The sequence below is a fragment of the Struthio camelus genome, chromosome 5 (assembly GCF_040807025.1).
Source record: "Struthio camelus isolate bStrCam1 chromosome 5, bStrCam1.hap1, whole genome shotgun sequence".
NCBI lineage: Eukaryota > Metazoa > Chordata > Aves > Struthioniformes > Struthionidae > Struthio > Struthio camelus.
In genome coordinates, this window is record NC_090946.1 from 32,107,188 (window position 1) to 32,219,596 (window position 112,409).

The window sequence follows — 112,409 nt, forward strand, 5'->3', positions numbered from 1 at the left end:
CATGGGGTTATTCCTGCCTAGGTGCAGGACCCTGCACTTCCTTTGCTGAACTTCATGGGGTTCCTCTCCGCCCACCTCTCCAGCCTGTCCAGGTCCCTCTGAATGGCAGCACAGTCTTCTGGTGTGTCAGCCACTCCCCCCAGTTCTGTATCCTCAGCAAACTTGTTGAGGGTGCACTCTGTCCCTTCTTCCAGGTCATGGATGAATACACTGAACAAGACTGGACCCAGGACTGACCCCTGGGGGACACCACTAGCCACAGGCCTCCAACTTGACTCTGCGCCATTCACCACAACCCTCTGAGCTCGGCCATCCAGCCAGTTCTCAATCCACCTCACCGTCCACTCATCTAGCCCACACTTCCTGAGCTTACCTAGGAGGATGTGATGGGAGACAGTGTCAAAAGCCTTGCTGAAGTCCAGGGAGACAACATCCACTGCTCTGCCCTCATCTACCCAGCCAGTCATTCTGTCATAGAAGGCTATCAGGTTGGTCAAGCATGGTTTCCCTTTGGTGAATCCGTGCTGACTACTCCTGATCACCTTCTTGTCCTCCACACGCTTAGTGAGGACCTCCAGGAGGAGCTGCTCCATCACCTTTCCAGGGATGGAGGTGAAGCTGACAGGCCTGTAGTTTCCTGGCTCCTCCTTCTTGCCCTTTTTGAAGACTGGCGTGACACTGGCTTTCTTCCAGTCCTCAGGCACCTCTCCTGCTCTCCAGGACCTTTCAAAGAGGATGGAGAGTGGCCTAGCGATAACATCCGCCAGCTCCCTCAGCACTCGTGGGTGCATCCCATCGGGGCCCACGGATTTGTGGATGTCAAGTTTGGGCAAAAGATCTCTAACCTGATCCTCCTCGACCAAGGGAGAGTCTTCCTTTCTCCAGCCTTCCTCTCTTGTCCCCAGGGTCTGGAATTCCTCAGGACTGGCCTTAGCAGTAAAGGCTGAAGCAAAGAAGGCATTCAATAACTCTGCCTTCTCTGTATCCTTCATTACTGGGGCACCCGCCCCATTCAGCAGCGGGCCCACGTTTTCCCTAGTCTTCCTTTTGCTACTGATGTAACCGAAGAAGTCCTTCTTGTTGTCCTTGACATTCCTTGCCAGATTTAATTCCAAATGGGCCTTAGCCTTCCTTGTCGCATCCCTGCACACTCTGACAACGTCCCTGTATTCCTCCCAAGTGGCCTGTCCCTTTTTCCACATTCTGTAGCCTTCTTTCCTCTGCTTGAGTTTGGCCAGGAGTTCCTTGCTCATCCATGCAGGTCTCCTGCCCCCTTTGCTGGACTTCCTACTCAGAGGAATGCACCCGTCTTGAGGCTGGAGGAAGTGATACTTGAACATTAACCAGCTCTCCTGGACCCCTCTTCCTTCTAGGGCCCTACCCCATGAGATTCCTCCAAGTAGGTCCCTGAAGAGGCCAAAGTTAGCTCTCCTGAAATCCAGCGTTGCAATCCTACTCATTGCCCTGCTCCCTCCTCGTAGGATCCTGAACTCCACCATCTCATGGTCACTGCAGCCAAGGCTGCCCCCAACCTTCACATCTCCAACCAGACCTTCTTTGTTTGTTAGTACAAGGTCTAGCAGCGCACCTCTCCTTGTTGGCGTCTCCACCACCTGGGTCAAGAAGTTATCCTCCCTGCTCTCCAGCAACCTCCTCGACTGTTTGTGCTTAGCTGTGCTCTCTTCGCAGCAGATGTCAGGGTGGTTGAAGTCCCCCATGCGAACCAGGGCCTGTGATCGAGAAACTACTTCCAGCTGTCTGTAGAAGGCCTCATCCACTTCCTCTTCCTGATCAGGTGGCCTGTAGTAGACCCCCACAACAGTGTCACCCATGTTACCCTGCCTTTTAATCCTTACCCATAGGCTCTCAACTTGCTCTTCATCCACCCCAAGGCAGAGCTGCACACATTCTAGTTGCTCCCTCACATAAAGAGCAACTCCACCACCTCGCCTTCCTGGCCTGTCTTTCCTAAAAAGCACATAGCCATCCATGACAGCATCCCAGTCATGTGAACTATCCCACCATGTCTCTGTAACTGCAACGAGAAAGTGTACCTCTGAAGTGAAGTGTACCTCTTATTCATGCTCTGTATTTAATGCTGGAATACCCTGAACTGCATAGTTTATGTCTCTTAAAAGTTGACTAAATGAACAAAAGTAAGCATTCTCTTCACTGTCAGAGAAAAAATGGTTAGATGATTTTTCAGTCTTTTTGATTTCTAAATTTCTTTTAATTTTTGCATGCTAAAAAAAGGATTTCAAAAATTATCTACCATATAACATATTCAAACTACCAAAGAAGAAATACTATTGTTGTTTAAATTAGCTGTAACTGTAAATTATGAATTTTTATGAATTTAGCTGTAGTTATGAATTTTTCAGTTAAAGCTAGTACCTTAAGGAAGCAGTTGTGAATACTGCCAGCATCTACTGTCCTCCACGGTTACAGAAAATTAGATAAACATCTAGAAATCTGATGCAAACAAACAGAAAAGATTTCCTTCATTACAATATTTGGAACTGGTCCAGAACAAATTCTTTCTGAATATGGCTATTGAAGGCTGTCTGCAGTACATTACGAAAGATCGTTTTATTCCAAATATACTACTACTAGCTTTCCCAGCATTATTTTGAAAGGACAAATGTGGTTTCTGCTGACCTGCAAGTCTAGCTAACAATCAAGATGCTATAGAATGAATGCAAGGTCAAATTCCAGTTGACAGGTTAATACAGATGTTCTTTCCATACGCAGAACTGCTATATAAATAGATATCAAAGCAACTCTGCTTGATAAAATATTGAGAGCTTTAATTTGGTTCAATAGCACAAAACGTTTTATATAATTTGAATACAGAAATCTTGCTGGGGGAGCTGAGGAAACAAATTTTGCTAGGCATTATATTACTTTGCTATGTAATAGGACCCAAAATGCAGAAGCACAAAAATAAAACGGAAGAAGAAAGAGAGTTCATGTTTTTCCGTTTGGGAGTTTGTCATGCTAGAAGTTAGGATTCATTAAAATAGAAGTTAGTTTGATAAAAGTTAAGATTTTTGCATTATCTGAAACTATTCACAAACCTTAAAACTCTTGATTATATTGTATTATAGGACAGTATGACAGCTGGCTGCAGTAATTACAGTAGTATGCTGGCAATTTTCAATTTGGTATGTTTTAATCTGTGTTACCTGTGAGCCTGAACTCATCTCTAGCATTTTTTTAATTAACAAACTTCCAGAAGTAGGAAAAATTAGTATTTTCCTTGTGCTATAGCTACAGCCAGCTTTACAAAAGAAGCTATCTTTGACCTTGTTGAAACCTACAGGCAGGCTCCTAGCAGAAGAAAAGATTGGGCCCTCAAAGAACGGATGGGCAAATTTCCACTTAGAACTACTTGTTATCTTGTAATACATACACAATGAGACATAAACAATAAGACATACTACGTATTAGCGGCTTTTGGAACTGCCGCTACAGTGGCTACTGATTTAGTTAACTTTTTTTAATCAACCAATAGTATCTTGAAGCATACAGTGACAAACTAACCTCGGACCAAAGCTTTGCTGAGCTACTTTTGGAGGATATATTGAGACAGAACTGAACAGTATTATCATCTTTTTATAATTAGATTTGAAAATAGAGGTGGGGGAATAGTGCTTCCCAAAAAGTTTGTGAATGATGTGTATATCAAAACTAACTAAAATAGTAAAGGACTTTTAAATACTCAAAGGTTGCACAGACCAATTCTCGACTGAGCACGTTTTTCACATCTAAATAGATGCCAGAACATTTACTACCTGCAGTCATAACTCTTTCTTTACGATTTTAAAGTATCACTTCTCCTTCTGGCACTTGTCACTTTTTACTGTACTTCCCAATGTATAGCTACTTGCAGGTTTCATTTATGGCACAGTGAACAAGGAATTCTTTTCCAGGAAATTTCTGTAGGTCTTTCTTAATGTCCTTCTTACTTATTCTGTCTTGGCACATATATATAAATTTCATTTTCCCAGGAACTTTTGCTTGATGACTTCCTGACAAAAGTTTGGCTGTGTCATTCTGTAGTTTTAAGGGTAGTGTGACACTAGGTAACACAAATTTCAAACAGTGCTACACCACATCCTGCCATGAGATCATCCTGAGGATGAACATTGATGTATAGCTTGCTTAACTGTTATTCACTTGCATTGCTGAGTCTGGGAGTCAAATAGCATGGTAATTCATTTTTAAGGCCTCCCCAAGTCCATATTCATTTTTTACATTACTTGGCCGTTGCTTAACCCTTCCTTAATCTTAACCTTAAAAGCTGGTGAAGTGATCGTATTTCTGTCTGAATTGAAAATTTCCAAGTAATATTTTTGATATAGGCATATGTGCGGCTTGTTTCACAATAAATCTTGTCAGACCACCATGATCAACTTGTTTTTTATCCAAGAAGCAGTTTCTCAAAGTGAATTCGGAGACTGAAAGGAATTGCTGCACTGTGCTATTAACGCTGCACTGTTAACAGAGCATCTCACATATTTATGCTTCGTAAATTTGGTCAAAGTGCTTAAGAGTCTGCATGAGTAAGACCAGCTTTTAGCATCATGGTGACCTCACAGTCTTCAAGAGACTGAGAGCCTTGGAGTAGGTGCCTTTTCTTCAAAAGGCATATAAGTCATCCACACTCCTAGATAATCTTTTATGAGTGACTATATGAAATTAGTGTCATTTTGATTAGATAAAGATAAGGCGATATTTAGGCCTTTAGCCGCTTTTAAATAGCATTTTGCGTTCAATTTACTGAATAAATAAGAGATAAGCAAGGGTAACAAATGCTATTAAATCACATCAAATTGTATGGAAATCGCAATGCAAATAGTAAAATGCTTTTTTATTATGACAAAACATCATATTATGCATTTTGCATTTTCTTTTATTGCTTTTAATGCTTCTGTATGGAGCAATGTAAGTAATAAGAGTTTGCATGTAAGCATGTCTTTTCTGAAGAAAAAATTTAGAGGCACAGTTAGCATTCACTCTATTTCTATTTCTAAAAGCTATTTCCTTATTGTATCTCCACAAAGAGCTGTTATGAAGCTACAGGAATATCACCGTAAAGACCCGCCAGCAGAAGAATCATTACAACTCTCACTCCCTCTACAACACTAAAATAAAACCATCAACTGTGTAAGTGTCTGTGAACTTTGAATGAAATGGAATGATTCCAAAGAATGTTTAAGTTCCTTTTTTGAATTATTTGTCTATAGTCACTCACAGCCAGAGGAGGTACTGAGCTACTGAAGCATGAGGCAATAACTGATGTACTCTACTTTGCAAGTTCACAGAGGGAAAAAAAAAGTCCATGAACATTGGTGAAGCCAATTTTATTAAAGCAGTTGAAATTCTGCTGTCAATATATTCTCAAAATGCTTGTGCATCTGTGATTTGCTTCTCATCTAATGTTAAGGATAGCATTAAAAATTTTTCATTCTGACTAAGCTGTTGTCTAACAAAGCAATTAAAAAACAGGATAGACTCAGTGGCTCTCAGCAAATGAGGTAAAGACACACAAATAGTCATAGCACTCAAGAAAAACAGATATGCTGACTACTAGCTTATCTGCACAGCTTTCTCAGTGTTTCATGAACAGACCAAAGCAGGTATCAGACAGAATTATAATGCTGCCTAAGTTTTAACTAATAACATAATCTCTTAGGAAAACTGACATTATTATGGTTAGAAAAGTAGTTGTGCTCTGATGAATGTTTTCTATTAGAAAGCAAGAAAACTCAGTGGGACAAAGCAATTTCTTTCCTGTGCTACTCTCAGATAACAGAGACAACATTGCCTAAAGAGACCCACCACGTCCCAGAACCATCATGCCGATATCCACACAAAGCCAAACGGCACAAATGGAATAGATGCTGAAATATACTTCTTTCTTCCTCTTCATTTTTAAATTCTCAAGATCGTAAAGGATCGTATCTCTAACGTGATTGAAGTACTTTTTTTTTTTTTAATCACAAAACTGTTGACATAAGGAGAGAACAGTTATCTGAGAATACAAATGCTTCTTTCAGAGCAATCTCACTTCTTGCATATGGTTTTAAGAACCATACTGGTTCTTAAAAATAGGAGAATCAATTTAAAGAGCGTGTGCATGGTCTGCATTTCTGATAGTTGTGGTTTGAATCACAGGACTTCATCACATTACAACAGCGAACCACTTCATTTACTTTGCTAGCTACAAAAAGCATCATAAAGCTAGCATAAGAGCAATAATTCAGTGCAGACTAGTGAAATTCCACTGAAGTTACATAAAGGATGAGATTAAATAATAGAGGGCACATGGTTTATTGTTGTTGGTCAGAGCAACTCTGGAAATTAAAAAAAAAAAAAAAGGACCAGCACGGTATAATTCAAGACAGAATTGCACACTTCGGTCTTTAACTTTAGGTGACAGAAATATGCTTTTGGGAATATGTGACTTTTTTAGGCTCTCCAGCTGCTGTTGGAAAGCCCTGGCACAGAAGACTGAACAACTAAAGAAGAGAGTTCTCTTAAACAAAAGCAACTCAGACTCTGAAAAAGAGAGTAGTTACCAGTCTCATCTTACAAACATAAGCTAAATCACTGCAATAAGCAGGAAGCCAGGTCCATCTTCATGGTGTGCATGACATAACCTGGAAGACAGAACTTTAACCAGGAATTACAGGATATTAATGTACAGCTTCTGGTAGTTTGTATTAGATTGTGCATTTCAGCTGCAGTATTTTGCTCAATTGTCATGAACTGTCTTTTCTTCAGTTGGATTCCACGTACTCATTTTGTTGCTTTCTTCTCTTCCGGAAAAGACAGTGATGTAGCAAAAAGCTTCTGACAGTGCTACATTATAGAGCTGGCACTTACTTGTCATGGTTTTGGCTGAGGGAAAAGGAGCAGGGAAGAAGGGACATCCCTTTTTACTGTCAGGACTTGAGATTTTTTAGCTAGTTTGAAGTAGCTAATTTGAGGTAACATGAGCCTTTCAGCTACAACTGTGCAAAAGGTACTGGTGCAAGAGTTACTGATATTTTCCATCTGTGTTCTGGGGATTTCCTACTCTTGACATGTCTTTTTTTGTCAGTAGGGACACTAAACTCTAAGAAACACTAAGAAACCCTTGTATGTAAAAAATGCTTAGAAAGCTACTTCCTAAGCAACTCAGCAAATCACAAGAGGAGGTATCACTCCAATAACAACTCAATTTTAGAAAGAAAACATTAGATTATCAAATATATCAAGAATATTAAATATATCTATAAATATATGGAGGCTAAACCATCCACTTCCTTTTCCTCTGCTTCAGGGGACTGAATCTCACCCTAATTACACCACAATCATGAACCACTTCTCTTTAACCACCACAGCTGCCTCCAACACTAGCACTCAGGATTGCCTGGTACAATCAATGACTGCATCAAAGCCTTGTTCATATGTAGCTTAAAGGAGGAAAAAAAACTCATTGTGAAGTAGAGTTTTATGAAGAGAAAACATATCACTAAATGATCTTCAATAGTAACTACAACATGCCAGCTGGAAAGCCAAATGTTATGATAAAACATACTTTCCAGACACCAAGATGGCTACTTTTTATTGCATTAAAAAAAATGGATGGATATATTTCAAGATATGTTGTGAGTTTATGATAGCCATCTGCTTGATATATTCATTTTCAGCATAACTGAAATTCTTGCAGTGATACCTTTTTTTTTTTTCTTCTTTTCTGCAAGTGATCAGTCTTGTAACACCACCCCCTGAAGATACCAAACAGTTAAATGCAGTTCCCCATTCCAGTACATTTTTTTCTGTCTGCAGAGAAGTTTTATTTCTGAAGGTGGTTAAGGTTAATTTTACACATGTAGTAAAGCACTAGATTCAGGCTTGAATTAACAGACCACTTAATAGATGCTTAGGTCACCTCTTTAAGGGTCTGATTCTAAGTACATTGAAATTGATAGTAGTACATTGAAATTGATAGTAAGCTTTCTTTTTAAATTACATGTACATGCACGAGATGTACATGGATTCACCTGAATTGGGGTGTACTACTGCAGTGTGAAAAATACCGCACGTAGAAAATCACCATCATTTCATATGGATTAGTTTTCTTCTACTCCAGTAGCGTGCAGAAATATTTTGTTGTCTTGTTCGATTGCTTCTGTCACACTTCCTGGCATACTAAATCTGCCTGTAGAACAAAGACTGGCAGACTCAAGCTTAACAAATATGTTTATTATATGAATTCATTCACATAATTAGCTTGTAAGTATTTTGAACTTTAGAATCCTTAACAAATCACCTTCCAAGGGGAGACTGTTAGGAGAAAAATTAGCTAATCCAAGAACAAAACGTAAGATGACTCATGGAAGAATAAAATACCTTGATTACATGTTTTCAGTATTTCAATACTTTCAGTATTCAGAGAATTGAGGTCCTTTTCACACTAAAGAAATTTGTATTAATAGCATTACCATATAGCATAAGATTACATTCAGCACTCATCAGTTCTAATTTTTATCAATGCTGCAGCTATATTCTAGAGTTTTGCATTCTTTGTAATCACAGTAGCATGACTTCACTTCATGTAGTCAGTCTCTTTTTGAATTTATAGCTGAAGCCTGATAACGCAAAAGGGAAGTTTAAGGGCGATAGTGTAAGGAAAACTCTCAGGTCGTTGCCCTGAAAACAGTTGTCTTCCTCCACTGTTACAGAAGCAGAAAAAACAGAATGACTATCTTCTCCCTATCCGCTGCAACTGTCCTAAATGTTTCACCAGGCTGTCCTGACTCCCAATAAACAAGTGAACTAAACATTTTCATAGTCACATCTGGCAAGTTTTTTTCAGCTGCTAACTTAAAGTCTTTCGTATTTCAGGAGACTGTGCAGCATTAACAAGAAAGTCTGGGCAGAAACTAAAACGATTACTTAATTTTTCATTAATAAACATTTGAGCTACAGTTGCTGTTTGACTTAGATTTTAATGTTTTGCATACCAATTTCTGTTTTGTTTTCTTTAAATGTAGGCATTACCATATTGGATCAAATCAGAGGTCCACTAGTCCACTATCCTGCTTGATTAAAAAGGCTTCAGAAGTTCTCTACTTCTGAAATGAAGTAGAAATGAAATAATCAAATCCCTTCATAATTCTTCTCCTGAACTGTAATAAACATTTGTTTAAACTCTTTGTCAAAACCTATAACTTGACAAAGTTACAGTTATTAGTTCATAACTCTAGATAACCCAGATATTTACAATTAAGTCCCTTTAAAATTCTTGATGTCAATCATTTCTAGTAGCTACTAGTTCCACACCATCATGACATGTTTTCTGTTAGTTTCAATTTTCTCAGAGACAAATTCCCCAGCTTAATTTTCTAAGGTATCTCAGTTTCCTTCCATTTGTTTACTTTCTGAGCTAACCTCCTTCCAGCTTTCACTTTCACTATTTAAGAGAGTTTTTCTTATGACTTATTCTTGTTATCGTTCTCTGATTCACTTACAATACTTCCAAAAAAACCAGATATGGCCATCGCAGTATATACTTATTAGTTTCTTTTTTCTTTTTGATCTATACTATATTAACTGAAATATATTTTATAAATTTCCTTAAATTGCAAAAATTTCTGATAATTAGGTGGTAAAAAAAAAAAAAAAAATCAAGAAAAAGGTTTTGAATAGCCTAATTAAAAATAATCACTTCATTACTTGTCCAGTTACCATAGTGTGTAACATGGAAAAGAAATAATCACAAGCTTCATTTTCCTTTTGATTTGACAAACACGTTCAGGCTTTTTCTGTATTAACTGAAGCAAAGTAGTCAATTATTTTCAAAATAATTGAAATTTTATTTTCAACTGCAGATCACTTTTAACCTCCAATGACAACAGTGCATTATTTAGAATTATCCTGTGCAGCTCTGGGTTATGGGCAGTGGCACATGATCAGAACTTACATTAATAATTCAGAGCAGAAAATATTTTGTGGCTGCCCCCATAAGGTAAAAGTGTACACTTCTGCTGTCATTTATATTCTCTGAATAAAGCTGGAACTGAACTATCAAATCCCATTATATTCTAAGCATAGCACTTTGGACTAGTCCCAAGTTGCTCAGAGGTACATGTTTTATAAAAGAAGTCTACATACTTATGAACCTGTTGAAAAGCTACACGCATTACGTACCTGACAGTCCACCATTGAATTGTGTCAGCATTCTCACAGCCTGGATTGGAATAAATTGAATTGCAGCTTTGCATCAATGGTTATAAATGAATAACCTTCCTTATGCTGAAAGATAAGGACGTTCTATGAGCATCAATCTCAGAAGCGCTATCCTACTGCAGTGTTCTTTAGTGTTAGAATTTTTAATGTGGGAAGACACCCTCCACCTCCAGATTATTGGAAGTTCCCCTCTCCCCACTCCGCTCCATCTGTAGATTGGATGCTGACAATCTATAATAGTTATGCACTAGAAGAAAGGCATTTTCTTCCTTAGACATGTCAAGGGCAATCTGGAATTTACTTACCCTGTTGTGCCCTGCTCACAAAGGGGCATTTGTTACTTTTTTTCATACAATAGTCCTATCGAAGTAAATGTACTAAAATATTGTACCTTTTATCGGCTCCAAGTAAGTATCAGAAGCTTTTGCTACATTTTCCCATTAGTTTTAACCTGCGTATAAAGTAATACCATTTTACAAATAATAGCAACCTTGTATTTGAAATTTCCACCATATCACAGACATATGCTCTCAAAACTTGAAAGGCAATATTGATAGCTTAACATTAATAATTATGAAATATCAGGGCAAGAGTTAATCTCATACATACACTCACCCACAAACTCTTCAAGGCAAAGTAAGCCTTGACACATTTTTTGGTGTTCTGGGGAAACAAGTTTAAACAGCACTGCCGTGCATACAACACAAAACATCACACAGGCATCTGAAGATGAGTAAGTCAACAGTCTTTTAAATGATTCAGTTTTACAGGATGAAATTAGTAGGGCACGGCTTACAGCATTGCTTATGTATTTTCATGCTTCTCCAAAAAATTGTTTATTTATGAGAAACACAAACCTGAACGGAATTACCACTTCCTGCCCCAGCAAGATGGAGAAGCCTGTATACACATAGTACATACTTACTCGGCCTGTATGCCACGAAGGTGGAATATAAATGAAGATCTGCATGGACAGCAGGAAAGCCTAGAGAACCAGGAGCTGTCATCCTCACAACAAACAGGGTGTGAATGTGGCTTAGAGACGGACTCTCGCTTGAACAGTCTTGCAACTAATTGCTTGCTGCCATGGGCTTAACAATCTGGCCGACAAAGAGTTCTCCCTCGTGGCAGCCTGGCTATCCGCAGGGTAAAGTATTCTCAGCAGTAGCAGCAAAGGCTGCAGCAAAGAAACAGATGAAAGTGCTTCGATGCTCTAGTGTCAGATGGTACAGAAAATCCTTTGGCTAACATTAGATGTAACATAAATTGCCTAAAAGAAGCCTTTGAATACATAATGCACTTGGTGCTCACAATACCACCCTTTCTCTTCAAATATCTCCATTTTATTTTTAAAATGCTGATATTTTCATTTGCCTTAATTGGGCAATTTCTTCCACCAATGATCCAGAATTTATCAGTGAAAAGAGCACGACATACTGTGGCATGCAAGGCTACCATGACTTAAGAGTCCAGATCATCTTGCAGTATTTAAACAGCCTTGGCATTAACAGCAAGCTGTTGGTGCAATTTCCAAGGCTGCATAAGAAAATGATGCAAACGTGTGGCCTTTGGAAAGCTGTGGAGATAAACTATCCAATTACTCCAGCAAAATCAGGGTCAGCCTAAAGCAATGCACTCCTGTTAGGGACCAGAAGTCCTGGAAGCTCACAGCTCTGTTTTCCCCTGCTCCAAACCCAGTACTCTCAAATCAACTGTTTTACAGCACCACTTTTTGGTGACCTATACATTTTCAGTAAAGGCAGCTGGCATTGATTCTTTTTCTTTCCGTATTTGTATTAACAGTTCTTCTTTTCATTAATAGGAGTCTGAATGTCATATCACAGCAAAACATCTATTGCCAGGGTGTCATCACTGTGGCAGTAATTCCTCCTAAGGCACCACTTCAAATAGGCTACTGCATCAAACAAATTTACAGGCACAAACCTCTCCAAAAGCATCATTAAATTGCAACAGCCCACTTGGTACCAATTGCTGAGGTTTCCAGCTCGCTGACTGCAGTTGCTGCATTTTGTACATGGTGCTACATAGAAGAGATTCCGCTTTTTGCTTCTGATGGGCAAGAAAATGATGTCGCCCTCTCCAAAGTGGAAGCGCAGGTGAAATTAGAAGATGTAGGAAGATGAGGTACAGTAACCTTTGATGTTAAGGATTTGCAAGAGCTGTTATTTCACTGTATTTCTTATCCAAAATGCTAGAAATCCCTAACGCAACATGCAGGCTCTAGGACACCTACCTTATGGTAAGATAATGCTTAAGCGTCACACAGACAGAAGAGCTGAATTGTACCTGTGTAAGCTCCAGTATAACTGTAACGCTGAACATATCCATCAGATTTTGCACTGCCAGTTGCATTATCAATTCAATGTGCTTAAACAGGTGGATTTTAAACAGTATCTGGCAATATAAAGACATTACGAAGTTTGTAACCAGCTCTTTACCAGACACATCTAATTAACTTTTTACTCCATGGGAATACTTTGGGATTTGAGACTGGAAATTGATGCTAATTAATTGTTTTATTGAAACATTGCTACCACTTATCTAGAAAAGCTCACAGATCCAAGGCTTTTATGCCTCTGCATTCTCTTCCTCTGATCACTTCCACACATCCTTTTTGTGCCTTGTGACCGTTCAGGATGACAAGACTGGGTTGCCTGTTCTGCCAACACAGCAGCATGGTGAGCAGCAGGGTGTTTCTAACACACATCTGTGTCCTGTTAAGGAACTGGAAGAGTTGTCTGAAACAGCTTCTCCCAGCTCCATGAAAATGCTGTTAGTAACAGCATTGTCTTGTATTGAAGTTATCTGCAAAATGGCAATAAAATAGTTATCTGAGGTCTACAGGTGGTATTGACACTACAGTTTGGTTTAGAAGAACCATACACACTTGTACATCCAGCTCTGAAACAAAGCCAAACCACAGGATGCCTTTATCTTCTGCGTTTTGAGAGATACTTTTTCTCCTGGCAAATCTATCCTTTCAGAAAGTACTACAACAAGACTAAAACATGTACCACCGACACACCTCATTTAAAACTGCCATGAAAATCAGTGTATCCTGCAACTCTCCTAAGAAACCAGTTGACACAATTATCTGCTTACTGTAAAAGCTAACTATGTATTTATACGTGAAAAAATCTGTGTCTTTTAGCTTGAACGTAACTACCAAACCTGTTACAAGATACATGGTTAATATTCTGATCCCTCTTTCTCCTTTATCTATTGTTGAATTAGCTCTTTGGAGTTGCATTCTTTGAAGAGCTTTGAACCTTGAAACTTTAAAAGATAACTATGTGATAGAAAAAGAGAAAAAGATAAGATTGTTTTTCTTTTGTCATGAAACCAGGCATTTATTTCTCAGAGTTTTACAAATACGATTTTAGGCAGAAATGATAGGGGACCAAGCTTTCTGTTCACATAAAAGAATTCAATGTATGCTCAGTACCTTTGCAAAGCAAGTTGGTTTCAGTATCAAATAATACCCACTTGGTCGTAGACCGAATTCTCAGGTGCTGTAAACAAATGTAACTGTTCAGCTATAGCAATTTATGTCAGCTTTCAAAAGTATTTCTATCAGTTTATACCAGTTTTCCCATTACAACAGTTTAGAATCAGGTTCAGTATTTCCCCAGTTAGCCTCTTGAAAAGCAACAAACACCACAACCTTCTTTTGGGAGTTAGACCGTAGTTATTGACTGTAGATCATGACTGCCACAGGCGGTCACATTGCATAACTGCTTTCATGAACAGATCAAGCACCTGTTTTCCTCCACTCCTATCTCACTGGAAACTGTTTCCAGAACCCTCCTACTCTGAATGGTAAAGCCTCTTCCAAGCATAGGAGAGATTTCAGGAATATGAATACATGCAACTTTTCTTCAATTCCAAGTTAATACTGAAAGAAAAAAAAAAGTCCTAGGTTAAAAAAAAAAAAAGAGGCTATTTCAGTGCCTCATTTCATCTACTTTACATACAGCCACTGGCTAATGGAAGCACATTCCTTAAATACGTGAAGAATTGCTGTCCAGCCATCTTTTCTCCTCCAGAGCATTAAGAGTTGCCTACAGAAACTGATTTTTGTTGGTTTAACTGTGTGCATAAGCTCTTTTTGTATCCAAAAAAGGTTTCTTTTTTTATTTCCCCAGGATTCTGTGTTAGTCTTAAAATACTCCTGGTATCAGCCGGTAAGGCACTTTAGTAGTATAGCGCTTCCAGTCCTTCCCGTATTTGCTGAAACAACGGTGTTCATCCCTAACGCAACGGTGGATCAGCAGAATAGCCATATAAACAATGTAGAAATAAGGCAAGATATGTGCAAACCCACAAGTCAGGCAGTAGGCTAGGGAACCCATTAAATCTCCTGTGTAATTGAAATGGCGTGCCCATCCCCAGAAGCCTGAGGTCATCAGTTTGCTGTAGTACCTTGTACCATCCACAGACATGTAGGAACACTCAATGTATTCCGGCTTCTTTCCCCATATCTTGCAGTTGCCATTTGTACGACGGAAGAGATCTTTCTGGTGGTTGGTCACCCTGAAGATATAATAGCCAACCAATCCCAGTATCAAGATCCCTACAGCGTTAGCCGTGCCGAGTTGGACAGGGTGATAAACCAAATATAAACCCTGGGAAGTAGAAAAGAAACAATCAGGGATTTACAACATCTTTTCTCAACCCTGAGTGCACGCTCAGGATGCCAGACTAATCACTTGACCTACAGTGACCCAGAATAGATGAGTAGAAAGAATAGGAAAATCCACTCTACTAGTAAAACCATGGAGATTTTTCAAAAAAATTCTGCGTCCTGCATTCCCTCTCCCTTTCCAAAGATCACATAATTTATATGGGAACAATAACGAGGGAGAAGTGAGGGTGCCTACCAAACGCAGCAGAATAAAAGAATCATACAGGAATACAAAAAGGGACCAAAAGGACTTTGAAAAAACATACAGACATGGTAGAGACAGAAAGGGGCACAAAAGAGGAGGAGAAGAGGAAAAGATGTCAATTCCATGTTGGGACAACAGGCCCTCCTACAGGCGAATTGTTCCCCACACAGAATGTTGTAACGGCTACTTAGCGTTCAAAATGTCTAGAAGCAACTTAAGATACAAATAAAACCCTTGAGGAAAATGTTTCTGAAAAGTTTCTTTCCTTTTAGCTCAAAAGGAAAGAACCATATTCTACCATATTTTTACCTGCAGAGTATAGAGGTATGGCAACCAAACACAGTCTCCCCAGCCCAAGTACCATCCAAAATGATCATGGCAGATATCGATGGTTTTCAAATACCAGGCTTCATTCCAGAAGAAGTCCAAAACATAAATACCCTGGAACAGAATGGTTCTGCTTAATAGCAGAGCACTGTCACCTGTCATCCTGTTTAACAGCATCAGCCTAATCTTTCTGGGCTGTCTTGTGATAAGATCTCAAAACTGACCTGTGTTTTTATTTTACTACCTCAAAAATACAGTATTAAGAGGAACATATCACATACAGAAGGAAGAACTATACTACATCTATATAACTAAAGCAGTAACAACTGATGCAAAGCAGTATTAACCAAGCTAACTAATGCAAATGTTCTCCATGTGCTACTGTAAGGACATACCACTCAGGAAATGCACCTGCATTTGACCACCCCTGACTCTCTTCAATTTTGAGAGTGTCACGCTTACCAAGAGTGAGAACAAAGCTTCTATTAAGAGGACTCCCGTTTGCACATACGAATGAGTAAATCCAAACTATTATCTCTGTTTTTTACTTTGGGGTCTCTTTCAGGGGAACGTGCAGAACCCGACTGGCAATTTTTAGGTGTGGAGAAATCAATAGTTGTGCCCTTCTCACGTTAAAGAAGTGGAGCTAGATGTAGTGCTACCTTTAGAAAAAGCTGCCCTAATCTTATTCCAATTGAAACCACAGAATTTTGCCATTGTTCTTGTTGGATTCTAGATCAGGCAACACCTGTTTCTAGAACACAGGTTCAGAAAAGTTTCTCTGAATTTAAGATACTGAAATCTGCTCATGAAGGCAGGACCATACCACTGGTAGCACCATGAATGAGTACACTAGAGCATTGTCAGTGACACACTGAATGAGCACAAGTGCCCAAGGAAATAAGCCCCAGTGCCTCATCGCTGAATGACATTTTTAATACAAGAAAATGGTGCAAGTTCAATTTCAATGCAAGGAGTTCTTCTACTTTAATACTAGTTTATTTTGAATTTAGTTTCTCATTTTCCTCCTCCAAACTTACCTGAAGGGCATTGACAAGGATCATGGAGTTGGTTACTTGACCATACAGTTCCTGTTGTTTAGCAGCATAGGAAAGGTTAATTAGAGTCCAGGCTACAATACCAGGGCGCCCATTGAAGAAGAGCTTGAAATCAAACCACTTTCCTATTCGAGGGTTAAACTCAATCCCCATCATGTAGTCATAAAAAAAGTTGCCAGTGAATTTGCTGGAAAGCATAACAGATTACAAATTAATGCAGTTATACATGAGTTCAGGTAATTGCTATTCTGTCTACACATTTCACTTGATTTCCCAAGGCACTTAATGTAATGATAGTAAAAAAATCATAAAATTGGGTCATGTTTGCATCGCACAAATTGATCAAAACAAAGCATTACATTAGTAAAGATAAATTTTGGCCTCAAAAACATTCTATTTTACACTCGGTATTACTTGTGAACTAACTATAACCTTATTCTTAGTCTCAGATTGGAATGGATGTATCCATGACACGGAGGCTTCCACAATCACATAACACGCAGCATGACACACAGAGGACCGTGCAAATGAAGTAAAGAACCACAGTCCTACTTTGGCCTGCCTATCTTTGCCAATAACATACATACTTGCATTACTATTCTGTGCAGCATTCAATGTGTATGTCAGATTTCCTAGTATTCTCTCGTTATTAAAAACCACATACCAGTCTTTGGCATTAGTAGGGAAAAAGTAGCCTTTAATCATTGCAAACGTGGAAACCCCATATCCCAGGATGTTGGCACACCACAGAAGAGGAATCCAGTTGTCAAAAATTATGGTAGGTGAGAAGCAGTGGAAGTAAAAGGCATTTGCAAACCAAAGCACATGGGTAATGATCCAAGCCTGAAGTCCATTGATTTCATACTTATTTACTACACCTAAAAAGTGAAGGAAAAAAACCCTGAATGTTACTATGATATTGCACTAGTATAGCTTTTTTATCCAGAAAGCTCAATCAAGTACTCCACAAATGATCAAGTTCTCCCCACTTCCCTTGAATTTCATCCTCCCAAATATTTTGGCATATAGCATCTTCTTGAAAGTTTCATTATACTCTGGTGTAACCATCAGACTGTGTTAAACTGACTCTCTTTATGCAAATAGTGGATTTGGAATGTCTCCTAAAACTAGGGTCTCAAGTTACTCTTTGTTATACTTAGTTCACGTCAGGTATTTTAGCTCGAGTAGGTGTAACCGCACGGCGGAACACTAGCAAGAACGGCCCAGTTATCTTAAGCTCCAAAATTATCATTCTGAATTTTTCCACCATTGCTGATGTGGTGCCAGCTACATTTTACTTAAGGAAGAATTAATCACCTAATTGCACAATCAGTAGGTTTACCAACACTAAGAAACAGAAAATCTGTAAGTTATTCTCAAAGATGAAGTTTTTTGGGTTTTTTTTTTTTTTAAGTTTGAAGTAAACCAAACCATTTATGAAACCATTTATGCCCATGTTTCCTCCAGATATATACAGCTTATTTAAACCTTTTAAGTACAGAAATACTATCATTTAAAAAGAAGTGTATAGTGTGGGTATATTTTAAATAATACCTTACCAGCAGGAGTGACAGCACCTTCCTGTATACCTCCTACATATCCAGGAAGGAACTTATGGCAGAAATCAGGAATGAACACATACAAAATCACCTAAAATGGAGAGAAGTTATTAACAGCGAGAAACCAGACAAAACCCAAAAAGCACTATCCCTTTCATACACATACCAAAGACAATATTCAGTGGTTTCAATTAAGCATTGGTTAAGCAAATATTGCAAGATATAGCTGATGTGCTTTTAGACTAGTAATACAATCAAGCTACTAAGCAATTTTTTACCCTATAGGCACTTGATATATGGTAATCATTCTTCTTTTGCAGCAGGGAGGGAAAAGTTGCTAACTAGCTTCAGGTTGTTATCCTTTAATTCTAAAGTTAATTGGTATTATATGAAAGTTGCTTAGCAAATTGAAAAAAAAAAAAGAGAGAAGTTTGGTAAGTTTGAAGATATTTTACAAGTGTATTTCATATATCAATGTCCTTTTATATTCTGTCTACAGAATATTCTATTCCTTCTGCAGTGTTAGTACATAACATTTATCATATATTTAATTAAAATAAATGGATATTTTTGTTATTACTGTTGCTTTTTCTTAATAACCACATCTTCATCTGTGACTCTTCTATAACTCATTCTTCTATGCTATGTGCGTTTATATTTGTGTAAAATGCTCAGACCACAGAGTAGCTATGGGATCAGGATCAGCTATGGGATGCATGCATTGGCATGCATCTGGCTGCACATTTTCTGACTCATTGCTGGGCACAACGTTTAAGTATGGTGCTATATGATACTAGGTATCAAAAAGCTATGCTTGTGAAGCAAGCTTCTTTCACAGGAAGAGCAAAACTAGTACTCCAATTATTTGAGGACCACGTAGCCTCCTGGCATTTTTTGATGGATTGATATCATTGACATCTGACAGATTACATTTCAATTACCTAAAAATTCCATATAATCCTGGTTAGTTCAACCCTTGTTTCCTCTCAAGTATAGACGCATGTATGTGCTTGAACACACAAACACAAGCATACTGTCCTATCTTTATTCAGTATTGCTGCTTACAGCCCTACAGCTGCTGTGATCCATCACACCGTTAACAGTGTACTCTGCTGACGGCAAAGGAACATTTGGGCCTATGCTTGACGTATTTTGTTTTCAACTACATAAGCTTTGTTTGGATTCCAAAAAGCCATGTAAAAGGAGAAACTTCAAAGAGTAAAAGCCAGTGTGACATTCCCTTATCTTGCACGAAACAGGATTAATCGAACAGCTGGTTTTAAAGAAATAGCCACTACCACCTATAACTCAATAACATACCTGGAAAGTGACCCAAAGGATATAGATGCCAGCAGCCTTGTATGTCAGCGTAGGAGTTTTGTTCCAGATGTCAGACAGATGCGTATTCCCCATGAGCAAGTCAACGAGTGGATTGATCAGGGAGCACTGGTACTGGTCACAGGACATTATGAAGTAATATACAATGAGTGGTGCAAACACGAGCAGGAAAAGGATGCTTGCTAAAGAAAACCAGTCTACTTCCCTGTAATTCAAAACAGAACAATTATTTTCCAACTTTCAGTTGGAAAAGCGAGTCTAACAGGCAGATTTTTTTCAACGGACCTTCTAAACTAACCAGGTGAAAACTGGAAATATTTTGAGGGCGCACATTTCTTCGGGTCAAACAGTCACAGAAAATATAGCATGTCACATACTTTACCACAAACTGTTATAGACCTATGCTAGTAAATCAGTGCAACAGAGTAGACAACATCTCTCCTTTCTCACCACCCCCAAAACCAGACTATTATTGCCATCAAATACATGAAGACAGTAGTTGGGGGTATAATTTGTAGAGTTCACTTAGAGGTGGTAATAGAATCACAAGCATATTAAGCAAAGCTTGGAGACACAGAAAAGAGACTCTGGACAGCCAGAAATTGAACTTGTTCTACCACACACTGTCTGTAACAACAAGCCATGTAAAAATTCACATCTCAGTTTCCAGTTGCAATACAATACTCTAATATTTGCACAATACTTTGAGGACAAGGATATGGGTCTTACATCTTGCTATACCAGGAGATGTCAGCTGGTAACACCACCGATGGATGTCTGCTTTATAAATCTGAACAAATATTTTGTTACACTTTTGAAGAACAACAAACTTTGCTCATTTTTATAATGAGCGTTCCTTTTTGCAAGCAGAAGCGTGTTTTAACCCAAGCCTTCTGGCAAAAGCTCTAACTTGAAAGTCTTGTAGGATTCTTCAGTGTATGTGTGATTATTTCAATTTGTATATTAAATCAGGCTAGAGAGTTGTTATGCTGGCAAGAGCATTTTTATGTCTGAATACATTACGTCTATACGAGGAATGAAAAATCTGTATAAATAGACAATTTTCCTTGTCCAGCTATAATCTCTGGCATCAACTCCTGAAAAAGTTGTTTTACGCAACTGGGCACTGGTAGATGGTCTGAGATACCTAAACAAAGATACCTTCTTTGCCTTGCTTCTAATTATCTATATTTAAAGATAAGCGTATTCAATCAAAACAAGCTGTCAAAAAAGTATAGACTTCAACATGAATTTCTCTTCCAGCTGAGGAGTAATAAGGCCTTACAACATTACACCACTCAATAGAATGATGAAAGTGTCAACACACTGCAGTGCGTGAAAGGCAAAGCAAGGTAAGGCAATGTTTTGCGTTACTGTTTACAACCCGCTGTAACTTGCACCTCTTACTACAATTCATTCTATGGAAGATCAAAGCAAGCATCTTTTATTAATAGAGTCCAGTTTAAAAGGAAAGCGGCAACCACAAGAGCAAGTATGAACCAATCTGAAATACAGGGACTAATTAAGGTCACCAACTTCTCTCACCATGCTCTTCCCCACTGTCCTTGAGATGTCTGAGTACCATTTTGGACACTTTTGCGCCTTCTTTCTTCAGAAGATCTTTTCTCCTGAAGGGCTGCCATGCTGTCCTGTATGAAAGAAAACATTTGTGGTATTATTCTAGCTGGTTCTCAGTAATTCTTTTGGCTTGACTGAAGAGAATCACAATTAAAACTTCTTGGAAACTATTTTATGGTCTTCTGATTACTGCAAATTTGACAAGGGCCCAGGAAGGAAAACAACCACCCAAACTCTTACAATCTTACATTCAACAAGGCATTACCAATCCATTGATTGGAAAGTACTCCATTAAACTTGGCGCTAACTGGAAATGTCTTTTAAGCCATATTGTGCAATACATGGCTTGCAACGCGTAAGTGAGATACAGAGGGAAAAAAACAGTGTTCTGCCACATTCTTATAAACCTCTGAAAATCACAGAATCACAGAATCATTTAGGTTGGAAGGGACCTCTGGAGATCATCTAGTCCAACCTCCCTGCTCAAGCAGGGTCACCTAGAGCATATTGCCCAGGATCACATCCAGACGGGTTTTGAATATCTCCAGCGAAGGAGACTCCACCACCCCTCTGGGCAACCTGTTCCAATGCTCTGTCACCCTCACAGTGAAGAAGTTTTTTCTCAGGTTCAGATGGAACTTCCTGTGGTTCAGTTTCTGCCCATTGCCTCTTGTCCTGTTGCTGGGCACCACGGAGAAGAGGCTGGCCTCATCCTCTTGACACTCCCCCTTCAGATACTTGTACATGTTGATGAGATCCCCTCTCAATCTTCTCTTCTCCAGGCTCTACAGGCCCAGCTCTTGCAGTCTTTCTTCCTAGGAGAGATGCTCCAGCCCTCTAATCATCTTGGTAGCCCTCCGCTGGACTCTCTCCAGGAGTGCCATGTCTCTCTTGTACTGGGGAGCCCAGAACTGGACACAGTACTCCAGGTGAGGCCTCACCAGGGCTGAGTAGAGGGGCAGGATCACCTCCCTCCACCTGCTGGCAACTCTCTTCCTAATGCACCCCAGGAGACCATTGGCCTTCTTGGCCACAAGGGCACACTGCTGGCTCATGTTTAACTTGTTGTCCACCAGCACTCCCAGGTCCTTTTCGGCAGAGCTACTTTCCAGCAGCTCAACCCCCAGCCTGTACTGCTGCATGGGGTTATTCCTGCCTAGGTGCAGGACCTTGCACTTGCCTTTGTTGAACTTCATGGGGTTCCTCTCCGCCCACCTCTCCAGCCTGTCCAGGTCCCTCTGAATGGCAGCACAGTCTTCTGGTGTGTTAGCCTCTCCCCCCAGTTTAGTATCATCAGCAAACTTGCTGAGGGTGCACTCTGTCCCTTCCTCCAGGTCATTGATGAATACATTGAACAAGACTGGGCCCAGGACTGACCCCTGGGGGACACCACTAGCCACAGGCCTCCAACTTGACTCTGCGCCATTCACCACAACCCTCTGAGCTCGGCCATCCAGCCAGTTCTCAAGCCACCTCACCGTCCACTCATCTAGCCCACACTTCCTGAGCTTACCTAGGAGGATGTGATGGGAGACAGTGTCAAAAGCCTTGCTGAAGTCCAGAAAGACAACATCCACTGCTCTGCCCTCATCTACCCAGCCAGTCATTCTGTCATAGAAGGCTATCAGGTTGGTCAAGCATGATTTCCCTTTGGTGAATCCGTGCTGACTACTCCTGATCACCTTCTTGTCCTCCACACGCTTAGTGATGACCTCCAGGATGAGCTGTTCCATCACCTTTCCCGGGATGGAGGTGAGGCTGACAGGCCTGTAGTTTCCTGGCTCCTCCTTCTTGCCCTTTTTGAAGACTGGCGTGACATTGGCTTTCTGAGGGTCTGCAATGAATTGCCTTTCCTAATTAGAGTAATTGCTACTGCTGTCATATTTTGTGTACTGGACCTTGCCTAATTGTACATTTTCCCCAGATCCCTTGCTTGATACACACTAGCTACACTGAAGAAAACAAGAACACAGCTATAATCCCATCTGTATCAGAAATGAGTCAGAATTGCGAGTGACTTACTAGATAACACCTAATTCTCTGTGGAACACGCATTGTAGCTTTCTTTTCCTTTGCCCAAACATTTATTTTCTTAGGGGTCATTATCATGCCATAATCTGAACATTTGGTAATCCCTCTTCCAAAAGAAAAAGAGAAAAATCTTTTTCCTAAACTTTGTTTGTGTCTTATGGGAAGATACAGATCCTAAAACACATAGAATATTGTAATTTACTATTCAGAAGGGAATTTGCTAACAGTTGCTAGTTTTGTAGGTTTTCAGTCTTTGATATTTTAACTAAACCCAGAAACCAGCACTTATTTCCATTGAAACAGAAATGACAATACAACGTATTAAGAAAGAGGAAAATTCTTAGATGCCAAGGCAGAAAGATCGCAAACAGGATCAGCCCAACCACAAGGATAACGTGCCATCCTCACATTCAAAATAAATAGTATGTTCCCCATCATACGTCCGAATTAAAATGCTTATTTTTGGAAGCAATTAGAAAAGCAATATAATGCTCCCCTTCACTAACATGATGAGGCAGAAATCCTAAGCAAGGAATGCAAGAACATACATGGGGTGCATGGAGCTTACATAACTTACCATTTTAATAATCATAAGTAGAAATACTAACTCGCAACCTGTCTTTCAGCACAGACATTTTAAAATACTGTCAAAGGTAAAAAGCCTGGCTTGGATTGGAGCCAGAAGTTTACATCTTTCCAGGTACCAACACCTTCACAACAAGGTTTCTAATGCAAGTAATGAACCAACCTAAAGATAAGCAAGTATAAGAACAGGAAAGGCAGGAGATTCACTGTACCAAGGTTAGGAGCGTGGGACTGTGCTGCAGGCATTTTTGTTGGTTTAGCTTTACATAGCACCACAAATTCACACTGGAAACTGTTTCAGCACCAGAAAGGATTCTGTCAAGAAAGTAAAGGCTCTTACTCAGGAAATGACAAAATTAGAATAATTTAGATTGGATGAGAGCTTTGAAGTTATTTAGTCCAAATCCATTCCTGCTTGGAGCAGGGCCAGCCTAAATCAGGTTGCTCAGAGCCTTGTCCAGTCAAGTCAAGTCCAGTTTTGGATATTTCCACGGATTCCCCATGACATTCTCATTTGTCAGTCCTACTGAGGAAGGGGACATAAGGGATCCAGAACAGAAACCCCAGCAAGTTATCAGAGAGTGGACAGAAGAGTCATAAAATTTGAGACCTGATCAGCAGGTTGAGAATTATCACCGGGGTTCTGCTTTCTTTTAGGCTCTTAAGTAATGAAACCGCCTAGTTATTCTGCAGAGCTCAGTATATTGCATCCAAAAACTCTGCTCAGGCTGTTGAGCAATCGCAAAAAGCCTGTCTGCTGCTGGCATGTGGGATTTTGTGCAAGGCCCATATACACCCAGTTTATCGTTAATCCTACCAACGGTGCAGAAACATGACAATCATCCGATTACTAAACTGGGAACTTGGTGGATGAGAAAGGCTGGTATTGAGTCGGAGTTCACGTGGATCCATGCATTCCACCTGTTTAACGATCAATAACTGCCCGTAAATTTTACCTTTCTGCAAGGTGATTTGAACAAGTGCTTGCTTAGGGCCTTCTCCTAACAGATATACTCTGGCACGACAGACAGCTCTGCTGGCAGTTAAGAAGCTCTCTATGTTCAGAACTTTTCCCACATACATTACACAGCAGCTGATGTTTCTGAATTATGACTCCTATTGAACTCTTACTCCTGTGTTAAACACTTAGCAGCTACTGAAGCTTCTCTATACACAAGGTTCCTGTTACCCCTCTAAACTTTAATAGGCTCAAGACACTCCTGACACATTGCTTTCCTAACTGCTAGTCAGCTTCTTAACAAGAGCCTGAAGCAAAATTCACAATTTAAAAATCACCTGCACAGAACAATCCAGAGACACACTCTTCATCTGAATCCAATTTTCAAAGTTTAATGATGAAGTACTGTGTTAAAAGTAAGACCATGCCAACCATCAATTCACTTGGATGGGCTCGCTTTCCTTTCAGTACCCGAGCCACGTACTTAATATATAGTTCACAGGTTACGTTTTGTATAAAGTAGAGTTCTTTCAAGCATCAGTATTTCACATTTGTTTGATGTTTTTCCATCAGCAGGCTCTAGAATTGCTGAAATGGAATTATGATTAAATAAGTGTGACAAAAACCATGATCAGTTTTTTTTTCCTACAAAAACATGATGGATTCACATTTATCAATATCTATTTGAAACAAAAACTCTTAGCTGAGATAGAATATTCCACAAAATCAAACATTTTACATACCAGAAGAACATAGCAGCTGCTTACCAGGGCTAATTCAGCCCTCTAGACTCTGCATACCAGATACGTATGCTTTGGGGAAGAAAAAGGCAATCAGAAGAAACCTCCAAAACCAGGGGATGCTTATCAGATTTATCACGAAGCAAAGCTACATTCCAGCTACACTTTGTTCTCCCCCGCCGAGCGACCCCCCTCCCCCCGGGCCCCACATGGCTCGCGGTGAAATACGCACTTATAAACCGCAGCCTAGCCTGGCCCGGCACCGGCTCCGGCTCCTGGCCCCGCCGCCCCGGGGAGCGCCCCGGCCGCCGCCTCGCTCCCTGAGCCGCACCTGTGCCGACAGCGGCCTCGCCGCTCCGCTCACCTGCGTCGCCGCCGCCGCCTCAGCCCTCAGGCACGCTGCGCTCCCGGCTCCCCGCCGAGCGCCCCCCGCCAGCCCCGCCCCCGCCCCGCGGCTCTGCCCAATCCCCGCCGCGCGCTCCCTGGCCCCGCCCCCCCCGCCTCACCGCATTGGTGCGGCGCGCTCAACCCATGGGCTGAGGCCACCGCGTGGGCGGCGCCGCGCCCCCTCCCCATTTCCGAGCCCCCCCATTTCTGATCCCCCCCTACTTCCGCGCCCCCTCCCCATCTCCGAACCCCCTCCATTTCCGAGCCCCCCCCGGCAGGGGGCAGCGCCGGGGACACCTCGCTGAGGCAAATGGAGAGCAACTGCTTTTTCCCCCCGACGGTAGGGGGGGAAAGATAAGCATGCCCCCGGCGTGGCACACAAGGGCTGCAGCTCACAGGGCTGTGTCACACTCGGCGGCCGAGAGGTACCTGGTGAGCACGTGCACGCGCTGTGAGCTTCGCAGGGCCCCTGCAGTCAGCCCTCGGCAGGCCTAACGGTCCTCGGTTGCTGCCGGCAACCGGCTTTAATTCAACGTCGTTCAGGAAAATCCTTACGATGCAAGGTCTTTTTGCTGTGCTTAGACCAAAAAACGCTATGTTCAGCGCTTCTCAGAATCTCTCACTTGCACAATGTGGTGTTCTTTTTATGCGTTTTCTTTCAACCCAGAAGTCATGTTTCAGTGATTAGACTTTGGAGTCGCCAAGTTTCACAACTCTTATTTCCAGTCTGGTGATAATCAATATTCTTCTTATGTCCCATTTTGTCTGGATGCTTGTGAAAACATCACCTTTCATTGTATTTCTGTAGGGGAAAAAAAAAAACACACACACACATGCATTCAGTAAAGTACTATGTTGTTGTTGCAAGGAAGGACTTGTAAGGGTGTTTATCCTAGAGTGTAGCACCAAAAGCCAAATATGAAGACAATTAAAATCTTACTGAAAAGCAAATCACATGATTCTAGAGAAGAGTTCACAGTTTCTTTTTGCACAGGTTTGTCCAACAGGAAGAAATGAGAGAGGTCACAGACGTGGAAGGCTTTGCTTGGACTCTCACAGGAAGTAAGAAAGAGAGGGAACATCAGCCACCAGGCTTCTTGACACCCATTACATTGCTCTAGGGCTTCTGCACCACTCAAACTTCTGTTTACATGAAGAAACAAGCCAGAAAAAAAACAGGCTCATCAGGATACTGGATGCCCACTTGATCTAGGCAGAGTCCAGAAATTCTGGTAAGTAATTATCACCTACACCTGTGAACTATTTTTCCCTCAGCTCTTCAAGGTACAGCTCCTCAACTTCACAAAGAATTTCACATGCAGTGTACAGGATCCGGAAGTTGACTGCTTCTGTCTCAGTCATGATGACACACTACCCCCTTGAAAGTAACATTAATTAAGGCAGATCGGCTTGATCTTTCAGAGTAACAATCACCGGCCTTTTGTTATAGTGATAAAGATTCACAGCCTGGTGATTTAGTTTGTGACTGTTGCAGTCAGAACATTCAGTAAAGCAGGCATACTGTCAGCAGTGGTTGCCTCAAATGATTGAGTCAGCCATCATGTGGGCTGTAAGATCACTAAAAAGAACTAAGATTTTGAAACTAGCTGACTTCTTTGGAGACACTTGAGTATAGAAACAGCTTAGAAAGAGTCCCATGCATAAGGAGGCTCACGACAGCAAATATATAAGGGATACAGGACAGGAAATTAGACATCCCTGCTACACTGGGATTTGCACCAGCTGCTCTGATGATGCACAAATTTGAAGAAACATGTGAAGCTTTGAATCCAGCTCTGAATTAACCCACCATCTTGAGGCCTCACCTTTTGATCTTGTTTTGAAGACCACCTCCTAAAAGTTGTTACTAAAAGACTAAGATGGCATTCCCCATGTCCCAGGGAACATGGAAGTTCTTAAATGACAGAATTGCAGCAACTGGATAAAGGATGTAACAAAAAATCCCACCAGAGGAGTCACGCTTTGCATTTTGGCAGCAGTTCTCAGTGAAACTGGCATTCATTACGCTTACCATTCAGGAGTTTCTCACACCAGCTGTGCCAGAAACTTAACAACAAAAAAACTGTTATTACATCTCCTCAGCTATAAATGCCAACACCTGGCAGGTAACACCTATTATTAGCTAATTTGTAAAAACAACAGACAGGTTGCAACCCTCTAATGCCCTCGATTTTGGCTGCTTGCTCGCGTCTACCCAGAAAATACCAGGAGGTGAATTTCTTGGCAGGGTTTACTTTGGAAAGGACTCCTTGTCACACCTATGGGCCTTATCACGATCCGCTGTGGCCTGCTTTCTCCTGCCTGCCTGCTCCAATACTCCTCAGCCAATGCTGCACAAAGGGAACACTGCAAGAACAGCAGCGCTCAAAACAAACACTAAGCAAGGTCTTTAATCCCACTGCTCGTTGCTGGCCCCTCTTTCTCAGTCAGGAATAAACCTCTCCCCCCTCAGAAGCCCTGCCTGCCCCAGGCCTACCCTGGCAGGGCCAGCTGTGCCCTCTCCCCCACTGTGCCCCTGCTGCCCCCTTTGTTGACTCCTTTCGGCCTTTACTAGCACCCCTACAGGTCTCCAGCTGACAGCCCAAAGAGAAAGAAGCATCCGTACAGAGCGGCGAGCAGTACTAGCCACCTCTTTCTCTCACAACCACCCGTTTCTGCCTGCCGCCGCCACCCAGTCCCCATCAGCCTAGCGGTCGTTTCCCCCGGCTCGCGGCCAAAACGGTAGCTGCGCCACACGCGCCCAACGGCCGCTTTCCCCGCGGGTTGGTCACGGCCCGCCGGACACAGCGCCCTCTCGGGGCCGAGCCCAGAGCGGCGCCGCACCGGAAGCGGCGGCGGGGCCCCGGCTGGGGCGGTGCTGCCGGGGTCGGGGCCGCCCCTGCTGGCCGAGGCGGCGTGCTGCGCCGCGCCGCGCCGCGCCGCGGGAGCCGCCATGGGCAGGGCGGTGACTCTGGCCACCTGCGCCCTCAACCAGTGGGCTCTGGATTTTGACGGCAATTTGGAGAGGATTTTCAAAAGTGAGTGGGGAGCCGCGGCGGGGCCGACAGCCCCTGTGCGCGGCGGCGGCTCTCTCTCCGGCCCGGCCTCCCGCAGCCCGCCCCCCCCCCGGCCATCATTGGGCCGCATTTATTCCTGCAGCTGTTTTTAAGGGTGATAGTGGAAACTCGTTATTTTGAAAGCTGGCTTCCAGAGCCTAGGAGCTGTGCCCGGAGAGAGGCTGTGAGACCGCTGGTGAGGCTGTGGTGGCGGCGGGCACTGCCGCAGTGGGCCCGGCACGGTGTCCAGTGGTCGTTTGGCAGGCTGGGTGGTTTAGTGTCAAAGCTGAGCTCTCACGTTTAATCAAAGCTTTTTTTCCAGGTATTGAAATTGCAAAGAGCAAAGGAGCAAGATACAGGCTTGGTCCAGAGCTTGAAATTTGGTGAGAGCGTTTTGATTATTACCTGCTTGATGTGTTTCCAGGAGATGTGTTATCCAAAAGCAGAATAACTAAACACTGAGGAACAGCCAAGAGGAAAATGAAATAAGGAGTACTTTGCACATTGTCATTTAAAATGTGTGGTTGTCAGTGCAAACAAAAAATGTATTACTGTAGTTGTAGGCAGTAGATTGATTCTTTGGTCCTGAAAATTTCCCTGATACAATAATGTATGAAGCCTTTTCAGTGAGTATTCTTCATGGTGACTGTAGTACTTTGATGCTGCCTTTAATCAGGCTCTTTTGAAGGGAATATCCCAGCACCACTGAGGAATTTTAAATGCCAGCAGTAGGGCTCATGTTTACAGTACTGCTTTTTCATGGTCTATATAGGTTGTGTATGTGTATGAGATGGTTTTTGTGTGCAGTAGTCTTGATCCTGTGGCTCTGATGCCTGAAAATATTGTTTCACATGTTTTTATATGCAGTGGTTATGGCTGCTCAGATCACTATTACGAGTCTGATACGCTTTTGCATTCGTTTCAAGTTCTGGCAAAGCTTTTGGAGTCTCCAGCTACTCAAGATATTATCTGTGATGTGGGAATGTAAGTCTCATATAACTATGATGACAGGGTAACTGTTTACAGAAAACTGACTATGCTGTGTTCCTGGATAGCGAGGACTCTGCACCAAACTTTTAAACATGCTGTAGGAACTATACCTGTGCATTTTTAGTAGCAATCTGTATAATAAAACTTTCTACTCTGATTTCCATGAGTAGGATTGTGACATACAAGACATTCTTATAATATAACTTTTAAAGAAGAGAGGGGAAAAAGGTGAGGTTCCTAGTGGCTGAGGAGAGAGAGACGGACAGAGAGAGACAGAATAATTACTCTTTTTTCATTGGGAAACTAAATGGCTAGGTCCTGTTCCCTAGTCGTTTTAGACCCATGGCTAAAATGGGTAAGCTGTTGAGTAAGACTTGGTATCTCAAATTTCCTAGCTAGCCAGGGGGCTTTATAAGTTGTCTGCCTTTCAGGAGGGTCAGGGTTAGTGTAAAAAGTGCTGGCATTCTGTGGAATAAGTTGCTTGAACTGCACGCTATCTTCACAAATGATATATGTGTATGTCAAAATAATTGAAACATTGTAAGCCATTTGCAGATGGTGAGCTGTGATAAACTGTAATATTAAAAATAACACCTCTACACACATTTGCTTATTAATGTTGATATAAATAAATATGTAAAACTAGCTTTTCTTATTCTGAGCTAGCCTAGTAGTATCATAGGTAGTCAAATTCGATTAAATATACTAGCCAATAACGTTCTTCGGCTCTGCTTGCATTTCTTGGGCAAACCAATGATCTGGTAGTAGATGATGTATCTAAGTCTGACAGAACAGTCAGTAACTGACTTTTGGAAACAACTCTTTGAATAAAAGAAGTTAATACTTGATACATTATTTTATTTAGTTCCCTTTAGTGTATAAGTGCTGTCTTATAATAGATTTTCTGTGCTGAGATAGATTCTGTAGTTTTTTTGTTTCATTTAATAAGTTTAGCCACTGGTAAATCTGCTTATTTTCACAGGCCTGTTATGCACAGAAATGTTCGCTACAATTGTCGCGTGATCTTTTTAAACAAGTAAGTAGTTCTTCCCACATTTGGTGGGACATGCATTAGTGTATTGTTTTAGAGGCCTCTGTTTGGCCTCTGAAATTTCATGGAAATTTCACTGAAAGTATGAAAAAACATTCCTTAGTGCTATGTAAAGCAATGCAGTCATCTTCCTAGCTACTAAATTTTAGAGAAACAATTAACGTTTTCTGTTATCTCCCTTTCCTTTCTGAACTTGTAAAAACTAAATTTCCATTGCTTTCTGAAAGACTTCCTAGAGCCTAGAAAGAAAACTTGAAAAGCCTGCAGAGAGGAAAAGTATGATTATATGTGGTTAGGTATTTAATGCGTATCGTAGCAGAAAAAAATGAATGACTCGCTATTTAGCAGTATTCTTATTTAATATTTGGTTGAACATCAGTTCTTAACTTTGTTTCTCTTTTGTTTTATTTTATGTTTTCAGAAAAATTCTTCTGATCAGACCAAAAATAACATTGGCAAATGCAGGAAACTACAGGGAGTTTCGATGGTTTACCCCATGGAACAAAGCAAGGTAGGCCAAATACTATGAAAATAGTGTTAAAAACACAGCTTGCCGTTTGCAGCCACAGCGAAAGGATTGAAATCTCTGTTGCAACACATCAGTGCTGCTACAGGGTAAGCAGCAAGCCAAAGTCAGCTAAGCTGTATAATAGCTCACTTAGAAAGCTTGTTAAATATAATCCCACTTGAAATAGCTGAGCTTGACAGAAAAGTGTGGCAGAATGATTCAACCAATCCTTATGCCTACTGTTTCAACTATATGCAGTTTGAGATTGAGAGAGCCTGTATTTAGAAGGGCTTATATTTGCCTGTTCCAAAATTGCTGCATCCTGTTCAATATTAAATTGGAAAGCAATGTGAAATTGGTGACACTTGTGGTGCTCTGTTAGAATGTAAGACTCCAGAGGATGGAAGTTATCTACTTTATGATGCAGGATGACTGAGCAAAATATACTGAGGAGATTCCAGCTTGATGGTGTTAATAGAGTACTTCTGAGAGAATCTCTGAGAATCTGTCCTCTTAACCGCAATCAATTCCAAATTAGTTCTGAGATACTAGTGTGATAACCCTGAAAAAAGAGAAATTTATTTTTTTTTAATTTGGTGTTTGACCTGCCTAACATGTTCTTTGTCACGTCTAGTTTATAGCTAGGAGGAAGAGAACATGAAGGCTGTGCATCTCTACCACGTAACAAAAATTTCTTAAGTCTTTGTTAAATAGCTGTTATTTTCCTCTCTGTCACCCTCCCAATAGCTAAAAGGTTGCAAAATGTTACTTCAACTCGGTCATTTTTCAGCATCCTTCATGCATATTTCTCCATAAAATTGGGATGTCTCCATTGAAGGTGTTTGGCTGATGGAGTCTATATCAGGCTTTAGCTTTAGCCACAAGACCTTTTCTTTTAACACTGATTATTTATTGGAAAGTACAGAAGCAGGCCTTAGGATGGCAGAAAGGCGCGTTAGCCAAGTTAAAGAAAATCTGAAGCTTTTTTAACTTCTACTTTCTTGTTAATTGCTTACCATGCATCTCTGAAGCAGATTGGGATGTTATTAGCTCATAATCTTAACATTTCTGATTATTTCATGGAAAGTATGAAAGTCCTTTTTTTTTTTTTTTAATATACACAGTCTGTAGAACTTAAATGCAATTTTTTAACCAATGTTAAAGTTAGAAGGTGACACTATGTGGACATTTGAATCAGTTTTTATGCTCTGATTTTTAACTAAGTATTCACAATTTATAAACCTGTTTTTTAGGCATGTGGAGGAATATTTCCTACCCAGGATAATTCAGGAAGTGACAGGACAGGTAAGTTTAAAGGATTTTTTTTTCTTTTCTTTTTAATGTTAGTATATTCTAAATTCACCAAAGTATCTTCTAAATTCACCAATTTAAACAAAGAATTTATGGAATAAAACTATAGTAGACCAAATTCTGCTGACAGTCACACTGCTGATTCAGTGATTTCAATGATAGCTCTCAGATGCGCTAAATGGGAGCATAATTTAACCTCTTTGATATTAGTACTTGGCAATGGAGCAAGTCCAAAATTTTTGTCAGAGTTACTGAGGGTTGTACAGAGTAGCACGGAATACGACAGGTTATCTGTGCTTGAGACTAGAAATGATGATGTGATCTGAGGTTACAAATTTCAGAAAGATGTTACATGTCTTGATTCAGAAGGATGTCTAAAACTTGCTGCTTCCTCCTGAAGCATGAGGATGATTTCTAGCAAAAGACAATCTCTGTTTTGTGGAGCATTTAATTCAAAAGCAGGGGTCCTGAGGTAAAGCCCTGAACCTGAATACCTGTGAAATGTCATTACAATTCAGACATTTGCAGTGTAGAATTTTCTTTGCTTAAACTCAGTCTAAAACAAAGAAGGGTACACTGTGATTGATATTGTATCACTTATTTCACAAAAGTAAGTATTGGACTTTTTGTAGATTGGTAGCTAATTTCTTGACTTGTGTGAAATAGGTTCTTCCATTACATGTATGTCAGAATTTTTTTTTTCTCCCCCCCTCAGGAAACTGTTCCTTTTGGGGATGCAGTGCTAGCAACCAAAGATACCTGCCTAGGGGCAGAAATATGTGAAGAACTCTGGGCCCCAAACAGGTAAAGGAGAAGAAGAAATTAAAAGTAGAATAAAACATACCCTTGAGCTGTCAAGAGGAAATGTTTCTAGAAAATTTACCTAAAGTTCATCTATGGTATATCTTTCAGAAAGTTCCAGTAAGCTAAATGTTAACGAGGAGCAGGAAATGGATCATGGGAAAGGTTTCAATAAAATGGGATTAAATTGGTTAGGCTCTTTGCCTTTGTATAAACATTTTTCATTGTTATCCCATGTTCCTTGTTTGATAGGCCAGTTCTAGAATTTCTGCTGGTTGAGTTGGCAAGATGTCCAGAAACTCTCACAGGACTGTGTTTATAAGAGTTTTTCATTATGCTTTTACTTATTTTTAAAGGAACTGGATAAGTACCCTAGTAGGCTTGTATATGGCTCAGTTATACCCATGTTAAGTCTTTTGAACTTACTGGAATTACACAGATATGAGGCAAGATCCTCATCTCATATCTCCAGAGGAACTCCCATTCCTTGATCTTGATTCAGAGAATCTGACTGATTTTCATGCTGAAGAGTATGTTCCCGAGGGTAACCCTTGCATGTAAATTGCAGTGGATTGAATAGTTTTGGAGGGAAGTGAGTAATGTAGTAATAAGTAATAGAATAATGAGACTCTGTTTCTATAAAACACTGATCAGCTGGAAAAGCACAAAGTTGTGAGGACAGAATTGGGGATCTGCGTACTTTAATGGTAAATAATAACTATTAAAAATCTTTATAATCTCAGCTAAAATATAGAAAACCATTAGAAACTTGACATATTGAGTAAGCTTTTAATTTGAAGGCATTCCTTTATATCAGTCCTCTGTAAGCAGAAATTCAGCCTGCTCTGACAGTCTTAACTGGTATTGAGAAGGTAGTATTATTGAGAGGAAGGGAAAAGAGATGCCTGATAGATCTGGAATTGTTTCAGCTGCTGCAGATGTGGTTTTGAGTGTCTGCTCATGCTTCTATGAAAAGAAAGTGAGACAAACATGCAGAAGAAAAGAAAAAATAATAGAAAGTATGTTATCTGTCTGCCATTTCTGGCGCTGATTTTACCAGTAATGGCGGTATTGGTATGCAAACACAAGTTGGGAGAATCATTTTATGAAGCAGTTTGAGAAGCTTGTCCTAATGGAAGACTCTAGGAGAGCAGTTTAGGCCTAGCAGAATGCTAAAAGAGGTTTTAGGTGGTGAAGTTAAATTGCTTGTATGTAGAAGCTGGGAGAAATATATAGAAGCACAATGAAAAAGGCAACCTGAGGAAGAGGTGACAGAGGACTGTAATGCTCCCATTCCAGAAATAATATTGTTCAGCTTTTAGTTGACCCAGGGGTGGAAATGTCCTCTGGGTCCCACTCTGTAACTTGGTCCAGGTCTAAAGTGATGAAGTTATTTCAGTGGTTCTCAGGGTCCTGGGAAATGCTGGGAGGGGCAGCCACACTAAAGCAGAAGTAATTTGTTTCAGTCTACTGGTCCTCCTTGGCTCAATGTCAAATTATGTTCTTCCCTAAATGGAAGTGAGTGGGATAAGCCATCCTTTCATGATTTTATTTTGCAATTAGGCCTAATTTCTGGAGTATCAATTTGGTCTGGTTCTAATCCCATATTATTCCCATGTACTCTACAAATTCTCAACAATTTGGGAGAATAGGTCTTTTTATTTTAATTATTCTTATCTTCAGCTTTTATCAACTCCTCTAAACCATTTCACATAACTGAGTTGAGCTTTGTTACATTGGACAAGCTAGAGCGTAGGCTTATACACAACATCACTTTCAGATGTATCATTTCTTTTTCTATTTAGCTGTTAGCTGTAACTTTCTACTTCATTTTTAACCAGCCCAGCATTGGACAGTTCATAAAGATAATGCAAAAGTAAACAACTAAAGGTCACTGAGAAAGAATAAAGCCTAGTGCCCTTAAGTAATATTTCCTGTTCACTATTTTAGTTGCTGTTACAATTTAAACTTTATCCCAATGATAAAGAAAACCAGTCACATAGGTCAGATGCAAAGAAAAAAGAGAAATGGTTGAATTAAAGCTGTTGTAATTAACACAAAATAGATAAAATATTTCTGACTATTTTTCAGATCTCTCAATTCTAGTCATTCATTTCCTTGTAATTGCAGAAAGTGATGTTTTAGACAAAGATGTAGTTTTTGGCATTTGAAGGAAAAAAAAAAGGCAGTATAATTCTTCTCCTTGTTGTGGCGCTATTTGTTTGTACTTTTGGGTTTACTAAGAGAGGAGGAGAATGGGACAATTTACCTTGCAAGACCATCTCAATGGTGGAAACATTTCCTTCCCCCATTGCAGACCCAGATTGTCTATTTTTTTTTTTCCAGTGATGACCCAGACTTATATAGCCTTGAGAGCATTCATTTACAACAGAGTGAGTAAAAGCCCTTCTGTCCTCTGGAGTTGCTACCTATGTTTGACAAAAGATCCATGCATTGCACCAAACAGATGTGAGCCCTACCTTTGTTTGAGCGAAGACTTGCACAAAGCCTGCAGTGACTTAGATGTTTTTTTTGTCCGTGGTTTTAAATGATACATGCAGTGTACCTTCCCAGCATTAGCTGCTGAATATTTTTCTGCCTTTCACTTTGACAGCCCTCATATTGAAATGGGACTTGACGGGGTGGAAATTTTCACTAACTCTTCGGGGAGTCATCATGTGCTGCGGAAGGCTCACACCCGGGTGGATTTAGTGAATTCTGCCACAGCAAAGGTATACAAAACAGATGTAGTTTTTGGTTATGTTTTTGGTAGCCTTGGCAGACCTCGCCGTAAGGAGACATTCTTACTGTAATTACCTCCTCTAATCGAGTTAGCTGAAGGGGAAGGGCTCCCCTGGCTGGGAAACTGTACTTCTTTGGGGTCCCTGCTATACAGCATGCTCTGTGAAGCACTGTAACTTCTTTCCTGCTCTGTAACCCCATGTGCCAGAGGCAGTTTGGTGGCCCTTCAGTTCTGTCTGGTCCATGGAGCAGAGAAGCAGAAGAGAGGCCATTTGGCATTTGCAAGTGAATATGGGAGATAGAAGCCTATGTGTATGGAGAGGGGCGTCTCTGAGAGGGAATTTTGTGTGGGAGGCCTTCTGCACTGTCATGCCAACTATATAATCTTTCTTTCACATGCATACCTACAGAAGAGTCAGAATACCTTAAAACAGTTTTATTTGATAACTCCCAGCTCTGGGGACGTGTGCTCCAACAATGCATTTGATGTCTCCTATTTTAATTCCGCTAAGCATTGAAGAAAAAATACTGACTCATGAGGAACAGAAAAGTCATTCAAAGTAACTGAGCGCTCAGTAGTTGGAAGCTTGAAATCTTGAATCCGCTGTATATAGTAAAGTAAATTACAACCAGTTTTAAAGCCTATAGCTGAGTGAACACATCCTGCATAAAGGACACACCAGCAGTGGCTGTGGTTGTTCTCTGTAGCTATCTGTGCCTAAACAATCTCCCTCTGTACGCTTTATGTACTGTATTGACAGCTCATTACCAGCTTGTAATTCACTCCAGAGGGGATATTTTCCCAGCACATAGAAAACTGTTCACAAGTCTGTCTCGTTTCCTTAAATTTACAGTTTCTTTTCTGATCTTAGTCCACATAGCACCATTCTGCTGGAGAATCTGCTGCAGGAATTGCATCGGGAAGGGAAGATAGAAATCGGTGTTTAAACTCAGCCATTACGGTTTTTTTCCTGTCATCTCCTTACTTAAAAATATATTTTATTTTTCTACATTGAAAGCTCTGCTTATTTTAAAGGAGAGAAACTGTTCAGTGATTAGACTGTAACTCTGTCTCACAGTTAGTGATGGGGACAAAACTAAACCAATGAATATATGGTAAACTGGAAGGTGATTAGTTTGTGCGACTCCCTTGTCCTAGTGATTTAACATGCCGTTGTTATATTTAACAACATCTGCTCTGTTCTCAGACATCCAAATACAGCTTCTGTTGTCTCCTCCCTGCTTCTTTCAATCTCTGTTTTGAACTTAGTATTTCAATTTTGAAGTGTAGCTCTCCACATCTGGGTTAAAGGAACAACTCTTTTTGCTGATAACAGAAGAAAACGCCTGTCTGCCAACAGTGCGGAAGGGATATAGCTCATCTACTATACTTACGCTATTATTTGTTTCTGTTGTGTGCATGGTGTGTTAAATGAAAAAAAGGGTGTCCCAGCCCTAAATTGTTCACTATGTAAAGACAAAGGAAGAGTATAAGAAGGACAGGAACAGTGAAATAAAATTTTGTCTTGTAACGTTCGGTCAGGTGCTACATTCTGAAAAGCTTTTTTTTTTTGTCTGTTTTCCTCCTAGAATGGTGGAATATACATTTTAGCTAACCAGAAGGGCTGTGATGGTGATCGTCTGTATTACGATGGCTGTGCCATGATTTCTGTGAATGGAGACACAGTTGTACAAGGATCTCAATTTTCTCTTGATGATGTGGTAATATATTAGACTTAAAACTAAATGTTAGTTGCAGCCGAAGTTAGTAGGGCTGCATGCATGCTCAAGACTTTCAAGAAGTTCTACTGATACTATGTCCATGTCTCTTATATTCCAAATAGATATGTTTTTACTACGCTATTCAACTAGATCCAAAGCTTTTCATAGTGAGATTGCTGATCTGCAGTAGCTCTCCTGCTTTTGTAAGGGAGGAAGAGCTGTCACAGGAGAGAAACTTCTTCATGAAAATGTGTATGCAATTCCTATGTGTAGGAGAAGCCCTGTTAGTTTATATCTGTTTAATTAAGCAAAAAGGGGCAAAGATTGCAACGTTCTAATTATAACCCAGTTTGGTAGACAAAAGGTTTGATAGGATGAGCTTTACTTCAAAACCTTTTTCTCAGTAGATTTGTCCTTGCAGCTGCAGGTTTTTCCCATGTCATGTGTCAAACTCTAGTATGCTCCTTACCCTGTCCTCTGCCACAACTGATGGTGAACCTATTGTTCAGCACAGCTGACGTGCTGGAAGTTTGCTGGGGGTTATGGTCATCCTAGTATACTTCGTGAATTGAGTTGGTTCTACTCACTTTGTAATGTAAATAATTCTACTGGGTCAGAGATGATTTGTGGGTAAAGTTAGCATAAAAAGGTATATTGAAAGAAGTTGCATATTTTTTTCCTCTTTCAAAATTGTTCTGTAGTCTTTTCTTGCCTGTCAAAGACTTTAGCTGTGTTTGCATAGAATCTAATGTTGAAAGCGTTTCTGTAGGAAGTGCTGGTTGCCACACTGGATTTAGAAGATGTTCGAAGTTACAGAGCAGAGATGTCATCTCGTAACTTAGCGGTAAGAATGCTTTACGTGGATATGTTTGTAAACTCTGACAAGTTTGAATAGTTCTTGAACTGAAAAAGCATTTGCTTGTGTAGGTTTTCACAGTATTGCACAGCATGTGATATTTTCTAGGTGTATTCTATATTAAAACTGTCTTCCCAATTCTTCTGTACTATTGCTTAGGCAAGTAAAGTGAGTCCCTATCCCAGGGTAAAAGTGAATTTCGCTCTGTCGTGTTCTGATGATGTAGCTGCACCTACTTGTATGCCAATTCAGTGGAGACATCATAGTCCTGAGGAAGAGATCTGGTAAGCACGTATTTTTTAATCTGTTTGAAAATGATTTGATAGAAATATAAAAATTGGAGATGAATGCAGTATCTTTTTTATATAAAAGTAGGGAAAGTATCCTATCGGAAGAGCACAGTAAATATGTTGAGTTATTTAGGTCTTATCCCATAACTGTCTTGGAATGCATATACTTTGTAATTTCAGCCTTGGCCCTGCGTGTTGGCTTTGGGACTACTTAAGGCGCAGCAAACAGGTAAGAACAACTGTTTTTGGTTTTGTTCTTTGTCTTAACGTGTATACCTTCTGTGCTATAGGGATGGTATCCATTGTTATCCTATGCTGCTCTTAATGCAAAGTGATGTTAATCCAAGGTACAAGGGTAGTGCTTTTCACTGGTAGCTCTTTCAAACTTAAAAACAAATATGCGAAGTATGACTTTAGTATTCTCTCCTGAGTTTTCCTTTAGGATTCAGTTATGCTTCCTTTGAAAGCAGTAGTCAAGCTTACTTACTAAAGGGAATTTATTTCTCTCTGAAACATTGATTTTTTTTTTTTTTTTAGTAAGAAAAATGGCATAATGGAGTTGGTGTTTAAAATAAGCAGGATGACATGAAATACTGGTTCAGTTTAGTAGTGAACTGCATGTGAAAGATTTGGTCCTTTTATTAGCTCTTCTGCCTTACTGGAGGGTAAAGACATGCTGGTGTTCTGTCTAGCCAAAAGATTTATGTTGACTCCTTGTTTGGTTATCCAGTTGATAGTTTGATAGTTGATAGTACAGATGATGATTTTTGGATATCCAGTTGAGCTTGAGAGGGTTTGCTAGGTCTGTTTTTTTTTTTTTTCCAGCAGACTTGAACAATGCATATGCAGTTCTTTCACAGGAGCGTGTTTGAGTGGTAAAATACATTTCTTCCCAATGGTGCTTTTTGGAATTTCTTCCTTTGCTTTGTTTTCAAGGCAGGATTTCTTCTACCTCTTAGTGGTGGAATTGACAGCTCTGCTACAGCTTGCATAGTATATTCCATGTGTCACCAGGTTTGCCTGGCAGTCAAGAACGGAAGTAAGTAGATGTGCATGTCTCGCTAGCCATTCTCCTTAATGATTAAGGACAGATTAATATTAGCTAGATGCAATAGATGCACAGGCCAGATGCTTACATATGTAGTTCATTAAATGTAGCCTCTTGCCTAGTTTTTCCAATGGAATCCTTTGCCTCCCTTCAGAAATCCCAGCAAAAGCACAGATCCAGATTTCAAGTTTTCTGAATTGGCTTAGTTTTCATTTGGGCTTTGGGGATTGACTGTGAAATTTAAACCAGTTTTAGAGTATTGTCCAGAATATTGACTGACTTAGTTTTGGCATTTTGGTTTGTTGTGAAAATTTTTCCTCTGTTAAATTCGACACTGCAAAACACAATTGGAGATGGTTCAAGCTCTTAAAGTGCATTTAATTAGCCCCTATACATTTAGCTAACCCTTTATACATACCGAATTGTATTTTACGTCAAGATTCTTTAAGGTGCAGAACAACAGGATTTCGAACTTCTGTGTTCGAAATTAGAAGCCAAATTTCTTTTCCTGAAATGTGAAAACATGTTTGGAGAGTTAAATGATAAAGTTACCTCATTTGCGAGGGGGACTGTAAACTTTAGGTAGAATACTCTAAAACACTGTGAGATTCTCTAGCCGATCCCGTAAAAATGGAGTATTGGAATAAAAGAAACATGTATAAGATATCTGCATATCCTAGGTAAGAAGAGCACAGCAATTTCCTTTCTTGTTCCATTTCTTCTGCTTTGTCCTCAGATGCAGAGGTGCTGGCTGATGCGCGTAAGATTGTGAATGATGAGACTTATGTCCCTGAGGATCCTCGAGAATTTTGCAGGCGTATCTTCACCACTTGCTATATGGCTAGTGAGAACTCCTCCCAGGATACCTGCAACAGAGCTAAACTTCTGGCTGAGCAAATAGGCAGGTACAGATTGGGAAGTGCTGGCAAAAAAAAAAAAAAAATCATATTCTGGCAAAGACTTTCATACAAAACTTTCAAATGTTCTGAACAATCAACGTGTAGGAGAGTAAACGTGTAAGCAGGAGTAAATGTGTTAAGTAGGAGTATCACACACATCATAATTCGTGTAAATGTGCAGCACACTTAGCATTTGGTGAAGGACATGGGAACTTGGAAACAGACTGTGGAAAGTGTTATGCGTTCCTAAGGCTCTTCAAACTAGATCTGAGATGGTAGCAGGCTTAAAACATCTTTTTATGTTTTCTTTAAATGCTGTTTTACATAGTCGGACTGCGCTAGTTGAGTCACTTCTGCTTGAATTCTTCTCAGCTATCACATCAATCTGAACATAGATGTGGCTGTGAAAGCTATTGTGGGAATTTTCAGCATGGTGACAGGTCGAAGTCCCCGTTTTTCTGTCTACGGAGGGAGCAGCAGAGAAAATCTGGCACTCCAGAATGTGCAGGTGTGTTTCATGTAGGCTAAATCTGATTAGATCCTTCTTTTGGAATAACACAAAATAGTAAGTAGCAATAGGACCTTTCGCTAGTTGTCTGTGAAGTCCTGAACTTGCTGTGGTGTGTCCCTGAAGATTTTGTGGGCTTCCATTAAATGCCTCTCTGCAGCAGAAATCCACAATCTGATGTAACTTGGGAGAGGTCCAAGATAATTATTTCTTGTGATTTTTAAAACCTCATAGGATGGTTGGAAGGAAACACTATGTCTCTATATCCTATAAAAAGCTGAATGTTATCAGCATTTAAGAGGCTTTATGTGAGATGTCAAGCTTACCCATTCCAATTCTTAGTTGTTCTCAGTTTTAGAAAATAGGTGAGAAAAAGATTTTTTACATCAGAACGTATTCAGTCTTTAGTTGGGTTTAGCAGCTTCCAATCTCACCAACAAAGCTGCTTTAATTCTGGCTAAAACAGTGTTGATTATGAGCTTTAACAGTTTGTTAGCCAAGGACTTGATCTTTCTTTCCCTGCAGTTACTGGAAAACTCCAGCAGTCTTCTGTGGAAGCAGACGTTGGATCTTTTGTTAGTTTTTTGGCAGTGGGGTAGGCCTCAGTCACAGATGAGTGTGGTGACTTGCTTAATGTCACACAAAGTTGTGGCTAGAGCTGAAGATTGAATTTCAGGTCTCTCAATTTAGTACTATTACCATCCTTAGAAAAGTAGAGTTTTAGAACGAAGACAGAGGCAGAGAGAACTGTTTACAATATGTTAAGAGATTTATAATTAAATCTCTTTAGCCTAATATTTCAAAAAAGGGTGTGTTAGTCTCAAATGGTTTATCTGCATGCTTCATTCCTCATGAATCTTTACCAGTGCTTATGGGAAGGAGAGAATCTCAGTTGCTCCCTGTTTTACAATTCAGAGTAGAATCATCTTGCCTAGCCACATAAGTCTGTGGCAGTGTCAGACACTGAACTTAGTTTTCCTAAATGGGTGTTCAGGATCCTGTCCTCAAGGCCATTCTTCTTGCAGTAACGCTTAACCCTCTCATGTTATGTTCTTTCTGGGTTTGTTTAGGGAATTGTTAATTAAACTGACTTGGAATTGTGCTTGAATGGGGAAACATTATTTTGCTTTGTACACTTGCTTCATTTTTCATTTTGCTTTGCAGGCTAGAATAAGAATGGTCCTTGCCTATCTGTTTGCTCAGTTGACCCTTTGGACTCGTGGGATGCCAGGGGGACTTCTGGTGCTAGGATCATCCAATGTGGATGAAAGGTTGGTGAATGTTAGAAGTCTAAAACCGAGTGAATTGGAAACAGGTCACTGCAATTAGTTGCAACTCTGACAAATCCCAATGCAGATTAGTACTCAGAAGAGACCAGAAGCTAAGAATATACTGATGGCAGTAGATTTAATGAAAATAACTGAATCGACTCTGTTGCAAATGGCGTATTTTTCAGAAGTTTAGAATTGAAATATTGCTACAGTTTTCCAATAAACTGCTCTTCCTTCATTTGCAAGTTTCAGTAGAGCTTACCTGTGCAGTTACCAGGTTAGCTTTCCTATTTGTTATTTGGTGCATTTTCAACTACTCTATTAGGAATTAAGTTTTGAACTTTATAAGTTGAAAACAGACTTTAAAAATCTGAAGTACTATTACTAGAGTTGGCTGCTCAAAAATAAATGCAATCCTTGTGAGACTGTGGGACTGATAATCCCAAAAGGTGAGAGTATAATAAGCGTTGATTCTGTAGGGGTTTTGGGTCTTTGGGGGGAGTCAAGGCAGTATTTAATTATTTTGCACCAAATATACTACCTTAGCATGGCCAATTTCACAGCGCTTCTTAAGCGTTCAAAATACAGTCTTCCTCCCCTTGGCAATTTTATTGCTTTAGGATAGCTCTGTTGCAGCTGAACACCTGTTTGCCCCTTACATATAAATAGTAAAGTGTTAACAATGTATATCTGTTTGTCCCTGTCTTTATACCAAATGCATATTATATATAATATAAACTATTTGTATGTATGACATATATATGGAATAATATGACACCATTATATACTATTATTACATAAATTATATACTATTATTATATAAGATTTCTTCTCTTGCTCAGTCTCCGAGGTTACTTGACAAAGTATGATTGTTCAAGTGCTGATATCAATCCAATTGGTGGAATCAGCAAGAGTGATCTGAAAAACTTCATACAATATTGCATTGAAAATTTTCAGCTCACATCCCTCAGGAGGTGAGTAGTGAAACATTGATGATTGGGGACTTCCTGTATTTTGTGCTGCATATCGTGGACTTCCTGGTTTTGATCTCTCTTCTGCAACTTAGCTCCATTAGTGATATCGTAGATGCTAATGAAGAAGTCTTCTGCACATCCCTCTGTCTTTAAATGATTGCTTACACTTGTACAGGACCACCTAAATGGCTAAGTGCTGAAAACACTACCATTCTAGAGAGTTACCCTACACAAGAATTTGCGTTGTTAATTCCGCTGAAGGAACTGCATGGGAAGCTAATCAAAATCTGCTGTAGGAAAGGCTGTATTTCATTTCAGGGCCCTTCTGGACAGGCTTTGAGTGAATGTAGAGCTATGGGTTTAAAACAGTTGCAAAAATCACCAGTTATCAAGACTTCAGCTGTAGAAGTGATTGTGCATATGCAGCTTAATTCTGAAGACTTCGTTCCATTTGTTGTCCCTGTTTGGACAGATGATAATATATGGTGTTGGTATAAGCATTGATTTTTTTAAACCTGGAACAGCTTGCAAGTGTCTGTGCTGCTTTAGATTTATCTAGTCATTTTTCAGCTTATGCCCTGAACAAACTTGGAGTGAGGCATTTGATTTTTAACAAACCTGTCGGTCTACTAATATGACTGGGTAGAATTCATGTTTTTCTTTTCTCCTCCCTTCTATAGTATAATGTCAGCTCCTCCTACTGCAGAGTTAGAGCCCTTGGTGGATGGACAGTTGTCTCAAACTGATGAGGTAATGGGCAGTGACTTTAAAATGCTCTGGTAAGCCTTATCCCAAAACTTGTTTCTTGTCCAATAACATGCTATTGTTTGTGTTCTGTTTATTGACAAGTGTGTCTCCTCCTAATCCTAAACAGTCTTTAAGCCCCTGACAAGGCACTAGTATCCCACACCAGCCTTGTCTGTGTTGGTAACAATTTCTGAAATAGCAAATAATTTTTTTTGAATAATTTTATATTTTGGGCACTTAAAAGGATGTATGTTTTGAAATGTTATGAAATCCAGTCCCTCCTAAAGTTTCTTAACATCAAAATAGAGTCAGAGCCTTAAACTGCTTTCAAAATGACTGGTGACAAACCTCTACTCCCTCCCTATTGTCTTTGTTACCCACTTTGATGAAAAAGGACTGGTGAGCCTAGCAACTACCTCTGAGGGCTATAGGATATTGCAAGTTTTCTGGGAAGGCAATGGTAGCTTAATTAGATTTTAATGAAATGTACTCCTGTAAGAATTTTGAATCTCCCTTTTCAGAGAGGTCCTGTTTTTTTCCCTTCTGCTCAGTAACATCGCTCACTCTTGTGTTATTTTGATCATAGGCATTTTCATTTTGGTATTTCTTTGATTAACTGGGTTATTGCAATTGCTTATAGAATTATTACTAATTTGCATAGTTAAGATTTTCAGTGGCTTTTCGTGTGTGTGATTTCAGGCAGATATGGGGATGACGTATGCAGAGCTCTCTGTCTATGGCAAATTAAGAAAAATTGCAAAGGCTGGACCATACAGTATGTTCTGTAAGCTGATTAATATCTGGAAGGAGATCAGTACTCCAAGAGAGGTAATATCTAAAATGAAAAACAAACTTTTTAATACCTTTGCCAACACAGTGCATGTTTGGAGAAAGGTCAAGTAGAGTTCCTTTCACCTGAAAGGAATGGTTTAATTCTTCTGTGTTTAGAAATACTTTGCAACTGTAACAGAATATGCTGGAAAAACTGTTCTTGATCTCTTAAATGAATGTAGCTGATGTCTGTGTTGCAAATTTAATGTTAGACTCGTAATTGGGTTCTTTGAAAACAATTACTTACAGATGTACATCTTCAGGAGAAAATTGTTTTTTGAAATATATATGGCCAACTACTCTTGAAGCCTTTGATTATGTATTCTGAGACAAAGTGGCGCCTTGCTCTGAAAAATGCTTAGCATATCTACACCAAAGAGGGATGTGCTTTGCTGTGACGCAGTCTTTGCTTTTGTGCAGAAAGGAAAATGTTCCAATTGTCACCTAAATTGCAACAATCAGAACTGCTGAGGCTACGGCTTACTCTGAGATGACTTGCAAGGCATTTTCTCATTGCTAAATGTTAAGCACAGACTTGTGTGCTGTCCGAAATGGTCTCTAAATGCCTCTTACATACACAGTCATCCATAGTGGTTCATACTAGTAATGGTAGCTAATTTATATAAAATGTCAATGGAAGAAAACAGATACATAAATCTCCACAGTATTGTTCTCCTCCAAAATTTTAAATACTAAAACTTCAGCTGATTGGAAGCTATATTCTTTGTACACCAGGTGGCATCAAAGGTTAAGCATTTCTTCAGGATGTATTCCGTTAATAGGCATAAAATGACCACTCTCACTCCTGCCTACCATGCTGAAAACTACAGTCCGGATGACAACAGATTTGACCTGAGGCCTTTCCTTTATAACACTACATGGTCCTGGCAATTTAGGTGTATAGATAAACAGGTAAACGCTATCCTCTTCTTGTATGATTTTATATTTGAAGTCCTCACAACAGGACAAACTCAATTCCAGTAAATCTCCTCCAAAAGACTATTAACATTCAGGATAATAGCTAATACAGAAATAGTTAAAATTGTTCTTTTTGCGTAATTGTGAGCCTAAGGATTCTCTGAAGGTAATGTTGGTTGCTCTTTTTTCATCATTCAATACAGCATGTCATGTAGATAGGAAAGCAAGAAGAAAGAAAGAATATACGTACTAAGGCCAACAGTTTAACGTACTTAACCAACAGTTAAGTCCATACTCATGAAGTCTTATGCCAATATGGAGAACAAGCTATGTGTTTCAGTATCAGTTCAGGGCCTATCTGAAGGGATCTAATTGCGGGATTAGGACCTGACCTGTATGTGTGTGGGGAGAAACCAGTAAGAGCTAGCAATTCATTGCAAATGATTTTCCCACCTCTCTGAACTTAGTCAGTTGACTCACAAATACGTTTGCCCAAATACAGCAACACGTGATAGTTCAGTGCTTAGTTTGGGTGCTGTGAGGTGTGAAGGGGCTCAAGCAGTTATCTGAACTGTGATCTGCTTAGTTTTTTGTAATTTTCAGTGACACCTTCAAAATTATTTTAATGCATTTTTTATGGCAAAGGTCCAGGGAGTTTTCTGACAGAGGTTTTACACCTCAGTTGCTTTTAAAAATATGTTTATATATGTAATAAAATATTCCCTCCACTGTGAAATGCAGACATGCTGTCGTAACATTTTATTCCCTTGAAGCTTAGGATAAAAGCTACCACTTAAAGCTGCTGCATTTCTTTTTGTAGGTTTGAATGTTTTTTCCATCATTATGGGCTTTCTTCCACTGCAGTTCAGGACAGAAGTTCTTTTGACTTCAGTGGGAGTTGGGTAAAATATTTTTGTAGGGTTAGGACTGAAATTTAAATACTTTATGTATACAGTAAATGTCATTATGATATTTTAATGATCCAGGATATTATTACAGTCTTTAACTAGATTTCTGTGTGGTATTAACTGTGCGTGCAAGGGTATTGGCCATTGCAAATTGTTCCTGAAAGGTGGGAGTCAAGTTTGGGAAGAATCCATTATCTGGGCAACAGTATTTAAGCAGTAACTTGAACTGGTAACTCACTACTATGGAAGGCTTTTTGCAGGACTGGCAAATAATGACTTGCAATAATGTGAGTCACATATGTCCTATTCAAGAAAGGGAATGCTGTCAGAGTTTCCACTTATTACATATATTCAGCACAACTGTAATTTTGAAGATAATCCCTCTTTTGGACAATGTCTCACTGATAATTGTGCTCCAGGGACTTAATCTTCACTTAAGTTTTTCTGGTATAGAAACAAGAATGTGATAATGTAGCATACACTCTTAAGTGACATAGTTTTGCCAGGAAAAAAAAAAACAAACTTTATTTAGGTAATGACCGTTTTTCTAGTAGAACGGTCATTTTACAGCTAGCACTCATTTGTGAAAGGAAACTAGTTTGAGTGCTAATGATAGAATTTGGATTTGTGGAAAGTACTTTTCCACTCGGGATATCTGTAGTGTATGTATAGTCAAGCCAGTTATCTACTCTTTCAAGTGCAAAAACTGTCAGTATTTGCTGTAGAAGGCAAAGAGTGAAGAGAAGGAGGTTGAGGTGTTAGCATTCGCTGGCATTTAACCAGACTGCACTTGGGTCTTAATGTCACTCAGCTTTTCCTGCCTTGAGGCTTCTTATGGATGATGAAATTTATAGTAGTTTAAGGCCATCCCAGGAACTCCAGTGGCTCTGCCTGTGGTTTCTGGCTTAGAGTTGCATGTGGGCGAAAGGATGTGTGGCCAGAACATGTACTTTAACGGTTTCTAGGTGCCAAAATGTTATTTGAGCTTTTAATAGTTGGCATAATTTGAAAGAGCGGTGACATGACTCCAAAGAAAGCTGACACAACTGTCCCCAAGGATTAGATGTCTTCAGTCAGCTTTCTGCTTTTTCATGTGCTTACTGGACACAGCACAAGAGTAGCCATGTTTGGTCAAATCAAAAGGTCTGTCAACCTGAGAATCTTCCTGCATCTGTTTCATGACCAGTAGCAGGTGTTGAGGAAAAAATAAAAGAATAGTGTATTTATAGTATGATTCTCTCTATGTATCCCTATAGGCTGTGGGGAACATAACACTGGATTACAGAAGTCAGAGATAAAATGCAGACCATCATGTTTAATTGTTGCTGTTGAGTTTGAGTCCGTGAGTTTGTCTAAGCCTTTCGGAAACTATTTATATTACTGGTTGTAACAACAGCCTATCTAAACATAGGGTATTCCCTTGTCTTAAAATTTAAGAACAGTGAAGGTCAGTTTTTATAATTGTAACTTGTTTGTGTGTATGTATGAGAAGTGTTTCCCTTTGTTTATTTTAATGATTCTAGGCTCTCTTTTAGGGACAGGGTTTAGGTGAGGGTCTGATCTGATCTGACAGTTAACTGTCTTTGAAAAGGGCAGGCTTGCCTCCTTCCCTGTCTCTCCAGGCTTCTCTTAAGATGGCTTTGGGACTTGTCTCACTTCTTGGTCAGCCAAATCAATTCACTGAACTAACAGAAAAGTAGGAGCGGATGGGAGCATGCAGCCTGCAGGGAAGAGAGAGGTTTGACCTTCCCTTTTGACTGCAACTAGCAGTCTGTTCAGCTCAGCTGTTCCCTGGAGCATGTCCCACTGTCAGTTCCAGCTAAATCTAGGCTCTACATTGACTTGTGTTGGAAGTGTGAAATGCGGAAGTTGTTAAATACAAACTTGTTTTTATCATTGAATCCATTTCTTGTTAACTTGCAGGTGTTCAATCTAGAAAGGAAGGAAGGAGTATCTCACGTTGAAGATGTGGACTGATTGTTCTTTCATTTAATATGGTAATTAATTTGATAAACAAAATGTTCAAAAGTGGAGTATCCTGTGACGATGAGCAGTTACCCAAACATGTTGAGATGACCTTTGCAAACAATATTTGTAACCCTAATCAAGTCCTTTTTTTTTTTTTTTTTTTTTTTTTAAATTGATGACTCTGATTTGTTCCCAGTACACTTGAAGCCTAGTTTGGCTAGAGTCATTCATTAAAGATTGGCTTCAACTACTTGAATTAATTGCCATTAATTGAAAATATTTGGACAAGCCATCAATCATAAATAAATACAGAGAAATCTTCATTGTGAAAGTATATACATGCACAGATATTTAGTTTGACTGGATCAAATAATAGTCTAGGTATGATTTTTTTTTGAGTAACATGTTCAATGCAAAGCATAGAATTTTACTGTTTCTGGCATATGCTGTTGAGAAAAAAAATCTCATTTTACTGTGTAATGAAGTTGTTTTATGTTAATTGATGCCATATTTTACATGTTTTTTTAATCTATCTAGTATCAGCTATGTAAACTAATCCAGCATTTTGAATAGCAGCATAAGTTCTAATTCAGCAAGGTATTGGAACAAGGTATGTCTAATGTGAAATATGAGTAGTAACCTTAAAGTTAAGGGGATTCCAAATTGCAGTTCAGTTTCTTGTTGTGCACCTACTTGCTGTGTAACTTGTGGCAATTTGTTTTATAACCTCTGACCTCATTTTTTCCGAGAGGAATAATGCCTGTTTCATAAGGATGTTCAAGGATTGTTTAACGGTTACTGTCCTCAAAGATTCTCAGCTGAATTTTAAGGATTTTAAAGGATTATAAATAACATGAACACAGTGTCTCTTCCCTCCTGGCTTTTTTGATGCATAAGGATAGGTTGGTGTACCTAAAATATGAAATGTTTTCTGGTGCATGATATCCTCAATAGAGAGGACACAAATTTGGTATCCATGCCAGTGTTGTTATTTCCACTTGCTCAAGCGCTCGTTGTCCAAGAGCTGAGTGTGTGGTGTTCTCACTGACTGAAATGACTGCAATCAGTGTGTGGCTGTACTTGCCCACACGGTCACTTTAGTGCTGTAATCAAGCTTGCCAGGTGTAAAACACTTGGAAATTGACTGAATATTTTAGAAATGAGGTATCAAACCAGCTTCCTTTAGAATTCAATTAGTGTTACCCGCCTTCCAAATACTGTTTACAAAAGCTGTTTCAACTTCACAGCTTTGTTGATCTCTGCAATGCTGTGGAAAACTAAAAAAGGAACAAGGATAGGCTTGTTCCTTCATGTGAGTCCCATTTCTGCCTGATGACTTAATACATGGCCAGTTCCTTTACTTTTTGTCACCTTCAGTTGAAAGATGTGCTTTTAATAGGGGAAACTAGAAATGCATTTGAGGTTCTGGGTAAACAATGCTACACTGCTACCACAAAGGAACTTAGCTCTGGCTCTGACTGTTGTTAAAATGGTTGTACGTTGTGCTAATGGAAAATACCTGGTGAAGGGCGTACTCTCCACAGTTGTTCTTCACAATACAGGCAGTAGAGTTGATTCAAGTGGAGTTAAAGGTGCTGCATTGTTCTTGGTACGGTTATTATATGATATTGCTTTAAATACCTATCTGACTTAACCTATCAGAGGTCAATTGTGCTAATAATGTGTATGTTCATCTGAAGGAAAACTGCAGCTCAGACTTACCTTCCTCTGCACTTGAGTGTTTCCAGTTGTTGAGCCAGAGATAATGGATGAATTCTGAATGCACGTTCTGGAATCCGTTGTATATTTCAGGGCTTCTTTGTTTCTTGTTTTCTGAAGTTACTGCTTCCTTCTTCTGCTGACAATCACAGAAGGGGAAAGGAGAAGGAAACCTTGATTTCTTTCAAATAAAAAGCAAAAATGATACAGTATAATTTCTAACACTGTGCACTCAATGCTGTTCTGGTTACCCTGAGCATTTTGAACACTTACTGAGAGGACGCTCATGTTTCTTAGCAATGGCGCTCAGACTGTGTGTGTGTGCGTGCATGTGTGCAAGTTGTATTTTGTTTTGTATGGGCTAGTGCTGAATACAGATTGTAGCAGCCTGCATATACTTTCCTTTTACTATCCTATACCTCCTCCATCTGACACCTCTAGCTCAACATTTGTCAACAATTAGTCCAGTTTTACCACCACTTTCCTGCCTACTGAAAATGGGAAATAGCTGTGACATGCAGCTGTTGACATACTCACTTTTACTAGTGATGACTATTTCAGTAAAGATAATGTCGCATTTTCTCCTACATCTTAAGCTCACCAAAAATACATGTTGCATCTGACCCCGATTCATTTGGAAACTAGTAGAAAACATAAATGGCATCTGATTTTTTTTTTCCGTCTGCACAGTGTACAGCCAGTCTTGAAGCTAAAGGCAAAACTACCCTGCTGTCAATTATACAGTGTAGGATGGATCGTATAGGATGGATCTACTCTTACTGCTCAGCCAGGAAATACTAAACAGATGGATCGATTTACTTTGTTTATCATTACCTTGCCATGGCTTGTAATATGTGGGAGAGAATGTTTTAAAGTCTTCAAAATATCCCAATGCATACCACTTGGAAACTGCAGTTTGATCAAATTAAACAATGAAAGTGTGCATGTGAAAGGGACCATGGGGAAAAGGAAAGGATGGTGGCAAAAGACAAGTGTCTTTTAATAGTCCAAGTACTATAAGCAGAGTATAGTAGAGCTAGACTGAAATGCATTCTGTTCTTATTTGCTTCTGTGTCACCTAGCTAATTAAATACCTTCTGGGACTAGGACATTAGTGTTTATGAACATTTTAAAATGTGTAAGCAGCAAGTGATCCTTTTTAACCTCATTTTTAGCTGACTTATGATAACAGCTAGCTTAGGTGTGTTCAGAGCTGTTAACAGAGAAGAGACAAAATGTGTAGAGGGGAGCAGTTGACATAGTAGGACAGCTAGAGCTGTTCATAAGGCTTTAGCAAAATAAACTAGTCATTTTTCCTAACAAGGAAGTCTTTAGATGAATTAAATGTGTAGTTTTTTGGGGTTTTTTTGTTCCATGATCAGTTATCCAAATCTATGTCCTTGATATCTCTGCTCTTCCCGTGGCCATTTGGAAGAAACTGCTTCTTCCTTCCTGAGGTCAAGTCATAAATCTGCTCTGGTATTTGACTAGGGAAAGGTACGAGAGCCTAAAGGCCAGCAGTCACATGAAAAATGACATCTGCCTTCAGACCCTGGCATAGGGCAAGGCTTATTTCATGGCAGGTTTAGCCGAGGTGGAGAGCAGCCTTCAGGAAAGCTGTAGTTTCTGGATGTTATTGTCTTGCTGTTGGAGCTGTGACCAGTATGGAGGTGGTGGTTACTGCCCGGGACATCACACAGCGGAGCTGTTACTTGGTAATGCCTTCTCATTATACTTTTTCAGCTAAATTCCTGATTTATTGCTGATAGAGCATTTTTCTAACCCTTCACCCTCATGAGGCAGTAACTACCTTAAAACGATGGTCAAAGAAATAGTAATGGTGCCAGAGTTGCGGGTGATTAAATCAAATTTACAGCTGCCACGACGTGAAAAAGCTGCTACTCCTCACGCAGGGTTTCCTGTTAAAGCTGTCTTAGATCTACTCTCTAAAGTCAGACAAAGAACAGCGCTTTCTCTCAAAGATGTGCTCTTCTATCTTCTAAAACCCCCAACTTGGAGGGCGGGGGGAAAAAATTAGTCGGAAGGCGGGGGAGGGGCGGTGCTGAACACCGCGGCGGGTCCCGCGCCGCCTAACCGCCCTCCCTCCTCGCCGCGCCGCCTAACCGCCCCCCCCCGCCGCGCCCCCTAACGGCCCCCGCCGGCCACGCCCCCCAGAGGCGGTCACGCGCCGGGGGCGGGGCCGCGCCACCCCGTCGCGCGGAGCCTGAGAGAAAGCGGCGGCGGCAGCGGCGGCGGCTCATGGAGGGGGACGCGGGCGCTGAGTCGGAGCCGCTGCTGCCGCCTCGGAGCCGGCCCGCGGGCGCGGCGCGGGGGCTGCGGCGGGCCGGCGGCGGTACCCGCTCGGCGGGAGCCCCCGAGGACGGTGAGTGGCGCGGCGCAGGGGCGGGCGGGGGCCCTGGACTCGGCGCGGCGTGGCGTGGTGCGGTGCGGGGCGGGGCGGGGGCCGGGCCGGGCCGGGGCCCCGCGCGCGTCCTTCCTCGCGAGCCGCCGCGTAGCCCCAACGGCCGCGCTGCTGCGGCCTCGTCGCGTTTTCCCTCTGCAGAGCGCGTGGCCTCCTCATCGCTAGAGGCAGCGAGGCGAAGGGAGCGGGGCTTGCCGAGCTGACGCTTTGAACAGAAATCCGCGCCGGCTGAAAGGCAGCCCCGGGTGCCCGCCGAGCCGCGGGAGCGTGCTGCCACCTGCCGCCGCCGTGCTCAGCGCTGCTCGAGCCTGAGGGAGGTTCTTTACTTTTTTTTTTTCATTTTTTTTCTTTTTAATTTTTGAAGGGACTGAAAAGTTCCCGCTGAAATTCAGTGAACGTTTTTAGCTCGGACTCCTGTGGAGCAGCCGCGGGGGAGGCTCTGCTGGAGACCTCGGGCTCTCTAGTGCCGAGGCGTCGTGTCGTTCAGGGGAGCCCTGTCTTTCTGCTGTCTGCTTGCTCAAAGGTCAGAAGTGCGGTGCAGTTTGGAATAAGTTCTGCACGTGCAAACTAAGCAGTACATTACTCATCACTTGTGAGTAAGCGTCACTTGCTGTGACTAAGAGTTGCAAAATAAGGTATCTTTGGTGGCACACGTGGAGCATGTATTTGTTTAAACTCAAACTGCAGAAATAAACATTTCACGGTAACTTTTAGTTAAGAGCAGTTGCTTAGCCGTTGCCCTTTCACAGTCATGGGGATCAATACTAAGCTTGTACTGCATGCTCTAAGAATCAAAAACTTTTGCTCCTTTTTTTATATTCATTTAACTAATGCTGTTCCTTTAAACAACTTTATTTTTACCTCACTGCTGTGACAAGCTTTGAAAAAAGACAGGATTATCAAAAGCACTTTATTATGTGAACTTAGCTTCTCTCAGGCTTTTAATGTTTAGTCTTGCACTGCGGTTTATATCATAGTCAGCACAGAAATGTGTTGTTGCTTATGTAAGATAAGTGATGAGGTTTAAGAACCGCTTTCATATTTTCCAGAAGACTGATACTGCTGAATCCTGTGTAAGACTGGGACTGAAACCGGTGGTGCTTCTGGCATTGTTAATTAGCAGCGTAGAGAACACTGTACTAACCTTGGGGTTGACTCTTTCTCATTGTATCCCTTTATATGATTGCTGTCTCCTGGGAGAAGATGGCATGAACTGCTGCTGGGACTCGGTCCCTCTGCGGGAAGGTCGCAGGAGCATGTGTTCTGCATGTCTCTAGCCTTATCCCTGTGCTCTGAGGGAGACTTTTCTTCTTCATGTAGCACTGGCTATTTTTCTCTTTCTTGTTAGGTTAATTAAATAGGGTAAATGAGTTACTTTGAACTATCAAAGGTCAGGCAAACGTAAGTGATTGCTCTTCGTTCTTACTTTATATATATTTTAGCGTGAACTTTTCATTAATGGGTTTTGAAATGCTCCGTAGTAACTAAATTAGTGGAGTTTTTTTTCCACTTTGTTTTGTGCTTTCAGTTCTTTCTGTGTATTGAACTCTGTCTGATCTGTTTGATATGGTAATAACCCTTAGAGCAAATATTAAAAAAAAAAAAAAAAGAAAAGAAAAAAGAAAAAGAAAAAAAGACTTAATTCTGTTCTTATATGGCTGGAAACTTCTGTTGATTTTCAGTGAAAACAAGATCAATCCAAACTACAGTACATCTATTAAGTAAAAAAACATAAAATATTAGTGTCTGATTTTTCCGCTGACTTCAACTGTCTGCTTTATCAAAGAATGCTTTCTTTGAAGCTCCGTTAAACAGAAATGGATTTTGCCATCCCATTTAGGGGTAATTTTTTTCTGAGATAAAGACTGGAGAGGAGGTAGTCGTAATGTACAAGCTGTGTTACTTATGGCTTGTCTCTGTGTGGAAATATCCCGTTCCTATGACAGCTATTTAATAGTGTAATTTCCCTAATTCATTTAAATGCAAGAGAGAACGTTGTCACAAAATACAGGAAGATGAATGACATCTTTGAGCTTTTTCTGCCTTTATCTCTCTTGAAATGGGAGGATTTGGAATATTATAAGGAAGTATGCTGACCTTAAAGGCTAGAGCTGCTCATGGCATGGCTTCTACGCAGTCTCTGAACCGTTAGGCATGTTCTGCTTCTGACCTGCTCATCCAAAGAACAGCTGATTTGTAGTGAAACTGTGCGTCTGTTGACGACCTTTGGTTTGCTTTTAATATGAAAGGTGCAGCATCTCAATCTTATTAAACACTTCCCATATACCTCTAATAAGGAATGACTACTCCTAGCGAACCTGTAGGTAATAGAATGTAGTTAAAGCTCTGTGCAGATGTGCACACAGTATGTGGGTGTGAGTGTGTGTGCATAAATTATACATATATACACATATATCTGTATGTTTATTGATATATATACATATGCATATATATGAGCACATACACAGTATTTCTCTCTCAAATTTATTTTACGTATTCAGCACAGAGAAAATTAAATCCTTCTTCCCTTCCTCAGAGTTTCTATTCACTATGTGATCATAGCATTTAACTTTGTCATTAAAGCAGATACATCTGTACCTATAACCCTTTGTAATTTAGTGGCAGACAAATTGGTTTGGATGTTTGTACTCACCTGGTCCTTTGATAGGGCAGGATCTGTGTCTGTTTTTTTCTTGTGCTTGTACAGCATCCTTTATCACAAGAAGCTGGCCTGTGGTGCTTCTGTTAACAATAAGCAAGCTATGCGGTTTATCCAAGATGATTATCCAAACTGCTATGCAGTTTATCCAAATGATTCTTATTTCTTTTTAACTTCATAGCTACTGGAGCTGATAATGACCTTTATATAAACCAAGCCGTAGTATTTATTGAAGATGCGATTAAGGTAAATATAACTTGTTTCTTAGCTATTATGCTTCCCATGCTGGATATTTGCCATACATTCTGCTCGCTTTTAGGTTTTCACATGTTCAGGCAGCTTCCACATAACATCATCTTGTTTCACAAAGCAAAATCAGAATTCCAAATTCCTGTAATATGTAAGTTTCAGTGAACTTCTACCTAGGAAAAGCATGATTTTTACACAGTAATTATATGGAAATATATAATACCTTCTCCTTAAGCTTCTCGAACAGGATGCTGGTTTATTTGTGTTGTTTAAGAGTGACTGGCCTTATTGTTACAGAAAACTATCTGAGTAAACCCTATAATTTGCCTCTAAACGCAGCTACTTCCGTAATTTAAGAGTTGGTGCATTTTGAGGTTAGCTTCAGGCAAGACGCTGGAATTTTGTTGCTTTGTCTGCGCTTGCCACCTCTGGAAGCCTTCCTTCATCCTCCTTCACCTCTACTGGCCTTTATTGCATATTCCAAGATCCTGTTACCTTCCTGATGTTAGCCCCAGGCAGTAGGAATGCTGGAAGACTGTTCTTGAGGGCTTCTACTGTATTCAAATAACTTTTGGGAGTTTTCTGAGGATCATCAGATGCATTTTTAAGGTCTGCTCACGTTTTTGGGAACTGGTGCTTCTCGGAGGAGGCAAAGTAACAGCAGCACTAGAGTGGCTGCGGGGAGTGGCTGTGCAGATTGCAGTAAAAGCAGGCCTGTTCTGAAGGCGGAGAGGCTCTTCCTTAAGGCATGTGTTGTTTAGAGACTTAAGTTGAAATCTAGGCTACCTCTTATTTTCAGAATTAAATTGTTTGCATTTTACAGCTTGGAGGGGGAAGACCAAAGAAGACCCTTGAATGGAATGAATGCTAGAGAAGTGAGCTAAATAGCTGCACCTCTTTAGCTAGTGTACAGAAAACAGGCACTAAATTATTACTTCGGGTGCTGTTATTTGTAAAATGGTGATGGCAACGCTTGCTTCAGAGGGCTGCAGCAGCGTTTGATTATCTGAGCAGCTGCCACTGTCTGATCCTTAGGTTAAGAAGGTACAATCATTGGTGAATGCTGTGTTAATGATAACACGTACAGTGATTTCTGTATCTTACTGTGAAACTGGAAGTGCTTCGAGATTTGAACTGTTGTTGATTAGAGTTTGACTTATTTTGGTAGCTTGATCTTTATCTTCGAGACAGAGACCAAATGTAATGTTTGAATTATCCTTTTTGCTTTCTGCCTCCAGTATCGGTCTATAAATCACCGTGTGGACTCTAAATCTCTATGGCTTTATCGATGGTATTACTCAAGAATTTGCCAGTGGTGAGAACTTGGTATTCTTTTTCCTTTTCTAGTTTAGAAGTAAGTTTTTGAAAATTTCTTCTTCCTCCCTGTTAATTAGATAATTGTATTTTTATCCTTTAAAGGACTTGTTCAAGGAAATAAATAGATGATTACATGTGCACATGGTAGAAGCAGGAAGTAACAAGACGTACAAAGATGCTATTGACATGAGTGGTGGATTTGCGGCATCACATGTTCAGATTTTTCAAGTTTCCATTTCTAACTATATTAAATAGCAATAAGATTGTATGCTGATGTTAGTTTCAAAAAGGGACACCACCGAATATTTGATTGTCAGCAGTGTTTATTTTAATGCAGACAGCAGCATGTTAAGTGCTGTATTGTGGGGTAAGCCATATATGTTAAATATAACATTACAAAAAGTGGTATTCTAACAAACTTGCCTTACTATAAATATTTTCTGTTATTTTTCTGTCTCATGTTTGTATGTGTGTATTATTTTTTTTTTTTAATTTGTATCCAAACAGGATTTTGGGTTTAACCATTACTGTAATCCTGACTTTGGCTTTCATTGAAACACCTTCCTCACTTACTGTCACATCAGATATACGATATCGCCTTCCTGCATGGGATCCCCCATGTGGCCTAACAGAAAGCATTGAGCTGCTTTGCTTTCTTGTGTTCATGATTGATGTATCGGTGAAGGTGAGCGTCACTTTTATCTGGTATTGAAATACTAGGTGTGCTGGGCAACTGAGTAGAGATAGTCAGTGTGGATTTTTTTTTTGTTTTTTTTTTTTTCCTCTCTTTTATATATTGGGAAAAATGACTGAGAAGTGTTATTCAAGTTTTGGATTTGCATGATGAGGTTGCTTTGATATATCAAAGATTTACTTTCAGGAAAAATTAGGAAGTACTTTTTTTTAATTAAAAAATCTTCTGGTATTTCTTAGAAATATAAACTTCTGTTCACATGGAATCAATGATTTTGGCTTGGCTACTTGTATTAGACTATTAAAAATGCCTGCCATAATCAAATACGTGCCAGTTCATTAAAAAAGAAGAAACATTAGAATTTGAACTGTTCTCTGGGTACTTGTTTGTGAAAGATCTCTTGAGATCTCTTTTATTTTTTTACACGCAAAGGATTCTTCCCAAATGGGTTGTGTGCAGCTCTTGCTTCCATTGACCTTTATTTAGTTCCTGTAGGAAAGAAATATCTGATCAGTGTACGTTTATTCAGATTTCAGGGAGGTCTGTATAAGCAATGATGTAACTATAGATATTTGAAAAAGTATGAGTGCTGACTTTGTTATTGGAATTTATTATGAAAGTAAGTTTTGTTTTCCAGAGTTATTTAATTGGGTGGGAAGAATTTCGGAAAACTAAATGGCTGATGGCTTATATCCTGACGTTAATTGTTTCCCTTGCTGATTGGATTGTATCGCTGAGCTTTTTCTGCACAGAGGTAAGAACTGTCTTCCACTTGCTGTAGAAGCAATCGACAGGATAGCTATGGAGAGAGGCAGAGGAGGAGGAGCTGCAAGGGCATATTCACTAGGGCCTACGTGATGTGGTAGTGAATTCAAGTGGAGGGTGAAATGGCTCATTTATAGACTTTGATAGCTGGAGAATACACAGCATTTATCTGTAAAATTAAATAAAGCTTTGCTGTTATAAATAGCCTGTTAGCATTCAAAAAGTACAGAGAATCTGGTTGCATAGCAGAAACTTTGTCATACAGTTTGAGAGAATTACATTCTTAGCTTGATTGAACTGCAGAGTCTGAACATGTAAATGTAATGATAGTGATACCTAGATAAAAGGTAATGGTACAGTGTAACAACTACTTTCTAAGAAAAAGAGGTGTCGTGTTCAAAACAATTGTAAGTTTTAATGTCAAAGTCATTACCAGTGGCCTGCAGATATCTTTCATACCTTTGTCTAGGTTAACTGTGGTTAGGTTGGTTGCTGTTGCTACTGTTAATGATCCACTGTTCAGTTGTCCATGCTTCGGTGGTCACTGTTGACCAGGATGTGATACAGTGATAAGGAGATCATCTTAAAACGTTGAAAGAACGTGTCACTTAAGTTTATAAGCATCTAACTTGCTTTGAAAATATGAAAGTGTCCTTCTGGTATTCAAGCAAAATAGATACAATATGATTGAAAGGAGTTAACTAACTAGGCTGAAGGTTGTGTTTACAGAGTGGGGAATGTGTCTTGGAAAGAAGTGACCAAAAAAGCTTTCAGCATGATAGTGGGCAAATAGCTGAGCAGGACCTTCTAATACAAAGTGTGCCAGAAGGAGTATTTTAAACTGCTGGGATGTATGAACAAGGGAATAGTGAGGAAGAAAGTGATTTCTGCTGTTATACATGAACTTGGGAAGACTGATACCAAAATGCTGGATCCTAAAATACTTGAAGGTGCAAATGAGTCACAAATGATTTGAAGGCTGGAGGGAGCCTCTTCAGTGCAGGAATGGAACAGCTTAATTGCTTCACCTTATGCTAAGGAAAATTGAGATGATGACCTGTTTGATTCTTGTCAGAGGGAGGAAATACTGTGTAGTAAGAGGCCCTTTAGTCAAGAAAAGAAAAACAGAAGAAGGATGAATGACTGAAAACTGAAAAGGGACAAATTTCTCTTTAAAATTTGTATCTGTTTCGTTATTGAAAGTAGCTTGCTGGTGATTTCTTTCTTAAAATGATGCTTCACAGAATATATGAAATGCCATCTATTGACCTTCGTGTTGTATTTACACAGCAGTAAAGTTGAATTATTTATAATGAGTGGCCTGGTGAGACTATTAAAATTTCAATGTATGTTTTAAGGCAATCTCTTTCTTTTAGTTTCAAGCATCCCATACTTATAAAATCTCCTTTACTTTTTTGTATGACTTTAGTGGGACGAATTTAGCTTTTGAGCACAACTTCTCTATCACATTGTTAATTTTGTTCATATATATATCAGTATTTTAAGCAAACTTGCCTTAAAAAATATTTGTGATCCTAATCTTATAGGAACTCAATATTCAATCTGTTGGTCTGTTTCTGCAGAATGTGAGAATAAGAAGAATTCTTCGGCCTTTCTTTCTCCTTCAGAATTCTTCCATGATGAAGAAAACATTAAAGAGTATCAACAGCACTTTGCCTGAAATGGCAAGGTAGGTAATAGCATAGTAAACATCCTTTCACGGCAAGTGTCTAGTTACCCTCAGTATTCTGGAGTGTGAAATCTGAGCAAATTGATGGTCTGGCTGAGGGAAGTGGTTTGGTGAGATCTGGTGGTGATGGACTAGGGGTTGTGGAATCTTCTTGGCTCCTTAGTGTGTTCCATATTTCTCTAGAATACATTTGATATGACTTTGTTTACGTAACAGATGCTCTTTTTGATGCTAGTAGTGTGGGGTTTTTTTTGTAATTTTGCATGCGTTGCATACAGTCTTTATAAGAGGAAAAACTGAGGCATCAGCTAATCAAAGGTCTATGTTACGTTTCTCCAGTGCAGCCTCTCAGAGATGTGGGTGGGACACACATGTTCTTGTCCCCTGGTCATGAATGCTGAACAACAGAATGCTTCCTTATGCACATCTTCTATAGAGTACTTTAGTTCAGTGTTCGTTGCTAAATGGTATTAGCAATATGTACAATAAATCCTATTGTCTTATTAGAAATCTTGAACTGGAAATCCAGCAGGTGAAATCATAACCAGAGAGCGTGATACTTTTTGAAGGTGATCTCTTCCTGTGCATATAGATTATTTACATGTACAATTATAGAACTTCTGTCCTTACCTGTTACTTTTTTAACCAAGTCCCAGAGTAATCAAAGGTATATGCAAGCTGAGATGTTGTATCTTGATCAAAGACATAAACGTGGTCCTAGCTTTAGAAAAGCAGATACTGAATCTCGTTGACCTCACAGCTAAGGGGTCATGAAGGGGTTTGAGTTTTTCTTGTTTCTTTTTTCCCCTGAATCAAGACTTAAGATGATCCTCTGTTATCTCCATTTAGTTTCTTAAAAATACTATTGGGTTTTTGTATATGGTGTCCTTAGCATCTTTATGTGTGATATTAACGCATATGTTTTCTTTCCGATAGTGTTGTTCTGCTACTAGCTGTTCATCTGTCTCTCTTTACCATGTTTGCCATGCTGCTGTTTGCTCGAACAAAGGTAACCAGTTATATTTATGCTGTGGTAGATCTCAGTGGTTTTTTTTTTTTTTTTCTCATGTAGCTGCTGTATGTGTGGTTTTCTAATCAGACTGGTGAAACTTGTTTTCCCTGAAGAGGTCATGTTACCTCATCAGACTTACTGGGATCAATTTAAAGTCTGTTTAGAAAGTTTAAAGTGCGCATGTTGCCAATGCGTAGTGCTGTTTATGTAGGTATGCATTAGAAGACCCCTCAAAATAGTGTTATAATCTGTTCATCCTTTGACTAAGAATGTTTTCCAGACTGCACCTTGTTTCTATAGTGGCAACACTCTTTCTTATTCCGTGACTGCTTTTTTTCACTCTTGCTGTAAGCTGTGCCACATTGTTTTATAATTGGTCTAGCTCCGCTGCTTAGAGCAAGCGTAGATGGCTCAGTGCTAAAGTCCTGTCAACATCCTTATTTATGCTGGTGGTCCCATGTATTGTTGCTATTGATGTCATTCTTACATTTATGAAATTTGAAATCTGCTTGTGGCAGAGGCTACCATAGAGAAGAAGCTTCTAGTTACTTTCTTTGCTTCTGTGAAACCTCCCATGCTGTTCTCTGTCCAAAACTTTTAGTGTTGTCACTTTTTTGTTTATATGTCACTCATTTCTTTTCCCCGTTCCTTATCTAGTTTCTTGCTAAATGTAGTTTATCCTATGTTTTCATAACCTGTAGTCTCCCAGTGCTTGTTTCCTTGGCCGTGCTTTGCTAACTTTTCACCTGCGTTGCTCTGATCTTTTGGCTTCTAATTTCTTTTTCTTGCCCTGTTTCTTCTCTTCCCATTTCCCAAAAAGCAGATTTGAAATTTTGTGGTTAAAATGACTTGTGTGTTCCTGTGTTCTGGTGTATCCCCTTTTCTGTAATATTTTGCGAATTACCTATATCTTGCTGTATCAAACTCAAGCTTCTTGTCCTTATTTTTAAGGCCCTCTATAAACGTGTTCCTATGATCACTCAGATTTTGTTGCACTCCTCTCCCAGTAATATTATTTTTCTCCTTAATCTCAGTTTTGCATCTTCATTCTGATGCAATTTGCACTTAGACGGCCTCTAGTTTTTCTTATGATCAGCAAATTCCTCAAATTCTTGTGTTACAGAATTGCTGGAGTTATACGTAGAGATCTTTACCTTCCTCATGTTTTCCCTTTATTTACTTGCATGCTGTGTTTTTGAGTTATCATTGTATGTCATGTCTGATTTCAATTATAAACTTGCTCAGCAGATGGGAATATAGTGTATATCTGAACTGTATGAATATTATATAGACTTAGGTGAAAACTAACTAATTGGAGATAACTCTATCTTTGCTTTCTTTGGTTCTCTAGCCTAATAGCCATATGAACCAGCTGTGTGGTATTTAACAAGGCAAACTATTCAAAGCATGTTTTAAAAATATGTTTTACAATAAAATTCATGCCTGTAGATTTTGCAGTCTTATGTATGTCCTCTAAAGCTTCGTTTTTTTCAGTTTTCTAAGCAGATTCAAGGGCTGTTTATTCTGTACTTACTGTATGATTCATGTTTGTAATTGCAGTCTGCATTTTTAACTGTCTATAGTTGAATTTGGGGGGGGGGGGGGGGGGAAACTGCTGATCCAAGCTCTGTTTCCCAGTGTGTTTTTGTTGAAAATTTTGATGCTATCAGAGTTTTAGCTGATTGGCTGATGTTTGTACTGAGGCACAAAATAATTTCAGTGATTGTAGTTACCAAAGTACTTGAAAGTATTTTTTGTATGCTGTAGAACTTTTCTGTTTTTTCTTTTTACAAGATGCTTAAACTGTATGTGATGTTTCAGTTGATACTGTACGTGGCATTTTGAATCTTCATTCTTTTCATGCATTTTTTCAAAATAGAAAAGATGCATGTTTTCCATCTGCTCACTAAATCTGGTCAAGCGTACTAATGATAGTCATAGCATGTTGCTTTGTACTATGAGATCTAAACTAAGGTGCAGTAAGGTGTGGGCCATTCTTCCACTTGTATTTCAAGTACATCTTTACCCACTTTACTGAAGAGACCTCAAATTTGTCTGGCTTTGCTCTGTGCAAATCTTGAGTTTACTGTAATTCAAAACAAAGCCCCCAGTCCATACATAAGTGACCAGAAGATGGGGAAAATGTCTGTTCCAAGCAATGTGAGTAGCTTTTCTGTAAATAACTAATTCAGAGGGTGTCAGAGGTTTTCTGTTCAGGGCTCAAAGGGGAAGTGAAGGAGTCATGACCCACGCAGTGAGTGTGCTAGTAAAGCTCTAGGTGTCTGAGGACAGCTCTTGAGCTGTACTCAAGAATCTTTTGCAACACAGTAGTAACTAAGGCAGTTGTTTGTTGCTGAGGAGTCACCCAGTTGTCCCCATCCCTGTTTTGTTTCTGTTCTTGGGTATAGACAAGATCTACTTAATTTTATCCTCAAATTATGTTATAGCTTTGGACAAATCCTGGAGACCAGCACAATTTAGAGTTGTATTATTCCTTCCACACTGGAGTGTGGTGTAGTATAGCTGGAATAAAAAGCATGGAGCTTTATAATGTAAATTGAGACTAAAGATGGTATTAGTCTATGTTTAAGGTCTCTTATGCTTGTGATTTTTATCATGGTTAGGGAATCCTGTTATTCCAATACCCCAGTATTTCCTGCAGGCTAAGCGATGATGCTCCCTCTATTCATGAGGGGTGGCTTTTAGTTCCTGTACTGCCTGTTTGTGACCTTACTGTCCTCCGTGGGTCTGAGGCAGAGCTAGGCTTCATTTCTGTTTTGAACCTCCTATGTCTGTCTTAGCTTGCTGTTCTTCCTCATGTTTTAGTGATTGCTATTAAGTGAGGTGATTGCACTTCATTCCTACTCGTTGTCCAAGTTTTTGTGCTTGTCTCGTGCTTCTTGTGTGTATTAGATCTGACTGTATTTAAGAGACTCATTTTTAACTGATTTCCTTGGTAAGACAGAGTCTTAGTGATTCTTCAGTGTTGTTCTGATAAAGATGACCGTCTCTTTGACTAGGATGGCCAGCAGGATAAGGAATGGGTGGGGTATTTTCGGAATTTGCCAGATTCACTGACTTCACTGCTGGTGCTGCTAACTACTGCAAATAATCCTGATGGTGAGCAACATGTTTCAGAAATAACTCTTGTCTCTATTTTCTGTGAATAGTTGAGTAAGATATCTCCAGACTACTATAACCATTCTTTCAGCTGATAGTTCCTCTCATTGCTAGTGGAAGGTTCTGCAAAGATATTTCATGCCCTTAAGTAACTTTTAAGATTTTTGTCTTTCCTTTAGTATAATTTATATATCCAGCTCTGAAGTGGAGCTGTATAAGAGTTTTTACCAATTTCCAAAGATGGAGAGAGGTCTCATGTTTTTTCCCCTTAAGCACAACAATTCTTAATTTTCCCTTTTTTTTTTGAATTTGATACAGTGATGATTCCTGCATATTCTAAGAATCGAGCCTATTCAGTCTTCTTTATACTCTTCACTGTATTAGGTAAGTTACCTCTTGTCTTATAAATGCACTGTAACTTTATGATACTCAGGCATATGAACTAAAGAATGTTTTCTTTTTCTAGAAACACTTCATCACAAAGTTCTCCTTTCTTGTTTCTTCCAGTTAGCCCTCAGTGTCTTGCAAAGTAATTTTTATGGAAGGTGCTTGTTAATAGTGGGGTTTGTTTTTGCTTCAGTAAAAAATCATTCCAGGGCAATGGATACACAGCAGTATATTCAAACATAATTTTTGGAAATCAAACTTGAAAACCTAATTATTTTGAATTTTTAGATCCAATTAACTTATGCACTAAAACTTCTTTTCAGCTCTTAGGATGGAAAGTTTTGTTAAATTGAGAAATCTTAATTTCTGTGTTCAACGCAACCATCTTTGGAAAAAAACGATGATTGTTTTTGTAGCTTAGTTCATTGTTTGGGGGATATGCTTGATTTATCATAGAAGTGTGACTTTTTTGTGGTAACTCTGAAACCTTTCTAATATCTTCTTGTTTTGGGAGAGAGAAGTTAGGATCCAGATTTTGTATTTTCCAGAAGGTGGAAACGTTTAGATTTGAAGAGTCAGTGGCCTAAAATAAGAGAAATATGATATGCCTTTGAGAAACAAAAATGTATTTCGGTATTTTTCACTACCTTTATTTTTATTTTTTTTTTCCAAAAGGCAACTTATTCCTGATGAACTTACTGACAGCAATAATATATAACCAGTTTCGAGGATACCTTCTGGTGAGTAAAATATTCCCAATTTGTGCATTCTGCCATAACCTTTAAACTGCGAAGTTATTTTTAAGCTTAAACTATGTAATAGCAGTGTGTCCGTTCCTGTTGAAGATATGGTTTTAAGAGACTAAAGGTTCTTTAGACTGGTGTAGATTTCTTCCTCTGTATGCTAATGTAGCTTATCCCCTTTCCATAAGAAAATTTCCTGCTTGTACCCTTGTGTCTATGCTGAGGATTTACAACTTTGACCATTATAGTAAAAATAATTGGACTCTTACTAAAAACTGTGTGTGAACGAAGACTACCAGTAATTTAAGCTTAGTCTCTATGTAGGGTCTCATATGTGATGTGCTATTTTAATAGCTGTTGTTCCAAATTGCAGCACTTAAAATTCTCTGGGCAGCACAGTATGAGAAGACTTCAATAAAAAGGAATTGGTGACTGAAACGTCTTTTCCATGTTTAGTCACTTTGCTTTGTGATTACTGTGGTGGCAGGCAGAGTGATTAGGGCAGTGCGCCTGTCTAGAAGCTAGATCTGAGTCTTGGTCTTGACTCTACCAGAAGCGATTGCCTATAAGCTATCTGCATGTGGGTACCTGGCCTTTTGAATAGGATTTCAGAGGAAACCTAGTGCAATGATAGTCTGTTCCTTGTATGCCTATGCAAACCTTGATCTCTATGGGGTACTTGATGTAATTTGTGATTAGTTTGAAGCCACTTAATTGCTGCAAGACTTGAACTCTCTGGAAGTGCTTAGGCAGCAGGTGATAAGGAACTACTAATCTGTTTTGTTGCTTAATCTTTCTTCCTTTCTTGTTGTGCTGTGATATAAAGATGAATTGCTATCTGATGTAGTAATTATTTTTGTTAGTATTCATTGTCAAATAAAAGGAAACTGCTTACTCTCCATGTGATGCTAGTCATTGGTATAACGCTTCTGGAAGATGTCTGATCATGTGTGATCCTTTCCTTCTTGTGGAAGGAAATTCAATTGCAGGAGTGTAGTGCGTTTTTTGGTTTTTTGTTTTGTTTTGGGTTTTTTTGACCCTATCTATTTATATCGGAGAAGTGAAGGCTGAGAAAGTAAGTGTACTTTGCAAATTTTGCAAATGAGAGCGAAATCTGTGGTGGCAGTTGGTTTCTTGGTCTTGAACTCATTAGTAAAAGATTTCCTACTCCTTTGTTGACAAAATGTATTGTAGGCTTTGTTGCATTACATACACCAGTTGTTTAGTCTTCACAATGTAAAAAATGTAATCTGGATTTCCTTGGCAGGAAAGGGTGTAAGTGCTTTTGTTTTCCGGATGAGAGAGTGCAGTTGAGCAATCTGAGAGGACTTGTTGTCAACTGAGGCAAGAGTATTTTAGGAAGCATGGACGACATAAGTCAATGAAAGATCTTCTCGGTTACTTTCAATTAAAAAGGTTCTCCAAGAGGATAACGTTTGTGAATTTCCCCTCCTATACCAAAATGAAGTAACTGACTAGATGGAGGATTAGGAGGCTGCATGGGGCAGCTGGAGATCTCCAGAGCTGGGTTTATCACTGGCAGTGAATAGAAAACCTGCAAGTGCATCACAGTTTAGTGGATAAAACACACTGATTAGGAGAATTAATGGTGGTGTTAGATATTAAAATGCTTGTCACGGTGATGGCACACAGCTGAATGCTGGTCAGGCAGTCATCAGTCAGAGGGAGAACTGTTAAGCTCTTGCTCCTCAGAACAGGCTGAGCTGTGATCTTGCTGAGGTGTCATCTTCTAACTTTTTCTTTTTTTAGTTGGGTTTTATAACTTCTCTGAGGTGGAATTTTTCCCTTGAGACTTTGAGGTAGTACAATTTTTCAACAGTTTTGCTTCCACTGGTTTATTTTCTTCAATTTTCTCCTGCATAATTTATCTAGTTTCACAGCTCAACAGCAATTTTTTTTCATAAAGCTGAGTCAAGGATTGACTGTCCTACGCAAAATCAGGCCTTGTGTCAGACAGCTAAACCTCTGTGCTGCAGCCTTTGCTTTCTTCACTTTGTGCCAATATGGTGATGGTATCTGTAGCCTAGAGTGAACAGCAGTACCCTACTGAGTTCATTCTACCTGTTCTTTTCTTATGTTCCTTCTTTCCTTTGGTTACATTTTTGAGGAACTTTAGGTGTGGTTGTCCTGTGTGCCATTTACACATGGTCCTATAGAATTCCTTCAGCTCTTCAGAGCAGTGAACATGTGAAGAGAAGTGGTGACCAGGGCTTGGGGGAAAGTGGAGGGGAAGCTGCTCCAGTAGAGTTCCAGAGAAAAGGGTAAGGTCTGTTGGATGGTAAAGCCTTAGATAGTGTTGCATGGGAGGAACAGTCTCCACCCTCTTGTGAGAGAGAGTATTTAAATATTCAAAGAAGAATTTTTGTTTTGCTTCCCTCCTGCTCTACCTGTTCCTTGCCTTCCTCCTCCATTTTCCTCTTCCCCATGTGAGATCATGCCACAATCTGACTTCCAGTAAGGTAGCTGAGAGGCATATTGAAAGGGATTGCTATGAAAAATGTAAGCACAAAAAACTTGGTGGATCTGACTTTCATATTTTATTAGGATCGCAAACAGTTTAACTCTTCTCTGTTCATAGTAGTGTGCATTTGTTTCTGACTATTTAAGCTTTGTTGATATCGTTGTGTCTAAAATAGGCCTGTGCAGGCCAAAATTAAAAATAAACCATGGCGTGGGTGTTTACTTGAACTCCCTTGCCTGCTTGCTTGCTCTCTTCCTTCTTTCTCTTTATTTAGCGTTCTTGGAAGGAGCGAGTGCTAGTGACTCTCTTTCTCTGATCTCTAATCACAAGTTTGAAGGGATGCCAGAGGATCAGTGTATCAGCTGACCAGAGGTCCTAATTCTGCAGGAGGAGAGGGGAAGCCCTGTTCTTACCCAAGTCGTCCTGGTAGGAATGGGCTTCACTGATTTCAGCCTTTGATATTTAGTGGTATTCCTTTTAAAAGGCAGAGCGCCTGTCGAATTGGACCCAGTATCTGAACAAGTAAATGTAGTGCCTAATGATGGGGATTTTGGAAGAGGGAGAAAGAAAGCAATGTCTTACCTTTCTGACAAATTAATTTTAATTGTACAGATGAGACCCATTCTGAGGCTTGCAGTAGGTTTTATCTGAGGGCTGGCAAATATGTTAGAGGTATTTTCATTCATCTCATGTAGTTGGATTTCTTTTAAGCTGGCATAAGTAAGTTCTTTCCTTTTGTGGTGTTTCTACTGTGCAGAAATCGGTTCAGTCCTCCCTCTTCAGGAGACGACTAGGAATCCGGGCTGCCTTTGAAGTGCTTTCTCCCCTAAAAGAGACTCCTGCTAATGCACAAGAGTAAGTGAAGGATGTTACAGCAGTAGCTAATCAAGGATAAAATAGTAGCTTTTGGCCCTCTTGTTTAGTGTATTTGCCAAGGATACCTATATGGGGAAATGACAGGTTGTTGAGTACCTTTTTTTTCTTCCTTCAAGATACTTATAACATGCTTTTAAAGTTATATTTGGGATTTTTATGGGGTCTGTTTCCTGTTTATTTCTACTTCTAATTTTATCTGCTTTTTGGGAGAGGAAAGGGGAGGAGAAAAGATGGAATTTGCATTGGGAACAGCCATTTTTTGTCATCAAGACAGTCGCTACTCTGCTTCAGAGTATCTAAGCCGATCACCTTTTCTTTTAAATAGGTTGTATGTCAGTGTTGGGGACTTATTTCATGTGCTCCAGAAGGTGGAAATGGATTCTCGCTGCAAGCAAGCCATCATGAGAGTAAGAATTGGATTTTCTTAATGTTTATGTTGGTGTCTCTCAAACCTGCTGATGCAACAGCTGTGGAGACAAATGTCCTTAATCACAGCATAGATCTAAACATTGTAGCTTTCCTCATGCTGCTTCATTTAAGAGTGTGAACAGAGGCCCAGATCAGTGTCTCTGTTTTGGCCTTTGAAACAAGCTGTCTCTAGTCCACTATCCAAATGGCTTTGAACTCCAAACAACTTCTGCTTAAAAACTAATGGACAGTCTTCCCCTTTAGAGGGGAGGATTGTGAGATGGTGGCTGTTGGCGTTTGTTAAACGCTTTTGTTTACTACTGTCAGAGATGATTTTTGAGTCAGGTGGTAGGTACAAAAAGAGGTTCCTCGGTAGCAAGAATCTGTTTTGTTTTATCAATTTTGTCATTAAACTCATGGAATTGGGTCTGTGTTCTAAACAGCTTTTCAAGCTGATTTTTACCATGAAAAGAGAGAAGCTGTTTAAAAATGCAGTGTCTGTAACTAGACCAACTGAACTTGTGGCTCTCAATGCTCTGCTCTGTAGTTATGCCAAGCTGTCCTTTGGATTATTGTTTAGATACTTAAACCCAGTACCTGTACTGTACTTGCAGTTAGTGTTTAGCATAGCTGGTCTCTAGTAGTATGCTATGAAAGTATCACCTTCATATTACAGTCACTAAAATAGTTTAATCCTTTCAGACAATAATATCTCAAGAACAGTGATAACTAACATAGTATCTTCATTTCTTGGGTCATGACATGCGAATGGCAATACTAGATGAGACTAAAATTAAAGTGTGTAATAGCGGTAGGCTCCTTCTTAAACAGCAAGTGATCCAAGAGAGGGAAAATTGAAACGGAGAGACAAACCCTACAGTCATGTGGCAGGTTACTGATGAAGCAAAGCTCCTGAAGCTTACTCTAATACCTCTTGGAGTAGATTGTATTACATCCCCATTCCTAGATTTTTTTTTTTTTAAGATAATCTGAGAGCGTTGGCACTACCTATAAATATATCTAATATAGATGTTGATCTAAATCTTTTTTCATGTGAAGTCACTCAAAACATGCTCCTGTGACCAGCTGTCAGCTGCCCAGTTTCAGAAGCTCTTTGAAGAACTAGACAAAGATGCTATTAAACAAGTATGTATCTGACATTTATTTATGAAGTGCTGTAAGTGAATGACTTTTCAACAAAAACGAGTTACAGTATTATGCTGTAAAGGCATGAAATTAAGCAGATTTCACAAATTTTTGAACGCAAGGTGTGATCATTTGTCATTGATTTTTTAAACTGTTCATAAATTGCTTATAGAGTAAAAAATGGCATTGCCTTTGGGGCTTTTACTGAGTGAGTGTGGAAATGCCAGGTAACGCTGGCTGTACAAAATGCATAATTGTTCTTTCTCTCAGCATTTTTGAATGACTTGGCCAGGCAAAATAGGTGAGGTATGCGGATGTGCGTTTTTGGCTTTTTTGTTTTAAGAGGAAGGTTATTTACAAGAAAGTGAGAAAGAGGAGTTAGACATGCAATATGCAGTTTCTGGAAAGTGTTGTGGACTAAGAACGAGAAGTAGGAAATTGTTTTCCAGTGAATTGTGACACATTTGCTGTCTTGCCGTGACAGTCCTGTGTTAAATACAGGCCATGCATTTCCCCTCGTAAACGCGGAGCCTTCATTGCTCACTTGAAGGTGCACAGGAAATGGTCTTCTCAACTTGAAAAAAAGTTTTCAAGGGTTTAGAAACGTTTTTTACTGCATAGGGATGGAACTAAGACACTTGAATTTCTTAAGGAAGATGAATATGGGGAAAGGGGGAAGAGATGTGTAAAACTGGTAGCCTGGTGGTTAGTTTATGTGCTTGGGGCATGGGGAAAGTCGAGTTACTTCAGTTCTTGGTTATTATCTTGTCTTTTGCTATAATCACCAACCTATTTGCTATTCAAAAATGATCTCTTGCTAGTGATAGCCGAAACTGGAGAGCACCTACCTATTTTGTCAAACTTGGTGTGTAGCCTTGAAGTTTTGTTTTGAACAGGTCTGTTTCTTTACTCTGAAATTGTGTGTTTTTTCCTGCATCATTATTAAAGTGCTTATTCTTAATATCTCAGCAAACCTTTTGTGCTCCTCTTTTCAGCATCCTGCTAGTCCGGAGTACCAGTCACGTTTTATGCGGAAAATGCAGTTTGCCTTTGGCCATCCTTATTTTGGCTACTTGGGGAATGTTGTAGCCCTTGCAAACATTGTTTCTATCTGTGTAAGTAAAGGAAATGTATCTATTTCCCTGCCTCTGCGAATTTCAGTTCTGTTTTTGTTCTTTAGTCTCTCTTCTGAAAACCACTTTTTGCTACAGATGTTCAAGTTTCACATACTTTAATCATGCAAAATCATAAGAGAATATCTACAGTAAAGGAATATATTCTGAGCTACTTAAAAAGGTCTGTGCAAATGTAATAGTATAATAGTGCAAGTATAACAGATTGTCTTGTTCTTGTGCTTAAAAATCTGTTTTGTGCAGCAGTAAAACACTGGGTTCATCAAAGATTTCTTGTTGTTTTAGGTGGTTTTGGTGATGGATGCAGATAAACAGCCTTCTGAAAGAGATGACTTCTTCCTGGGGGTAAGGTGCATCCATATTTCTATGGTTATTGCTGTTCCCTACGGTGTTTAGTCCTAATTTTGTTTGTTTATTTTTAATGTAAAGGCTATCAACTGCTTCTTCATCCTCTACTATCTACTGGAAATGTTGCTGAAAATCTTGGCAATGGGGTTAAAAAGATACTTATCTTACCCAAGCAATCGATTTGATGGACTTCTGACTGGAATTCTGCTGGTAAGTGGTGTTTTTTTTTTTTTTTTTTTAATAAATTCTACTGTATTCCTGGATTTGGTATCCAGGCTGATTATGAGTTGGAAGAGCTAGTAGAATTGCTTTTTGTACTTGACGCTTTTCAACGTGCTGAATTAAACTACTTTAGCTAATGTTCTCATTTTCAGTGGCTTGATCAATTTGGTAATAATGGTGATGAATGGTAATCTTAATGTTGCCTCTTTGGAGGTAGGGTTTTTGAAATTGGAGAAGTGAGCTTTCTTGTAGGCAGCGTTTTAATGTCATTTGGAGAAGTTCTGGTTTGAAAGAAGAATCATCACATAAGGAAGCCTCTTACGTAGTTAAAGATTGTTTGGGTTTTTGGATAAAAAGCAGAAGATAAATTATTATTTGGTAAATGTATTACTACTGTTTGGCAGAAGTCAAACTCATATGGCAAGTGAGGCCAAATTGAAATGTAGTGTAATTGATTGTACATCTTTATATGTTAACACTGAGGTGGGTGTGTACACTGGATTAATTTGGGAAATTTATTGTCAATTATGGCAATTTCAAAGTTTTGAAGTGAGTCAGAATTAGTGACTTGAAGCTCTTGAGACTGTTTCTTCTCAATAAATTTGAATAGTTTTTGAAATTATAAATTACAAAACACTGTTTAAACTTTTTTGCCTACCCAAAGGTTTTGGAGATAGCAACTTTTGCTGCATACGGATTTCCTCATCCTGGCTGGTATGTGTTTTCCATGAAATGTATTTTTCCTGGGTGCTGGGGGTGGAGTAGGGCAATATATGTCACACTTACTTACACACACAGTTCGTATACGTGTACATGTGCTGTGTACACACATTTATGTCATTAGGTTAGGATTCTCAGCATGATCCATAACTTACCAAACCTAGGAAAAGTTCTCTCATCTTTGTAGTCACTAGAGGCCAGGCGCTGCAGAGAAGTAAAAGAAAATTATTTGATGTTTTCATAAATCCTAAAGTTCTATATAGCTCTTCTGAGAGAAGGATGCATTTGTATTACTAGACATCTAATTAATTGTCATCTGTTCTTTTAGAATAATATCTCGGCAAACCCACACTTCTCAAAAGGTACAAGAGGGGGAATTTGACATAACATACGCAAGCAGCTACTAACCTAATATATTTCAATATCAAACTCTCTTTAAGTCCAATTATATGGACTCCGAAGCAACCAGCTAAGCTGCCTCAACACTGTAGATTGAAGTCTAAGTTTTGTTTCATGCTGTAGAACTTAGTTTAAATCCATGGGGATTTTTCTACTGTTTGTTTATATTGGAATAGCATGCAATAATCTTTTCATTTTCATAAGTAGTACTTTGAAAGGTATCTATTTTTCATTATCAAAAGCGTGAAAATCATTATTTCCCCTCTTAAAACTTGAAAACTGCAGCCACAACAGAAGAGGGAATCAGTGTGCTTTTGGAAGGCTTCCTTAAATCTTACTTTTGGAGGTGATTTATAACACATTCTGATACTTTGTGTCTTCGCACAAGTTCGCTATTACTTTAACATTGACTCTCTGTGTAATTTTGTTATGTTGTAAGAGAGAGGTGGTCTTAATTTATGGTAGTATTTTTAAAGAGACCAGGTAGCTCTTATAGCTAGGAATCAGTTTAGTTTTGAACACTTGAATTTCTTATCACTCAGAAATGATACTGAATGAGCCTTTTGCCGTAAAGATGTTAGTCATTTACAGTCTAATGGCATTGACTCCCTATCTGATTTATAATTGACTGTATTTGAGTTTGATCTTGCCCTGTGGTTAATGAGCGCAGAATGTTGTTTGCACTATCTAGAAGTATTTAGAAGCACCAGTAGGACTACTTGGATCCTTATTGTGTTAGTCACTGCAAACAGGTTACAATCTGGATGAGTCATCCTGAGTCCTGATGCTGCTTACAGTGTGTGCTGATAGGTAATTATTTGGTCTATAGATGTAATATCTTCAAGACAGCACTAAGGTGTTGGTATTGTCCTAGAATATGCTTTCTATGCAGTGTTTTCTTAAACGATTTATTTTATGATTTGAGTTGAGTATCTTTGTGGTGCAAATCATGATTGAGAAATATCCCTCCGTGTTACCAAGGAGTTTTTCATTGTCATCTTTCCTCCCCACCACCAGCAACAAAAGCACCCAGCATGCCAATGCAAAAATCGGCCGAAACTCAGGCTGAGATTTAAAGTGTATGCATATCGCTAATGGAATAACCATATAAGGAAGGAGGCTGGCAAGCCAGTTTGTCAGCCTAGTGCTTTCTTTGTAGCTCAGCTTCAGCCAAACACACCCTGAAGGATTAATGCATGTTCTTTGTATAGCTAGCAAGTTCCTGAAGTATCTCTCTATAGCAGTAATCTTGTTAGCTTTGTTTTCTGAAGGGACTCTCTTTGGAACTCCGCTGTAAGAAAGAAGGTCAGCTACCCAGACATTTTAGTAGAAACATACATTTTGAAGAGCATTATATGCTTATTTAAGATCTCAAGCTAAATGGATCTCTTCTGTCATCAGCCATTAGTGTTTACTGTAGCTGAAATTCCTGTTGAGTAAATTGACTTATACAGATTATAGATTGTACATGGGATAATTCAGGTTTGAAGGGGACCTCAAGGGATCTCTAGTTCAGCCCCCCTGCTCAAAGCAGGGTCAGCTATGAGAATCAGACCAGGTTATTCAAGTTGGGTCTTAAAAAACCTCTGCTGGTGAAGACTGCACAACCTCCTTGGGCAACTTGTGCCACTGTCAGACTGTTATGATTTAAAAAGTTCTTCCTTACATCCTGTGTAAGTTCTTCCTTACATCCTTATTTCAGCTTAAGCCCATTGCCCCTTGCCCTCCTGCATGCCCCACTGTGAACAGCCTAGCTCTATCTTCTTCAGGGCCTCTTGGTAGGTATTGCAAGGCTGTTGCTAGGTCCCTCCAAAGCCATTTCTTCTCCACGCTGGACAAGTCCATCTTCCTCAGCCTCTGCTTGTAGGGCAAGCGTTCCAGCTTCTGACCATCTTATTGGCCCTTTACTGACCTTGTGTCAGTTTATCAATCCCATTCTTCTACTGGGGGGCCCAAGACTGGATATACTATTCTAGTCAGTTATAGATTATGAAGAGTACTTACATGCAGAAATAAAACTTTATTTTTCAAAAAATCTTGAATGTCACAGAAGTTAACCAAAAGTTATGGGAAATTTGCAGCTACCTGCAGCCCAGAAACTTTTAACTGTAGCTCTCTGTCATGGGCTGCTTCTGCTAATTTGTTGTACTCTTTTGTCTTTCCTAGGAGACCTGAGTTGATGGGTTTGCTTTCCCTGTGGGATATGGTTCGACTGGTGAACATGTTAATTGTGTTCAGGTTCCTGCGGATTATTCCTAATATGAAGGTGTTTGTTTTTCTCTTCCACATTGCTGATTTCTTTTTTAGTTGAAGAATAAATTTTATTAACGCTTCTTAGAATAATATGTATTAACTTGTAATTCTCTCGCCTCTGGGTGGGATTATAACTCAACAGTCTTGGCACTAGTTGTCTGTCCAGACTGTCACACAGCTCCTTATTAACTCACTCTCTCTTCAGCTGTTTTTCTCTGTTGAGATGGCAGGGAAGCTTTGCTGCTCTCGCTACAATTGATGCTGATATTCTAAAGCGGGTAGAAAAATACATGGAGAAATACTCGTAAACCTTGTTTTGGGCTCCATTTTTAAATGGATGAGTGTCCTTGAAGACATAGCACTCAGGAAGTGGTAGGCTTCCTCTCGCTTGATATTGCCAGTTCTTTGGGTCATGCAAAGAGTTATTTGGGAAGAACCCACTTTCCCACTTGCTATTTAGGTTAAAACTTGCATCTGGTTCCAGAATACCCATATTTGAATTGGAAATCACTTGAGGAGTCTTTTTTTTTTTTTTTTTTTGTTGTTGCAATCCTGCGCTTAGACTTGCTTGAAACATAAGCCCAGATTCATATCAAGTGCAGGACTTATGTCTTAGTTTAATAAAGTATAGTTATCCAGCTGATGTAATTAGGGGTCATAATGTCAGTGGAAAGTGTCAACTAGAAAGTGTCACGTGGGTCAGCTGTGGGGCATTTGGTTTGATTTGCTGTTGTGGCTTCACTGTGCAAATATCCCTTTAGGTTACACTACCTTTGTGTGTACCTAAAATACATCATAATGTGCATGTATGGAAATGAGTGCAGTATAGTTCATTAATTTTACACACCTCAAGGATATCACTGTATGAAAGGTGATCATGTTTGGATGTATATCGTTTTCGTAGTCAGTATTTCTTTATGTCCTTTTAGTAAAGGTAACTTGGTAAGACTTGGAAGTTTGAATGTAATATATACAAAATTCTGCTTTGTTTTAGTTCATGGCTTTGGTTGTGACTACACTGTTGGATCTGGTAAAAAACTTGAGAGCCTTTGCAGGAATCCTGGTGGTAAGTCATGATGCAAGATTGTTATCCCTATTCCCCTCCCTCCCCCCCCCCTTTTTTTAATAGCATGCAATATAATAATGGTGTGTCTTCAACAAAGTAAACCAGAGACTTTAGATGAAAATCTCTATAAACAGTAACAATTCACAATAGCCAGCCAGTTCTTTAAGCATGTTTGGGAAAGATGCAACAAACTACTGTTTTGTTATGGGCAGCGATAATAGGTGCAACGCTATGGGTACCAAAGCCAAACGTATCACTTTACTTTAGGTGTACCTTTAAAGAATGTTTGAAACGTCTCCTTCGAAGTGCCTGCCTCAGGCTGATGCTCTAGTTTCAAGGAAGAGTTCATCTGATTCTAAAAGTAGCCTAATTTTCCTTACCTTGGCTTGCTTACATTAAAGTAAATAACTAAAAATAATTTTAAAGCTGTTTTGCTGAGAAGATCTTCAGATGGCGTGTTGCAGCATGAGGATTTTTGAAAGCCTCTGTGATCCTGTTTTAGGTGTGTCTGGCGTGTAGAGCGTATACTCCATAAAGATGAGATTAAAAGCTGGATCACAATGCATGATGTCTATTACTCTTACTAATTCTGCATTTCCTAACTTTTGAGTTTCTGGCTTTGCCACTATATCTTCCTGACATAGCATATGAGGATGGGTTGTTTTTTGGTTGGTTCAGTGGTTTATTTTTGTTTTAAGGTAGCTTAAATTGCGGTAATGCTTAGAGACCAAGGATTTCCTGTCTATTAGGTGTTGCCTAAAAAGTTGTTCTAGTATATCAGAACAACTTTTTTAGCGTACAGTTTACCCACAGTATCAGATTTCATCATAACTAATCTCTGCTCATAACTGTTTGTGTGGGAGAGGCTTTAAGGTGCAGCCTGGAGAGGTTTATGTTGCAGCTTCAAGTAAAAATGATTGTTTGGGCAAAGATACAAAGTAACAGCTTTGTCCTGCTGCATAAGTTACGCTCGCCATTGGGAGCTCCCTTTGAAACTGAAACGTACTTCAGGAGTCCACAGACTAGGAAGTTAGTCCCTGCACTGAAAGTACATCTTAAGAGTATGAGTTAAGTACTGATACCGTATAAACTTTTTTTTTTTTAAACAATATGTGATAGGACCAGCTTTAGTATAATGAAAAACTTTTGATGCTTCCCCAAAATAAATAAATTCAATGCCCATCCAAAACCAGTATACAAAATGTTACTTTGCCTTGTTGTTACTCAGTGTAACTGGCCTTTGCTTTGACTGATGTACTTTGTTAATTTTGCCAGTTCTTAGTTGAGTAAGTACACCAGACTAAAGGAGCGCATATTTGCTTGTTCCCCCTGTCACATGCTGGTAGGGTGGCATGGCAGATAGGTGCGGGAGGCGGTTATTGACATTGCTGCTGCTGAATCTCGCAGAGCATCTATGGCAGAGCCCCAGGAGAGAATGCTCTTTGGGTGAACTCGGTTTTACTTGGCACCAGGACCACAAAGTGGTACTGCTACTAGCATGGCTGTATGTGTGCTACTGTGTTCTTCTGGAAGCTCTTTTCCTTCCTGACAGACATAGCTAGGATAGCAGGAGACTAGTATATGCTTGACTCTTTTTAGAAATTATGCTTAGGCATTTCAGTGTGGAGTCCTTGCCTTTCTGCATATAAGACATAGTGCTCGTGAGGTGTTTTAAATGTCTGCTGCTGATTAGTCCTTAATGCCAGGAGTGTGAATAGTAGTCCTGCACCAATTGTGAGGCAAGTCTCTGACAGAGAGCTTGCAGTCTAAGCGAAGCGTTTGCCACTTCCATTAACTTAATATGCTTTTACTTGACGCTGAGGAGAAACTTTCACTGAGCTTCTACCATAGTGAAGTATGACTCCATTACTGGCTGATGCAAAACATCTTTCCTAATATGAGCATGGAGCATATGCTGATAAATTAATGCAACTTATTTTTTAGCTGATTTTTCGGGTAGTATGTATTTTAGGTTTAATATCTTCTATCAACAAGAACGTTGACTTTTATTGTTGTCAAGCCAGATGCTCCACCTTCTGGTAAGGTGTGGAATGGCAGCTTCAACTTCTCCAGTAGTGTTTAGGGTATTGTGGTTCTACAGCACGGAGCAGTCTATTTTCCCCTCTTCCTGGGCCCCCTCTTGGGACTATTTAGTAGCTAAATACAGAAATGTGACTAATTACACTTTCCTTAGAAAACTCATCTTGTTTCAAGCAATCCTGGACAAATGACTCTTTACTCAGAGAAGTTAGAAAGTTGTAGGTCTAGAGCAATCTTTGCTTTTAAGAGAAAACTTGCAAAATCACGTAGGCAACCGCTGAAAGCGGTGTAAGCCAGCTCTTTAAAAAGTGATTTGCATTCCTAAAAAGTAAAGGAGACCAAAGTTCCAAAATTGTTTATGTGCCATGGAAGCCTTTACTTTTAGACTAATCTAACTTTTTTTTTTTTCCCCAAAAGTTAGGGGTGTGTAATATAAAATATTAGCTTACTTTTGTCCTTTAGTTAGGTTTTGTAAAAGCTTATTTTCACTGATCTAAAACTAACAGAAAGTTCCCTAGGTAGCTGAAGATTTTTTTGTACCTATAGGTAATAGGCTTTTTTGTTAAGTAGTGTTAATAGTTAAACATCAGCATTCTGAAAAACAGCGGTAAAATAGACAATAAAGAAAAATGATTTAATGTGTTTTAACAACTGAAAGTTAAATAAAATATTAAAAAGTAAGAGCAAGCAGTGAAAAAGTGTTCAGGCTTTAGGAAGTATTTTTCCCTTTAGCCTCTGGAATTGTTTTTAACCATGTTCCTTTGCCTGTGGTGCTAGCATAAATTTCATTCCTAACATAATCACATTGTTTTCTTGTTTAGTCATGGAAATATTCAGAACTGATACTTATGTGTTCCTTCCAGGTGGTTTTCTATGCATTTGCTATAACTGGCATAATACTATTTAAAGGTGCTGTTGTTCCTATGGGGAATATCAGGTAATGTTCTAAACGTTAGTGTTTGGAAAGATTAGTTTTTCAAAACGCTGCTGTAGCTCTGACTTTATGCTGCTAAATTATTTACTAAATGCCTCTGTCTTTGTCTCCTTTTCTGTACTCTCTGCTGTTGTAAAATATTTTTAATTTGTCATATGTAAACCATGTGTATATCTGAGCTTCCAATTAGTTTGTGATTTGTTTCTTACTGTTGAAGCCCTTCCTTTAGTACTAAGTAGCACAGGCTTATTTGTTACGCTTTGAGTTCCTTCTTGCTGTATTGAAATTACAGAAATGCTTATCTCAAGGTTGATATTTTACCCCACTGTTGATCTGAACTATGTGAACTATTATCCGTGTTTTCTGCCCATATGAAGTACTTCCTACAAGGTAGTTAAAAATTTTTCTTCTACGGTATGGTACATAGAAAGCTCTGACTATCAGACTATAATTCTCTTGTAGTATTGTCAATACAACATCTGTTAATGGCACTCTGCAGTGTGGGACCTACGAGCAGCTGGAATATTGGCCAAACAACTTTGATGACTTTGCTGTGAGTCTGATCATGGAAGAAATCCATCCCTCTCTTCCTCTCCACTTGCCCCTTCCCCTTATTTTCTGAGGCTTTTAAGTGTGTAATATAGCCACTCAATTTCTGTTTTCTTTAGGCGGCAGTGGTGACCCTCTGGGATGTGATGGTCGTGAACAACTGGCAAGTCTTTCTGGAAGCGTTTTCAAGATATTCGAGTCCGTAAGTAACAGTAATAATACGGAAACAGTACCGTATACATCTAACTTGTAAAGTAAATGATCAGGAGTTATACATGCAGCACAGTTCCTAGTATCTGGTAAGAGGAGTACTGCTTACCTGTGTCTCATTAATTTGGGTGGGTAGGAAACAAAGCTAATACCTCATGGATGTTCTTTAGCTCATATAACTTGGTACTTGGTCTAGCTCTCGGATGCCACGAAATCTGTGGTCATGTTTAGAAGGGATTGGAAACTGTCTGGGTATTCATCTTCTTCCAGAGAAGACAGAATTACTTGGGGTGGATCCTAAGTAGGTTTGCGGCATGTGTTGGATGGGTGGGTGTTACTGTAGAGCAGATCTCACAGAAGAGGTATTAGTGAATCACTGTAATCAGTTTTGAGCTACTTTTGTATTTTCTCTGTGGCTAAATAGTTCTTTGTAGACTTAGAACCTTGGAGGTATCTTTCATTTGTATTTTATTTTATGGGGATGTTTGAACTGGATAGCCTCTGAGTTTAGTTGTTTTCCAGTGATACCTGGGTGGTTAATGCTGAGTGGCGGTTTTTCTATTTGGTTTCTGTGCAATCATGATTTCACGCACGTTTTGGAGCTAGCAGTCTGAATCGAATGGAGGGAAATGTTTCTTCGCCAAGTGTGCACCTAAGTTATGGGAATGCCCTTCTATGGGCAATTCTGTGTGATAAATGCTTAACGTGGTCTGGGGAAGTCTGGGCAAGTAATGAAAGAGAAATCCACTGGGATCTGCAATGAATGGAAATGAGAACCTCCAGCTCAAGAAATCTCTGAACTGCAAATGGTTGGAGGTCAAGAGAATACTTGTAGGGAGCCTCATAGGTATTTTGCCATTTTGCTAAACGTTTTCCTATGCTTCTATATTTGACTAATCTTGGAGAGAGGGTGCTAGGCTAGATGGATCTTTTGCTCTGATCCAGTATGACTTTTCTTAGGCTGGCTGTCTTTCCCTTTAGAACTATATTTAGCAGGGGGAGAAAAATCTTCTTGGCTAACTTAAAGGTTTAGGACTTCTGTTCCAGACCACCCTTTAGATCAAGAAGACAGCATTATTAACTTTTAAGGAGAAGTATGGTTTATTGGCTTTCTTAATCACCTTCAGGCTATGGTTGTATACTGTCTGTGTTATGTATTTATTATCTTTTAATCTGATCTGCAGGTGGGCAAAGATCTATTTTGTAGCCTGGTGGTTGATCTCCTCAGTCATCTGGGTCAATCTCTTCGTAGCTTTACTTCTAGAGGTAAGGAAATGTGTTTGTCTGATATTAGGTCCTTGAAGACTGTTAATCCTCTTGTGAACCTATTAGAAAACTGTTTCTGATTGTTTTTTTCCTTTTGTGGGAAGTGAAGACATCAACGTTGGGATGAAAAAAAGGCTACTCTTCCTAAAGAAGACCTATTAATAAAACAAATGCATGTATCTAACTAAATGTGGATTGGAGATTATCTGGTTAATAGCCAGCAGTGGGAGGGTAAGAACAGTAATGAAAAAATGCAGTTACAACAACAGTTTTCTCACTGTGAGCGTCCTTGACTTGCTACCAATCTTTACGAGATTGTGATACTCGTATTAAATGAGGCACTAAATGAAGGACCCATCTGCTTTGTGCAGATATAAGAAACCAGAGAACTTTTTGGGGAAGAGTAGGTTGGTTTTGTGTGTGCATACTTATCTTTTCTCTGCCCCCACCTTCCCTAATGGATATTGTGACAGCATTTTCTCTTCTAGACAGCTGTGTATTTTGCTTGAAACTGTCACAAATCTTGTGTTTCATTGGTTGTGTGTGTTTGTCATTATAGCTCGCTCACTTTTTACTATGTGGAAAAAAATTTATAGGTGTTATAGAATTGCTTGTCTCTTGTATTTAACTTTAACACTAGCTATCTGAGCTTCAGGTTTCTTGCGGTTGTTTTGTCAGAAAATTCCCACCCTGCTCTGTATTGTTACCCTCCTACAAAGGTAATCGAACTGACATTAGAAGGGTGGAACTGGTAAATTATTTGGAAGAGATTGTCCTCTAGAGCACGAGTGGATTCTTGAAGAAATTGAGGAAATGTAGGTGCCTGGAGCAATGCCACGACAAACATGTAGTTTTAATCATCTCTTACCTCTGTGTATTCTTCTGCAAGTCTAAATGCCTTTGAATTGTTGATGCTGCATTTAACATTAATCTTAGCCATCTGCTCCAAGTTAATCATCGTAGTCTTCTCCTACAAGCAGTGGAAGAAATGGAGCACCTCTAGAGGGCACTTCATCCCTAGAAGTTCACATCTTTAAAACCTGTGAGAAATTCTCTTTTGGAGATTTTTATTTTTTTCCCCCCTTGACTGCATAGAGAACTAAAGTTTACTGTTGTAGGCAAAATGGTGAACTTTTAGGCCTATAAAATTAGGTGAGATGAATCTTGTGTTAAGCCTCGGTGTTATCCATGAGCATTTTGGGAGAGACTCTCTAGCTTTCCTGTAAGTCGTCTGCCTGCTTGCTTCTACAGGGCTGTGGCTGAAGATTGCTGTAATAGCTAAGTCATAGCATTGTGGAGCGGGAGAGCAGGATATCACCCCCCCCCCCCCCGAGCTATTTGTCTACTCAGTAGGTCTTGATTTGTCATTGTAATTCAAAACAGACCAGGGAGAATGAGAAAACCAGAAATTGAGTCTAAGTTGTGATGCCTGGACTAGGAGTATTTATATTGTGGCTTTTTTGGCTTTCTTTTTTTCTAAAGAGGGAAAAAATTCAAAGCAAGTGAACTCTTATGACTGCTTCATACAGTTTCTGTGAGGAGACAGCTCTTACTGTGAGTAGTTAGAAGACTGCAGGACTGTGCTGTTCTTTCAGTGTGTGATGAGAAAATTATTTCATTCCTGTATGACAGACTTGAAAAACTAGTGAAGTACAGCCAATAAATATACCTATGCCTAAATAAATCACTGTTCTCTTTAAGAGTGCACAAATACAATTTACCATGAAACAGTAAAAAGTAACACATCTACCAGTTGGTTTGTGGCTGTGTTCTGCTCGCATGTACAGCCTGTGTTATGTATATGACTTTTGCTGCGCATATCTATCAGATGTCTATGAACTCTGTCAGCGTTTAAATTTCAATGGATTCCTGCTCTCTACTCTGCCATTCCCTGTAACAGCCCCCACCCCCAAGACTTAAATATGTAGACCTCACGACCTCAGACCAAACTCTTTTATGATGCCATTAGAAATAGACCTTAACTTTTTTTCTGCTCTTTTTTACGTTCCAGAACTTTATTCACAAGTGGGACCGTCGCTGTCATCGGGAACCTCTCTCAGACATTGAATACCAGAGGACGGTTGAACTAATGTTCAGGTGAGTTACACTGGGTTTGATAATTGATCTAATTTTCCAGATGATGTTTAGCTCTCCTTTAAAGATAGCGTGCTGGCTGCAAGAGGGTAAAAGGCTTGACTCTTATTCCATACCTGCATTTCATCTGTTAGCCTGGAAAAGCTCAGTAAGTGCTTTGGTTAGGCCTGCACTTTGCTGGCTTGATAGCCTAACTTTTATAAACTTTCTGCCTGTGTCCTGTTGAGAGAAGAGGTGTTAGAGGGGAAGGGCACTGAGAAGAAAAGGGAAGATGAAAAAAGTAATGTGTATTCTTGGTTTATTATGAAGTTGTGGGTGGTGAGTTGATGCTTGATCATCATTCACAAGCAGAACTTCTGGTGCAGACTGGATATTCAGCAGTGGTATTGGGAACATGTTCTCATTTAAGCAGTTTTTTCAGGAAAACAAATCCATTGACCTCCAGTTGTACTGTACTGTGTGCAGGAAATTGCTTCCTCGCTCCTTGTGGGAAAACAGCTGCTGGTTTCCATGACACATCTGTAAAAGGATAGATCACTTGCAAGTGCATCTTTAGGGAGCGTCAGCTTATTGTGATTTTAATTCCTTGTTTCAGTCTTGAAAAGAGCACATGTTACATCTCAGTATGTGTGTTGCAAAAAAACCCCTTAAAACAAACAAAGAACCCCCCCAAAAAACAGAGAAGTTCCTTATGCTGTCCCTAACAATTCATACTTTTTCTTTGTAGAGATGTTTTGGAAGAACCTACAGAGGAAGAGCTCATGGAAAGACTACATCAGCATCCACACCTGCATTTATGTAGGTGACTGATTGGTGGGAAGGACTGATTTATTTAGACCTCTATTTTGTTGAGGTGGTCAGCTGGAAGAAACTGAATGGATTTTCTGTGACATGCTGTAGTAAGGGTTTGCAGGACAATGTGTAAAGTTTTGGTTGGCAATTCTCTGCAGGAGGAGTTTTTTATTATTGGCTTATATATTTTTTTTTTCTGGAGGAAAAAAAGGGTATTTGAATCCTACTTATTTGACTTGATTTTAAGTTGCAATTTTACAGCAATATTGCAGCTGCTATTTTTATAAACTATTGGTACCAGAATATTTTTATTTTTGTTTTTTAAGAAGGGAAAGTGTTAAAATGACAGTGCACTTTAAAACATGAACTTTGTAACCACTAAGCCTGCTACTTTTTGCAGCACAAGAAAATGGAACTGCCTCTTGTGATAGGGGAGTGTGCCAAGGACTGTGCCTTGCAATTCATGAATGGATTAGGCAGGACTAGAACAAGATCCTTAACCCTTTTTGTTGTAATGACAGTTGAAACACTATTTTTATTAAAAAAATGGCGCCAGCATATTTTACTTACTAAATTTTCAGAAGTTAATCACTTGGGAGCACAATTAGCTTCAACTCATTGTTGAACTTAACAAGGAGTGTCTGTCTGGCACCCTCTCTCTCTCTCTCTCTCTCTCTCTCTCTCTCTCTCTCTCTCTGATCTAGGGTTCTTGCTGGTTGCATCACGCTGATAACTTTGAGAACAGCTCTAAGTTTGAATGAAATGATTATACTCATGGTTTTCAATGTGGTAAAATTGAACTCTGCTTCAGACTAAATATTCTCATATTGTCTTTTAGTGAACTCTTCCTTTTGCTTTCTTCCACATCCTGTTATTCACTGTACTGTATTCCATGAAGAAGCTGAAGGCAGTGAATTTTGGCCAGAACGTAGCGTCATGATCACTGAGAGCCACCTTCTTAAAGGTGGTGGGGGGAAAGGTTGAACGGGTAATCAAGTGCTTAGCAGCTCAGATTTTCATTTGAGTCCATGGGGACTTGAAAGTGCTTAACCGGTGTTTCAAGATCATGTTCTTTTATGGCTTTATGGTCACATGCTGTATGTATACTACTAAATTTGGTGACCTGGCTATTATTAGCCAGGTAGATAACTGACAGCAAATCTAGGGTCGAGAATTAACAGTAAGTTATAACTGCATGCTTTCCATTTATCTCTGAGTATTCCACCAGAAAAGGTGTTTCTGTTTGGGTCTTTGTCACATAATGAGAAACTCACTATGAAGAGTAGAATTAATCCCAACTATTATTTTTATGCAAAAAATGAAATTACCTTTTGTGGTTGTGATTATCATTACTTGAGGCACTTGCAACTAAAATAGACTTTATTTGGGCCACATCTACATTGACAATGGCTTGGGGTGTGTGTGAATGGACTTGAATTGCTTCTATTTATAAGTTATTCGATCTGTTTAGATAAAAATCTTTTTGGAAAGCATACCAGGCAGTCACCCCGTTTACTTTTCCAGTTGCTCATCCATCTTTTCTTTCTTTCCTGCTTTAAAGAGAGGAAATTCTCCATTTGAGCTCAGCAGCATATTTCTGCATTGTTGCCTTACTGTTGTTTAGAAGTTATGTGGTGATTCTTGTCTGTTCCTTTACTTACTGCTTATTCTTCTTGTGCTATAGAACAAAATACAAGTGAAGGAATTTGCATATGCGTAGAACATGAAATGAATTGAGCTATGAGCCTTTCCAACAATGTCTCTTTATTTCTGTGCTCTTGCTTCTTAAGCCATGTTGTGTTATGTGTGTACTCTATTGTATCTGTTCCACAATAATCCACCTAGTAACTCACTTGCACTGCTTTCAGTGGTGTTACGATTTTTGGGGATCATGGACTTAGAACACCCATCTTAGCAAGTAGATAAAGGCATCAGCATAGTGTTTTCCTAGATTTTGGTTTGTTTCTTTCAGTATAGTTTTGTCGGGATGGTTTCTGCTCCTAGCATGACTTAATTGATACTACTAGTTTATTGGCGTTTAGTAATGGAGGTTAAATACTGTATTTTACCTTCTTGCTCAGAATTTCTTATTTGCTTTGTTTTTCTGCCTTTGTGAATTCTTGGAAAAGTAGCTGTATTTGCCTTGCTAAACAGAAGTGGCCCGTTCCTATCTGCCTGCAGGTTTCACCTTTTTTAGTTCTTAACCTTTTCTTTGGCCATTACATTCCACTACAATCTGCCAAAGCAACATGAATTGGTGTGGCATTATCATAAACCTCATAAATGTCTCCAGTATGTGGTCTTTGCATCTGGGCAAATATGAAGGGAATGCTTTTAGTCTTGTTCTTGTATGTTTCACATTTGTATAATAGACTGAAAATGTAACTAGAAGTTGATGCAAAAAATGCAGTATCTAGTGTTAATTATACTGTAAGATATAAATGACCACATGATACAAGTCTTATGCAATAATTGTATAAATCATGAAAATGAATGTATGTAACTGCATAAAGTTTGAGATTTATGTAATTTCTTTTTAAAAAAAATTCCTTCCTAAAATACTGAAATCATTGAGTTGAAAAGATTCTTGTGGTGTATTTTTGTTTCCTTCGCCCAGGTACTGATTTCTCTTGTGCTCAGTATCCATGCTCCTGTTATCTTTACTAGCTGGAGGCTCACAAAAGAGGTTACATGCAGGTGAGGCATAACTGCCTAGTTTCAAAATACAGATCTTAAAATGTACAGCTCAGTTTTTATCCATTTCTAGAGGCACCTCGGATCATGTGTAGGTACTTGATATATTTAATTTTCAAGATGAAAATTCTTTGCAACTGAGTCTTGTGGATGCTGGGCAGCTTTTGCACCATTTGCATTTCGGTCTTGCTGTATCTGCAAACTAGATATTCCTTCATCTGGTTTTCCTCAAAGTATCAACGCAGTGGGCATTCGTACCAACTCACAGCATATCAACTGGATTGGGTTTCACACATAACGCAACAGTTTGTGGCATTGTTTTGAAACCGCTTCTGGTTTAGCAGATTGGGTTTTTTGTGTTTATGGAAGAAAGCCCATTCCTGGTCAAGATTAAGGCTTCTTAAGTTTGCTATCCTGTCTCTGACAATGGCTGTTTTAGGTGCTTAGGTGAAGCCTGTAGGAGCCAAAGCAAACATAAGATGATCTTTCCCCTTTGTACCTCTTGCATTTTCTGACAATTAACAAGTTTGGAAGTTCCTGAGATTGAAGCTTCATTTGGACTGCACATTTGATAGCTTATGGTGGACCTATTGTGATGAAACTTACCTACTTCCTCTTCTTTTTACCCATTGTCTTGGTCTTCACCACATCCTGTATTGATGAATTCCGCAAGTTACACATTGTAGGAGACAGTATTTGACACAAAACAGTTTTGATGGCTAGGGCATTCACCAGAAAACTGGATATAGCATAGGTTTTGTTCCTGCCTACTGAAACTAGGCTCACATTTTTCTAACCTTTTTTCTTTTCTGGTCTGCTTTGAATGTGTATTACTCAAAGGTTCGGTAGTGGAGGCAGAGAGGAGAGACAAGAGACAATGGAAGTGTTACTGTATTTCAATATTTCTACTGAAAGAAATGTACCTTACAAGCACACTTAACTACAAAGAAACTTAGAAAGATCATTCTGATCAGAGCTACAAATAGGGCAGCCAGAATATAATCTACTTCACTGTGTACAAACTACAGACAAAGGAGGAAATGAGCTCTCTTGGGTGTTAAGGGATTATGTAAGTAAAGTACTTGAAGCACGCTTTCTCAGCATCTCTGTATTGCAGTATTCTTGTATGTCTCTTGACATGTTTAGGGAATGTTACTTTTTCATCCCTCCAAGGTTGTTTTTTTTTTTTTTTTTTTTTTAAACTGCCAAAAGAGTATAGCAAAAAATGAGAAAAATGATGCAAGGTATTGATCAATTCTCTCTGAAATGAGAGGCAAAGGTATCCTTTAGCTTGTGTCTGTTAGCAGTTTTATTTTTTCACCTGCCACTATGTTGCAAGTAGTAGCACTTGTGCATAGTGTTACCTTTGCTTGTGCTGTTGCTTACCATCCCTTTAGTCAAATGAGATTATTGCAGTATTCTGACTGTCTGTGTCTTGGCTTTTTATTTAAAAAAAAAAAAAAAGAAAGTCTGCTTTTTATATGGGTTTTAATAATCTTTATTAGATTTTTTTTTTCCTCAAATAAAAACCTGTTGGAGTTTTCCACAAATCAAGTGGATTTGACTTAATCTGCAGTCCTTATGAACATTGAGACATTATGTGAACTCTGTATAGAAATAACTTGCCAGGGAGAGGGATAGGACTTGGTTTATTCTTCAACTTTAAACTGTTCATTTTATAGGATGCTACTTGATTTCAAAACGACCGTGATAAATTAGAAAATTAGAAATTGCCGAAATTATTAATGTAAAGTTTATTAAAGATAAATGTAGACTATTAAAGCTTAGACGTCAAATGTGGAAATACAAAATGGGCGATAAGTGGTATTAGAGGGAAAATATTATAATGTTTATAGTACACTACAATCTGAATGATCTAACAGCATCTGAAAGAGGATCAAAAGAAAGAAAAGAAATTCTCTTTTCTTCAAAGAAAATTACTTTGCTGTAATTTGTAACAGTACTTCCCTTTAGGCCCCATCATTTCAGTTTTGGTCCGGCATTTGTTACAGGAGAGCAATAAAAGGCATAAGAGACTTGGAAGGTGTGCCTTGGAAGGAATTTTGAAGGAAATGATTTCTTCAGTCTTATGGAATACAAAGAGTTTTGATCAGTATTCAAGTTGTATAGATGATTCTTTGAAAGGAGTGATCTGCTTAAGTTCTGTAAACTCCATATATGGCGATTATAGGACAAGTTACAACTAGATGAGTTTTCCACAGAAAGATTTGTTAGATATGAAGGACGCTTCCTGACTGCAAGCACTGGAATCTGAGGGGTCGCAGGATCCCCTTCACTGAGGGCCTTTTAAGAGGGGGTTTGACAGTCACCTGCTACAGCTTTGTCTGGATGTTTGTGAAGCTGCTTCTGCAGGCTGATGCATCAGCTGGTCCCTTAGATCCTGTCCCGCCTACCTTTTAATGATTTCATTGGAAAGAATTCCCGTGGCTGTAACAAATCTAGCTTTTGTTGTTATAGCATGTGCTGTTGGTTCTTTCTAATGGCTTACAAATGTTTACAGGGTGCATGTGTTTAACAAGTAGTGATAGCAAAAAATATGCTCTTCTCAGCTTCCCATAGTCAAGCAGCAAAACGAAACTTAGTTGTATGTGTTATGTTACTAATACCCAGCCAGCGTCCCCGAGTCACTGGGCCATTTCTCCACAGTGTATGCAGTTCTCCCTGCTGGGTTCCTTTTGATCTGATGTCTTACATCCCCTGCCTCTTTGGGCAAGAGGCAAAATGTGCTGCCCTTTCAATTTATGCATTTGCTCATTGGCTAGCCAGCAAGCCAAGGGAAAGATCAACAGTTATCTGATCCGTTTAATGAGAACGTTTATTTGGGCTCTTTGCTTTACCTTGTTACCAGTTGTCGCAAATGTGCAAGAGTCTCATATCTTTGAGATTTTAGTTCTTTGGTCAAACTTGGTTGGAATTTGGCCAGTGAATTTTAAAAGTTATTATGAACAGACTGATGCCCTGTGTGATTCTTCGGATGAATCAGGTAGAAAGTCTCACAAAAGGCAGTGCTGCGTTGTTAGGTACTGTGTTGATTGAAATTGGTATAACGTTTCAGTGGATCTAGAGTGACTTAGGATCTGAAACCTTTCAACTGAGCACTTGGATTCTGTTGGAGGAGAAAAGGGGATTCTAGAGATTGAAGCTGCCTCACTGTCATTAGCCTATCTGTAGAAGTGTAGGCTAATGTGCTTCAGAACTGTGAACTGGGCTTTCCTGCATCCTCCAGAGATTTCATTACTGTTTTAAAGATAAAATCGATATCTAATTGACTGAGCTGAGGTAATGGGAAATCTGTTCCTAGTCCAGGAGTAGACACCAGGTCCTCAGACTTTCTTAATCATAAGCCTCATGTTTCTTTTTGTACTAGAATCATTCTCTGTATTTGGGGAGCTACTATTTTCACAGCCATAAAATGAGAGAAAATGTTGATGGAAAAGCCTCAAGACTGAGATGACATTCCTTAAATAGTACGTGCATAGCAATGTGTACAGCAAACTGCTGAAGTGGCCACCTATAATTATCTCCCATAAAGGATATGAGAAGAATTTCAAGACTGTGTATAAAATGCAATCACAAGGCTTAGTAAGTATACGTGGGGTTCTAAAAGTGTCTTAGTGGACTAAGAAATTGTTCTAATACTTTTAATCCTAGAAGAAAAACTATGGTGTGCAGTTACCCGGGATGTATATGCATTTGTTTTGACAAATGTAGCAAACTGCTTTTTCATGAATTACCCAGTAACTTAGTAAGAGGGAAGATTGCAACATCTGTTTTGACTTACAGTTCCAACCATTTATGTAGTTCATTTGTATTGATTTTCATGTCCAGTTCTAGACTTTGAAGTCTTCACAGTAATCATAACAAAAAAGGCTTGCTGATGTTAATTTATTTTTTTTTTTTAGGTTAATTCAAGCTAAGATAATGAAGATGATCACAGCTTGCTCTTTTCTTTAATGCTAGACATTATAAATGACAGTCTCGGTCATCTTTTTTTCCATTAAGCTAGTAGAGCAGGTGTTGTCTTTGTTTTGTATGGATACTTTCATGGTCCCCATCATTGCATTATTTGAGTGCCTCCCAAGTCCTTTCCTGAAGACATCCTGCTGGGACAGGAAAGTATTACTATCCTTATTTTACAGCTGAGATATTTGGTGATGTGCCTACAGCCAAGCTTGAAATCCGTGGGAGAGTTAAGAATCAAACCCAGACTCCCTGCTCGCTGCCTTCACTGAAATACAATATTGCCTTCTTTCTTTGCAACAGCTGTGAACTTCAGGTGTATGTTTATAAGATGTTGATGTTTCCATGTTAATTGCTTTATAATCTTAGTATTGCCTGTTCTTGAATGCGTAATATAACTTCTTTGTTTACTTTGTTTTAAAATGGTTAAAAAAAAAAAAAAAAATCTTGGAACCTCCAAACTTCCAACTCTACTTATTCCCTATCCTATCAAAAAAGGAGGACTATTACTGATTTGCCATCTGATTTACAAACATTTAATAGAGAGTATCTGGGACTAGCATATGTGCTGGAAGTCTAGTAAATGTAAGTAAACTACAGAATTCCAGTTACTTGTGTGCTAGCGTACCTGATACTGAAACAATGCAGGATGAACCTCCCAAACACCAATTGTTATTTGACAGCTCCTATTTTCACTGCCTTCAGACCTGAAACTCAACTCACTTTGAGAGTGCTTAAGCCTTTGTTTAGGCTAATCTTCCTTCCTATTGCTTTTACTCTCTTTTCTGAGATAAGTGAGACAAAAGTAAAGGATCTGATTTTTCAGAACAGGTGAGTGCCTGCAACAGCATATTGAATTTTGAAAACTATATTCAAATGGCCGGTTGTCCTTCATGATCTAGCTAAAAAAGGATCATCATCTGAGAGAATGAAAGATGACGTCAAAATAGAAAATGGAGCACATCTTTAACACAGAGTTCAGTACTGTAGTAGGAGCGTGTGTGTGTCTTTGTAATGTAAAATGCAATCTCTAATATAACTACAGGTTGCTGGGCTGGATGCAGAAATTACTGAGTCAAATTGTAAGGATTATGTTACACAGCCTGTCATGCTAGGTAAGTGTAAAAATCCCTTCTAGTCCTAACATTTTAAACTATTGTTTCTCATTCTGTCTAAAATCAGATTAGGTTCTGTTAGCCTTCAGAAAAGAACTCTGGTTTTGAGCATGATAGGAAAAACCGAAACACTATAGCATTGAACTTGGCCTGATAGTGTCACAGTGATCTTGTACAATGAGCGTCCTACAGGGGTGAGCTGGAAAGCCAGTCTAGCCTGCATTATTTTGTTATGCTATGTCTCCTTTCTGCATTTTGGATTGAATTGGTTCCAAATTTAATGTGCTGAGCTATTGCTAGTGCTTTTCTTTTTTTTTTTTCTTTCTTTTTTTTTTTTTAATTCAGTAATGATCTTAAAAACTAAAACTTGAAGTATTTTATGTGGCTTCCTGTGCCTGTTAAATACCAGTGAGAATAATCTTATATTTCACTAAAACTACAAGTGTTTAGTTTCCAGCATCCTGGATAATTGGTAATTTCTCTGAAAAGACCTGAACAATTGCATGCTGTAGAAAAACCGCTGTAAAGAGCTCCTCTGCAAAATTAAAGGTAAAGGTGTTAAACCCAGATAATAAAACTTAGATCAAAGTAGCCAACAGACGGGGCCATGAGAAGAGTAGATTGTCCCTTAAACTTCACCATGTTGTGCAAGGTATTACCTCTCTCCCTCTAATCAGATTTCATGAAAAAGCAAAGCTATTCTTTCCTGATGTAATTCAAGCAGAGCCCTCAGCTAGATGAGCAGGAAAAGCACCTGCCGTGCTTACTTTAGGTTTGGATGACAGACTCCAGTTTTCTGATAGCAGTTGGTTAATCCATAACCTACGCATGTGGCCACAGCAACACCTGCCATGCAGGTGAGTTTTTAGCCTTGTTAATATACAAACATAATACAGATTTTTGTGTTAAACTTGCACACATGTGTACCCAATAGTGATCATCAGAAGTAGGAGAGATTAATAGAATGAGATTGTAAATGTCTAACTATTTTTGTTGTTGAGCAATCAAATTGCCCACATGTAACAGGTTTGAAGTCGGCTTGCTTGCTGAGGCTGGTCTAAGGTAGATTACATAGACTAATAGTGCCCTTTTTTTTTCTTTTGAAAGGTTTTTATGCTCTGTTTCCTTCTCTCTTTTTGTCTGTTGGCCTTTCCTCCTTAACTCTGTTTTGGTTTGGTGCCTACTGCCATCAAACTCAGTGCTTTTAAATTAGGCACACGTTTGAAACATCTGCATGGTTGAGACCCTCCACAGTGACTATTAAGTTTTTTGTCTCTGACACTTTCCTTGCTTCTCCTCTAGCCTTCTGAGTGATCCTGATATAGTCCCCTGGAGATCTGTAAAGCAGAGTCCTGTACTTCCTTGTTGTGCAGATACTGGGAACTGAAATGTGGGTTGAGAGTCTGGATCCAGGCTCAAATTTTCTGAGATTTTGAGCATAGTTTAGTTTGACTTAAAATGTACGGGGGATCACTGTGAAATTTTTACCTGGAGGACCTTAGAGATTCAATTCTGTCCCAAAGTTTCATGGATGTAATTTCTGATTTGTGCTCAGAGTGAAGCGTTACCTGGCTTTTCACCAGGCACTCCTTAAGAGGTCCATGGGGAGGACCACAGCTAGCCTACTAAGTGAGAGGAAGGTTTAATTTAAATCCCACATGGCTAAGATGGTAGTTCAGGTAAGCGCCTGAAGGTAGTTCAGGTGGTTTGTGAGCCATGATTGTATAAAAAAAAAAAAAAAAATCTCACCGGGAAGGAGGCAATTTCATCTTCAAGAGGGATTTGTCCTAACTATATGGTGTTTACAGCTATGCTTTCAGTGGCTACCAGTGTGTTAGCAAGCCGAAAGACTTGCAAGTCTTGACAGAATATTTGCAGGGATCACCTCTGCAACCTCATTTGCTGCCACTGCTGTTTCCCCCAACAATTTTGTATTAGCGTGTCCCTCTCATGAGAGTAGGAAGGGATGTTATGGTGCCCTGCAACCTGCCCTGACACTGTTTCTCCATGGCCTTTGGAGATGGCTCCACTGTTTCACTATACGATGGAGGTAATTACCTTCCCTTGTAAGAGATGCTTTTTAGGACTCTCACATCATTTGATCTGATTGATGTCTGTCTTGTGCCTTTTGGTGGTGCTCAGGCTCAAGTGAGATATGCATAAAATGCTGCCGTTTGAATTTAGAAGCCTCTTACTGTAGAGGTGGGCTTAGCAGTGCAGTTAATGGGGCTGCAGCCCTCTAATTAGCACCATCTGCTCTGCTGTATATGCTCCAAGCCATGTTATGGGGTTATGGTCACAGCACTGCACAGTCTTTCTGTCTGCCCTGTATCATCTTAGCTGGTTAACTGCGACTTTGAAATTAATACCTCTGTGAAGGACTATGGGGAGTCGGACCCAGTGCTCTTCCAATACTTTTGAGATAAATTTTACAAAGCAATCTAAATGCTATTTGTTAGTATTAATAATAGCTAATGATTAAATATAAATTTCTTTTGAGCCCATTTAAAACTGCAGTGGGAGGTACTGGCACTGGACAGTTATGAGTTGAGGAAGGCCTTGGAGAGTATTGAATAGAATCCTGTTATCTATGGAGGTACCGTAGTTATGGAAAATCATATATATAACTTCAGACATTGCAATTTCACGTCTGTTTAACAGGAATAACTAACAAAAGCATATGAAAATAAATATGCACGTCTCAGCCCGAACTAATTCGTTTATTCAATATATACCCGAATATTCAGTGCTTAGATCATATGAACGCTAAAAGTGGGCAGGAATTGAGTCCACTGTGTTCTTCCTGTTTTTGTTTCCATTTTAGGGTATGATTGAGGGCATAGGAATACATAAAAACAAAACATATACCTTATATTCTACTAGATCAATTCAAGATTCAAAAAGTAACATGCAGAAGCAATTTAGGCAGTACTGCAGTGGTTTCATTAATGTTGTGCTTATTGGCTTATTGTTTGTGTGCTACTATACAAATAAGAGAATTGCGTTAGGAAATGACTAGCCAGCAGCTGAGTTATGTGACTGATTGTGGAAGGTGCTGGAGGGATGGTCTGCTCTGTAAGCTCCTTGGGGCAGAAATTGTATTTCTTGCAGTACATGAAGGGCGGAAGACAAGGAAAGATCCTTCTTTCTGTTTTCCAGAGAAGGAACCAAGGCAAAAGGGAGTTGATTGGGCCCAAGAATTTCTGTGTCAGGACAGAAACTGAACTCAAATCTCATGCTTGCCGGTTCATTACATTTAGCAGACCATTCTCCACAATAAATTTGACCCAAACTTGTAGTTGTGGTCCTTGGCAAACATATCTTAACTTGCTGCTTTTTTTAAGATGGTAGATTTCTTTTCCAGTTCTCCCACCTTTTCCCTTAAAGATCCTCTCAATACATTGGTTGTCTTGTCACTAATATGGTGCTCTTTGGGATATGTTGATACTGTTTGTGAAGGAAGCTGTTGGTGTGGGACTTACCCCCAGAGCTTCCCAGTCATAAACCTGCACTTTGTGGGAATGACAGGTGGGAGTTCTCCTTTCAGGTGCTATAATCTCACTTTCTACCACCAACTTTCAGAGGTTGGTAGGCTTCAGGTAGTAGGACAGTGGAGTGGGTACATCTGAATGCTGGCAAAAGCAAGGGTGAGTTCAGCCACATAGAGGAACAGCCTTGCCTCTTTGCCCTGCCCAGGGAAGAGGTGGGAAGCAAAGAGAATCTTTTCTCCTGGAAGTGGAACCACTAAAGGTGCCTCTCTGAGGGGGAGGCCAGCTGTGAGTGGATGAACGCGGGGGCCTGACAGTGCTTGTTGAGAGGATGTGAAGGGAGGTTTGAGGAGATAGCAGCTGTAGTGGAGAGCAGGTGTATATACAGAGGAGCTAAGACTTGCCTTTGTGTGTTCATATTTTGCATGCATTTATAAGCTGACTAGCACTAACTATGAAAAAAGTGAGGAAGAGCAGGGAGGAAGTGAGAAGACAGAATAAAAACCAGCGGACAGAATTAAAAACTAAAATTCTCAAAGACAATCTCATGCTTGGCCAAAACAAACTAACTAAAAGACATTTTACTTCTTTTTAGACAGGATATTTCTTTTCTATAGCTGTGGTTTTTGTCGTCAGAGGAAGTTTGAGACCCCATTTTAGGCTCAGTATGTGCAGTTTGGGCTATATGATCAGCACTTCTGGACTTAGTGGAATATTCTCAGCATAGGCACTGGGGCCTGAATTGAAGGGTTGGGATACAAGGAAATTTATGTGGCCAAATCTAAGAAGATATATTTTGAGGCAATGAGTTATCAGTACTAAGCATCGGTTCGTACTGAAAGTCTGCAGCTTAAACACTTCTACATTGTGCTTGGAGCATGAAAATCTAAAACTCCTTACAAACTGACCAGTCTGGTTTTATCGTCCTGTCTGAATGAAATGTAGGTAGATAGCATAAATTGCAACTGAGTCTCAAAGCAATCTCTCCTAGCTTTGAGAATCCCAGAAAGCAACATTGGTCATAAGCGTTTTGAAAATATCAGCCCTTAAATTTTAACACAGTCATCAGATTTTCTTGTACTGTTTAGAGAAAGAAATTAGTTTCTTTAGTTTCTTAATGTGTGTTCTAAGACCTGTATGTTCTGGTGGCATGGACATCCTGCCATTTCTTTTGTGCCAAAACAAGAATAGTAATAAAATATGTGAAAATAAGCGCTACTGGGCTTCCTTTAAACCTATGACTGTGGTTCCTCTGTTTTTTGACAGTAGTCTCTCAACTGACTGTTTATCCATTGATCTGCCAGGTCTTTTATAGCATCTTCAGCTGATCATTGAAAACCACGTGCTGATTGTGTAAACTACATTTTCAAGTAATTCATTATATAAACTACTCTTTAAATTATTCTAATTTGAGCAAATATGCCTGTTGCTGCCCTAGTAGTATGGACAAACTCTTCAAAATTGAGTGTCTTGTTTTTTTGTGTGTGTGTGTGTGCAAATACATACTGATACAAACATTTCTTGCTAGTTCCTTGAATTTCTTTAAATCAGCACTCAGCAATTTTATTGCAAGGAAAACTGGAGTGTTTAAACATTTGACGACTTCTCTTAATTATAGGTTGGTTGAATCTCAAGGTGCAAGTAACAGCATTTCCCTTTTTTGCTTAAACCCAATGGGATACCACTTGTGTTTTTATACCATTGCAACCTTAATTTAGATGTAGTAATAAGGACTAAAATAAGTTGTGCTTTATAAAGAAACCAAAGAAAGGAACTGAACAGTGCTTGAGTGAAAACAGTGAGGGAATCAGTGTGTCTGGCATTGACATAATACTGCGAAATCAATGCTTTGATCAACTATAAAGCATACCAGCTGTGTGAAAGGTTTGCTGTGGTTAGCTAGCATTATCTCTTGTGTAAAGGAAAGTGCATTGTAAACCAGTAAAAATTAACTGCCGGAGCACAAAGCTTTTTTTGTGGCTGGGAATTCAGATAAAGTTTTGCCTCTGTTGGCAGAATGATAAAAAGAACTGGGGCCATTTGCATACAGGTGAAGAGAGGCGGTGATCTCCCATGTTCCACGGAGTTCAAGTCACCACAGGTATGCAAAGTGCTTCGGCTCTTAAGTGTTCTCCTTAATCTAACTTTTTTTTTTTTTTTTTTTAAAAGCCTGGTTAGTTATGGAGTGGGAAGAGGCTTAGGAAGTGGGTAATACCAAGAAAAGCCATTGGGTGGCAGCAGAGTATTTACCACTTACCATGCCATCCAACAAAGCAAAGGCAGAAAGGACTGTAGTTATGCCTAATTTTAATGTAGGTAACTGAAAACAAGTTTTGTACTCTAGAACGAGGTCTTGGAATGGTATACGCGGTGAGAAAAGTCTCTGCGGTTAAGACGACAAATCAGAAGTATGTGTTTGTGAGTGCATATATATATATATATATGTATATATATATATATATATATAAAGTTTGTGTATATACACAAACTTTATTTGTGTATAAATATATACGTACACGTGCGCATATAAACTGTGTCCCTGTGTGGCCTCTACTGGTTTTAGCTTTGTGACAGAGTAGCGAGCAGTTATAATGTGATTACTAAAACTCCCAGCTCTGGAATTAGGTCCCATATCCCTGACAGTTCGAGCTTTTCTCTTAGATGCATAGTCAGGTGGTGTGAATAAAGCCATGGAACAGTTCTAAATTATTTTATGCTGGAGAGAACCCAGTGGGTCTGTGGATTGTGGCCAGCATCAGCTAGTTTTACTTCCCTAAGGCTCCTAATGTTTTTATTGGAGTAAAACTGACAAAAACTGACTCTTTTTAAGAAAAGCATGAGAAGCGAGATAGTGTCTTTTCTCCCTTTAGGAAAAAGGAGTTGACCTCCATTCTTTTTCTGTAATTTAAATACTGGGTTTCTATTTTTGCTGCAGGTTGTGGACAGTGCTTGAAGGACTTACAAAATGGATTAGGCAAGGTGAAATGTGGGAAATGAAATCTATTCAGTTATAGGAAGGTCTAGTTATTGTTTTCTTTGGTTAATCTTGCACACCCATCCCGAGCAAGTAGACGCGTAGCTGTGTAAATGCTGCAGTTTAAACAGTCGTTGAATGCAACAGTCTAAAAAGTAGCAAGTTTTCTGTAACCCATAAATTCTCAGCATGCCAGCCAGTAATCTCTTCTTTCTTTTCCCTCTAGAAAAAGCCATGGAGAACATGTAGGTCTTGCAGTGTGACCTGGAGGTCGGCTCTGGAAAACCCAAAGCATGAAACAGTTTCCACAACTTCAGTCTTCAGCAAGTGCGCCTTGCCTTCGTCCTTTGTGGTTAAACCATGTGCCAGTGTGGTTGTGCCTCTGTTTATGGGAAGCAGAGATAGCAGAAGGAGTCGGAGAAAGCACAGGTGCTTTGGGTGATCCTAACTGTCATGGTAACACAGAGAGAGAGGCAGACTTTGACACATCAGCACAGGTCAAAATAAGCACCTCTCTCTCAGTAGTTATATAATATACTTTCTGTGAGAAATGTGAACTACCACATTGCTTAGAGAGCTTTTAAGAGATGGTTGCTCTAGGCAAGAGAGCTGCTAAGTGGAAGGCACAAAATAGAGAGTGGATGACAAAAGATAGTATTAAGGCAGTGAGATTTTTGTTGCTTGCATTTGGGCCATGCAAAACATCAGGAAGATGTTATATTAGATGATCTTGTTCATTGTATCTGCAGTAATTTAATTATAGTGAAATCAGTTCATCCTTGACATTTTACATTAGCTAAAGTAGTTTCCTTGTCAGTTTCTGGATCTATACAATTCTGTGCGTATTGAATTTGCCTATACAGTGGGCAAATGTCCCCTTGAGCAGTGTTTCATTATTCCATTCCATGCTCTGTGATAAACTTTTGCAGAATGTTGAAGCGTAAACGGGAAACGATGGGAATGACGGTACTGAGGCTTAAGTGTACAAACTTCTAGGATACCTCTCTGTGGCCCAGACTAACACCCTTACTAAGGATGCAGCCATCAGTAAGAACAGGGTAGTAGAAACAACACTGAGCTCTGTATCTTGGGAGAATTTATTTGAAGCCATTTTAGGATTATGTCAGCCTGTGGTGATTGAGGGAAAGGACTGATGATAGATATGTAAGGTGACTAATGGGGGTCTGTCAATTTTAGTTTGCAGTGCATGGGGCAGAACTTTATTTTCTTTTGGACAAAGACAATGGCTGGGGAGAGAAGGGTTGATAACTAGGAAAAAGTTCAGGCTATTTGAAGTCCATTATAACTGCTTGCTCTAGTGCTGATGTCTCATGTCCTTTTCAAGACTGTTCTGCTTCTGTCTTTTTGAGGAACCAACGCTCTACACCTCAGCTTTGCAGCCCTTAGTTGATTGATAGTTTTTTGGAATAGATTGTCTCTGGCTTTTATTTTCTCCTCATTCACAAATCTGTCCACTTGACTGCAGAAAAAACACACTGCCTATTGTCCTGTGTCTATTTTGCATGCTGACAATGGTAAAACTTATTTTCCCGTGAGTTTGCAATGACATTCTCATCTTTTCTAGGGGTTACTTCAAAAGGATAACACCATTTCCTGCCAGTTAAGCTTCCTTATGTCAAAGATATTTGATGGTTTCCAGTGGGTGGAAAAGGGCAGTTGGCAGGCTAATAACTGCATGTGTACCTCTGCAGACTGTTGTGAAAGATGCTGTCTTAAGGCAAATCTCCAGGAGATGTAAAAACATGATGTTTAAAAAAAAATAGCATGAAGATCTGTAAAATAAGTGCTGCCAAGTATATAGAGTCCTTACAGCTTTAGTGCCTGCAACCAAAAGTCAGATCTGCTAGTAATGGTAGCAGGAATTCCTGAAGGTTCCCTTGGATCTGACTTGGATTCAAAGTGCATCAAACCTGACGTGTTTCAGAGGGTATTTCTGGGCTCAGTGTCTTGTCCTTTTTAATGAAGGATCATTTAAGCTATGAGGTTTCTGACTGTAATTCGGAAAGTCTCTACACAAATTTTTGAGCAAACAAACAGAAAAGATGGTGCTGTCATTTTGGAGAAGGTCAACATAAGGCTTCAAAGTATTTATATATTTTTGGGGCGCTTTGAGATGAAATACAGTTACTCTAAAGTGATCTCTCTGTGGAGACAGCAGCGCAATGTCTATGTGACCACGTGAGCGCTATTGGCACCTGGCAGTTTGGGGTGTCTTAGTGTTCTAGTATGTGTATTGTACTCGTAGCAGAAATGATTTACCAGTAAAATTGAAACGTGTGAAATTGTAAAGAGTAGTTCAGCTTGAATGTACCCTGGGTACAAGCTGTAATGTTGACAGGTAGTGGTACAGTTATCACTGTGTATGGTAAATATCTGTTGATAATCCTTGTGATTGTATTCATGCTATGAATTCTACTGTAATACAATCCAGAACACTTCACGTAAATTCTGATCATAGACGCCCAAAGAAGCATCTCTGCTTCTCTTTCTTAAGCATTATGAATGTTCTTGTTTAAGTCCTGACTTACTGTCCGCATTAGGTGCTTGAGGTGGCCCAGTTACATAACAGGTTTTTTATGCCTATTTCAAGTGTAGCACAAACCTTTGGAATTTCATGTGGTCTTATATAAAATAAATTAATGATTATGTACTATTCATAAAATACTTACATCATTTTTGTCTATTTCCCCTCCGTAAAATCACCTGCAGAGGGCTGAGGGATTTATGTCCTATTTAATTCAGCTGATGTTCATGACTAAACTATTCAAACTCCCCTCCCAGAAGAACTATTCCTGCCAAGTTTTGACCATAGCTCTAAAACGCTCTGTGCTTCCTGAACGCGTGATGTCTGCTGCGTAGCCTGCTAAGCTGAGAGGTAAATCCTCTCTGTATCTGAATGATGTTCCCATAAGAAACTTCAGATGTCACTTTTTAAGTGGTATGACATTTTGGAGTATTATTGTTTCACTTCTAAGCTGCCAAGTGAATGTCTTTCTGAAATGAACAGTCTTAAACTTTTTAGATCTGTCTGATAACTTTTAGCCCACAGAAGGGAGAGGATTAGATAAGTCTTGGTCTTTATTTGAAAATGATGTCTCTTGCTATAGTAGCCTAGGCTAATTGCTCAGCGTGCACTTGGGGCAGGTGTTTCCACTTTCCTTGTTGCATGCGCTACTGAGTTGGGTTAAAATCAAGACTTCGTAGTCTGAGAACATAGCCAAGGGTGGACGCTTGAGCTCCATAGGAAGGAAAACATCCTTTTGGCATCTCAAAATGAGATAGTCCTTGCAATAACCCATTAAACTTATTCCCACCTAGAAGACTGGGATTCTGAGTTCCTGCTTTAAGAATGGTACAGATTCATTCGTTACTTTGCAGAATTCGTGGTCCACTGAAGAGTCTGAAAGGCTTTCACTGGTTTCAGTGGCCTTTGGTCAGACATGTGACACGTTATGAAAATAGCAGAGAATGTCACCGTCGGTTTTTTGACCCTAAAAAGCAGACTGGCAATATACCGGTGACCTAGCTTTTCATATTTTCCAAGTGCTTTGCTGCTAAGAAAATTAAATAGAATCACAGAATCACAGAATCGTTTAGGTTGGAAGGGACCTCTGGAGATCATCTAGTCCAACCTCCCTGCTCAAGCAGAGTCACCTAGAGCATATTGCCCAGGATCACATCCAGACGGCTTTTGAATATCTCCAGCGAAGGAGACTCCACTACCTCTCTGGGCAACCTGTTCCAATGCTCTGTCACCCTCACAGTGAAGAAGTTTTTCCTCAGGTTCAGATGGAACTTCCTGTGGTTCAGTTTCTGCCCACTGCCTCTTGTCCTGTTGCTGGGCACCACGGAGAAGAGGCTGGCCTCATCCTCTTGACACTCCCCCTTCAGATACTTGTATGCATTGATGAGATCGCCTCTCAATCTTCTCTTCTCCAGGCTCTACAGGCCCAGCTCTTGCAGTCTTTCTTCCTAGGAGAGGTGCTCCAGCCCTCTAATCATCTTGGTAGCCCTCCGCTGGGCTCTCTCCAGTAGCGCCATGTCTCTCTTGTCCTGGGGAGCCCAGAACTGGACACAGTACTCCAGGGGAGGCCTCACCAGGGCTGAGGAGAGGGGCAGGATCACCTCCCTCGACCTGCTGGCAACACTCTGCCTAATGCACCCCAGGAGACCATTGGCCTTCTTGGCCACAAGGGCACACTGCTGGCTCATGGTTAACTTGTTGTCCACCAGCACTCCCAGGTCCTGCTCGGCAGAGCTGCTTTCCAGCAGGTCAACCCCCAGCCTGTACTGCTGCATGGGGTTATTCCTGCCTAGGTGCAGGACCCTGCACTTGCCTTTGTTGAACTTCATGGGGTTCCTCTCCGCCCACCTCTCCAGCCTGTCCAGGTCCCTCTGAATGGCAGCACAGTCTTCTGGTGTGTCAGCCACTCCCCCCAGTTCTGTATCCTCAGCAAACTTGCTGAGGGTGCACTCTGTCCCTTCTTCCAGGTCATGGATGAATACATTGAACAAGACTGGACCCAGGACTGACCCCTGGGGGACACCACTAGCCACAGGCCTCCAACTAGACTCTGCCACTGACCACAACCCTCTGAGCTCGGCCATCCAGCCAGTTCTCAATCCACCTCACTGGCCACTCCTCTAGCCCACACTTCCTGAGCTTACCTAGGAGGATGTGATGGGAGACAGTGTCAAAAGCCTTGCTGAAGTCCAGGGAGACAACATCCACTGCTCTGCCCTCATCTACCCAGCCAGTCATTCTGTCATAGAAGGCTATCAGGTTGGTCAAGCATGGTTTCCCTTTGGTGAATCCGTGCTGACTACTCCTGATCACCTTCTTGTCCTCCACACGCTTAGTGAGGACCTCCAGGAGGAGCTGCTCCATCACCTTTCCAGGGATGGAGGTGAAGCTGACAGGCCTGTAGTTTCCTGGCTCCTCCTTCTTGCCCTTTTTGAAGACTGGCGTGACACTGGCTTTCTTCCAGTCCTCAGGCACCTCTCCTGCTCTCCAGGACCTTTCAAAGAGGATGGAGAGTGGCCTAGCGATAACATCCGCCAGCTCCCTCAGCACTCGTGGGTGCATCCCATCGGGGCCCACGGATTTGTGGATGTCAAGTTTGGGCAAAAGATCTCTAACCTGATCCTCCTCGACCAAGGGAGAGTCTTCCTTTCTCCAGCCTTCCTCTCTTGTCCCCAGGGTCTGGAATTCCTCAGGACTGGCCTTAGCAGTAAAGGCTGAAGCAAAGAAGGCATTCAATAACTCTGCCTTCTCTGTATCCTTCATTACTGGGGCACCCGCCCCATTCAGCAGCGGGCCCACGTTTTCCCTAGTCTTCCTTTTGCTACTGATGTAACCGAAGAAGTCCTTCTTGTTGTCCTTGACATTCCTTGCCAGATTTAATTCCAACTGGGCCTTAGCCTTCCTTGTCGCATCCCTGCACACTCTGACAACGTCCCTGTATTCCTCCCAAGTGGCCTGTCCCTTTTTCCACATTCTGTAGCCTTCTTTCCTCTGCTTGAGTTTGGCCAGGAGTTCCTTGCTCATCCATGCAGGTCTCCTGCCCCCTTTGCTGGACTTCCTACTCAGAGGAATGCACCCGTCTTGAGGCTGGAGGAAGTGATACTTGAACATTAACCAGCTCTCCTGGATGCCCCTTCCTTCTAGGGCCCTACCCCATGAGATTCCTCCAAGTAGGTCCCTGAAGAGGCCAAAGTTAGCTCTCCTGAAGTCCAGCGTTGCAATCCTACTCATTGCCCTGCTCCCTCCTCGTAGGATCCTGAACTCCACCATCTCATGGTCACTGCAGCCAAGGCTGCCCCCAACCTTCACATCTCCAACCAGACCTTCTTTGTTTGTTAGTACAAGGTCTAGCAGCGCACCTCTGCTCGTTGGCGTCTCCACCACCTGAGTCAAGAAATTATCATCAATGCTTTGCAGGAACCTCTTTGACTGTTTGTGCCTAGCTGTGCTGTCTTCCCAACAGATGTCAGGGTGGTTGAAGTCTCCCATGAGAACCAGGGCCTGTGATCGTGAGGCTACTTCCAGCTGTCTGTAGAAGGCCTCATCGATGACTTCCTCCTGATCAGGTGGCCTGTAGTAGACCCCCACAACAGTGTCACCCATGTTACCCTGCCTTTTATTCCTTACCCATAGGCTCTCAACTTGCTCTTCATCCACCCCGAGGCAGAGCTGCACACATTCTAGTTGCTCCCTCACATAAAGAGCAACTCCACCACCTCGCTTTCCTGGCCTGTCTTTCCTAAAAAGCACATAGCCATCCATGACAGCATCCCAATCATGTGAACTATCCCACCATGTCTCTGTAACCGCAATGAGATCATGGCCCTGCGACCGCACACAGATCTCGAACTCTTCCTGCTTATTCCCCATGCTGCGTGCATTGGTATACAGGCATTTGAGAGAGCCAGTCAAGCACGCAGGCTTCCCAGAAGAGGTGCAAGAGGATCCTCCATAGCCATGTTCCACGCTGTCTCCCCTGGTTGTATGCACCCGCTGGAGGCATCCTGACTTGAGCGGTGTTTTAGTGACTCCCCTGCCACTATACCACTCCCCTTCCCCCATCTCGCCTAGTTTAAAGCCCTCCGTACCAGGCTGGCCAATCTGTTGGCAAAGACACGCGTGCCCCGCTTGGTAAGGTGGATCCCATCGCTCCCCATCAGCTGTTGATCTTCAAACAGGGTCCCATGGTCCTAGAAACCAAAGCCCTGTTGCCAACACCAGCGGTGCAGCCAGCTGTTAACTTGGAAAACTCGTCTACTCCTTCTCCTGTCCTTTCCCCTCACAGGCAAGATTGAGGAGAAAACAACCTGGGCTCCCAGACCCTTCACCACCATTCCCAGAGCTCTGAAGTCCTGTTTGATGGTTTCCAATTTGCCTTTCATGTCATTAGCACCCACATGGAAGATCAGCAGGGGGTAGTAGTCCGACGCGTGGACAAGCCTTGGCAGTCTTTCCACGACATCTCTTATTCGAGCCCCTGGCAGGCAGCAAACCTCTCTGGACAAGAGATCAGGTTTGCAGATAGGTGCCTCTGTCCCCTGCAGCAGGGAGTCACCCACAACAATCACTCGCCGTTTCTTCCGGGGGTTCCTGCACGGCACAGGGTCTGCCAGGCCAGTTGCCTCCCTTGGAGCAATACATCATTATTATGAAGTTATCAATTAAAAAATATTTTGATGCTGGACATTCAGGAACTGTTTTACAAATTTATAAGAATGATTTTCAGAGTAAGTGTCTTCCTGAGTCTTTTGCAACTCTTCTATATCCGAATGTGGCCTTCCATGTTAAATTTTTACAAGTTAAATATTTTCCTAATTATATCTAGGCAGCTCTATGCAGGGAAGGAGCAACTGTGAACAGGTGTAAATTTCTACTAAGTACCCTGAAATGATAAACGAAGAAGACTTGAATAAAAACAAATTTGTCACCATGATTTATTGTTCGGAGATGCCAAGAATGAATTTTTGATTACATGTCATGATATAAAATTTATTTGAAATAAGTATTTTTCAAAAGTGTTGGTAATTTGTATAATGTTTTGTATGTTTGTTATGTGTTTTCTAGGGTTTCTTTTGCAAAGATGGCTAAATGTGATTGATCTCACTCTGAAGAATACTTACCTAGAGCAAAGGCAGTTTCTTCTTATCCTTAGCTTTTTATGGTACTGACTGGAGCCTACTCAAGATAGGGCCTGTGTTGTGCCTAGCTTCTGTGAGTACACAGAACAGAAATGATCCTTGTCCTAAAGAACCTGCGATCTAAATAGACAAGACAGCAGGAGGAAAGGGGCATACAGAAAAGCAGTGTGAATGACACAATGAAATCATGTTGTGTGTGTTTAGTTTTGTTTGTTTTGTTTTTGTTTTGTTTTGGCATGGTGTCTTTTGGGGGAGACTGAATGGATTGGTGAAGGGGAGGGAGCTGGCTGAATCTGCCAGTGGGGGCAAAGTTCCTTATTCAGAAATAGGTTTAGAAGGTAAGGGTTTGCATTCTCAATATGTCACCAATGTTATAGTCTGACCTTTTCAAAATTTTCATTACCCCTCATTCATTGATTGGGGGAGAGGGGAGCAGATAAATCAGGAACTTTCTTGAATCTCGAAAACCAAAACACACAAGGGCCTATTCTCTTCTCAGTAAGTGTCTTTGTTGAAGTGCTCAGATAAAACACAAGGGCATGAAACAATAGATTTCTACTGCAGATTGGAGATGGGTTTGGAATTATTTTTTTCATTTAGCCAGGAAGGTTGGTTATTGTTAATAATGCTACCTCTAGTGTTTCATTGTAATCTTATTTTAAGGAAATGTTTGAGCATTAAGCATTTTCCCACAGCAGTGAAACAATGTACCTTTCCCTGCCAAAGATTGCATTCACATTTATCCTCCTCATTCCTGTAGCTAGAAGGTGAAGTTTGGAATTATTCCAGTAGCCAAGCTGCTAATTTACCATCAGTGATTGTTATCAGGAGTCATTTGAGTGAGGTATCTGATGTACAGCAAAGTATGGTGTTGGCAGTGTGTTGTATGTTAGCTGTTTCAGGTCTTGGGGTCCTGCTGGTACTAATTTCTGTATGGCTGCTCTTTGTATGTGATCGTAATTTACTGAGAGATATCTCCTATGATATAATTAACTTTTTGGGCACTGATTAGTTGAGGGGTGGGTGTATGTGTGTGTGTGAGGTATGGGGTGAGGAAAAGTTTGCTGGCACTCATACTATGCAACTCCTTGGCGCTCAGTGAAAGTTCAGCAATTGAATTCAGTGAGAGGAGGTGCATGCCCAGCATGCTTTCTACTTAATATGCAACTCTAAATGTCCCCAAAATGTTATAGCATTTCTGTAGTAATAGAAAAGTATTACGAGACTGTTTATTGTATACATTTATCGTAATTTCTCAAAGCGGGGAAAATGAAAACTATGCCTTCCTGAGCTCCTATTTCTGCTGAAAAGAAATCAGATCTTCATGTTGTGAAGGTACCTCATGGTATTTAGTACCTACTAGTAAGTGAGATTGCAATAACTTGCCAGATCATGATAACACACGAGCTGCTGCAAGTGCTCTGGTCAGTGATTTGAATCAATTTCTAAAACCAACATTTGATCACTAGTGACAGTTTCTGTCATGACAGCTAAGCACTTAAACCCAATATCATATTTTGGAGCAATGCCTTGTTTCAGCAATGTAACTCGTAAGCTAAGATATAGAACCAGAAGAAATTTAAAAAATTCAATTGATCTTACCATTTTATGATCCTTCTATTTTGATTTAGTGATGCCTGTTTCATTTTGAGTTTTTCAGTTCTGCATTGTTAAGATTACATATGCTATAGGAGAATTTGTTTAAGCTCAATTTTTATTGGAAGTAAAACAAAAACTGGAAATCTTTCTGCTGTTCTAAGGCTTTATAACAGCTTGTTTGTACAAAGTCTAAACTTAGAGCCAAATTTGCCTTGTCCTTTAAAACAATAATAGCCGTAGAACACTGCTAATAAACGCTGGGAGATTTGTCAGTGTTCAAACAAGTTTGAAGACATTTGATTTGTTTGCTGTACTTAGCCTTTACAGTGATGGAGTTCAAGCTGGAATTTACGGGTCTATGTTATACTTTTCTAAACAGTAGATCATTTATTATTAGATGTATAATGGTTATTGTTCATAGCTGTCCATATTTTTAAAATTTTCATGATCTATTAATCATTTATTAACCCTTTATAAACCATTTATCAATGTACCCTGAATAAAAAGTGTGACCAATTCAGTTTTTTCTTCGAGTTTAATATTAAAGGCAAGTCCAAGGTCAAGATGGGCATAGAGAGGCTTTCAGGAGCTGGTGTAGTTTATATTTTGGCCAGTCAGCTGAGGAATCACGTGGAACTAAAATTAGTAAAGTGTGTGCAGTGAAGAAAGTTCACACGGTGTAATATGCTGTGGGCGGTATTAGCGTTGATTTACCCGATCTGTTAATGGTATGGTCTGTCTAGACCTTTGGAACATTCCTTAGCTCCGTATTTAATGTAGGAAGAATCATTCTGAAATTAGCATATAAATTGTCCAGAGTCAGCAGCCCTTTAAAACAGTGTTCTACACTTGTCATGGCACAATAACTATTTTAAAAAAGCAAATTCCTAATCAGGCATGGTATCAGGAAGAAGTTCTCAACTTTAGACTGCATGCTGAAGAGAGAATATAAACCTGAGAAAATTCATTAAGTATAAAATGGGGAAATAGTCAGGTTTTGATTTGGGTAAATTTTATTTATTTAATCATGTTAATAAGGGAAGTATATTATGATAAGGAAACATCTGGCAAGGTCTATTAAAATCTGTAAAAGACTTGCATATATGGAGGGTTTTCTGATTTTGACAAAATTTTTTTTTTTTTCCTTTGCTTGGTCTTCCACACAGTTTGTATGTAAGCCATGCTGTATGTTGCATTCATTCAAGGGCTCAGCCCACGTCAGTCCAGGCCTATGAGAACAAATCTGCTCCTGGTACTGAACACCAAGTTGCTGGAGAAAGGAGGTGCCATGAACCTGTCAGAAGCAAATCCTCCTCCCCGAACTCGTTGTTTTGTTAGCTATTCTGAGGCTCTGTACTTACTTGTTCCCAGTTTAGTTGCCAAGAGTAACATCCAGTGTCCCATTCTTAGGGTATTATTTTCAAGGAAAGCTAATATAACATGGATTCAGCTTGTGAATTTGTGCGGGAACTAGGAACTTGCTTTTTAAAAAGAGTATATTTGTATACAGAGACAGAAAAGTGATGATGTGGTGTGGTAGGTTTATTTGGCTTGAATCTGAGATGACCACACTGAGCAGTGAAGCCAATAAAATCTTTGTACTACAACATCATGTGTTCTGAACATGCCATGTACTTTGCAGAAAAACTATTTCAGGAATGTTGCTAGAGAGTTTTATACATTTATTATTTTTTCATCTCCCCCTCTCTGAAAGCCAGGTACTTTAATCACAGTGAAAGAAACAGCCCAGGCCACAGAGAGAAAAAGAAATGGAAAATAGCGTTCTTAACAGGAACTCCTAAAAATGATCCAAAATAACATTTCTGTATGTAACTGATTAACAATTTAAGTAGGGATATTTCCTTATCTCCCAAGGGTTGAATGCTGGATTTGTTACTGAAAATGGCTTATTGAAAAGCTCTTTCCATTCCAAAAAAGTTTGGCTTGTAGCTGAGAAGGACTCCAAGATACTGGATCTTAACTTTGTCACGGTCCCTGTGTCTATCCTGTATGTCACCTTGGTGTTCTGAAGAAAGCGTATGTTTCAGAGATGGGGTAAAGAGAAGCCTTTTTCTAATGGATAGTGAAGAACTGTTTGAAAAGGGGGAAAAATCCAGAGCCAGCTCCCCCAGAACAAAATAGGTTATGTGATGCTAGAATGAGGCATTGGAAGAGTCATTTTGTAAACTCTTTATCCCATCTTATGTTGAAGTGACTTTAAATTTATTCTGTACGTGGACAGCCTCAGTGACCTTCTGATCCTTATGGCTAACCATTGGGAATACTAGTGGGTGCAAATTTATGTGTGGTGAGAGTCTGTACCTGTGTTAATGGTCTGCCTGGCTGTGAGGTCTTGGCTGGTGACTGTGGTCCATAAGCTTGGTGCAAAATAAGAATCGCAATAAGAATATGGCAGGAAAAATAAGAATCGCAATAAGAATATGGCAGGAAAACAGTGTGGCTTGAAGTAGAACACAAAAATCCTAGGTTTTACCTGTAAGCTCTGGTCAGAGTGAGAAGGGTACCCTCAGCCTTCCTGGTAGAGTGAGCAATAGCAGTTGTTTTGTGACTGTGAACTTTGTAACTGAAGAACTGCATTTTTTCCACAGGCTTTAGAGATTGTCTGATCCAAAGATGACTGTGCTCAGAAGTGTCAGAATGTACTGGATGCATCAGTGTATGCAGTTCATGCAAATAGGAGGCTGATTATAGTGCTTTTCAAGGTCTGAGAGGTGTTATTTAAGTCTCAACACTCCTCCCTGCACACCTACCGCACCTCTGCCATAGCACTGCTGGGCCTCGCTGGAGAGCTACGTCTGCCAGGTTTGTGATGGTAATAGTGATTTTTAACAAGCACTTCTTAGGGCCAGATTATTTCACTGACTGTGTTTGTGACCCGAGTTAAACATGATCCTATAATATGAAAAATTACCATGTTCACTACAACGATGCATGATGCTTGTGGGGAAGGGGCACAGAGTTATGTTCTTACAGTCTGCATCTTGTAACAGCCACATTTTGTGAGTAGTCCCCCATGGAAAAAGGTCTTTGAATTTTCTTATCTACGTTCTTCTTGAATGTTTTGTGGCTTGTGGTAAATGCTATGTGCTTGCATGTTTTTATGTTTTCCTTTTAAAATATTTCTGCTTCAGTGGCATTTTAAATGCTTGAAGGGTTTCCCCTCCTCCCTTATTACTCAATTTAATTGAAATTATGGTGCCCATCAAAAAGTATTACTGCAAGGTGACCTGGAAATAATCATTTCCTTTCATCTATACCAAACATTTGTAGATCGTTAAAATGTCACAAATAAAAAAAAGGCTGAATCACAAAGAAATGGCTTTATATGAGCACAGTAAAATATGAGACTTCATTATATACAAAAAGGCTGTGTTTTGTGTTCCTGGTTTGCAGAGTAAACGTCCAACACATGTGGAATGCATGGCAGGATGTAGGACCCTCTAAGGGCTGTATACGGATATGCGAAGGGGAAGGGAAGAGGGAGGAAAAAAAAAAAAAAGCACTTGTGGGTCTGAGGAAACGACCCCTTTCAGTAACAAATGGAGCATGTGCTCTGGCTCTCTGGGAGGATTTGTGTGGGGATCTTACTCTCCATGTGCGCACATTCCTCTGAATCAGACAGGTGTTAAGTGAAATGGTGCCCAGAGGACGCAGCACCCTCATATGCTATCAGCAGCCTGACCACATGACGGATCCAAAGGCAGCCAAGCACAACTGCTGAGGCTTTTGCCAAGAGGTTAGATGCCAAATGCTGAGAGACGGTATCCTTGCCAGCTTGGCACCTTTAGGCCATGTGGCTGCTCCTGGCATGGAGCTGTCATTGTGATGTGCTGAGGAGAATGTAACCAGAAGCTCTGCCTTAGTAGTTCCTTGTGAATGAAGATATCTTATTGTGAATATAAAATATTAATTACCTTACAAATGTGTTTGGGAGGCTGCACATGGCTTTGGCATCTCTCCAGGGTTAATAGTAGTGAAATCAGAGGATTGCCTCCTGGCAGTTGAATTTGTTTGCCCCCTGGCATCT

At 39.8% G+C, this 112,409-nt stretch overlaps 3 protein-coding genes across 24 annotated transcripts; 2 read left to right on the forward strand and 1 right to left on the reverse strand.

The window, feature by feature from the left end:
- Positions 1–13,583: 13,583 nt before the first annotated feature.
- Positions 13,584–25,766, reverse strand: DHCR7 (7-dehydrocholesterol reductase). 17 transcript variants are annotated; one of them, XM_068945388.1, is made up of 10 exons: positions 25,691–25,713; positions 25,330–25,398; positions 20,980–21,083; positions 19,417–19,639; positions 18,097–18,187; positions 17,202–17,415; positions 16,520–16,724; positions 15,462–15,593; positions 14,686–14,888; positions 13,584–14,158 (listed from the first exon to the last, which is right to left on the reverse strand). In XM_068945388.1, exons 3-10 carry the CDS (start codon positions 21,075–21,077, stop codon positions 14,113–14,115), a joined length of 1,212 nt encoding a protein of 403 aa, XP_068801489.1. In that variant the 5' UTR covers positions 21,078–21,083; positions 25,330–25,398; positions 25,691–25,713; the 3' UTR covers positions 13,584–14,112. The 17 variants fall into 17 exon arrangements, with proteins under 17 accessions (XP_068801489.1, XP_068801482.1, XP_068801488.1 ...); XM_068945381.1 differs by lacking the exon at positions 25,330–25,398 and adding an exon at positions 24,925–25,174 and having other exon boundaries at positions 25,691–25,706; XM_068945387.1 differs by lacking the exon at positions 25,330–25,398 and adding an exon at positions 23,841–23,943 and having other exon boundaries at positions 25,658–25,706.
- A 2,827-nt stretch (positions 25,767–28,593) lies between these two features.
- NADSYN1 (NAD synthetase 1) lies at positions 28,594–51,046 on the forward strand. 2 transcript variants are annotated; one of them, XM_068945397.1, is made up of 22 exons: positions 28,594–28,751; positions 29,092–29,152; positions 29,637–29,753; positions 30,742–30,795; positions 31,232–31,321; positions 32,572–32,623; positions 33,345–33,433; positions 36,045–36,162; positions 37,763–37,894; positions 38,664–38,738; positions 38,910–39,034; positions 39,221–39,269; positions 39,977–40,079; positions 40,825–40,993; positions 41,360–41,495; positions 42,660–42,766; positions 43,609–43,740; positions 44,421–44,490; positions 45,187–45,315; positions 46,054–46,230; positions 49,068–49,141; positions 50,813–51,046. In XM_068945397.1, the coding sequence occupies exons 1-21, from the start codon at positions 28,667–28,669 to the stop codon at positions 49,119–49,121; spliced, it is 2,124 nt and encodes a 707-aa protein (XP_068801498.1). In that variant the 5' UTR covers positions 28,594–28,666; the 3' UTR covers positions 49,122–49,141; positions 50,813–51,046. The 2 variants fall into 2 exon arrangements, with proteins under 2 accessions (XP_068801498.1, XP_068801499.1); XM_068945398.1 differs by having other exon boundaries at positions 28,622–28,965; positions 49,068–51,046.
- A 2,009-nt stretch (positions 51,047–53,055) lies between these two features.
- On the forward strand, positions 53,056–92,492 carry TPCN2 (two pore segment channel 2). Of its 5 annotated transcripts, XR_011141426.1 has the most exons (28): positions 53,060–53,214; positions 56,094–56,158; positions 57,400–57,476; positions 57,986–58,163; positions 58,810–58,926; positions 60,521–60,627; positions 61,564–61,636; positions 64,660–64,759; positions 65,078–65,143; positions 65,822–65,886; positions 69,129–69,226; positions 69,573–69,654; positions 70,715–70,801; positions 71,797–71,916; positions 72,220–72,279; positions 72,364–72,492; positions 73,169–73,218; positions 75,790–75,889; positions 76,871–76,942; positions 79,846–79,919; positions 80,379–80,469; positions 80,585–80,667; positions 81,860–81,941; positions 83,953–84,038; positions 84,763–84,833; positions 87,445–87,524; positions 90,910–91,124; positions 91,445–92,492. XR_011141426.1 is itself a non-coding variant. In XM_068945393.1 (27 exons), the coding sequence occupies exons 1-26, from the start codon at positions 53,091–53,093 to the stop codon at positions 87,492–87,494; spliced, it is 2,307 nt and encodes a 768-aa protein (XP_068801494.1). In that variant the 5' UTR covers positions 53,060–53,090; the 3' UTR covers positions 87,495–87,524; positions 90,910–91,387. The 5 variants fall into 5 exon arrangements, 3 of the variants coding, with proteins under 3 accessions (XP_068801496.1, XP_068801494.1, XP_068801497.1); XR_011141427.1 differs by lacking the exon at positions 87,445–87,524 and having other exon boundaries at positions 91,445–92,491; XM_068945393.1 differs by lacking the exon at positions 91,445–92,492 and having other exon boundaries at positions 90,910–91,387.
- The last annotated feature ends 19,917 nt before the right edge of the window (positions 92,493–112,409 follow it).

Excerpts from the sequence above, each read along its gene's own strand:
- DHCR7 (XM_009688387.2), bottom strand. The coding sequence starts at position 24,957 with ATGAAGAGTGTGTCTCTGGATTGTTCTGTGCAG. Across the intron at positions 21,084-24,924 it reads CTCTGGATTGTTCTGTGCAG|GACAGCATGGCAGCCCTTCA; the intron begins GTGATTTTTAAA and ends TCTTTCATACAG. Across the intron at positions 15,594-16,519 it reads TCCTTGTCAATGCCCTTCAG|GGTATTTATGTTTTGGACTT; the intron begins GTAAGTTTGGAG and ends ATTCTGTTCCAG.
- NADSYN1 (XM_068945397.1), top strand. The coding sequence starts at position 28,667 with ATGGGCAGGGCGGTGACTCTGGCCACCTGCGCCCTCAACCAGTGGGCT. Across the intron at positions 37,895-38,663 it reads AATTTTCTCTTGATGATGTG|GAAGTGCTGGTTGCCACACT; the intron begins GTAATATATTAG and ends GCGTTTCTGTAG. Across the intron at positions 43,741-44,420 it reads CAGCTCACATCCCTCAGGAG|TATAATGTCAGCTCCTCCTA; the intron begins GTGAGTAGTGAA and ends TCCCTTCTATAG.
- TPCN2 (XM_068945393.1), top strand. The coding sequence starts at position 53,091 with ATGGAGGGGGACGCGGGCGCTGAGTCGGAGCCGCTGCTGCCGCCTCGG. Across the intron at positions 70,802-71,796 it reads ACAAAGATGCTATTAAACAA|CATCCTGCTAGTCCGGAGTA; the intron begins GTATGTATCTGA and ends TCCTCTTTTCAG. Across the intron at positions 75,890-76,870 it reads GGATTATTCCTAATATGAAG|TTCATGGCTTTGGTTGTGAC; the intron begins GTGTTTGTTTTT and ends GCTTTGTTTTAG.